Source organism: Rattus rattus, chromosome 5 (genome assembly GCF_011064425.1).
Source record: "Rattus rattus isolate New Zealand chromosome 5, Rrattus_CSIRO_v1, whole genome shotgun sequence".
NCBI lineage: Eukaryota > Metazoa > Chordata > Mammalia > Rodentia > Muridae > Rattus > Rattus rattus.
In genome coordinates this window covers 61,719,471-61,837,313 of record NC_046158.1, presented here as the reverse complement: position 1 = coordinate 61,837,313, position 117,843 = coordinate 61,719,471, and the positions used below count along the sequence as shown (strand labels likewise).

The window sequence follows — 117,843 nt, the reverse complement described above, 5'->3', positions numbered from 1 at the left end:
AGCTATAGAAATCCAAGTGGTCAGTTTAGTCAGTAGAAACCTAAGTTCGTCACACGTGATTTTGGGTTTTTGTCTAACTTGTGAATATAAGGCTTTGATTTAGCATCCTCCTGATTGATTACCTTGTGGGGCAAGGCCCTTCTCATTAGGGGAAGCCATCCCTTCATTTAGAGGCTTTGATACCTGTGAGCCACCTAAAGGACCACAATGGAGGGCAAAGTCCTGCAGTAAATTGGACAAATGTGACTTCCTCAAAATGACTTTCATTTGTGCATATTCCTCACTTTACAATACACAGACTCTGAGTGGGAGGACCCTGAGTGGGAGCACCCTGAGTGGGAGCACTCTGAGTGGGAGCACCCTGAGTGGGAGGATCCTGAGTGGGAGCACCCTGCATGGTTTATGCCCTGTATGGTTATACTGGCAGCATTCTTCTGTGCTTGTCCACTCTCCTTTAAATGGTCAAAACAGAAGACACTTCTTATTTGGTCTTAATTTCCTGAAAAAAGAACTATTTTTAGTGTTCGTCTGAAAGTATAAACTTGACCACCACTAATCAAACAATTTTAAGTAGCTTTAGTGTGTTCTGGGGAAAGAGTGCAATGTAAACACATGTAGACCGTATGAGAGTGAATGAATGTACTAATACCCATTGGCTCGGAATCACCTAATAGATTTCTGGAAACAGTTTCATTTAGCTTTGCCATAGCTATCCAAACATTTGTGTCATACTGAAGCACACACGTCTCGTTTCCTCAATTTTTTTCACTTGTTCCTACATATCGTGGCATAGTCTAGCTTCCCAGAAGTTCTTACAGCATGCATTAATATAGCACGTATTCATATTTTTTCATGTTCATAAAATGGTCACTCTCATGATCTTATTATTGGGAAGTATGTTTACTTTTCTTTCTAAGAAAGACACAGATATGATACTAACAAGAATTACCCAGAATCTTCATGGGCCACAGCCATAAGCCTACATGCCCAACCAATAATTTATTCTAGACACTGCAGGTTGTATTAAATTCTTTGTTTACAACAGCACCATGTATATTGGTAGACATACATGACATACAGGACAATGATCGTTGGCTTGTGATCTTTCAGGCATCGTCTCAAAGAAAGAACTCCTTTGCTTACTAAGACTCTGCTATGTTTGAACAAATCCAATGAATGAATCAAAAAATGTTAACGCTTTAATACTTGCTGGAAATGTATGCAGCTTGGTATACACCAGTGTGGGTCTCAGAGATCCGTCTTAGAAACGGATATGTGGACATATAGGACGATCATTTGGAAGTTAAAATCTTGTATTTGTTTTGCCTGAGCCTTAAGCTAAACATTCTGTCAAGATTGTCCCAGCAAGTCTAAGCATCTGCAAGGGAACACGATTACTCTCTACTGCTTTCCTTCTGGTTCCCTATGCAGCATGCGACTCTACGTCAGAATTCTGTAGTTTCACTCAAGAATGTTTTTGCTGTTTTTCTGATTAATGAGTTATTATTTTAGGAGGCAGTAAGGATTTACAATGTTGACTTCTCACCTCATGAGCTGAAGGAAACAGCACGGGGAAAATATAATCCGACAGTTCCCTATAGAAAGCAAAACTAAAGTGTTTACAGAGTAACTTCCCAGTTTACTACTGTCTCTTAAAACTACAGTGTGTAAATCGGCTTCTTCCATAGAGCTTCCGTTTTTCCGTGACTGAGAGTGTCAGTTATGCCCCATAGTTTTATATGGATACACCCCGTTTTATATAATATACAGAATTAAAGATTTTATAATAAATTTCCCCCGCAGATCAAGATAGTAGACGTTTAAGAACAGGGCACCGTCTTTCAGGAACGTGACATTCGGAGATTCTGCACCCCGTGTCTTTACTGCCATTGCTCATCTGCTAGGACTGTGAGCTCCTCGTTTGCTACTTGGTTGTAGTGCTTACCTTAGTCTCTGCCTCTGAGCTAACTCGCAGGATTATAGTAGCTAATTGGATTGCTTGGTCACTAGGGTAGCTCCTCTTTCTTCTAAATGTTATAAAATGTGTTGATTCAAAGTTTCAACAATACCTTCAGGTATTATTTTATCCATCTTTTCCAGTGACAAATTTGATGAAAGATCATGTGACTTTTAGTGCTGTGTGGCTTTGGGAGTTACGATTATTGCCAAATCTCATACTTTATCATATTATATAAAACTAACAAGTATATTTCAGGTTTACAGGCTTTTTTTTTTAACCTGATCATACTCAGTGATTTCTTATATTTATGATACAATTATGTTTAGTGGTAAATCTCTTTTTTTTTTTAAAAAAAATTGAAGTTCATTTATTGTATGAAATTATTTCATAGTATCATTTTAAAATACTGCCACGTTTCCTTGGAGGTTATTTTGAGATAAATACTATAGAGCTTAGATTATACACAGTGACATAATTACATCACTATTTAAAAGTGTGTAAAATGATTCCACACTCCGTACACAAACTAGATTTACAGTACATACAACTAAGGGACTCCTGGAAAGGACAGCATGAAGCCTCTTCTTATGCAAAATTGATTGTGGAGTTGGATCACACATTAGTGCTCAAACTCGAGTCCGAAGTAATTCTGATGCTCAAAATTCTATGCACATTTAAGAAGAAAGATGTGGGTTGGGGATTTAGCTCAGTGGTAGAGCGCTTGCCTAGCAAGCCTGCAAGGCCCTTTCGGTCCCCAGCTCTGAAAAAAGAAAAAAAAAAAAAAAAAAAAAAAAAAAAGAAAGATGTGACCGATAAATTGTTCCTGGTTGTTCTGTGAACTCTCATTCAACACACACCTACACCCACACCCCTAACTCCTTTGATTCTTTTACACTTAGATTGCCTTCAAAATCACAGGCAGCAAGTTCTAACAGAACTCAGTCTAGGTGAAAGCCAGCCAGCTTTTGCTGGTAACAATGTGTTCATACAGCAAAGGATCTCTGTCTGTTCAGGCTGCTTCTTGCTCTTGTCAGAGTTGAGAAGGGAGTTGCTGCTCTTTTCCTGGGGTAAGCTATTTGAGAAAGAAAGTAACCTAACACTAAGTGCAGGCGGGGCGGGGTGATGTAACAGGAAGCTGTGATGTTTCCCTTCTGCTGCTGATCGCTTACAATCTGACAACACTCCCCATCTACCCAGAACAAGCCCTCTCTTCGCAGCGGTGCACTTCTGCTTTAGGACCGGCGGGCTCTGTTGCCTGGACCTCACGCTGCCTGCAGGACCACATTGCAAAGCTTTTTGACTCTTCCACACCTCCTCTCCGGGGAACTCTTCTCTACTATCTCAGAAAATCAAATTCCCTCCTGAGACTATTCACACAGAATTTCCTTAGGAGCCGTGCGGGGTAAGTGTATTATTCAAAACAAACATATGTATTCTCAGCATTGTTCTTAGGTAGTTTGACAATGTTTCTAGTAAGAATTGACTGAGTGGCATTGGAATAAGGTTGAAACCGGTTCATTTATTCTACATAGGGGTACTAGAGAGTCTTACTCCAGAATGTGTACAAAATCTATTACTAGTGCATAAGAGTATTTACAGTGACACTTTAGAAAATAAATTTACCAACTAACAGCGATGTGAACAGGCTACAAGGCAAGTTTCTGGACAAATACCTTCATCAGGAAACAATGCTCTTTAAAGTTACTTCTACTATTAGCTCAAGTCCTGACAGCTGGAAAACATTTGCACCCCAGGAAGGGTCTTTAAATTTTCCACATAATCAGTATTCTGAGGAAGGGACGGAGTCTTCCTGTGTGACTGAACACAAAGCAGGAGTAAGAAGAAAAGCCACCGGCTTGGACTTCTGTTTGCTCTTCGGCTTCTTTTGACTCTTACACCTCAAACTGGGGAACCAATGGAATTTTCATTGTTCTTTCTTGCTAGATTTGTGTAAATACCTCCCTTTTGGTTTTTCTTTGTTATTGTTTGTTTATTTTGCTTTTTGTTTTTGTTTTTGGAGGGTCCCCGAACTGTTTCCACTGTATTAAGATTATGGGTGTCTTATAAATAAGGTAAGGGGAAAACAACAACAACAAAACAAACAAACAAAAAACCCAACCAGCAATCAACAACCAACCAACCGAAACCCCCACAACTGTCGAGGGTTAAGAAAGGGTAGTGATGTCTGCGTTACTTCATGGCTTTTAAACTCTTACATGCTTAGATCTGTGCTCAACTATCCTGCAAAAGTGCGGGGGAAGAGTGTGAAAGGAGTCTCTAGAAATAAATAAACAGAGACACGCTAAGTAAGTGGATTAGCTCATTAAGCAGAGGAATTAAATTAGATTTTCTGTGATGCTGCTGAGATGAAGCATCTGCAATGCTCTTGCCACAGTCCAGACTGTCCTGAGATTTTAAAGAGCCAGTGCCTCCCTAACAAGTGGTCGTTATAGCGGCGTCACTAAGTGTTGCTAAGGAAAGTAAGACATCGGCTTTGGATTCAAATTGTGCTCATTAGCATAATTTATCAAATTCTGCTTTTTCCTACTTAAGCGAAATTGTAAGCTGCTGAGATGCCTTTCATTGCTAGCACTGAGCTCAGTGTCCAGTAGTCTGGCAGATAAACGGTCTATGACAAACTCATCCCGGGTAACTCCTCAGTGGGCTTTGGCTCAGTTTCCACATGTTTCTCAATGTAATGGAAACATTAATTACACTTGTAATTTTTAAAAGCTTTGGAGCTGGTTTATGGTTTTTTTTTTTTAAATTATACCACTGAGTTTCCTGATATGTAGAAACGGGCAAGGTGTTTTTAAGATATGACTTGTTAGAAATTGTCATTAGGTAACGGGAGAAAGAAGTGAAATGTCATATACAGGAACTGAAATTGGAAAGCATTATTCTAAGCCAGATTATTTTCTTAAATTAAGTATTATATTAATAAACAATGGTAAATTAGTACCTCCACAAACTATACTGATTTTTATTGAATTAATGTTCCGAAGCATATAATGGTCTCGTATAATTTATTTTAATATCCTCATCTATATTAATAGCATCATTTAAAACAATGCTCATTACCAAAAGTCATAGGAGAAAGATGCCAGGCAATGAATATTGATGGTCATTAGGCAAAGAAATTATCTGAGTTAATAACAAGGACATTAAAATAAGAATTTATGCCATTCTAGAGTAAATGTGGCCTTTAAAATGAGTAAACAATGTCTGAAAATCAAACCATGTTTTTATCCTCAACGTTAGTTTAACTTTACAGGCGATATTTCCTTGTAGCATCAAAAAAAAAATCAATGGGTATGATCTGAGGCAAATTATAAATATGTCAATTAAAAACACAGAATTCATAATAATTATGACCAACGTGATTTGAAATAAGTTTTACCTAAAATGTTCTACTTGTAACTCGATATATTTAGATGGCTATTTGGAGCCAGTACAATAATAACATGTTATCAGTTTTATCTCTGCTTACATTTTGATAGTAACTATTTATTCAGAATTGTTTTGAAATGTTGTAGATAAATTAATACAATTACCTTTCGAGTATCAAAAACCAATTCACGAAACAAAACGCATTTCATGCTTTATGCACAACTTTGATTGAATCTAGTCAAGTTAATTCTGCTTTTAGAGGTACAATGATGTCACCTTTTCAGAATCTAAAAATAGTTCAAGAACCCAATTCCTTGTCTTTGTTTGGGATCTAGAAAAACTTCTAAAGCCTTAACATAAATTACAGCTCACAATGGTGTTAATGGGAGACAGGAGGTCAAGACCACAGTACGACTTGACTCTGACTTACTCTGAATTTTAGAACTCGACGCTGAAAATGAATTACTGGTACCCAACTGATGCGAGAGCAAACATTTCTCTGGGTGCAGATTTGGAGTTCAGTCTGTGGATCAACTCTAAAACACATATTTTTTTTTTCTTGAATGTAATCTTTTTTTTTTTAAAACAAGGAAATATACTACAGTATTAAATTATTTAAAAATCTCATTTTATATGTAAGGGTATCCTGATGCAATTGTATAGAGACAAAACTTTGTGAAACTACAAATAAGGTCTGCGTCCTCACCAGGCTTGCCAGTCATTTCCGATGAAACATTCCCATTTGTTCTCATGGAAATTCTCTTCCTGCCTAAAATCTCTCGTTAATGGCACTTGTACAAACTCCCAAGTACCTGAGTTTGCCCATGGCAATTTTTACGTACCTGGAGAAAGTAGAAGAAATACTTTAATTAACTCAATGCTTTTGCTAGTTTTAAATTTGTGCGTAATTTTGAATATATATCTGTTCATAGTTGGATGTTAACTGGAGCAATAGGTAGGATACAATTAATTATAAAATTTGGAAAATAAGTATGAGGTTATGCGTCAGGAACAATGAAAACCATGTGAATATGAGTCATAATAATAGCTTAATATTTTTCTGAGAAGACAGCATACATTTTGTATTCCATTGCAATTCTTAGGAAAGCAGAAATTTATCAATAAATCCAGGCAATGATTTTTTCATGTGTGATTAGTATTATAATATTTGCCAGTAAATTGGTTTAAGTCAAATAATATCAATACTCTTTAAATTAATTCAATTTTAAGATGATAAGTCATTTTAGGGAAAAGAAAAGTTTTAATTTTTAAAGTTACCTGAGTTAGGATTTCCTAGTTTGCTAGAATTATTATCATGTGATAAGTTACACACACATACACACACACACACACACACACCCTCTTGTCAAATAAATATTATGACGTTATTATCACACACACATACACACGTTCAGGAAGAAAACCCCACGTGTTTAGAGTTCACTCACAGACTGGACTCCAAAACTACACCCACAGAAATGTTTGTTTTCTTGTCAGCTGGGTACCAGTTACTCATCTTCAATTTAAATTCCAAAATTCAGAATAAGTTAGGAGTTAAATTTGTTTTTTCAAGATTGGGTTTCTCTGTGTAGCCCTGGCTATTCTGGAACTCATTCTGTAAACCAGGCTGGCCTCACACTCAGAGAGATGCATCTGCCTCAGCCTCCTGTGTGCTGGGATTGAAGGCTGACCTACTCCCACCCAGTGACAAAGTATATTGGAACAGAACACCTTTCTTCCTTCCTTCCTTCCTTCCTTCCTTCCTTCCTTCCTTCCTTCCTTCCTTCCTTCCTTCCTTCCTCTCTCTCTCTCTCTCTCTCTCTCTCTCTCTCTCTTTCTTTCTTTCTTTCTTTTTCAGTTGGCTTCTTTATGTAACATTGTATTATGTAACATGAACACATTAATATACTGTTTGAAAATATGGTCAAAATAGTGTATTGAGGTTTTTAAAAGTAAAGGGATTTAATTGAATCCATATATGGTTTTAATAAAATAATGTGATGTTTTTAGTTTTTTAGCCAACTAAAAGGACAAAACATTAAGCTCAGACAAAACAACATAAGCTCAAGAAAAAATAATAAATTAACCAATTACTTAATAATCTTATGATATTGAAGTTATGACCATTTTATTACTGTCTTTGGATGAAACCTCTTTTTCAGAGAAATCCTGTTCCTTTTAACACTACAACATTAAAAAAAAAAACAAAAAACAAAAAACAAAACTAAAAGAAATTACCTTTGTAGAGCAGACTTTCTCGGCTTCCTGGAAGCTCTTTCTTGTGTTCTTGAACTGATAATGGTGACTTTGACAATGAAAACTAGTATAAATTAGTCTTGTATCCAAACACTAACTGGAGACCAACAGTTGTATAGTTATTTTGTGTACATATACAACTCAATTTAGCCTAGTTTCTAAGTATAATTTGAAGAGAAAATTGAGACAGTAGTAAAAGTATCAGGGAGAAGTACATAACATTTTATTAGGAAATTGCAATTAAGATTATGAAGAAATAAATTAATCAACACAAAACTGTGATTAATAGTTCTGCAGCTATTTTTATTATGAGAGGTCAAATATAGACTTGCTTGGCCTAATAAGAATAAGAGGTTTAGGATTTTATAAAACAGGCTGCCTATGTATGTTCCTTCAAGAACTTAATTTCGATGAAGTTTGTATTTTAAAAACCTTTGTTTTTAAAGCACATCCAAATATGCTTTATTGAATAAGGGAAAACAACTTAATTCAATTGCTTTAACTGTTCATAAATGTTATGTACACACATGTAGCCTTCAGCGTCCACATGTGAATTTTAAGCTTACCACTTGCTAGTTCACCTCCATCTTCTATAAACGTTCAGTGATAACCACACTCTTCTATCATGCTTAGTGTAAAGTATGTGAGAAAATACATGGAATGTCTTTAGCAGAATATTTGGGAATAAGTAGATGCTCAAGAAATTTCATAAATCATCAGGTCTTTTTGGAATCCCACTGAACCCACAATGTGCATCTGTACATAGACTTATTCTTTTTTTTTCTTTTTTCTTTTTTTTCGGAGCTGGGGACCGAACCCAGGGCCTTGTGCTTGCTAGGCAAGTGCTCTACCACTGAGCTAAATCCCCAACCCCCATAGACTTATTCTTTTTTTTTTTTTTTTAAAGGCTAATACACATTTTATTTTTTTTTTTATTATTAACTTGGTATTTCTTATATACATTTGAATGTTATTCCCTTTCCGGTTTCGGGCAAACATCCCCTCCCCCTCCCTTCCTTATGGGTGTTCCCCTCCACCCCTCCCCCATTGCTGCCCTCTCCCCAACAGTCTAGTTTACTAGGGGTTCAGTCTTAGGCAGGGACCCAGGGCTTCCCCTTCCCACTCGTGCTCTTACTAGGCTATTCATTGCAACCTCTGAGGTCAAGTCCAGGGTCAGTCCATGTAGTCTTTGGGTAGTGGCTTAGTCCCTGGAAACTCTGGTTGGTTGGCATTGCTGTACATATGGGGTCTCGAGCTCCTTCAAGCTCTTCCAGTTCTTTCTCTGATTCCTTCAACAGGGGTCCTGTTCTCAGTTCAGTGGTTTCCTGCTGGCACTCGCCTCTGTATTTGCTGTATTCTGGCTGTGTCTCTCAGGGCGATCTGCATTCACATTTTGATCATCCGTCTTGAGTTTCATTTGTTCTAGGCATCTAGGGTAATTCAAGCATTTGGGCTAATAGCCACTTATCAATGAGTACATACCATGTATGTCTTTCTGTGATTAGGTTAGCTCACTCAGGATGATAGTTTCCAGTTCCAACCATTTGCCTACAATTTCACAAAGTCATTGTTTTTGATAGCTGAGTAATATTCCATTGTGTAGATGTACCACATTTTCTGTATCCATTCCTCTGTTGAAGGGCATCTGGGTTCTTTCCAGCTTCTGGCTATTATAAATAAGGCTGCGATGAACATAGTGGAGCACGTGTCTTTTTATATGTTGGGGCATCTTTTGGGTATATGCCCAGGAGAGGTATAACTGGATCCTCAGCAGTTCAATGTCCAATTTTCTGAGGAACCTCCAGACTGATTTCCAGAATGGTTGTAGCAGTCTGCAACCCCACCAACAATGGAGGAGTGTTCCCCTTTCTCCACATCCTCGCCAGCATTTGCTGTCACCTGAGTTTTTGATCTTAGCCATTCTCACTGGTGTGAGGTGAAATCTCAGGGTTGTTTTGATTTGCATTTCCCTTATGACTAACGATGTTGAACATTTCTTTAGGTGTTTCTCAGCCATTCGGCATTCCTCAGCTGTGAATTCTCTGTTTAGCTCTGAACCCCATTTTTTAATAGGGTTATTTGCCTCCCTGCTGTCTAACTTCTTCAGTTCTTTGTATATTTTGGATATAAGCCCTCTATCTGTTGTAGGATTGGTAAAGATCTTTTCCCAATCTGTTGGTTGCCGTTTTGTCCTAACCACAGTGTCCTTTGCCTTACAGAAGCTTTGCAGTTTTATGAGATCCCATTTGTCGATTCTTGATCTTAGAGCATAAGCCATGGGTGTTTTGTTCAGGAAATTTTTTCCAGTGCCCATGTGTTCCAAATGCTTCCCTAGTTTTTCTTCTATTAGTTTGAGTGTATCTGGTTTGATGTGGAGGTCCTTGATCCACTTGGACTTAAGCTTTGTACAGGGTGATAAGCATGGATCGATCTGCTTTCTTCTACATGTTGACCTCCAGTTGAACCAGCACCATTTGCTGAAAATGCTATCTTTTTCCATTGGATGGTTTTGGCTCCTTTGTCAAAATCAAGTGCCCATAGGTGTGTGGGTTCATTTCTGGGTCTTCAATTCTATTCCATTGGTCTATCTGCATAGACTTATTCTTAAAGCCAACACTGAATGAGAATATAGCCTACTCGTGTTATGGCATGTGAGCATGTGTAGTTTACAACTGTAGTATTCAAAGAGATTATCATTCTGTCCTCCTATAGCACGCAGCAGAGCAAAATCTTAGCTACTATTTCTACATTAACTTAGGATATGGCAAGGCACGATAGATAGTTTGTATGTGCAATTCCAGCACTTGTGAAGCTGGGGCAGGAGGTTTACCCAGGTAAGAGGCCATCTTGGGAGGATTGCCCCGTGTTAGAAGCCGGATTGGGCTAACTAGTACGCTCTTGGATAGGGTGGGTTGAGGGCAAGATGCTGTCTAAAATGAAAATAAATAAATAAATAAATAAATAAATAAATAAAAATAGCTGTCAAGAAAACTTGAGTTGTGAATACTGAAACATCCATAGAAGCTTAAAATAAAAAGGATATTGTGAATGACCCAGTAAACTCAATTTATGTAATTAAAAGTCTTGCAGTAGATATTTCTAATTACTTTTTAACGGTAAACACATGTTTTCTTATGTATTAAGATCCCCTGAGAATTCCTGTACATCAAGATGGAAAAACCACATTCTGGTTTTGAAAGATTTCAAGATAATTCGTTGTAAGAGTTTGAGTATTTGTGAATTTTGACTCCTCTTGAGAATGCAGTAAAAACAGAAGAGACAATAAGCATGCAGATGAATGCCATCCACAGACACACGTTTTGTTTTGTTTTTTTTTTTTTTGAATGGAATCATAAGGAATTCCTAGACCCTCCGGTGTGGTGGAGCGTGGTTCCCCAGTCTCATCTGCAGAGAGGCGGGGTTTTCCCATTTGCTTTGCCATCCAAATTAAAATCTGCTGTCATGGTGGCACACTTTGAGGTCGACATCATCCTTTTTCTTCTTCACATCATGGTTTAATCCCACAGGGAACACTTCTGTTACAACACGTTTGACTGTATAGTTATTTCTTTTAAGACACCAGGACTAAGTTGCATGGCATGGACAGTGGAACTAAATCAAAGGAACCGCTCGCTGCTAAAGTATGGAAGGCTAAAGCTACTGAGAATACCCTAACACAGGCACCTGCAACGAGAGGCCTGTGCAACCCGGTAGATTCCTGATTTTAGAGGGGGTACCATCTCATGTTTCATCTACAGCCTGGAGCTGTCATACAGAAAATATCTGATATGTCAAACTTGGATGTCAGACAGCACCCCACTTAAGCAACTGGCCACTGGTCTTGTGACAAAGTGAGGAAGACTATTGACTGCAGAATAGACTGAGTTCACACCTCTACCCGAGAGTTTTGGCTGTTGCCCAGAACAGAGGCCCTGTGCCAGGTGTCTTTAAAACCAACATGGAGCTTTCCACATGATAAGGCCTTCTTTTTGTTTTTTCAGAGCTGGGGACTGAACCCAAGGCCTTGCGTTTGCTAGGCAAGCGCTCTACCACTGAGCTAAATCCCCAACCCGATAAGGCCTTCTTAAGTTGAGAACCATGTTGACAACTCTTTTATTTGTATTGAATTTTGTTCTTTAATAGTAATAGGTACTGACTATGATTAAACACCATATCACTAGACTATAATCATTTGAAGACTTAAAACATGGAATATTGCATAGTAAAATCATATGGAAAGTTTATAACCAAGGGAAAAAATATGAGAAATTGTATTAACTAAAAATGGGACACGTATTAAGATAATTTGAACGCTCCAACACTGTTGAAATCTTACTGTTTGAACAGCTCTCATTTGAAATCCTTCCTCTTCAAATTACTGGCATCAATTTTCAAAGTTTTATTCCTAAGAAAATTATTCTTTTTAACTACATCTATTTGTTTTAAAAATAAAGTCAGTATGTCCATATTTAATAATTCATGTCCCTTCTAACCTAGTTCTAGGACTATATGCATTAGTTCAAATTGCATATAATATAATTAACAGGTTTTATATTAGAGTTTAGTAATTTTTAAAAAGAATACCCATTAAATATATAGTTTCCAAACTGATGCTAAAAGTCAAGCATATTCATCAAGTTCTGAACTTTAATATTTTAAAGATCATGTTTTCCAGCCCTTTCATAGTATGTGTAACTTGTGAAGTTGCAGACTTGAATGCATTTTTAAAACCTACTTTAAGCCACCCGGATATGAACTGTTCTCCTGAGAGCTGTGCCTCTTTCTAAGCTGGCCCTCGGTGAGGACTAAGCCACGTTCACCTCAAGCGCCAAGATTGTGAAGCCCGATGGCGAGGAGCCGGACACGTTCGAGTCTGGCGTCTCTCAGGCTCTGCTCGAGCTGCAGATGAACTCAGATCTCAAGGCGCAGCTGTGAGACAACGTCACCGCGGCGAAGGAAATCGAAGTTGGTGGTGGTCGGAAAGCTATCATGATTTTTGTACCCGTTCCTCACCTGAAATCTTTCCAGAAAATCCAAGTCCGGCTAGTTCGTGAATTGGAGAAAAAGTTCAGTGGGAAGGAAGCACGCAGTCTTCATTGCTCAGAGGAGGAGGCTGCCCAAGCCAACCCGGAAAAGCCTTAGGAAAAATAAGCCAAAGCACCCCAGAAGCCAGTGCACCCTGACAGCAGTGCACGACGCTATCCCTGAGGACTTGGTCTTCCCAAGTGACGCTGTGGGTCAGAGGATCCGTGTGAAACTGAATGGCAGCCGGCTCATAAACGTTCACTTAGACGAAGCACAGCAGAACTATGACGTGGAGCACAAGGTCGAGACGTCCTGGTGTGCACAAGAGGTTCACAGGCAAGGGTAACCATTTTGAATTCCCAGAGTTTCAGTTGTAAAGAAAATGATTGAATAAAGTGTCATTCATAGTAAAACGAAACAACAAAATAAAAACAAACGACAACCAAAAAAAAAATTAACAACAAAAAACCTGCTAGCCAGCAGTGCCCAAAGGTGTGAGTCTTCAGAAGGCTTTATTAGGTCTAGAGATCGTTTAGGCTTTGAAGAAAAGCAGCTATGTCTGTACGCTCAGCAAACACATTAGTTATGAAAACTAACCCCACTGCTCCTTATCCAGCACAGGATGCTTAGCTACAGACCTTAGAGCTCCTTCTTCCCTTTGTGGAGCTCCTCAGCTCTAGAAAATGGACCTCATGCTAGTACCTTAATACAGATCAACAACTTGTTAAGGGTATGCGAGCTCACTGTCTGTAGGTTTTTTTAATGAACATAAATGTTCTCCTTCCAGATATCAACATGCCACAGTCTCTGATCTCCCTGTAGTATGACGGACCGTAACCATTTTGTGTGAGCTCTGCTCCAGTCACTACTGAAAACCAACCAAATGCTTACCCCACCACTGTCCTCTCCCGCTTGTCAGCTATGTAGTGCAGACTGGACTTTTCCTATCGTATTGAGCACCTTGCAGTGAACAGTTTGTTGTAATTTATGTAATTGCGCTACATTTTTCAATGTTGTTTCCTTTGACATGTTCCTTCCTCATGTACATTTCAACCAATGTTCTAAAAATTCTTCTAGAAATGCCTGTATGTCGCAGCTCCTTAAAGTCGCTCCATGAAGGATAAATGAGTGGATTTTCTGGGTTGCTCTCCACAACACAGAATGCCGTGCATTGACTTCCCAGTTTTAGATGCTGCCGCTTCAATTCTGGATATGTTTGAATCTCTGCACATACCCAAAGAGAAAATGTCTGGAAACCAGTGACTAGCTTTATTATTCTTAGGTTAATCTAATATTTATCCCCACACTGTCTTTGTGAGGGGAAATAAACTGCTAGGATGCTTTCTGGGATGAGTTTGGTGGTCAGGTTTCCCTTGAATTCCAAGGAATCAACCTGGTTAAATGAGAATGGAGCCCAGTATTTTGACACAGAGTGTTGAAGCCTTTCCACAAGAGGCCAAACAATGGCCGACCTGGCAGAATTATTGTTGAAACTGGCAAACTTGCCAGCTGTTGGCTCCCGACAAAGCCTTACTCCATTACTTACTGCCTTTCTGGACAATGGAGCTAGGTCATGTACAAAAGCAAAGGCTTTAGCACTGGAGATGAAAGGAAGTAAATCAAGCATTTGAAAAATCACATGTGGGAGATGCAAATTTAGTTTAACAGAAAGAAGTCTGTAGGCATTGAGTTATGTGCCGTTACTTGTGAACTGTTAAGCTTTTAAACACTGATCAACAAGTATTAAATAAGAACTCTGTAAAGAATGCTCATTCTCAATGTCTTTCACGTGTGTACAGTTTCGTAGGATTATTAAAGCTAAAGGTAAAGCACTATTTTATAAACTCAGAATATACATTTACATGTACAGAAACAGACTCTGATATGGGAGTGAGTGCACACGTGTGCACGTGCACATACACACACACACACACACACGAACTAAATAAAGTCTTAATTTATCACAATACTCTGTGTTTGACTTTCACCAAATGTATTTTTTGAGTTGATATAATTCACAAGATATAAAAATACAACCAATCTTTTGTAATTTAGATTTCTGATTTGCCTGAGAGTCATAGAACTAACCTTTCATTCATAAAGAAATAGCACAGTAGCATTTACTCTGAACCCAGATATTTGTATAATTTATAAATTATATGAATTATGGAGGAAAAAGAGTGATATCCATTATAGTTGAATGTAGACAATGTATATTCAAAGCATAATGAGTGAAAACATACACCGTCGTTCATATCTTACCTTTATTATCTAGTAGCAATAGTGGTCAGGTTTTTAAACCATAAGCAATTAACTGCACTGGACTCGTTACGCTCCACACGGATGCTAAAAATAAAAATAAAAATGACTTCTTGTTGCCATTATTTTCCATTACTTAATTCTTAAACCTTCTGAATGCATTTCACATGGCCATTGTCAAGTGCTGTATTTATGATTAAATTATCATAAAGTGTAGAGAAAATATTTTCCTCATTCTAGGTAGCACGTACCATCAATATTTTAAAAAGACAGAATAGCAATAATTTCTAACAAGTGGATTATGTTAAACTGCGCAAAAGGTACTTAAAGATAAATTAACCACAGGAAAATAAATAGTTTAGTGAAATTTCAAGCCACTTTTTAGCACAAAAATGATGAATTTCTCCATTTGGAGAGCCACTTCAGTTTCTCAAGCCAGCACCAATCTTTATAGCAACAAATGATTTTCCCATGTACTCTTGTGCAGACACTGTGCTGAAACAATTCTTCTTTTATCTCGATTCAGCAGAGGCAACAAATACTTATGAAAGTCTCTAATAGAATATTACTTATAGGTCAAATATGGTCTATTAAGACATTTAATACTGAATGATATCTGTGAAATTTGCTGTGCATTTTAATAGTTCAATAGTTACTGTGATTTGCAATTCATTGCATAGAGAAAATTTGGTGCAGCATACGGTGGAAGGTCAATCCTGTGGTGTAGCACGTTTTGCCTCTTCTTTATGCTGGACTCCCTTGACTCTCTGAAGCATGTCCCCTGCAGGAGGTTGGTAGTAGCATTAGTACTAAGTAACTGCCTGTGAAGAGAAATAGTATCTGAATCAAGTTTGTAATTCATGATGTCACCTACAAACAACTGTCATTTATAATTTTTGATTAGAAGCATTTCAAGTAACTAGTCACTTCAGATAGTTATAGACAAGCTTTAATATATGTCATAGTTTGGTTGAATATTTTAAAACCCATAAACATTTAATAGAACCTAAAGCATTTCACTTTTAAGGAAATCCGGAATACTACACTTGCTACAAGTGGCAGAGTGAAAGACAAGCTTGGAGACTGTGTAGAAGTTGATGAGTTAAGGAGGGAAGTGTGAAAGCCACTTCTATTTTCTCAGATGAAGGGATGGAGGGATGGATGAGAGCCGCACCCAGGTTGTGAGAATATATGGCTTCTGCTGCCCCCTGAGTGTTTCTCTCTCTGTTCTAGCTACCCCTAGGCCTAGGCCTGGAAGCTTCTAGCCTCCATAAATCTAGTCTTCCAAGCTAACCAGTTCAAACTGGCTTCTCTTGGCTTCACTGAATTGCTTTGCTTGGCTTCAAATTAATTCTAGCAATTTGTTCTAAATTTTCTGGTTCCTTTTCATTCTCTGGCTCATTTCTTTCTTTCTTTCTTTTTTTTATTGGATATTTTTAATTTATATTTCAAATGTTATTTCCTTTTCCAGTTTCCCAGACATAAGCCCCCGATCCCAACCCCGTCCCTTTCTTCTATAAGGGTGTTCCCCTCCTCAACCACCCCCGTTTCTGTCCCCCAACATTCCCCAACACTGGGGGGGGTGTCCAGCCTTGGCAGGACCAAGGGCTTCTCCTCCCATTGGTGCCCAATGAGGCCATCCTCTGCTACATATGCAGCTGGAGCCATGGGTCAGTTCATGTATAGTGTTTCGGTAGTGGTTTTGTCCTTGGGACCTCTGGTTTGTTGACGTTGTTCTTATGAGGTTGCAAGCCCCTTTGGCTCTTTCAAACCTTTCTCTAATTTCCTCCAACGGGGATCCCATTCTCAGTTCAGTGCTTTGCTGCTAGCATTTGCCTCTCTATTTGACATGCTCTGGCTATGCCTCTCAGGGGACAGCTATATCAGGCTCCTGTCAGCATGCACTTCTTAGCTTCATCAATCTTGTTTTGGTGGCTGTATATATATGGGCTGTGTACCCATGTGGGGCAGGCTCTGAATGGCCATTCCTTCTGTCTCTGCTCCAAACTTTGCCTCCATATCCCTTCCTATGAATATTTTTGTTCCCCTTTTAAGAAGGAGTGAAGCATCCACACTTTGGTCATCCTTCTTCTTGAGCTTCATGTGGTGTGTAGATAGTATCTTGGGTAGTTCGAGCTTTTGGGCTAATATCCACTTATCAGTGAGTATATACTATGTGTGTTTTTCTGTGATTGGGTTACCTCACTCAAGATGATAATTTCCAGTTCAATCCATTTGTCTATGAATTTCATGAAGTCATTGTTTTTGATAGCTGAGTAGTATTCCATTGTGTAGATGTACCACATTTTCTGTATCCATTCCTCTGTTGAAGGGCATCTGGGTTCTTTCCAGCTTCTGGCTGTTATAAATAAGGCTGCTATGAACATAGTGGAGCATGTGTCATTGTTGTATGTTGGAGCATTTTTTAGGAATATGCCCAGGAGAGGTATAGCTGGGTCCTCAGGTAGTATAATGTCCAATTTTCTGAGGAACCTCCAGATTGATTTCCAGAATGGTTGTACCAGCTTGCAATCCCACCAACAATGGAGGAGTGTTCCTCTTTCTCCGCATCCTCACCAGCATCTGCTGTCACCTGAGTTTTTGATCTTAGCCATTCTCACTGGTGTGAGGTGGAATCTCAGGGTTGTTTTGATCTGCATTTCCCTGATGACTAAGGACATTGAACATTTCTTTAGGTACTTCTCAGCCATTCAATATTCCTCAGCTGAGAATTCTTTGTTTAGCTCTGTACCCCATTTTTAATAGGGTTATTTGTCTCTCTGGAGTCTAACTTCCTGAGTTCTTTGTATATTTTGAATATTAGCCCTCTATCAGATGTAGGATTGGTAAAGATATTTTCCCAATCTGTTGGTTGTCTTTTTGTCCTAGTTACAGTGTCCTTTGCCTTACAGAAGCTTTGCAGTTTTATGAGGTACCATTTGTTGATTCTTGATCTTAGATAATTTGGTGTTTTGTTCCGGAAAATTTCCCCAGTGTCCATGTGTTCGAGACTCTTCCCCACTTTTCCTTCTATTAATTTGAGTGTATCTGGTTTGATGCAGAGGTCCTTGATCCACTTGGATTTAAGCTTCTGTACAGGACAATAAGAATGGGCCGATTTGCATTCTTCTACATGCTGACCTCCAGTTGAATCAACACCATTTGTTGAAAATGCTATCTGTTTTTCCATTGGATGGTTTAACTCCTTTGTCAAAGACCAAGTGACCATAAGTGTGTGGGTTCATTTCTGGGTCTTCAATTCTGTTCCACTGATCTATCTGTCTGTCTCTGTACTATTGCACTATTGCTCTGTATTACAGTTTGAGGTCAGGAATGATACTTCTCCCAGAAGTTCTTTTGTTGTTGAGGATAGTTTTCCGCTATCTTGGGTTTTTTGTTATTCCAAATGAATTTGCGAATTGTTCTTTCTAACTCTATGAAGAATTGAGTTGGAATTTTGATGGGGCTTGCATTGAATCTGTAGATTGCTTTTGGCAAAATGGCCATTTTTACTATATTTATCCTGTCTCTGGTTCATTTTGTCTTCACCTATGACCAGCCTCTGTAAATGTAAAAGTGCCCCTCCCCCAACCCTTCATGCTGTTCTATTAAGTTGTCTCTCTTTACTTTGATGTTCTTTTAAGTACTCCAACTTTCTGTGCTGAATGGTGGGTATATACTATCTCTGACTCATTCTGTTAAACCTTTCTCTGATTCATCACTTTGTCTACTCCTCAATTAGATATTACTTTCAAACATGACTGTTTCTTCTACCGTAATCTTCATTGTTTGGGATTAAAGGTACACACTAAAGACATGTCTGTATTCCAGCCAGTGGGATTAAAGCTGTATAATATAATTCTAGTTGTAACACACAGACCTAGAAGGCTTTGGATGTGACCCCTTGCCAGAGCAGCCTTGTTGCTGAATTAAAATTCTTCAACAGGGAAGCACTAAACAAAACATTTCACCTAAATTAACAGTAATTCTTAAAGACTAAGTGAAATCTGATATAAAATCAAGTCAAGAATAAAATTTGAAAGTAAGAGGAACTATAAAAGACAGGAAAAAATTAAATGGACTCAGCAGGTTGAATTTATACATTTAAATGCATATGTATAGTGTGTGTGTGTGTGTGTGTGTGTTTTGTGTGTGTTTGTGTGTTTATAACAATATTAACCAAAGAATAAGAGGCCATGAATTTGAGAATGAGTGGAGGGAAATATGAAAGGAGATGGAGGGAGAAAAGTGAGGGGGAATGATGTAAATTCAGTATTCATATGAAATTCTCAACAACTAAATGAATTGATTTAAAAAAAGAAAGGAGGATTGAATTAAATAAGCAAAATTATGGGATTAAATAAGAGGCTAGAGCAGAAGATAAACTGGCTCAACAAAACATATTTTACTTGCCTGAATAATTATGAAATAAAAATCCCATCTCTAAGCATATCATTTTAGATAGGGAGATATGAGATGTACGTCCACGATGATGAACACTATCAAGAGTAGTCTTTTAAGTTAATAAGCAAGCATTATTTCTTGGTGTAAAATTGTGCTGGAAAAAACCCTTTGTTTTATGTTTTTGTGTACTTGGGGTTAAGTGTTACTTCCCTGGATAAGTGCTGAGAAGTGTATTAGGTTGTGAGAAGCAAATAGATTTACTGTCTTTTTATTCAAGAGATTGAGCTCAACCTGTCAGGATAGCTGTGCTTGCAAGTGGTGGTGTCATAGAGTCTAAACGGCTGACACTGTCTAGTGTCTCAGGATAGTTTCTGAATAGACATCTCAGAAATCAAACATCTTAGTCATCACACTGGAAGAGTCAGGGCTTTTTGGTACAAGTCAAGTCCTTTTCGCTAAGCCTATCAGACACTATGAGGTACTTCAACATAGCTAGAAGTAATGCTTAAGTTTCCTACTGTGCTTGGAAATTGTTCTGTTTACCGGCACCCTGCGGACTGTGAGAATACATCATCATGAGGACATATTAGGTTCAAACTCACAATAACAGCTCACAAGGGCAAACAAGTCACATATTTAAATTAAGTGGTCAACTTTTAAAAAAACTCTAAGCATTCATACTGAAATGCCAGAAATATTTCCAAAGATATATACAAGCCTTTCTTTTTTAAGCCTTGACTCAGAATAAGTAGCATTGTTATTCAGGGGCACATTTTTCTTCTATGAATCACTACAATTTAGAAGTATCAAAAACTTGCTATTAATTTAAATTATAACTTTTCTGTTGTTACTGGACTCAGAGGTAAAAACTCATACATACATACACAGGTGCATGCACAGAGGTAGGCATATGATGGGACAACATGTGACGATGTTGTAAACAGTCCCCTACACATCTCCTCATAAACTGCATGGAGTCCTTTTGCTTCTTTTAGAGAAAAGATTTATAAGACATATTCTTAAGCAATCCATAATGGTGACCCAAGTTACATTCCCAGCAACAGTCAATGAGGTAGTTATTGCACCATACCCTTTCCAAAACCGTGTACTGTCTAACATTCCTACTTTTGCCACTCTGGAGGGTGTGACACAATATCTCATTGTGGTTTTGATTTGCATCTCTCTGGTCATGAATCATGGTAAATTTGCTTGTTAAAATAATAAAAATTTTCCTCTTAAACATTTGTTTCAAATTAGGTAATAATTAGTTGATTTAGAGGAACTGTGACTAATCCCCTAATCATCTATCATGATTTGTCTGTCTGTCTGTCTGTCTGTCTGTCTGTCTATGTAGCTATGTATTTAGGTATCTATTTATCTATGTATGTATCTATATATCTATGTATGTATGTATGTATGTATGTATGTATGTATGTATCTATGTATATATATCTATATATCTATGTACCTATGCATCTATTTATCTATCTGTCTATCTATCTATTATCTGTCTATGTATCATTTATCAATCATTTATACGGATGGTATATCATCTGTCCTCTCTATATATTTGAATTTTATTGAATATTGAGAATAAGTTATGGAGCTTACAAATCACCTGAATAGGATGTATCTTTTCCTCCACCGTTGTGATATTAACTTCTTATTCATTAAAATATGGAAGGCACTGGAGTTTGTATTTTTCATGTAAGTCATAATTTGGCACCTACATAGTTGTCTTTTTAACCATCAGCTGAATTTATCTCATTTATTTCTTCAAGGCTTTGATTTCCTCTTAATAGAACTAGGTGTAAGTTTATTTCTCTGTAGTTAATGTCTTCATATTAATATCAAAACACTGACTTAAATAATGGAAACATTTCATAATGAAAGCTTATTTGCTATGTGTACATGCTGCATTTCTTTTCTATGTCCTCGAGATTTAGTTCACTTTAACTCCATTGACCAGTCAGTTTAGACATTGTGCTACTTACTGAACAAAGTTAGTTGTTTATTTTTATCTACCTATTTTATATTTTCATGAGCTTTGTGTAGTAAGACTGTTTATACTTCATATTGGATATTAACTTACTTTTACTATACTATTCGATACTGTATGTATTAATAGCTATTGTATAAAATGAAAGGAAGTTTGAGAGCACTGGCTGTTCTTCCAGAGGACCCAGCACTCACATGATAACTCACCAGCTCTGTACTCCAGCTCTTGAGCCTCCAAGGGCACCAGACACACATGATGCACATACATACTGACAAAATGCCCACTCATTTTAATAAACAAATATTAAAATGAAAGTCTGTACATGGCAACACATACACTAGAATTTTGTTCATATGTGAAAGATATTTATCAACCAAAATTAACTCCATATTTAATTTTATGATAACCAGGGTAATTGGTTTCGTGACCTAATTACCCAAGGGTTTAAAATACTCTCCCATGGTTGCTTTGACTGGGATAAAAAAAGTGAACATTTTAGAATTATACTGAGAAAAAAACCCACTAATGTTCCTCATCTGTTTCTATTTCCAGTGGCCTTTTCTAACAAGTTGGGAAAATATTCAAAATAAACTTCAACTTTGAACCTGCTGAATTCCTTATGGGTGCCAATAAAGCCTGATGCTGAAGAGTTTTTATTTTTTTCAAAAGCATTTTTAGAAAAATCCCAATTCTAGATTTAGACAGCAGTGATTTATATCTAAATAAATCTCCTTAATATAACCAGATCTTGATCCTAATAATAGCAAAGTTAGATTACAATTATATATAGAAATTATGGAAGCATAATATGTTCTTCTTCTTTTTTTTTTTTTATTAACTTGAATATTTCTTATATACATTTTAGTGTTATTCCCTTTCCGGTTTCGGGCAAACATCCCCTCCCCTCCCCTTCCTTATGGGTGTTCCCTCCCGACCCTCCCCCATTGCCGCCCTCCCATAACAGTCTAGTTCACTGGGGTTCAGTATTAGCAGGACCCAGGGCTTCCCCTTCCACTGGTGCTCTTATTAGGATATTCATTGCTACCTATGAGGTCAGAGTCCAGGGTCAGTCCATGTATAGTCTTTAGGTAGTGGCTTAGTCCCTGGAAGCTCTGGTGGCTTGGCATTGTTGTACATATAGGGTCTCGAGCCCCTTCAAGCTCTTCCAGTTCTTTCTCTGATTCCTTCAACGGGGGTCCTATTCTCAGTTCAGAGGTTTGCTGCTGACATTCGCCTCTGTATTTGCTGTATTCTGGCTGTGTCTCTCAGGAGCGATCTACACTTCTGCACTTCTTTGCTTCATCCATCTTGTCTAATTGGGTGGCTGTATATATATGGGCCACATGTGGGGCTCTTAACTATAGAGTAGTATTACAAGATAATAAAAATACGATTTTGCTAACAAAATACTTTATTGTTTTTCAAAAGTAGTCTTCTTTTTTTTTTTTAAAAGATTTATTTATTTGTTTTATGTATATGAGTACACTGTAGCTGTCTTCAGACAAACCAGAAGAGGGCATCAGATCCCATTACAGATGGTTGTGAGCCATCATGTGGTTGCTGGGAATTGAACTCAGGACCTCTGGAAGAGCAGTCAGTGCTCTTAACCGCTGAGCCATCTCTCCAGCTCAAAAGTAGTCTTCTTAATATGTTTGAATGTTCACATAAGTTTTTGCCTTGACTTTATAGATATCCTTGACAATGAATTAGATGATCATTGAAGCATAACAGTAGATTCATGGATCACGAGGGCGAGTTCAACAAAATTTCTCAGCTCACAATGGGAGGTTGACACATCACAGAACACAAATTTGACATCTTTGAAGTTCATAACTTTTAATGCAGTATGAATGTAAATCAATGAAAAATATATAATGATTTCACCTTACTTTCAATGTTTACTTGACGTGGAAAGGTATATGCAAGCCAACATATGCATTCAGTTTATTTAGCAGTAGAGTCAAGTTTGTTTCTGATCATATGTGTCTCTGGGTTCCTCTTAGATCAGGTCTATGACTACCCTTGCTTTCAATCCTCCAACTCCGATGATGCTGACCTTCTACCCATACCTCGAACCAGCCAAGTCATTCCTATCCGGGAAATTATCAAGTCATCCATCTAGGATCGCCTTCTCCCCAGGGCAGTCAGTGCAGCCGCCCTCCCTCACCGACTCTGTTTACACCACCTCCTTGGGACTGCAAGATAGTCGCAGTCTTCTTATGCTTCACTTATTTGCTTTCTTTTTCTTTGCTGCACTTGTTACTGCTGGACCTTTATCTATCTAACTGTTGATACGCTTTTTCTTCAATAGCTCTAGCAGGCATGGAGCATGGTATCCTTAACTTACAGAGCAAAGCTACACTTACCTCTTTCTAGTGCTAAGCTCTCAAGCAATAGGAAACACCTGGCTCCTTGTTTTGTCCCTCAGTGACCCTGTTAGAAGGACATGTTACCGTGCTACAAAACAAAAACAGTTTTTTTTCTTCCTTATTTATGGGCTAATTTAATGGTAACCTAAATGTGACAAATGAATCGCCTCTGAGCTTCCCTTCCAAACCCACCATTTAAAACGAGAATTTAACAGAGAACCACACTGGTATATGCTTTTAAGTTAAGTTCTGTAAAATTCCACTTTCCACTTACAATGTTACCAAATTCACAGGAATCTTCTTTTGTTATCCAGGGCCCTATGATGATACACCAACATCTTGTGCTACCAACTGTCAAAACTTTGGATGGTCTAACACTCAGGTATTGCATATATTTCAACAAGATATACAAAGTAACATCTTGGGTTGGCAATAAGGTCAAGGGTATTAAGAATGCGTTAAGTATAGGGACAAAAATTCCATAGAAGATTGCATAGTTTACTTTTGAATAAAAAACTTGAGTGGCAACCCAATAAACTGCGGGTAAAGGTGGAATTGTGCACACCTATCAATTCAAAACTATTTTCTTAGGACATTGCAAAGTAGATTTAACCTTATAATTGTGTTTCTTGGGCTAGATGGTTAGGAATATTAAATTAATTTTGAATGTGTCATATTTTTATTGTACTGATTTAATGATATAATTTAAATTTAGTCATTTAATATATGTATGTCACACTGATCTAGAGATATTTTTCAATATAGCTAGGTTATTAATTTGAACTAAATGTCTCCTTTAGATTCTATAGGATTCTTTGTTTTCTTAACCACACAATCACTGTTACATTATGTCTATGAATGGGGTGAGATAAAAGTTCCTTAGAATGCACTGGATACCTTAATTAAAAATAAAAGTACAGGAATATAGGAAAATGAGCTGCTTTACTATTTTTCAGTATAACAGATACTAGTTTTAGGAATCCTTAGAAAACATTGGATTTTATTCTGTCAAAGAACAGCAAGCTTCATAGGTCTTGGTACATCCAAAAAGACAGATGTATTCAGTCATTACAGTGCCATGGCAAATAAAATAACTATGCATCTATTTGCTGCAGCTGATCGTCCCCACAATATTTAGCTAGATTTCCTTACCCTAACTTTCAGTAAGGCTGAAGGGTTTTTTTTAATGATACAAAAATGATTTTCCTATTAAGGTATAATAATCGTACTGAAAGTAAAATTGTGTTATCTTAAGTTCAAAGCTTTGTGAGACGGTTCCTTTTTTTTCTGTTTTTGAGTTGTGCATTTCTTAAAAAAGAATTCCCAACCTACATTGCTGGACCCCAAAATAGACCATGTGTAATTGTTCTTTGTCCCGCTCCCTGTCTTTGGGAACTCATGAGTGCTCTGTCCCTTGATGTGTCAGCTTCCTCCGCACCCTGCATTTCAGATGACTCAGTGTTCCTCACAGCGAGGTCTGAATGCTGCAAATGCCAACATGTAGGTGACAGCTGCCTGTCCTCCTGATATTCTCCATGTGATGTGATGCCAAATCACTTCTTAGAAGTCTCCAGTTTTGCTTCATAGCGATGTGTAGGGAAGAAGCTATAACAGAAGATTTTGTCTTAATAGAAAATAACTGGCTTTGGCTTCTCAATGTGTGTATCATAATTTGATATCGGGGAAGAGTACATATTATTTTAGAATATCATTCCAATGTGAAAACTGTGGCATGTGTTTAGAAGTTTGGAAGAAATGCAGTGAAAGGCCCAGATTTAAACTGCTGTCTCTTCAGTTGCTTCATCCCATACAAACGAGACTGTATGTGTATGTGTGTGTGTGTGTGTGTGTGTGTGAGAGAGAGAGAGAGAGAGAGAGAGAGAGAGAGAGAGAGACATGCTAAATGTGCCTTTGTAATCTTTTTATTTTAACAATTAGGTTTAAAGTGCAAATAAGCTTAAATTCCAGCAATAAATAGATTCAAAAAGTCGTCTACATGGCGATGAAACATGTAACTAAAAGCAGGAGTTGACTTCCATTCATCTTTTTGAACCAATAATGGTTTCGTTTTAGTCTAACAAAATAGCCCAGAGCTGAGACCAAGGGGACATGATGCCTGCTTTTAGCTCAGTGCCACTGTTAAGGAACATATTACAATTCACTATCTCCCTTGGCTCCTGTGTTCTAAGTCTGTAAAGGAAGCAGATGATACTGCATGATTTTCAAGTCCACCTCAGTTCTGAGAATCTGGAGTATCTGGTTAATATGATTTGACCTAAAGATGAGCTGAAAAACCCCTCAGCGTATGCATGCCTTTCTAACTAAGAACAATGCGGTCACACTTCTCGTCTCAAGTATTTGGAATGGTTGATCTACACAATCACTTGGCACACTCTACAAGTTGACTAATAAGAGGTAGGAGGGGATGGATTACATTGTGCTTTGAGAGGGATCTAACCATAGCTATCACTGGTGCTTAATAATCTTGCTCGGAGCTCTTTCTGACACAAAATGGTAAAAATACTGATGTTCTCATACATTTCTAAATATTTTCTACAATACCTCACATTTAAACCTTCATCTAATTTGAATTGAATCTGAGATATTTTCTCACAAATTTAAGATTCATGTTTTATGCACTTTGTTAGTTTATCCTGATCATATTGACTAAAAATTCAGTTCAATAATTATTTTATTTATATTAATTAATTAATTATTATTGTTTAATCATTTTTTATAGTCCAGACTTTATCCCCCTCCCAGCCCACCCTCTGACTGTTCCACATTCCACACCTCCCTGCCAAGAGGATGTCCCTACCACACCCCCACCACACCAGACCTCCCCACTCCCTAGGTCCCCAAGTCTCTCCAGAGTTAGGTGCATCTTCTCTGAATGAGTTCAGACCTGGCAGTCCTCTGCTGTATATGTGTTGGGGGCTTCATATCAGCTGGTGTATTTGCTGCTTGGTTGTTGGTCCAGTGTCTGAGAGATCCTGGGGGTTCAGATTAGTTAAGACTGCTGGTCTTCCCATGGGGTTGCCCTCCTCCTCAGCTTCTTCCAGTTTTCCCCTAATTCAATCACAGGGGTCAGAAGCTTCTGTCCATTGGTCGGTGTAAATATCTGCATCTGACTCTTTCAGCTGTGGGTTGGGCCTTTCAGAGGACAGTCACGCTAGGCTCCTGTCTGTAAGCACAGCATAGCATCAGTAATAGTGTCAGGTCTTGGAGCCTCCCCTTGAGATGGATCCCAATTTGGGCCTATTACTGGACCTCCTTTTTCTCAGTCTCCTCTCCATTTTTGTTATTAATATATTATTATTATTCTTTCAGTAGTTCTTTCAGACAGGAGCAATTCTGGGTCAGAGTTTTTGCCCATGGGATGTCAATCCCATCCCTCACTTGATGCCCTTTCTTTTTATTGAATGTGGACTCTACAAGTTCCTTCTCCCCACTGTAGGGCATTTCATCTAAGGTACCTCCCTTTGAGTCCTGAGAGGCTTTAACCCCCAGGTTTCTGGTACATTCTAGAGGGTCCCCCTACTTCCTACTCCCAAGGTTGCTTGTTTTCCTTCTTTCTGATGGCCCCCAGGGCTTCAGTACTGTCCCCCCAATACCTGATCATGTTGCCCTCTTCCCCTTCCCTGTTCCCTTTCCCACCCAGGTCGCTCCCTCCCATCTCCTGTGATCGCTCTCTTTTCCTCCCAAGTGGGATTTAGGCATCCTCATTGGACCCTCAGGCTTGTTAACCTTCTTGAGTTCTGAGTGTTCCAAACCCACTTTTGTTATTTTGCTATGCTAATAAGAATGATTTAAATATTGTTAGAGCAGCAATAGTGACTGGGTTTGGTGGCTGCATATGGGACGGACCCCCAGGTGGGGCAGTCTCTGGATGACCTCTTCTTCAGCCCCTGCTTCACTCGTTGTCCCTGTATTTCCTCCCATGAGTATTTTGTTCTCCCTTCTAAGAAGGAATGAAGCATCCACATTTTGGTCTTCCTTCTTCTTGAGCTTCATATTGTCTGTGAATTGTGTTTTGGGTTCTGAGCTTTTGGGCTAATATCCACTTATCAGTGAGTGCCTACCATGTGTGTTCTTTTGTGACTGGGTTACTTCACTCAGGATGATATTTTCTAGTTCCATCCATTTATCTAAGAATTTCATGTAGTCATTGTTTTTAGTAGTTGAGTAGTACTTCACTGTGTAAATGTACCACAGTTTCTGTATCTATTCCTCTGTTGAAGGGCATCTGGGTTCTTTCCAGCTTCTGGTTATTATAAATAAGGCTGCTGTGAACATAGTGGAGCACGTGTCCTGAAGAACAACAATATCAACCAACCAAACCCCAACAGAGCTCCCAGGGACCAAACCACCAGTCAATGAGTACACATGGAGGGACCCATGGCTCCAGCCACATATGTAGCAGAGGATGACATTGTCCAGCATCAATAGGAGGAAAAGCCCTTGGTCCTGCAAAGGCTAATTTCTTCAGTGTAGGGGAATGCCAGAGTGTTGAGGGGGGAGTGGGTGGGTGGGAGTGGGATCATCTTCATAGAAGCGGGAGGGGGAGGAGGGAGGGGTAATGAGGGGGAAGGGGATAAAATTTGAAATGTAAATACATAAACTCGGGTTGGGGATTTAGCTCAGTGGTAGAGCGCTTGCCTAGGAAGCGCAAGGCCCTGGGTTCGGTCCCCAGCTCCGAAAAAAAAAAAAAAAAAACCAAAACAAAAAAAAATACATAAACTCACCAAGAAAAATAAAATTAAAAAAAAGGAAGTATCTTTATTTGAAAAGACATTGATGATGCTATACTGAGAGAAATGAACCAGGCACATGAGAAATGGCATATGGCCTCAGTCATGTGGAATTTAAAATAGTTGATCTTACATACCTGGATAGTAAATTGTGGTCCCCAAAGACACCATGGAGTTGATGGAGTTGGTGATTGGGGAAATATTGGTCACAGGGCACAAAATTAGTTACAGGCAGGGAATAAGTTCAAAAGATGCACTGATTTACCGTATGCTGATCGTAGTTAATGGCAATATAAGGAATCCTTGAAAAATGCCAGCAGTTTTCCCAGCACAAAAAAAGTAACTGTGTAAAAAGATTCACATGCTAACTGCTGCATTTAGTAGTCCTGTGCCATGCATATGTGCTTCAAGGTAACACACTGTACATACATACAATCACATACAAATACATACAATTATATCTGTCAATTTATAAATCAGCAAAGATATAAATTTAATGATGATGGTTAGCTTATAAATAATCACGGGAAACATTCTGTCCCACTCATTTCTGATTATGAATACCTGCAAATTTTGAAAATCAGAGCTGGGTCATGTAAAAGGGCAGAGACTATTTCCTGTTTCTTCTTCTTCTTCTTCTTCTTCTTCTTCTTCTTCTTCTTCTTCTTCTTCTTCTTCTTCTTCTTCTTCTTCTTCTTCTTCTTCTTCTTCTTCTTCTTCTTCCTCCTTCTCCTTCTCCTCCTCCTCCTTCCCTCCTCCTCCTCCTCCTCCTCCTCCTCCTCCTCCTCCTCCTCCTCCTCCCTTCTTTTTGATAGGCTTTGAGTATCCTGGGCAAGAGTCCTACCACTGACCCCTATCTTCCAGTTTTTCTTTTCTGTCTTTTTCTCTGAGTCAGGATAAGTAGGCTTGAAAGTCTCCTGCCTCACCCTCCCTGATAGAATAGCTAAGATTACAGACCTAGACCACCAAGCTTAACTCTGTATTTTCATTTGCATATTATCTTAGTAATGAATTTAGTTAACAATTCGAGTCTAATTCTTTCTTTATTAAATCTAGTTAACGCAGTTACTAGATAGAGGCCCCTTAAGGAACAATACGCCATGTTGCCCTCTGTCCTACATACCAGCATATGTGTGCACAGCCACACACATGTGAGCAGCCATACACATGTGGTTTGTCTTGTTTGCTTGCTTGTTTATTTGTTTGTAACAAGGTCTCATTGTGTAGACCAGGATGTCTGTGCATTTAGATTCCAAAGTGCTGGGACAGTAGTTACATGCTACCATGCACAGCTTTTTTTTTTTTTTTTTTTTTTTTTTTTTTTCCGAACTGGGGACTGAACCCAGGGCCTTGAGCTTGCTAGGCAAGTGCTCTACCACTGAGCTAAATCCCCAACCCCTACCATGCACAGCTTTAAGAGAGATTTTAAATGTGCTTGTCACACATGATTATTGACAGATATTGAAGAAAAACTGCTTTTCTAAGTGAAAAGAAATAAAGTGCATTTATTTTATAAATCACATGAATTTAAAACTAAGTCAAGAAAATTTCCTTAAAAACTAATATATATGTAAAGAAAAAGTCATGTTCCAATGATCTGCTCAAAGCAACATGGCAGGAATAAAGAACAAAACACCAACAACAAATAAAGTAACACCAATACCCACAATAAATGAAATGTGATATTTAGGCCTGGGTAATTTTTTTCTGTTTTGTTGGATATCTACCCAAATTTGAACAAGACTGGGAAAGTCTCATGAAATATATGCCTATTTTAAAGTGCATTGATGGCACTCATTTTATTATTAAGCCTAAGTTCAAATAACTGTATTGTGTATGTATGTATTATATGTATGTGTAATATATATATATATATATATATAAACATATATATGAATTTAACCATATCAAAGATAGAATACTAGGGAGCTAGACAGATAGATTAGTGATTAAGAGCATTTGTTGCTTCTGCAGAGGACCTGGATTCGGTTCCCAAAACTCACATAGTGGGTCATAACTATCTCTAATTCAAGTTCTACTGGATCCAATAGTCTCTCCTGAGATTCCTGGACACCAGGCATGCACACGCTACACATACATGCAAATAAAACACTCATACATACTTTTTTAAATCTAAGAAATGGTAGAATACCAGATAATAGTAGTAGACTAGAACACAAAAAATGCTCTGATTGCAATGAAATAGACCTTTCCAATGTCTATAGTCGCTACGAATGTAACCCAGGAGCTAAGGCTTGGCAGTTCCATCTGCAGGCTGAGTCATAGTTTTCCTTTCCTTTACATCCCAGGTCTGTTTTCCATTGAAGGGAGGTTTTAGATCCAGCACATAAACAACTGCAAATATTTGTCTTTGGTTTTCCCTCGTGAGGTATCTATAATCGTCTAAGAAAGTAGATAGCATGTAGCCACAGCCGGAACTTCCTGCAAAAATATAGTGAACAGCTCTGCCCTTTTTATAAACACACCCTTTGTGTCTTCATGGGTTCTAGAAATTTCTCAAATGTTTAAAGTAGAAATTTGCTCATTTGAACAGAAACATGTGTGCTGCATGTGTCTTTACCCATAGAGATATAAATAATATCTTAAACACACTAGTAGGACTCTATACATTAATGTAACATGCTGAAGGCATCTACAACTGAGGAGATGAATTAGGCAAAAATTAGATAATCTTTGAAAGACATAAAGATGGCCTGGCAGAGAAAGCTGAAAGTGAAGAATTACTAAAGAGGCGTAACTAATAAACACCCATGAATTATAGATAGACAGGTATGCACCTCTTGTACAGCCTGTTCCTAGCATGTGTGAGGTCCTGAGTTCAACGCCCAGCACTTAAGTGAATGAATGAATGAATGCATAAATAAATAAATACATAGAGTAAAGTTATATTTTATTATATTCACCAAGGGAGGGAAACACCCTCATAGAAGAAGGGGAGGGAGATGGGATAGGGGGCTTATGTCTGGGAAATCAGGAAAGGGAATAACATTTGAAATGTAATTTTAAAAATATCCAAAAAAGAAAAGGAAAAAAAAAAGAAGACATTCATCTACATGTGTCTAGAGTGGAAATCTCTTCTCTCCTGTATCCCATGTTCCATCAGTTAATGAGCCCACCCTCGGGTGGATGCCACACATCAGAACCTCTTTTGCAGAGGCTGCATTAGGACGTTTGCAGCTTCGTGCTTTGCCCCTAAGCCTGTGGTTTGTGATATTAGCCAAAGAGTATTTCCACAGTGCCATTTTTCTATGTCTAACTAAACCAACTTAGTCAATCAATACAAAAAGGAGAACACTTGGCATTTCATGTTTTCTAGGAGGTTCAGTTCCTAGATGGATGGGAAGAAAAGAATGAAGAGGATTGATTATCTTGTTAGCCACAGGCAGATGATGTTCTTAGCCAGTCACGTGCATGTAGTTTGACCTGCGGCCTTATTTGTTTATTTATTTATTTATTTACATATTTCTTTATTTGGCTTTTTGAGACAGAGTTTGTTTGTTTGTTTTTTGCCCTGGCTTTCCTGGAACTCTCTGTAAATCTGGCTGGCCTTGAACTCACAGAGACTTGCCTGCTTCTGCCTCCCAAAGTGCTGGGATTAAAGGCATGCACCTCCCCACCTCAACAGCATTATCTGTTTTATAATGATAGAAAAGATAGTTTTCTCATTCTCTTATAAGGTAGGTTGCTGATAATTATGGGCTTTATCAATACAGATTAGATTTCAAATGAGACCCTTTTGCCATGACTCTGATCTGCATAAAGATATTAGCAGTAAGTTTACTATTTGCTCATGTGAATAATCTTGTTATTTAAAGTTACTACCATATAAAACAGTTGAGTAATATTGAGAAATCCAAAAAATTTCTTGAGTGAAAGTATATATGGACTTTGTTAAGCAACTACAATTATACAACTTTCCTATACTCAAAGCAAGGTGGGGAAATTTCCTTCTCAAAGGCAAAAATTGACGTAAATTGTAGAAACCAACCCTATAATACTATTCTCTCAGTTTAGATATAATGCTTTTCATTCTTTCTGCCGGGTTGGAGCAATGAAGTAATCCAATATTAAATTCCCATCACAGTAATGGCTAACATTCACTGAATGCTTACACTTGGCTTGGAAATGTTTTCAGCTCGCCATGTGCTGATCTTTTATTTTGCGATCACATGAACATAATATAGAGCATGGCATCATCAATCCAATTTTATTTATGTAAGCACTGAATTTAGACAAGTTAAATATCTTCCCTAAGTTATGAGGACATGTACAGAAGTTTGTATGATCAATCAACACAATTCATCTTCAGTCAATGTCTGTACTTTATCTGGTGCCAATATTCAGTCCTTGCAAGTATCTGATCCCCACTTCCTCCAGATCTGGGTGTTGGCAAAGCAACTTTGAATCACCTTCACTGGTATTTCATAGCCACTGAAACACAAATCACAGTTTTCTCTCTGTGTGTCCATTCGTTCACCACCAACACTCAAAGCTAGAGGCTGACTAAAAGGAGTATTTAAAGATCAAGCCATTAGCTATTAAAAACTGCTGAATGGTCTAATAATTTACATTGTTATCTGGAGTGTTCCGAACCTACTTTTATCTTTTTGCTAATAAGAATGATTTAAATGTCGTTAGACGTGATTGTTGGGGGAGGGCGTTAATGGGGGAGGATGGGGAGGGAACACCCATAAAGAAGGGAGGGGGGGTTGGGGATGTTGGCCCGAAACCGGAAAGGGAATAACATTCAAATGTAAATAAGAAATACTCAAGTTAATAAAAAAAAAAATGTCGTTAGAGTTTGCTAACATTCTCTTGCTTTCCTCCTATGAGGAGATGGACAAGTGCAATCAAAGTAACTGGTTAAAAACAAAGAAAACAAAATCCCATCATCCACAGGGAGCGCAGCGGCCGGATAAGCACCGAGCCTCACTCGCAGGCTGAAAGCATTGTGCAGTAATCTCGGTATGACAACATGCCTTGCCCCTGTCTTATGCCTTTGCTCATTTTGTTTCTTCTATTTGGAATCTTTCTCCTAACTCCTCAATCCTCTACTTATTCTTCACGGCCAAGTTGTTCCAGTCATCTTAGAGACCCACAAACATAAAACCTTATAACGATCCGTCTTTGTATCACACACTAAGGAACAGGAGTCGCTATTGCGTTCCGTCTCCATGGTGTCGGTTATAAAGCGACAAGAGAAATGGAATATTGCACAGAAAAGTTATCAACATTTTACACTTGTGCGGCTGTTCTGAGTGGCATGATGGGATCTTGCGTGGGCTCTGTGCCATCTAACTTGTCCAGCGTATCATGCTACATATGTGACCAGTTTTTGGGGCACATTAATTTGTTTATAGGAGCTGCTGTGCTTATGAGGACAGAAGTCACAGCATTTACTTCATACAAGTTCCCCAAAGCACAGGAGTAGCAATGCTGTCAATCAATTTTATTGTATTATTTCATTATAATTGTTCCATGTTCTGCGTTATTAATTACTTTGATCTTATTTTCACTAACCATGAATTAAGCTTTATCAAAGTTGTGTATAGGTACAAAGTACACATAACACATACACTAGTAATAGTCATGCTAATTGATAGAAAATAACCAAATAAAAGCAGTTATACGTAGAATTACTTACTGAGACTTACCAAGTAACAAATACTTTGAGGTGTTACCAACTGTGAAACAACACTTAATTTATCCACTTCATTTTACATTAAGCCTGAGGGTATTGAAGCTTGAGTCAAAGAGATCCTAATTGTTGGATGCCTAAATTATTAAGAGAAAGCAGGCTTAGAAGATAGATAGAAGAACAGTTACACATTCTACATAGTTTAGAAAAGTGGGCCAATGTTTGAAGCTGTGTAGCTACAGCCTGATAGTCTACCATGCTAGGGGTAGGGACTCTAGGCAGAAAAGTACAGTTTCATACCACCTATCCCTCTGGCATGGCTTAGGGAACCCACCTCCCAAGGGTGGGTGGTCTCTTGACCAGGTGATTGTCCCTTCCCAAGTAGGATATTAGGTTTCATCTAACCAGAGATACTATTCTCTTGACTAGGAATTTTTCCCCCTTAATAGATTTTTATTGCTATTCAACATATATGAGTGAAATTCAACTTCATAGTAATTGCAATGTTTTTTCTTTCCCCTTCTCTCCCTCCCCTCTCTCTTTCCCTCGTCCTTCCCTCCCTTACTCTCTCCCTCCCTCCCTCCCTTTCCTCCTCCTTTCCTTTCTGCTTCCCTTCTTTTTCAGTGTGTATACACTTTACATAATACTAAGCTGTTGTACCAAGTTTGTTTCAATTGTATTAGCATTACCTATGCTGAAGTGTAGCGGTACTTTGCTAAATTAATTTGTGCTCCAAGTAGATTGTACACACACACACACACACACACACACACACACACACACACACACACACACAGGGGGGAGAGAGAGAGAGAGAGAGAGAGAGAGAGAGAGAGAGAGAGAGAGAGAGAGAGAGAGAGTCTGGTACCTCAAACACAGTTGGGGAGGTGGCCCGTGTGGCCACTTTCCATGATTCTCACATATTGGTGGGCATTTAGTCTGTTCTTTTTTCTTCCTTGTCATCGTGATTTCTCCTTCCTCTCTTCCAGTTCCTAGCCCCCGAAAATCCAAAGGTCCCGCCTCGGTCTACTTGCCCAATCCTTGGTTGTTGGCTCTTTACTGACTGATCAAAAGCCAATTGGGTACAAGGACCTTCAGCTTCTGGGCACTCAGATTCCTGATTTTGGGGGTCAGATTAACTCAAAGTATTAGAATCAACCCCCAACACTGGAGTCTGGGGAGAATGCTCTCACTGGGTAAGAGCACTTGGTGTTTAAGCAAAAGACTGAATTCTAATCCCCAGTATTCATATAAGAAACCAGGTTCGGCTGCACATCGTTGGAATCCCAACACGATGAGGCATAGACTGAAGGAACAATGGGGTTTGCTGCTTCCAGGTTAGTGAGAGATCTGTTGTCAAAGGAGTAAGGCAGAAAATGTTAGAGCACACACACCATACACACAAAACCCCCATCGCCTTGAAAACCACTTTCTTAAGGCACTTTTAGTGCAGTACTCTCAGTACTTGTAGAGCCATCCGAGTCCGAGAGGCAAAAAAGGCATGACTTCTGGAAGGAGAAAAAAAATAGCCAAATTTGAACTACAAATTTGAAGTCTTTAATTTTTTTTTCAGTAATAAAAGTTGATAATTACTTCAAACATCCTTTTTAAAAATCAAACACCAGAATAAAAGTCAATACATTACTCATTTAGTTTTTTTTCTCTAAAAATTTCTAGGCTCCTATATCAGGAAGCAGGAAGATACTATTTAATTTTATCGCACAAAAAATATTCCAATCACAAAGTCTGAAATCCCACATCTGTAGTGCTGTTATCCCCAACGTGAAAATACTTAGACTGCAGATGTCCACAGGGACCATGGGCCCTTAACCTATCCCCCTGTAAACCCCTTCTGCTCGCTGCCTATAAAGTTCTTTTTCTGGAGCTGTGGGAATGATGTTCTTCCCCAAATCAGAAAACTTTAATTTTAGCTCCAACTTGGTGTTTGCTTCTTCAAAGGTCCTATTTGGCTTAATCAATCCTGAATTCCGCTGCCTCCAAGTCTTCCAACATCTGCACTTTCTTCAAGCAGTGTTACAGAAGGAGGGAGCAGACAGAATGTTATTACTTTGCTTCAGTAACTCCAAGCTCACCAGAATTGCTGTCCTGCTTTCCTTAAAGCTGGCCAAGGGAGTCTTTCCTAATGCTGCTTGGGACCCTATTTTTTTTCGAGTCTTTGGAGAAATCTAAATGCCTTTTGTATAGTCAACGCCCTCATTCACATACATCCCCATTATTATTATAAAACATTGATGTCAGTCTTATCTAAAAATAAAACTCCACTCCACTCCACAAGTCCTCCCACACCTACCACTAAGCCTCTCTCTTCTCCTTTTCAACAGCCAAACTCTTCAGAAGGATTCTTCATTCTAATCGCCCGTCTTCTTCCCTCACACCCAACCCAGGTGCAACTGACTTTTAATGAACAACCATAAACCAAATAATTTCTCTTTGCTGGAACCAGATGTTTGCAGGTGTTACCAGACACAGACCAGAGTCTCGGGCAAGTTATCTAAGCTCAGTGTAGTCTTGAGACCACTACCTGCCTACACAACCTGTGAAATGCCCTCTCCTTTGTCCTCTGTCCTCAACCCCGTCTGATAGGAGCCATTTGTTTTTGTGTTTCTCAAAAACCATCCTCCAACGGCAGATGTCTAGTGAAATACCACTTCCTCTGGGAAATCATTCCTTGAGCCACTGTATGAGGTCATCTCCTTCCTTCATAGGACTTATCTTCATTTGTAACTTTAAATTTGTGCTTCAAATTTTTACTGTCTCTGCAGGTCAACTTATCAAGAGCTTTTATCTTTTCTCTTTTCAATTCTTGTTACATTACTCATATCTTGTCCTCTATCAGGGTGCCTACTGGCGTCTCAATAAATCATGTCGTAACGTGTGGGTTTGCTTGGGAGCACCATTGTGTCGCTGTCCTCCGTGTGTAGGCCATCACTCAAATTGCTTGACTTTAAAGGCAAACATATGCTGCTGAATCTCTTTTGCTTAAAGTTATTTAACCTTCCTAATACTTGAGAAAGGAAACTGTCAGAAAATTTGCTTTCCTACAGATGCTAGATCCCAGGATCTCCTTTATTGGCCCAGAGAGACATCCTTTCTCCACCAAGGTTATTCCCGAGTCACAACAAGCAAGCCCTAGAAGCTGACTCAGAGGACTGAGGGAAAGCGCACTTGTGTTGTAAACACTTTCCCAGGGAGATCAAGGCAATTATCCACCATTATTGGGCGAACAGGGTCAATTTAAGGCATTCACATGTAAAACATCCTCAGCCCCGTGACAGTCTGGGGAGAAAGACGGTGATGCCAGGGACAGAAACGACTTCAGACCTTTTGAGCAAGACACTTGCTCGCATTTTTGTGCCCTGAAGTCATTTACTTATAAATCCCATAAATACGATTGCTACTTTTTTATAACAAATAAATTTAGTACTTCCACAAGATTGCTTTGATTACTATCTAGACTGTAGAGAAGAGGAAATTCGATGAAAAACGATAAGAGGAGAAAAACTCCTCTGTCTTATTTTCCTTCGTCTTGGTGTCTTCGTTTATCACAGGAATATAATTACCTCCTTCAACTGTACGGTGATTAAACTATTTAATTTCTTTTACTGAAAGGCTGCGGGTTGCTTTCGAAACCATGCAAATTTGTATGTGCCTATCAATATAATAATAAAAAATCTGGATTGTCCCAAGAGTCAAAACAAAAACAGTTGTAGCAGGCAGGGTTCCCCCCCCCCCTCTACACAGAAGGTGACTATAGTTTAAGATGTATTCATTTCCCAGATTCTTACTGCAGTGTAAGAACTGGGCTCAGTGGGGATGTTTTGGTGAGTTAGGCTCTCTCTCTCTCTCTCTCTCTCTCTCTCTCTCTCTCTCTTTTTTAATACATGGCCTTTTTCTGGCATCTATCTCTGTGTCACGCAGGCTTACCTCAAATTTGAGGCAGGCCTCCTTAGGCCTCTGAAGGGCAAGCAAGAGTGGCCATGATTGTCTTTAGTTTTTATAAGGAAAAAGTCTGCACACACAGGAGAAAATGCAGTTTGGTTTGGGGCGGAAGTTAAGCAGCAGAGCATTCGCCCAGCACACAGGAAGCCCTGGACTTAACCCAAACACTAAAAAGTAACGACAGTAAAGCTGGCATGGTTCTTGGATTGAACATCTTTGAATCTTAACGCCGGTCTCTATTTTTCAATAATTGCAATAAAGCAATCTTTAAAATATAAAGCAAATCTCCTTCAGAACATTTATTAAGGCCTTGGGAAGATCAAACTCACGCTAGCTATAAAACAAAAGCCAAAAATCACTTCTCCATATCTACCCATAAGAAAATTGTGTTTATGTATTAAAGCATAGCTTTTGTCTCCTGTAGGTTCCTTGTTTTTAAGTTTAGATTTTTATACTTACTGTATTTGCATATATACACACTTTGCTTATAATAATGTGATAATCAACAGATTTTACTTGGGACAATAGACTTGAAAAAGAGTCAATGAACATTAAGAATCAGGTACCATATCCTAATCTGAACTAAAGAGGAAGGAAAATGGAGACCATCAAGTGAAAGACGGTACTGCTCACAGACTAAATATATAATTGTCCTGGAACAGACATTAGGATAGCACGTGAAGGTAGGATCATTAGGAAATCTTTTGCACCTTGCTTAAAATGCCTTAGGACCACATCTGTCATCTGTTCTAGAAGCCATCTGTCTCCACTGTTATTCCTGGGTTTGGTTAAAATTAGAACCTGGGTTTCTTCATACTCTAATGGTTTTTGATTTCTTTTTTACATATAACTTGTTACTTAGATACGTGTCTTTGCTAAAGACTGCAATGTCAGCGTTCCACATAGTTATACCAAATGTTATCTCTGTCTTTATGCCCAGTAATTATTTTTCTCATTTGAAAATTGAGGTTTTTCTGCTGTGATATGAAAGTCAGTATCAGTATAGGCTTAGGACTAATAGGAAAAAATATATCACTAAAATTTTGAATGTACGCTACAGTCCATTTAAAATGTTCATGCTTTTTCATTTGATTGTCATGATTTATTTAGTTCTCTTGCTGAAAATAGATTTTTCCTCACATCATATATCCTGACTACAGTTTACCCCCCTCTACTCCTCTCACTTCCTCCCCACCTCCCTTCCCATTTGGACCCACCTCTTTCTGTTTCTCAATAGATAACAATCAGGTTGCCATGACTTATTCTGTCTACTAAGTTTTTATGTTCTTCTAAGTTATGAGAAAATACTTTCTTCAGAAAGCATATTGCTTTTCCTTATTTACTTTACAAATTAGCAAGATGAAACATTTTAGCAAGTCATGTATTTGTGTAAACACAAGTGTGCACACAGAGAACATGCGCAAAAGTCAGTAAGCTGTATCCTCTTTCCAACAGTTATCTTTTCAAAACCAATGAGAGCATGTCGATATTTACCTTGAAAATAATAGGTAAAAATTAATAAATTAAGTATGAATAAAGGTTAGTTTCCCAGCATTCCTTGCTGTTTCAAAACTCTTGTTTCATTAATTTGCATACTGGAAATTCCCTTTCGTCTTGCAAAACCAGAATCCTCCACAGTTTTCCTTGACAAGACTATTCCACAGAAAACATGTTTAAAACATAAATTATTTTCTGACATGTTGTGTTTTCCTACAGATAATTTTCACAAGTTAATCAAATATACACTGTGATATTATGGAACAAGAAATTACTGGGAATATTCCAGAACTTAAAATGTCACCTAAGATGATACATTAAAAGATACCTTTACTCTCATCGGGTTCTTCTGCCCCAAATGGGATGCTAGAGGGGTCTGGTGTGAAGCTTCCACGAGACGTCCCACAAACGGGGTGACAGATCTTACATGCTTCATAGCCACCCACTGGCGCCATTTAATAGGAACACAGGCAGCATTAGAATGTCCACAGTGATGAAAGCACGCGTGCGCGCGCGCACACACACACACACACACACCTGTGTACAGACACATGCATGTCTTTAATAAGACACATAAAAACAGCATATATAAGTTACTCTCCAGTTCTCTGCCCCAAAGGAACCCAATAGACATTCTTTTAAACATAAATGGTACAGGTTTTTCTTCCCTTGGAACCATTTACCTTGGATCTCTTTACACTGATATTTCTTGAGCTAAAAACTTCCCATTCTTTACAGACCACATTATCTGCCACATCCATTTTCACTGGCTTTCCTCTTTATCCAGGAATGGATGAAGCTAATGAAAACAAGCGTTGGTAGTGAAGATGCAGAAGGCCCCTTTCAGTCTGCTGTGACAAAATGCAAAAGACTTCCCCTCCTTGATAATACTATCCTCAGGCGGAGATAGAGAGAGAGAGAGAGAGAGAGAGAGAGAGAGAGAGAGAGAGAGACAGAGACAGAGAGAGACAGAGACAGAGAGAGACAGAGAGAGAGAGACAGAGAAAGAGGGACAAATAGCAAAGCCATTTGGGCATTACTATCTATTTCTGGTCTTAAAGGACAGGGCTAATATGTATTTTTAAAGGCACCAACAGACAAAGTAAAAGGCAGCTTTGTCATGCACACACAGCCAAGTCATTTGATTAGAAACAAATGACTCAGACACAATTCTCATCTCCATTCATTCTCCAATGTTTTAACATCCCACTGTCTTCAGGAGCCCACACCGTTTAGGCTGAGAGACTATGTACTGTTAAATATTCATATATAATTTGACTCAGCATTATAAGTCATGTAACTGTGACCTGTTACAGAGGGGGCCAGTGCATACTGTTCTGCTTTGAGGAGAGCCCACCGCTTGCTGGGCAGGGTGCATTTCCCAGGCACTGAGTTCAGCTGGTGACTGTGGAGGTTGCCCCCTGTGATTCCACTAGGTCCTCGTGATGCATGTGCTTGCTATTCCTATCCTACAACTGCAGAAGCCCGGAGAAATGCTGCAGATTACACTGCCTTTGTCCCCCACTAGCAAACATCACTGTAGACTCCAGAACACTAGGCCTTCTCCATGGAATCTGTACTCTCTGTCCCGTTTTTCAGTTCTAGTGTTTGCCTGATAGCCGTCCCCTCAAATACAAGGCTTGTGGTGTTATTTCTAATTACTTTTTAAATGCCAAATTGCCATAATGTCTAGGTGATCATTTTGACTCCTGCCTCAAAATGCCTCATAGAATGTCCCAGGCATGGCCACCACCAGAACATGGGTTAGCTGGTGTTTATCTTTTGCTTTCTTTCATCTACTTCCTTTTGAGATTGCCATTGTTTTGCGGTTTAGAAAGGCTTTTGTCAAGGAAACTGTGTGCGAGGGGGACAGACACGTAGCTGGGGACATAAACTGCTTTGCAGTCAGAGATGTGTCTACGAAGCAGCCGAGTCCTTCGAAACGGCTGAGGCAGATTCGGTCTGCTTGTGGATATATTTGTTTGCTTTTCTGAAACAACGAAAGATATTTAAAAAGAGATGAAGGGAAAAAAGGACTCAGGAAATATATGCATAAGTACTAAGGACCTAAAACCCAGTTCTGGCGATTTGCATTCATTTCTTTAATGAAGACATATTTTCCAGGCTGGTCTTCACCTCCTGGGATTAAGAGCTCATTCCCCGTTCGTCTTCAAGGTGCAGAGTCTAAAAATAGGACCTCCATTTTTTCCTTCTCTGTTAGGATGTTTAAATGTTTACAAACAAGTTTCATTTTCTGTTGTGATTTTTTTTCCACTAGGAGAAAACCGTACTTGGGTGTGCAGACTTTTCCCTAGATGTCTTGATTGAAAGCCGGACTGTTGGGAAGGTGTTGCATCGGCTTCTTCCGGGTAGCTTTTGTTTGGGGTAGAACACACTATGGGAAGATTCCCAGAAAGGGCAGGAGGCTGCGAGGTTAGGAAACGTTTCGGTGATGTTAAGGCCTATTAAACCCTGTCAAGCGTGACAGGGCAGTTTTTTTTTTTTAATTAATTAATTTATTTATTTTTTTTATTTCTTTAACACATCCTGGTCCACTTAGAGCTGAGAGTCAGAAAAAGTGCTTGGCACAACGATTTAGCAGGAAAGAAAGCTATTTTAAAAGTCTTTTGGGAACTTGTTTGTGCAACAGGAAAAAACATACAATTGGGTTGATAATAGCAGCTCGTAAAGGTTAGAGCCACTGAAATGCGCTTGCCATCTTCACAGGGAACGTGTTGTTCCGCAGTGGCGGTTCTCACTTAAGCACGGCTTAATCCAGCAAGGAGCCCCTTCCTGCCGACTTCTTTTACACTGGAAAATCTATTTTTAAATCACAACCCAGACATAATCCCAGGAGTTGATCATTAAATTAAGTAGTGTTTGGGATGTGCGAACTTACCACAGCTCACAGGGTGTCGTGAGAGCCTGTCCAGCTGAGGCCGAAGGCTTCACATCCAGGTGTCCGCTGGTGAATTCCCTGAGCCTCTCAAGTGCCGCACAGCGCCCTGTGTCTCCAGCCACATTGCCCGGCTCGCTCCTGCATCCCTGCCCTTGTGTTTCTAGGTCTTTGTCCCTAGAAAGCTGCACTTTTTAACCCTCTGCTCATACATGTCCTGGCTGACTTTGAATTCACTACCAGTGCTTCTCGATTGTCCTAATGCTGCGACCCTTTAATACAGTTCCTGCTGTTATGGTCATTGGTCATCTGTCATATATATCCTCTGCCCATTTTTTAAAATTGAGGTATCTCATCATCATCATCATCATCATCATCATCATCATCATCATCATCATTGGGTAGTAAAAATTCTACCCAATATTTATCTTCAAAAGATAAATATCCCTTATCAAACATGTGATTTGCAAATTTGTCCCTTTGTTGGGTTGCTTTTTCATTTTCTTTTCCTTTGTGTTTATGTGTGTATGTGTGTGTGTGTGTATAAGTGTATGAATGTGTGTGAGTGTATGAGTATGTGTGTGTGTATGAGTGTGTATGCCTATGAGTGTGTGAGCATGAGTGTGTATGTCTATGAGTGTGTGAGTATGAGTGTGTGTGAGTGTATGAGTGTGTGTGAGTGTATGAGTGTGTGTGTGTGTGTGTGTGTGTGTGTTCGTGCACACATTGAATTTAGGACCTTGCTCTTTCTGGCCCACTTTTCTACCACTGAGACGCCCTGAGACCCTCACTTCCACGATAACACTCTTTATACACAAGCATGTATAATTTTGATGTAGTCAATCTATTTTTGCCATGGTGACTTGTACTTTTGATGTCATGTCTATAAAAAGTATTTTTTTTAGTCTTTATTAACTTGAGTATTTCTTATTTACATTTTGATTGTTATTCCCTTTCCTGGTTTCCGGGTCAACATCCCCCTAGCCCCTTCCCCTCCCCTTCTATATGAGTGTTCCCCTCCCCATCCTCCCCCATTACCGCCCTACCCTCAACAATCACGTTCACTGGCGTGGCAGGACCAAGGGCTTCCCCTTCCACTGGTGCCCTTACTAGGCTATTCATTACTACCTATGAGGTCAGAGTCCAGGGTCAGTCCATGTATAGTCTTTAGGTAGTGGCTTAGTCCCTGGAAGCTCTGGTTGGTTGGCATTGTTGTTCATATGGGGTCTCGAGTCCCTCCAAGCTCTTCCAGTCCTTTGTCGAATTCCTTCAACGGGAGTCCCGTTCTCAGTTCAGTGGTTTGCTGCTGGCATTCGCCTATGTATTTGCTGTATTCTGGCTGTGTCTCTCAGGAGAGATCTACATCCAGCTCCTGTCGGCCTGCACTTCTTTGCTTCATCCATCTTATCTAATTGGGTGGCTGTATATGTATGGGCCACATGTGGGGCAGGCTCTGAATGGGTGTTCCTTCTGCCTCTGTTTTAAACTTCGCCTCCCTATTCCCTGCCAAGGGTATTCTTGTTCCCCTTTTAAAGAAGGAGTGAAGCATTCACATTTTGATCATCCCTCTTGAATTTCATGTGTTCTGTGCATCTAGGACAATTCAAGCATTTGGGCTAATAGCCACTTATCAATGAGTGCATACCATGTGTGTTTTTCTGTGCTTGAGTTACCTCACTCAGGATGATATTTTCCAGTTCCATCCATTTGCCTATGAATTTCATGAAGTCATTGTTTTTGATAGCTGAGTAATATTCCATTGTGTAGATGTACCACATTTTTTAATCCATTCCTCTGTTGAAGGGCATCTGGGTTCTTTCCAGCTTCTGGCTATTATAAATAAGGCTGCTATGAACATAGTGGAGCATGTGTCTTTGTTATATGTTGGGGCATCTTTTGGGTATATGCCCAAAGAGGTATAGCTGGGTCAGGTAGTTCAATTTCCAATTTTCTGAGGAAACTCCAGACTGATTTCCAGAATGGTTGTACCAGTCTGCAATCCCACCAACAATGGAGGAGTGTTCCTCTTTCTTCACATCCTCGCCAGCATGTGCTGTCACCTGAGTTTTTGATCTTAGCCATTCTCACTGGTGTGAGGTGAAATCTCAGGGTTGTTTTGATTTGCATTTCCCTTATGACTAAAGATGTTGAACATTTCTTTAGGTGTTTCTCAGCCATTCGGCATTCCTCAGCTGTGAATTCTTTGTTTAGCTCTGAACTCCATTTTTTAATAGGGTTATTTGCCTCCCTCGGTCTAACTTTTTTTTTTTTTTTTTTTTTTTTTTTTTTTTTTTTTTTTTTTTTTTTTTTTTTTTTTTTTTTTTTTGAGTTATAATTTTTTCTTTTCTATAGTCCAGGCAGGGCTTGAACTAAGAGATCCCCCTTTTTTTTCCTCCCCATTGCTGGAATTAAAGGTACTAACTATGCTCTTCCCCCTTTTTTTTTTTTTTTTTTTTTTTAAAGATTTATTCATTTATTATATATAAGTACACTGTAGCTGTCTTCAGATACACCAGAAGAGGGGATCAGATCTCTTTACAGATGGTTGTGAGCCACCATGTGGTTGCTGGGAATTGAACTCAGGACCTCTGGAAGAGTAGTCAGTGCTCTTAACCACTGAGCCATCTCTCCAGTCCCTCGGTCTAACTTCTTGAGTTCTTTGTATATTTTGGATATAAGCCTTCTATCTGTTGTAGGATTGGTAAAGATCTTTTCCCAATCTGTTGGTTGCCGTTTTGTCCTAACCACAGTGTCCTTTGCCTTACAGAAGCTTTGCAAAAAGTATTTTCTTAATCATGGTGACAAAATGGCCTTAAATATTTTCTTTGGAGAGTCAGCTTTACTTTTTGAGTTGGATAGTAACATAGTCCACATACTTTAAGTATGGATCATCTGAGAACATATACTACCCTTTAACAATCACTTGATAGATCCATAGGATTGAAAAGTGTTAGCTAAGAACTTTTACCAGGGCATAGAGTATGCTAGGCAAGGAATGATAATCTTTTACTTTGATTTAAAAAATCCTTCTATATCTCGATTATATAATGGAAAGAAATGTACTCACCTCATCTTGTAGGAATTTTGTGCTAGTCAACCATAGAGTGAAAAGTGAAGCTTTTTTATTCTAAAATCTGTGAAAGTTTTACTACAACAACATTCCTCAAAAATGTTTAGAAAACAAAACTTAAAATTCAATTTTGTATTCATATTGATGAGGAATTTTAGAATCGTAATTGATTTTTAAATATGGCAGATTCAAGGTTTCCAATAATGACTTCTCTACAATGCGTAGTGCTTAGCTGGCCGTCTCTACTTGGACCTGCACTTTATATATGGTAAATGTTCTGATACCGTGCCCTGCCTGTTGGGTATCTCCAGTGGAAAAGACGTGCTCTTCCGGTAATCCTACTAGAAGGAAGGATTCTGACTGTGTAACTCTGACTATATAACCTATGCCTCACGTAGCCTAAATCTGAGGTTCGGCTTGCCTGACCAGAGTTCAGTCACATCTTACTTCAATTAATTCTTTCCCCATCAGATGTGGAGAGTGTTCCATCAAACACAGAGCTACATTTTTTTTTAAAAGCTCCCTCCCACCTTTTACTAATCAGGCTGATATTGGCCACTTGCCTTTTCAAATAAAAAGAGTGTGGCTAAAATTACCGGAAAATGGCTAATTATGCCCACGATGGAAAAACTATTCTCATGAGTAAATACTTCAGAGTGTAAAATGAAATCCCAGACCCAATCACAATGAATCTCTCCAACAGCACTTCAGCTGTCCTGCCTGGAATGCTCTTTAGATAAGCAAGTCAGCCGCTGAAGTTCTTTGGCTTCTGTTCGAGCACAGTGTCATGAAGGCTATTCCAGCGCACCTTGGAGGTAACTTAGGAGGCTCTTCATCCACCTTCTTTTTAAAGTTGGAATGTTGGGTCTATATTTTTTATGATACGACCATTTGAATATATTGTATACAAAAATTGGCTAGAGCTTCAGTTTACTTAGGCTTACTCTTCTCTGTCCCAATGTTCCATTTTAATCGTCAGATTCAAACTTAAGAGTCTTGAACTACCAGCGATTGGAGACCCAAGGAGAATATTCCCAAGACATTAAAAAAAAAAAAAAAACAAATAGACAAAACCACTGTCAGGGATTTGTTTTCAGAGTTTAGGGATATATTTCTTTTTAAATGATTTGTTTATTTATACTTTGTCTGTCTGTCTGAGTTTATGATTCTCATGTGCGTACAGGTGCCCAAGGAGGCCAGAGGGCATTAGCTATGCTGGGACTGGAGTAACAGGTGTTTGTGAGCTTCCTGATGTGGGTGCTGGAGACCACACTTAGTATATGTGCTGCCGAAGCAAGCACGAAACCACACTTAGGAACTCTGCAAGAATAGCAAGTGTTCCTTTTGAAAATAATATTATGAATTATTTGATCCATACAATACGTTTGAATATTCAGTTTTCTTCTTCAGTCTCCTTTCAGATCCACCCCATCTCCCTACCCATTCAATTTTTTCTTCCCTTCCTCCCTCTTTCTCTCTCATCTTCCCTGTCTCCCAATTGAGTCCAGTTGGTGTTTCTCAACTACTACTATGGGTCCAACCCTCGAGTGAGGTCAACCTAACAGGGTCACACCTTTAAAGAAACCCTTTCTTCTTCCAGAAACTGTCAATTGCCAAGAGCTACTGAGAGAGAGGCGAGATGCTTGCCCGGTTCTCCCTATCCCATGCTGGGATTCTGTTAGCTTGAGAGTGTGGAGGTCCCGTCAGGACTGTCACACTCACCCTGAGATCACATGGTGACCTGTCCTGCTTGCTGATGTCATTCACCTCTTCTGGCCCTTCAGTTTTCCTGCCTGTGACTTCTTTACAACCCTTCAGGCTTAACAGTAGGGTTGTGGTGCAAATAGTTCATTCAAGTTGAGTATTCCAGTCTCTCATTCTTTGCTTGTTGACTAATTGTGGGTCTGTATAATAATTGTCATTCATTGCAGAAAGAGTTCTCCTGATGAGGACTGAGAGATATAATATATGGTTATAAAGATAAGAACTTGGGAAGGGGGTAAAGTGTATTCTGTGTCCGTTTAGCAGGATAATAGTATTATATCATTTCCTAAACAGTCATGGAATTTTAGCCCAGTTTGCACCAGGCATGAGTTTGCTAAGACTGTACTAGTGGGTGTGTTTTGCCAGGACAGTCACTCTTGTAGCTCACGGGATTCACAGCTGGTAAGATTGATAATTTCATTTCTTGTTTGCTGGTGTGATTCCCAGAGCTAGGAGAGCTAGACAGTTGTGAAACTTCCATGTTAGTGTAGATTGATGTCTCTGTGTGTCACTCAGGCGTGTACTGTCTTCATCAGTAGGGTCTTACATCACATCCGGAGGGTAATCAAGAGCGATGACAGTAGGCTGTTAAAGTCTTTGAGATCCCACTAACTTTTCTATTTGATTTGTCTTAACACCGTACAGGCTATCTTGGGCCAGGTTCAGTTATAACATTAAAACCTTAGACTATCATGTCTCTCTATCAATGACTATATTGTACATAAAACAAATTGGGAAATTATAATAATAATTTTACTGTAAAGATTTGAGTTTTGTCAAAAAAGTAATGATGATAAAAGAAAAAATAATTATGCTTTGAGACGTTTATATTAGCATTTTTCCCTCTAAAATAGATTTTTTTAAGACTGTAAGAAAGGGATTCTAACCTGTAGGGAGGATGGAGGAGAAAGTTTATCTTGTGTTGACAGAGGAGAATTGGCTTGTCTGATGCACCACAAGAAGGGAATGCATGTGCTAGCTAAGGCATAGCTGATCTCCGCTAAGCCCCAGTGTAGGATATTAGAGCATCCAGATATGTGTGGGAAATGAAGCTTCTGTTGGCCAGCTCTGTAGTGACTGGAGAAATAAACAAAGACAAAGAATATGGCTTTGGGCCTAAAATAACTCAGGATATTTAAGAAGCAGAGGAATTGAAGTCAAAGGCTTTTTTTTTTCTTAGAGTGTACAAACTCTTTCAATATTAGGAGTAGGCAACACAACCAAAATTAGCAAATTATTGTAACAAAACAAATGTAAAGTATATATACACACATATATGTGAATAATAAAAGACTGAGAAAATTGAGCAAGCTTGCAGGTAGCATGCAAACATTTGCATTTTCATGTCCTGAAAAATCATATTGATCAATATATATATACATGTATATATATGTATATATGCACACACACATGTGAGTTAGCCTACGTAGCATTAAGGATATATGTATATTTGTTCATATATATATATGAACAAAATATAAAGTTATCCTGCAATAAACCAAGAGCAGGGTCCTCTTCAAAATTCATGAACTTTATAGAGATGGAAAAGGTTCTTTCAGAAGCAAACACATGGCAGGTTTGAAAATTAAAATCAGAAGGGTACATTATATAATGTAGCAACTGGCTAGCCAGCTGTGTTCCAAGTAACTTCTGTTTTTATTTATTTTTTTATTGAGCACTGAGAGTCAAACCTAGTGTCTTGCACAAGCTCGGCAAGTTCTCCATTACTTACTCAATCTCTTCAACCCTAGACAGCTGGGCTTTAATACATATTTGCATTTGAAGGTACTTTTTGTTTCTCAAAGTTCTTTCTGTGATGAAATAATTACTTGAAAATTTGATGGTTGGCCAGGCAAGTGGGGAGAATATTTAGAAACGGGAATGTATTTGTTCTACTTGTACTTAAGGAAAACTGCTTTGAAAGGGAACCAAATTTTCCAGCCTTTTTAACTTGGAGAAGGGAAAAGAAATCATTCATAAACAATCCTTGAGACTGCAAGGTAGAATGGGAAAATGTGAGTGAGTACTCCCAGTGCCATGGTAGTTACAGTCTCAGTTGAGAGTAGATGGTAGCTTTTTCAAATCTGACAAATGTCTTTCAGACAAACCACAGGACACTTGTGGACTCTAGGAGCAGACTGCTTTCTTTGAACCCCCTTCCCTGACTTGCTCTCTCCCAAATATGAAAGAAAACTGCCTACTTTGTTTCACTACGACCCATTCAGTTGTCAGTAAATAATTTAAGATCTGAAAGATCGCTTGCTTAAGAGAGCTAGTTGATTAATATGGGATGCATTTTAATAAAAACATGCATTTAAATGGGTTAGATGTAAACAAACGCTTGCAGGACGAGCCAGTCAGAGGAAGTGATGGATGTCAAAAAAAAAGGGACACAAGTAAATGTACTTCCCCTGGGAATCAACTTAAAAACTGCATCTACTAACATGAGGCACAATCTAGGTTGATTTTCAGTTACATTTGCCATGGCGCTGTCTACTTACCCACCCATGGTCCACCTGTGAGTAACTAAAAGATCCAAAAGGAGCGATCCCTCCATTGTCCCAGTCATTGCTTGTGGCCGTTGTCAGGGAAACTCAGACGCGATCTTGTAAGAGCAGGTGACAGCCATGCGTTGAATTACCCCGTAGACTGGATACCGTTGAGTCTTGTGGAGAGAGCAAGTGTCTGCTATGGGATGGAGGATTACCACACAAACTTGCTAAGACAGGGGCCATCCCTTTGCTTCACTGGTTGGGAATGAGGTACTCAGGCGGAAAGCACAACCTTGTCCCTAGGAGCATGCTTTCCAGATCCCTAAGGGATGGAGTGATGAGGCGAGGGTGTACAAGTGGAGTCGTTTGCTCTGGGACTGTTTCTTTGGTTATCGTGGCCAAGATGACTTGGCAACTACTGAGATAAGTCTCACCAAGATGCGTTTTTAGAGCTCCGAATCTGAAATCTAGCAGATAGCAACAAAAATGAGAGCAGTGCTGGGTAGAATGTTGTGTTTGGGGAATCGCCAAACATGATTTTGAAGCACTTAGCCTTGAAAGGTTTAGCCCCAGGACGTAATGAAAGAAATTTAATCTCGCCTCGTGTGTAAATCATCAAAGCACTGTTTTGTTAAACCAGTTTGTTTCCCAAACAGAATAATGTTTATTTATATTTCTGATTCATATATATTTTTACATACATACAGACAACTATGAGCTGGTCATCTTTTAAACATAGCTCCCAGTGTTTTAAATTTGCTTCATCTAGATGCATTCCAGACTTCGTAGGCTATTGCTTGCTCAGCATCCTGGCATCTGCAGTTTTGAAGACTAAATAGCTTTCATGATCTTATTTTGTAAGAAAGTAGAGACACTCATATAAGTATTTTAACGTCAGAATTTCATTGTCAGTGGTTCTCAGCCTTCCTAATGTTGCAACCCTTTCATATGTTCCTCATGTTTTGGTGACCCCAACCTTTACTATACTTTTACTATAAAATTATTTCATTGCTTCTTCATCATTACAATTGTGCTACTGTTGTGAATAATAATGTAAATCCTGATATGCATGATTTCTGATAGGACGGCATATCAGATATATACAGGTTGGGAACCATTGGTATAGCCTCGTAATAGAAAGCCTTCTAAGATAAGAAATAATAATTCCCACCTATGGTAAGATTCCTTGAGTGTAACTTTCGTTTTCTAAAATATTTTCTTGGTTAATTCATTCATTCATTTATATATTCAGTAAATATTTATGAGCTTAAGTGCACCGATGACTCAGATGAGGTTTTTGTCTTTGAAGAGGCAAAAGAGAGGAGACTAGAGAACTTACAGTAGGAATACACTACAACAAGAGATTGTTGAAAAAAAGATTAAACTTTTATCTCCGAGGACTTTTTGCAAGTCTAGTATTTTAAATTTATATAAATAAAAAATTCAGTTATATTATTCAATGTTCCAATAATTCTAGATAAATGAAAAGTAGTGTGAGGTTTGAGAACAGATTATAAACAAATGAGCAAAGAACATCTAAAAATTATTCTATGCTTTAAAATAGAATTTATTTTAAACCTTTTCTGATCTTCCAGATAATCAATTCAAATTCAGTTATAAACAATTTATAACAGCGGACATTTGAAGCCTGCTATATTCTTATTTGTGTTGAGGTGACTAGAGTTGCTCGTCCATACCATGCATGTGTGTTTGTGTGCCCACAAGTAGGGGTAAAACTGGCAAGTGTTCCAAAGGAATTTGCTACATTTGGACTCTATACTAAACGACAGACTGAGGTATCAGAGAATGAACAGACAGAGTTGTGAGCTAATATTTTTATGAAAAGTAGCCAATCAGAGGCAAAACCTTAAACCACTAGTCACTCATTTAGCTTTGTAACCTTTATTTAGTGTTTTATATTCATTTATCAATTTGTATGTGTGTTTATGTGGAGGGGGAAGGCTCATGTATGGCACATGTGTGGTGACTGGAGGACTATTGGCAGTGGTTTATTCTTGCCCTTTTTCCTGTGGGTCATCAGTTCATTTGGGGCCATCATTTCCTCTGGCTCGGTGGAAAGCTCCTTCGCCTTCTCAGCCGTGCTTCTGGCCTCTTTCAGCTTTTTTTTTTTTTTTTTTTTTAGAAAAAGGTTCTTTAATACTTAATTACTTCAGATGCTATGCAACCACCAAAAATAGAGGTTTGCAAATATAATTTTTACTCATAATTTATTTACTTCTAGTCTTACTTACATTTAAATATTAAGCAGAAAAATAGTTTTTCCATTGTTTGAATGATAAAATGCAAAATTAATCATAATTAATAACATGACACTGGTGAACTAGTGAAGTAAAAGTAAGATATACTCACCCAAGTGTTGAGATGTAAGTGATTGTATGTGCAGTATCTATAGTTAGCTCATATTAGTCTAATACATAAACATTGACATCTCTGCTTTTACATCAGGTAATAACAGCAATACAGTAAGGCTGGAAGCGGGTCATAGGTCAGACTGCCAGGGCTCCAGCGAATCATTAACTCAGTAACAATTCCAGGAAACGTGGAGTGCCCCGTACTGTTCCCAGCTCCAGATGAAACAAGCTACTTTGCGATGGATGTTACGCTACTGTAATTTTACCTTCCTTAACCAAGACCCATGATAAGAAAAACCTACCTGGGCCTTGGCCTTCCTGTAACACAAAGCATGTATCCCTCTCACCCCAGAAGACTGCTTCCTTCTGTTTATTTTAAATTTTATCTTAATTTTTTTTGATTCTGAATGATAATTGAAGTTTCACTGACAAGATTAGAAAGCCACACTCAATAAACAGTGATTGAAAGCACTTATAAAGCCACACAAAGATATGAATACAGGGAAATCTACTCAAGTTATAAATACCCAAGGAAAATATGTTAACAAACCAATAAACACATGTAAATTCATATTCAAGACAAAATTTTTGATTTTTTTTTGAGACAGGGTCTCACTATACAGCCCTGTTTGACTTCAAACTATCTATGTTACCAGGTTGGCTTTGAGCTTAGAGAAATCTGCCTGCCTCTGCCTCCAGAATCCTGGGATTAAAAGCATGTACAACTAGGCCTGGAAATGTTTTCCTTGAAAATATAACAACTTTGAAAATTATTTACTCATAGGAAATCTGAAAGTGTCAAGACCAACTGTGTTTTCTCTATAATTTATATTGAAACATTTCATTCAGTGACTAACATATTCAAATACATTATAAACAAAAAATTGTACATTTACACAAGGAGTACTACTCAGCTATTAAGAACATTGACATTGTAAAATTTGCAGGCATGGATGGAACTAGAAAAGGTTATTCTGAGTGTGGAACTCAGACCCAGAAAGACAAACATGAAATATACTCATTTATAAGTGGATATTAGTCATAAAGTACAGGATAGCCATGCTATAGTCCACAGATCCAAAGAGGCTAAGTGGCAGGTAAGGCCCAAGGGAGGATACTTGAATCTCTCTAAGAAGGGGAAAATAAAATAGATATTATATGCCAAGGCGGGTGGATATGCATGGGAAGTCTCCCCTCCTCTGTGGAGAAAGGGAGAGGAGTGTAGAAGGATGAGGGTGAGAGGGAGGGGACTGGGAGAAGAGGAGGGAACTGAAGTTCTGATCTTGATATAAAGTTAATTAATTAATAGAAAAATAAAGAAAAAAATACACATCTGTTCAATGAATATGCAATGTATTGATTGAAAAAATCTCATCAGTAACCAGCCTTTTTAGCCCAATGCTAAGTCATAAATTTGCTACTCATGTTTCTTCTTCCTTGAGTAGCTCTGACTTCTGGACAGATGGGCTCAGCTGTATCACATAATCAAGTACTAATTGATTCACACAGGCAGTTCCATTATTATGAAAAACCACAGTACTTGATAAAATGTCTTTATACAAAAAGAAGTAACTGTTACTCAGCAAACAGGCTACTAATTCAACAGGACTACAAAAAACTGCTGTGAATTTAAGTGCTATGTACAATAAATTATTTTAAAAATATCAGTATTTTTAAAAATAAAATACAGAGGTAGATAAAATAAACGTGTATCCTTCCTGGTGGTGTGTGTGTGTGTGAGAGAGAGAGAGAGAGAGAGAGAGAGAGAGAGAGAGAGAGAGAGAGAGAGAGAGAGAGAGTCTAAAAGTCAGGTTTTTAAAGACTATCTTTTTCAGTATCATTTCTGTAGCTCATTAAAAATTAGAATAGCTCAAGAATGTCTAACCTCAGTAGAGATATTACTTAGAAAACTTCAGTTTCCTATGGAAATAATTTTGTCTTGTTAACATCATATTAAATTATTTTAAATCGATCCATATTTTAGGTCATGACCCTTGTAATTAAGAAATTCTCGAAGACAATATTGAGCATGATTCAGGAGAAAATGTGATTTGAGTCTGGAGACAATTGTGCATGTGAGTATTTGGAAATTAGATTTTCCAGGGGTGAAATGTAATTAATAACGAAAACAACAACTTGTTAATTACTAAATTGTAGAAAATTTGGTTGGTAGTTTTCAATCTAGCACACTAGTTTTTAAGATGTGTGATTAATAGAGCCCTTCCTGATTTTCAGGTATACTTTTCTTAAGATCTTAAAAAGAAAAAGAAAACAAATCCAGGGTTGCCAGTCACTGATTGATAGAAGAGAAAACAATATTCAGAAGATTGCTTATGATTGACAAGAGCAGCTGCGGCCGCTACCCAGGTGAGTCACTGTGGACAACCAGTGGAGCACATTCAATGTCACGGGCAGTGGAGTGTGTTTCCTCAATGCATGTCATAAAAAACCAGAAAACATGGGGTCATGTGGAAAAGGGCTTTCTAATTTTATTCTGAAAGTAGCTGTGCCTTGTTTCCTAATAGAATTCAATCCAAGTTCATTGTTCAATGGAAAGCGTATACTGAAGAGTTTTTTCGTTTTCTTTGAAAAGCCATCGCTACATGTTAATTCAAATGTGTATTGCATTCAGTGGTTATATCATGATAACCCAGGTGGATAAAACTAGTGTGTTAGGGTATATTAGGAAGTAAGTCCCACAGAGTCTGTTTCTTAGTATTTAGTTGCCAGATGGTGTTTGAGAGGCCATTTTTACCAGCTTAGAACGTGATCTAATATTAGATTAACATATGCATAGTATTGTTTCTCCCCAAAGCCTTATTTCAATCATATAGAAGTCTTTGAGAATCTTTTTATTTCCTGATTAATTTCTGTATTAATTACTTTTCTTACTGTTTTAACAAAATACCTGTCAGGAAACAAAAGTAAGGAGGAGGATTTACCTTTGCTCAAGTTTAAAGGTTTAGGCCGTGCTGTCAAAGAAAGCAACCACAGTATGGATTTGAACCATGTGATCGCTCTGGCTCTACAATAAGGAGACTGCATCCTATTCAGCTTACTTTGTCTTTTTTATTTAGTTCATGATCCCAGGCCGCAGAATGCTGCTGTCCACAGTTATGTAGGTCTTCCCATATCAACTAACCCAATCAGATGATTCCCTCACATTCACGCCCAGGGACTAACTTAACATGGATAGTTCCTCACAGATGGGTCTCCTAGGTGGATCGAAATCAGTTCACTATAATCAGTATTAATACAAGTTTAATAACATTTTCTACATTGAAAAATTGAAAGGACATTTTTATGTTGTCTGAGAACAATTTCCTTCCTTAAGTTGGAGTCAGAAAGTTACAGAGAAGTACTTATAAGAAATAAACATAAATTATATATATACATATATATACATATATATATTTATATATATATACATATATTTATAAAATAAAATTGAAAAGACAGTCATGTCAAGCCGTTTATGTTTGGAGTTAAATAATTGTATCCTAATTTCAGTAAAGGCAAAGAAAGTGAGTTACTTTCTAATTACATAAAAAATACATGTGTCAAATATTCTATTTGTAAGTCAAATTAAACTAGATTGTATTTCATTAAACTCTATTATACTTTAGGTCATGATGTTGTCAATATTCGTAACACATTTGACTACTAAACAAATTTTTAGAATTCGTATAAGATTATAACAGATATTTTCTTTTGAAGGATATGTCAATTTCATGATTATTGAACTTTCTTTCATTTTTATTATAGCTTGAACATATCGCACACTTCATTTGGACTCTAATGATGGATAAAAAGTGTACACTATGTTTTCTGTTCCTCTTGCTTCTTAATATGGTAAGCATTCACCCTACATTTTTTTTTTTTTTTTTTTTTTTTTTTTGTATTTTTTATTAACTTGAGCATTTCTTATGTACATTTGGCAACATCCCCTTCCTCCATTCTTCATTTTCAGGGCCTTTCCATTGGTGCTCTTATTTCATTTTAGTTATGACCATGTTTTTAGGTAGTGGCTTCCAACATGCATCTAGTTGATAAAAAGTTAATATATACAAGTTAAAGTAATAATTAGGGGCAGGCTTTGACCTTCATTTTTTATCTTTGAGTATTCTTGTTCCCCTGAAGCTTCGCTTTTTATATCCAATGAACACAGCAATTATCTACTTCCTTTCAGTAATTTTTTTATACTTTGAATTTTTTATCCCAATATGGTTTCTTGAGTCCTTGGAAGGAGGGATATCAGTCAGATTCAAACTTCTGTAAAAAACTCAAAAGTGGTAAAAGTTGGAAAAATACTGGAATGACACTTTATTCTTTGTTTAGCTCTGAACTCCTTTTTTAATATAGCAGTTCTTAATATTTTGGATAAAGAAGAAAGAACATGTTTACGGGACACATGGATTCAGAATTATATCTTTGAAAAAATCATTATTCTAGTCTTTAACATTTTTCTTTTGCTCCACCAATTGACTAGCATTTATCGATTGAAAATAACTAGGAGACATGCACTGCATTGTATTGGTTTACTCATTCATTCATAGATCACTCATTCGAATAGATCTTGGTGCTAAATTTGGGGCAAGTATGTCTCCATTTGTGTGCGTGCATCTGTGGGCAGCTGTACATGCATGTGTCAGAGATGTGCAGCCAGGGGTAAAGCCAGAGGACTCACCAAGCCCAAAGAGCCACGTGCCTCACAGTTTACATCTTGGTTGTAGTTTTGTTTCTCTTCATCTTTTTCTCTGCATTGAATTGAAGCAATCAACATTGCTCTTCTCCTTATATATACAAGAAACCCAGAGACATAATCTCGTCTAATTCTGTGTGCCAGCAAAGAATTTTCCTGTGGTGTTTCCAAGCAAAACCCTCAAAAAGATTCAAATAAAGGAATTAGAAAAAAGTACTGAAAACTTAAATGAGCAAAAATACAATACTACATTTCTGTGAGTATACGCAGTGGAAAACACCTTCGAGTTTAGACGCTGCCCAATGTCTGCACGTATAAGATGTTATCTTGGGTAACTGACTAGACTTCAAGAGAGAACTGTTCCTTCAGCCAACCCCCTGTGAAGTGTGCCAGCCAGGTACATGAGTCACCGTGAGCTCTCTGCAGGCAATACTGTAGCATTTTTACCAGTTAGCATAGTGTAATATAAGGAACTGTGACCCCTTCCCTTGAATTCATTCATGGACAGTATGTAAATGTATTTGGAATTATTATTACTTTGCTTAATTTCTAATAAATCCTTCTCAGAAAATGTTTTTTTTTCCTACTATTGTCCTGGGATTGTCACCTGCTTGCTTAGCCTACACGAGACACTAGGTTCAACCCACAACATTAAAGAATAAAGCTAAGTGACTTAAAACTAGTTTTGATGTTCTAGAATTTCATTTATTACTTTTCAGGGTGACTACTTTCTAAGTCTCTCAGGAAATTCAAGCCTACCAGACAATAAGTCAACATTAATGCTAATGAGGCAATGGGATGCCACCCAGTGTAGAAATTATTTTTTTGATATTACAAACGTACACAATTTGGTTATTCCCACGTGGTCAGTACTCTCTGATATCTGGACACCATTTTCTACTGCTTTATTCTATAAGAGTCTTGGAAGTAGCGGCGCATAGCTTAGCGACATTGAAAGAGAAGGTAAACCACCAGGGGACTCTAGATATAACGGTTTTCATTTTCAAGCAAATGTTTAGGCTGTGTTGTTGTCAGCCAAGTACCACAGGGTTTGGAGAGCAACGAGCCTGGAAGTGCTGTCATTGGCAGCGCCGGAAGGCTGTTTGAAACCGGACACCTTAAGAGTTTAGACTAAGAAATTGGCAAGCACTACTCATTGGGGGATTTCCTCATGAGAGTCATTTTGTATCCAAGCACCACTTCTCTTGCTTTTTCCCACCAGGCTTCTAACAAAGATTTGCACCATTCTAAAGCCATCATTGCTTTTCTCCCTTAGGCTCTCATCGCAGCAGAGTCGGAAGAAGGCGCGAACCAAACAGACTTGGGAGTCACTAGGAACAAGATCATGACGGCTCAGTATGAATGTTACCAAAAGATCATGCAGGATCCCATTCAACAAGGAGAAGGTAGCTGCAACTAACACTAGATGAACTTAATTAAAAGGAAACTATCCATGTGGCTTCTTTACATCTACTAATAAAAGTTAACTTTTTTGTTTGTTTTCTGGTTTATGTACGAATTTTATTACGTATTTGGGAAGTGTGTTTTATGACATAATCCAACTTATTCTTTTCAGTAAAATTTTACAAAATACTTCATCCCCTGAATTTTGCAGAATGAGGTAAAAATATTCAAAATACTATCAGATATTAATATCAAAACAAGACAAGTCAATAACTATTGACCATCAGTTCATGTAATTTATGTTTGTCTTTTTAAAAATACTTTGCCTTACGACTTGCATGTGACTGCATACCAATTCTGTTAACTGGCATCATTTTATTTTATATTATTGTTTTAAAACTATTGAACTAACCCTTTGCAAATGATCTAGATAAAGGTTTAAGTACTAAAATATAATGTTGAATGAAAGGAAAATATTTTCATAAGAGACAGCTCTGTGGTAAAAGAGTTCAGGATCACCCTTATTTTATCTCAGAACTTCACAATGCATTCTGCAATTTGTAAAAAATACTTTAAAGTAGACTAAATAGTTTTAAAAAACATTGTGTTTCTGAAATCCATCTGAACAAAGATATCTATCTCTCTCTGAGACCTTTAGAACATAATCAAAAAATAGACCTTGTGATGCATCACGCTACCCATGTTGAGGTGAACTCCACACAGACTTTCATAATGGTAACTTGGACATGTATAATATGATTTCTGAGGCAAGAAGAATGTTCTTCTATAGATCACAAAACTTATTTTACCAGCCATATGTAGTGGGAAACATTTTAAATTTATTTAAGATGATAGGAAAGAAAGCTATGGTTGTCTTAGTTGCTTTTTAAAGGTTTGTAATTATTTAGAGGTTTTGGATACCAGAATTATTATTATGGCCCCATAATAATAATGCTAAAATGATCACAAGATTTTTGTACAGATATATGATTATTAACAAATATTTCATGTAGCAGTTGATATTCTACTTAATTCTGGTGACTTATAGATTGTTATAGATTTTTGATTAGATATTTTTAGAACATTGATGAGTTAATTTTGTTATACGCATATATTACAATATGTAATATATACATATATATGTACTATATTACAAAAGCTTCTTTATCCTCACCTTGATGAGAACATAAAATGTTTACAGTTAAAATGTTAAAATAGTAACACTGTCTAGAAGGTATTTGTTTCAGAAAATGCTCAAACACTTTCTTTAAGAATACAGTTTCTGGCCTACGGTGGTGGCGAACAACTTTAGTACTAGCATTTGTGAGGCAAAGACAGGTTTATCTCTGTGAGTTTAGGGCTAGCCTGCTCTATAGAGTGAATTCCAAGACAATCAGGGCTATACAAAGAAACCCTGTCTTGAAAAAGCAAAACCAAACCAAGCAACCAACCAAACAACCAAGGAGAAGTGGGGAGAAGGGGAGGGGAACTGGGAGAGGGACAGGGACAGGGACAGGGACAGGGGACAGGAGAGAGGAGAGAGAGAGAGAGAGAGAGAGAGAGGGGAGAGGGGGAGAGAGGGGGGGGAGGGGGAGGGAGAGGGAGAGGGAGGGGGAGAGAGGGAGAGGGAGAGGGAGAGAGAGAGAGAGAGAGAGAGAGAGAGAGAGAGAGAGAGAGAGAGAGAGAGAGAGAGAGATTACAGAATGCCATTAGGAGATAGGTAGAGGGAGGGAGGGGGAAGAGGACAGGAATAGGGACAGGGAGAAAGGGAGAGGGACAGGGAGAGAGAGACAGGGAGAGGGAGAGGGAGAGACAGAGACAGAGACAGAGAAAGAAAAAAAGAATATGCTTTACTTTTTGTTTTAAAAAATTAAGTACAGGGACACTAATTAACATCTGCTTCATGGTTAAATACAATCACCAAAGATAGCCTGATTTATTGAACAATTGCTTTGAAGAAACTAAACTGGATCTAATATTTATGCAGAGTCATTTTAAGTTTGGTTTGAATATCATTAAGAATAATTCTTAATAGTTGCTGTAGTGATTATTTAGCGACAGTCGAGCGATCGTGGCTCGACTGGTACATCATCATTTCCAGGAGGCTTCTCTACACCAAGGCACTGAGAAACCTTCCTTCAGAGTTTATTGCTGGGTAGCCCAGAGCCTTGCTGACCTTTCATTTTCACTTCCCCTCTAAGGCCTTTACTGCAACAGAACCTGGGACGGATGGCTATGCTGGAATGACGTTGCAGCAGGAACCGAATCAATGCAGTACTGCCCTGATTACTTTCAAGATTTTGATCCTTCAGGTAGATACTGGAATTTAATTACAGATCTTATTGAAATCTGTAGAGCGAACATTGTTGTTTAATATTTATAAATGCTATTAAATATTAAATACACCTTATTAAAAGCATTTGTAACTTATCACGGAAGTAGTCTTAAAAGGTTTGCAGCATATAGCTATCTTAGGTTTAACTTCCTACTTCTGAACTCATTTAACCAAAGGAGAAAGCTGAACGGAAACTATAAGTCTATTAAACTCTTTTAAATTTTTTTCTTTTTATTATTAAAGAGAAGGTTACAAAGATCTGTGACCAAGATGGAAACTGGTTCAGACATCCAGATAGTAACAGGACATGGACAAACTACACCTTGTGTAACAACAGCACGCACGAGAAAGTGAAGGTACGTAACAGTGGGAGCTGGGATCTGACTGACATTTTAAAAACTGTGCAGTGCAGCCCCGAGGAAAAGAAGTCAGTGCTCCATTCCACAGAAAAACCATTTCCTAAGATCATTTGAGAAGAGCAATGAAAAAAGTGTGGAAAAGTTGCTATTAATTCTGTCATTACACTAGGAGAGTAACCCTGTTAGGCAACCGTGCATTTACAAGTCAATGCCCCAGGATTGGGGTTTCAGATTCTCCAAAGAAAATATAACTTAAAAGTGTAATATAAGGGAAAACTTTCTTTTCTAGTGAAATTCTAGAATTGCCTAAAAAACTGTTCTTAGGCAAATAGGATATGCTCAGTGGGACTGAAACCTTCACCTGCTCCTCGGGAGAAGGCGCCCATCCTAACCGGCTGTTAGGACACTACAACTCTTGTTCCTGCTTTGAAACTTAGAATGAAAGCCACGGTTGAGGACGATAGTCACCGAGTAAAGCTCAACTGAGATAGTTTACGTCTTTTCAGTTGTGTGTGTATATGATTAAAAGTGTGGGCCCTGATACGTGCTTCCTGTTTTGGCATCTATCTGCCCCGTGGCCACGGACAAGAAAACCCTCTTGTGCTAAACAAGTGTACTTTCTTCCAGTGGCCAGGATAGAGCAATCAATCATTCAACCGCAAGCTATCACTGTGTCTATATATCACGTGTGCTCTGGTAATTCAGAGGTGTTTCAGTTAAACCCAAACCCAAACCCAAAGCCAAACCAAAACCTAAACAAGCAAAAAGCAAACAAGCAAACAATCAAATAAACAAAATCTCTATAAATGGCATGTTAAAGGAAAATAGGAGAAGAAAATAAGAAAGCAGAAACTAAGAGAATGTTCAAATACATTTATATAGGTCAAAGGCTCTAATAAGTTTCCATATTAAAATCTGCCTCTGAGGGGCTGGAGAGATGGCTCAGAGGTTAAGAGCACTGACTGCTCTTCCAGAGGTCCTGAGTTCAAATCCCAGCAAACACATGGTGGCTTGCAACCATCTGTAATGAGATCTGATGCCTTCTTCTGGCCTGCAGCATACATGCAGGTGGAATGCAGTATACATAATAAATGAATCTTTAAAAAGAAAAGATCTGTTCTGAGCCTCAGATTTGTGAAAAGAAATAGAAAAACTCAATAGGTAAAGAAAGAAAACCAAATCACCGAGTATCGTTTGATTTTAATATAAAAATGCTGATTTTATATACAGTATAAACTAGATTAATAAATGCATTACCTTAAAGATTCAATGTGACTTCTGATTCCTTAAATAAGAGAACACATGGTTTATAAGTTTTTAATGACATTTGGTAAATTTGTATAGATGTTTTCATTTACATGTTTTCAAATATTTATTGGTTTTCAAGCAAGTGATTATAAATCTATGTGTTCTTTTAAAAATAGAATTTATTCATTTGAATTTTATCTAATATACGTGTAGACTTTTAGATACATGGATAATTCTATTTTTTTTCTTATCACGCCGTTATAGACAGCACTGAATTTGTTCTACCTAACTATAATTGGACACGGATTATCTATTGCCTCTCTGATCATCTCGCTCATCATATTTTTTTATTTCAAGTAAGTACATTTAAAAAATTTTAACTTGACAACTGTGGCGAATTCAGGTTATGTGCCTATCGAGCTCCTGTGAGATATCCAATATAAAATATACAAAATATAAGTAACATAAAATATACAAAATATAAGTGTAATATTTAAAGTCACCTGGGGTTTTTTTTATTTCATTTTAGTTTTGGGAAATAGGCAGGGAATGAATTGGATATCTTCGTCCTAATTCTATAGCATTATTAGGCATGTAAGGTTAAAGTATGTGTTTTGGTCATGTTGATTTACAGGGCCTTGTTTTCTCGGTGTCCTCCATCACCTGTCTCTTTCATTGTGTTAGCTTCCTTTACTTAGGGTTGTCTGAGCCCCGGGGGGGCGGGATTTGATAGAGGCTTAGTGTTCCGAGTTCTCATTCTCTGCATAAAGCCTGGCTGTGGGTCTCTTTATTTGTTCCCACCTGCTGCAGGAGGAAGCTTCTCTGATAATGGTGGGGCAAAATCTATGTGCATTACAGAATGCCATTAGGAGTCATACTATTGTTACTTACTCTTTTAAAGAACAATTTAAGAATACTTGGCTTTGCCGTAGGTCCCTGGGCTATCTACTCTCAGGTTCTCGGCCGCCTGTGCAATGTCAGGTACAGGCTGCATCTCATGGAGTGGGCCTTGAGTCGAATCAGATATTGGTTGGTTACGCCCACAGTGTGTGTGTGCCACTAATGCACTAACATATTGTGCAGGCAGGGATAGCATTGTGGATCAAGTGGCCCGTTTGGTGTTTAGTTTTCTCTTTTGGTATCATGCTGAATGCTTTCCTGTGCCAAAGATGCTAGAACATAGGGATAAAGGTTCTATGTAGGTACTATATTGACTGGTCTGTGTTCAATGAGTCGTGCAGATGTCGTATCCAGCAATGTGGCCTTGCTGTTAGTTTTGGAGAGCGATCTGTGGTCTTGGCAACAGCCTGGATTATTTGGGGTTCCCATGAGACCACTTTGGCCAAGAACTCAATTAGATGTAATCAATCTTAGCACTGGAAGCTTCACTTGGAGGCAAGAGATGGCTAGATGGGGCTGTCTCCTCTATTCTTGGACAAATTGATTTAGATCACCTTGATATATATATGGAAGTTTCTACTATATCAGGTTTCCTTAATTGTCTCTCCCCATATTCCCTTCCCTTTCCCCTTCCCCTTCCCCTCCCCCTCCATACTTGATCCTCCCATTCTAGCACCCCTATTTGATTGTAACTCTATTTTATTTTACTTTCCTAGTGAGATTTATGCCCACCCCCCATATCCCGTACTCTATGGCTAATCTCTGTGGTTCTGTGGATTGTTGCTTGGTTATCATTGACTTAAACAGCTAATATCCACATGTAAGTGAATACATACCACATTTGTCTTTCCCAGTCTGGGACACTCAGGATGAGATTTTTCTAGTTCCATCCATTTACCTGTGAATTTCATGATTTTATTAGAAAAGCTTTTTTAAAAAAATCCATTACATAGATGTAGCATATTTTCTTTATTCATTCTTCTGTTGAGGGACACTTAGGTTGTTTCCAATTTCTGACTCATCAATTTAGTGGCAATGAACATGTTTGTGCACTAAATGTCTCAGGGTATGAAACATCCTTTGAGACTATGTCTAAGAGTGGTATGACTGGTGTTGGATGTAGATTGAATCCCATCTTACTGAGGAACTGCCACACTAATTTCCATAATGGCTGAACCTCTGATATATAGATGTGCTATGTACCATGGGCAAGTCTGGTGTGCACAGGGGCCAGAAGAGGCATTGGATCCCCTGTAACTGGAGTTATGACAGTTATAAGCCCATAAGTGTAAACTTGTAAGAGTAGCCAATTCTCTTAGTCACTGATGTATCTCTCTCCAGCTCCAGTTTTTGCAATATATTTTTAGTTTTATTATGCAAATATTTTATATTCTTGGTCAAAGATATGTGTTTTTGTGCTTCTTGAACTATATCAATTCAAAAGTCTCCTAAAAGCGGTGTTTTCAGAATGAATTCATAACATCCAACTCTTCCAAACCCAATAGGTTTCTTATGAACTAACCCATCTTTCCTAATGATGTCACCGGAAATTCCGTTGTATTTGTCAGAAATTTAGTAATAATTTGAGAGTCCATCCTCTTTTTTCATTTCTCCTTATCCTCTCTGACACCATTACTACCAAGTATTTTCTATGTAACTTTAAAAAATTATTATTGCTATTTTTTTTTTAATCAGAGACTCTCTGTGTAGCCATTGCTGGCCTGAAACTGTATGTAGACTTGGCTAGTTTCAAACTCACCGAGATCTGTCTACCTCTGCCTCCCAAATGCTGGGATTGATGGTGTGTTCCACGACACCCAGCTGCTATTCTAACGGTTTTTTAATATCAGTTTCCTTTATTCAACTGTAGACAATCTTTAAAAAACTGTACCAAGTCGACGCCCATGCCATCCTGAATGCGTCCAATCTCGTCTGATTTTGGAAAAAACTGCATCAAATTCTGCAGAGCTTGTTTGCTATTCTCTGCTTCAAAACCTAGGGTGCTTTTTTCTGAATCTTATACGAACATGAAAGCATTAATGAATCCTGCCTTGTATCTTCTCTGCCTCCCTAGCCTGGTTAAATGCTTCAGAGCTGGGAATTATTCTTGATCATTTCCTCAGTGGACTCTTCCTGAATTCCTTACTGAAGCTGTAATTAATTACAGTGGACATGGTGTAAAAATTTAAAAGCATTTGAGAGATAATAATCTCTTTAAATTAAAAACCATTCCAGCTGAGACTCTTCAGATTAAACTGTCTCTATTTTTTTTTAATGTAATAAGCCGAAACATCCAAGGGCATTAAGTTTCTGAAGACGATAAAGTTATTAGCAATTACATTGCATTCCCAAACCAGTAGTAAGAAAGAAAACAATGGTCTCCTGGAATTCTAGGCCATATGCCCTCATGCAATTTTGATTTTAGCAAAGATGTCAGTGCAGTACCCAACAAGTGAAAAGCAAAATGAATACTACTTCCTCATGTGAACAAAAAATCCAAGAGTTAATAAAATAAATGCGCCCTGGGCTTATGAGGCAAGTGGGGCCGCCAAGGCAAACAATACTGAAGCCAAACTGGACCAGGAAAAGTATAGTATCAGTCTAAATCTCTAATCAGACGGCTCATTCATTCAGTTCTCAATGGAGAAATGCTGTCATAATAAATGGGTTATCAAGGAGGTTGGAAATTAAGGGAAACAATAGCTATGCTGACCAAATCATAACAGTACAAAGAATGTTGTCATAAAGGATTAGGATGTACAGTGATAGGAGCATAACATCTTGAGTACAAATAATTATAATTAGATAGAGTGTGTACAGTAACAAAGAGAAATAGGTGGTTTAATTTAAAAACCTCTTATCGGTTAAACAAGTATAGTGAACACCTAGTTATCAATAGACCTAACTGTCACTCAAAGTTTTCAGACAGAAGTCAGACACTAACCCATCAAGATTATTGACGTGGACCAGAGACTCAGTCAGGTGAGTCTCAGTCTCATGGTGGACTCAGTCAGGAAAGTGCTCTCTGCATAAGTACGGGACTTGAGTTTGGACTTTCAGCATCCGTGCAAAGAGGTGGGAGCAGGAGACCTCTCACCTCAGTGCTGGGGAGATAAGGGACTCTACAGTCCTGCTGGCCAGCCAACTTAGCCAAATTGGCAAGCTCCAGGTTCAAAGGAACATACTGCTTTAAAAACTAAATTAGAGATTGTTTGAGAAAAATGTCTAGTGTCAAGCAGCTGCCTCCACATGCATAAACACAGGTCTTTGTGCTTGTTCCCACACATGTACACCATGCTGGTCACACTCATACACACCAAAGAATATTGTAGTCAATTGTTCTTATTTAGGGCTCATAGCTGGAACAGAGGTCTTACGATGTTCTTTCAAAGCCTAAGAATCCATAAACAGAGAAGGAATTTTGTAATGGGAATTAGAGTGAGTTATGTTTAAGTTAAAATAAGTAACAGAATATGTACTCGTGAGAATACTTTCATGCAAAATAAATTTATTAAGTAACTATCATTGATATGAATTTGAAAGAATATCTGGCTTAGTGTTTTGATGCCTTTGATCTGTTTTATTCTAAAAGCAAACACCATTCAACCGATATTTAAAGATTAAGACTTAAAACCTCCAAACTATCTATGGAAATCATTTTTTCAAAGCTGAGCTCATATATTTATTTAAATATATTACTTTCAAAGATACAATAGGCTGATACAAACCTCATTCCCAAACAGATCAGATATTTCATATTGTCCCTAATTTTGTTCCTGTGTTCATTATGTTGTCATAAACAATATATATGTATATATGTATGTATGTATGTATGTATGTATATATGTATGTATATATATATATATATTGTTGTAAATATAACCCAGTTTGGATAATAAGAAAAGAGAAGCCAGGCATTGGTAGTGCATACCTTTAATCCCAGCACTTGAGAGTCAGAGGTAGGTAGATCTCTGTATTCAAGAAAGAAATTATGTGTCTTAATGGAAAATTTTCTAGGAAAAAGGACAATTGAAACATCGAAGACCAATCTGTAGTAAATACAAGTACTTGACATCTGCTAAAATTTTGCTCTTAAAAATAATGATATATGTGGTGTGGGCTTGGGGAGACACGCAGAAGCCCACCGGCCACGTAGCCCACCTGCAGCAGGAGCACTGCAATGTGCAAGTATGTGGTGGACAGATGGGAGAGCAAGGGAAGCGGACAGGCTGAAGCATTGTGAAGAGAAGTGGAACTGGATGGACACTTGAGGGTGGAGAGGAGCTGCCAGATGTGAGTATCTGCCTTGCCACCCGAGGCCACGGTGAAGTTATGGCTTGTGCTGACACTGAGGGCCATGCTTGGGTCTGTGACCATGTAGCAGCATGGGTCTGTGTTAATTTCTGGTACTACTAAAGACCATGTGGACATCTCGGTCTGGGCTGCTGCTTGGACCATGCTGATGTCCCGAGGCTGTGCAGAGCTAGCCTGGCCTCTCAGTAGCTAAGGCATTCTGGAGGGCTGGCCCCACCTCCTGCCAGCTGCAGCACTTGAGAGAGAGAGCCCTGAACCCTGCACAGGCAGCACAGTAGAGCTGAACCTGGTGACGGGCTTGGGGGTGACCCCGTCCAAAGGGCAGGAGCACAGGAGAGCTGGCCCTGCCATTTCTCTTCTGTGAGGTGGCACGGGTGATGGAGAGATGTCCTACCCCCACCTTGGCTCCTGTTACCTGTGGCAGGTGGGAGAATTGGTCTAAGCTCATGAGGGTGAGAGAGCTGCCCCTGCAAGGCCAGCTCTTCTGAGTGCTACAGCCTTGCACCTTGCCTGGGAAGCATAGTAGAACTGGCCCTGGTGGCAAAGGCTTGGGCAAGGTGGCCTGAGGGTGTGAGAGCTACAGCGTTGGTTGAGGTAGCCAGGCAGTGCTGGAGATCTCACCCTGGTCGTGTGACTGGGAGAGCTGGTTGGTTGACCAACTCAGCTACCACCCAGGCTCAAATCCAGGGCTTGGAGCTGACCCATCCCAATATCTACCTCAGGCATGAGCTGCTGGAGTACATGAAAGAGCCAATCCTACAGATCCAAAGTTGCAGGATCACCATGACTCAGGGTACAACAGAATACCTGAAAGGAATCCCAGTGAGGATCAAGTACTAATAGTGCGTAGCAGAAGCCAGAGGTCTCGAACCAGGCCAATGACTCATTGCAATGAACATTTGCAAGGAAAGATGTGTGGATAAAAGGCTAAACTATGTGACACACTGTGACACACTTCAGCTTCCAATGCAAGATAGTTTTCATGTTTTTACATATTTTGGGGGGATTAGGGAGGTTGCAAGGTTGTAAGCTGGATATGAAGGGATGGGAAGATGAGTGGGATTGAGGTACATAAGTGAAATTCACCAAGAATCAATAAAAAATTTAAAAAATTATATAACACACAATTAAAACCTTGTTATGTCAAATGAATTATCTAACAATTTAAGAGATTTGGTCTCTGGCCTCTACAAAAATATTAAAAGACTGAAAATAATTACTTTGCTTATACCTAGTCTTTATACTAAAATTATAATGAACTGTTTATTTACTGGACTTTATTAGAAATTATCAAGGATCTTTTAATTGTGAGTTAGTATGACAGGCACACATTTGAATTTGGACACAATTTTAATAAATGTAGCAAGACTGTTTAATGTTTATATGGATGCTCACTAGTAGTGAGCTCTTCGTCCAGTTCTGGTTTAAGTAAGCTCAACCTTTTCTTTTTCTAAAGTGAGCCATTATGTTTTAAGTAGACCGTGTGTAACAAAACTTTTCCTGGGAGACACTACATATGCACCTAATCACCGCATATATGGAGCTCACGACAGAGCAAAGTATGGAGACCACAGCAGTCCAGCTTGGTGAACCAGCGAGTTTTATTAGAGTTACTTACAGGAATATGGGTGAGGAGTTACTGACAGAAGCAGAGGAGTTACTAACAGGCAGCTGCATCACCAAGGACCATGCAAGCACATGTGACAGCCCACAAAACTGGGACCCTGGAGCACATCGCCCAGTCTGCCGGCAGCTCAGCTGGTTGGAGAGTTTCCCTTCCAGCTGCCTTACTCGGTCTAAACCACTTCCATATAGTGGGGCTGGCCTCCGAGTCTTCCTTGCAGCTTGTCTTCTCTGAAGGTCTTTGAAGTTTGGTTCCAACTAGTCTGAGAGGAACTTCTGTTGCTTACGCTGTCATGGAGGGGGTTCAGTGACCATGGTGAGCTTGAGGGACTTTCTGAGGCCTTTCGAGTTGTTGACCTTTCTGCTTGAGGCGCTTCCCTGGAAGGTGGAGGGTTTCAATCTTGTAGGAAACTGTTACACACCACAGACCCACACAGTACCTGACATTTATGAACTGTTCAGAAAACAGTGAGTTACTAATTCACTTGGGAACCCAGACTTGACTACATTTGTGAAATTGCCCAGCATTATCCACGTTATAACCACACAATTTTTAAAAATATTAATGCAGAGAGAGCGACAAAGACCTGTAAGAACATGAAGGAAGAAAGACCCATCTGACTCACGAGTCAGAGTTGTGACATGATATTGCCATTGAAAAGTATGCTTCTTTGACGAACAGAATTTCAAAAGGAAGAAATTGTAAGCTAGAAGCCATAAGATATTGTCTAGGCTAATTCTTACCTTTATTTATATTCCAGTAAAGAACTAACTTTCCTAGGTCCTTCTCAATCTATGATCTTTCTGTTTGACTTAGCTATTTCCTTTGACTTGGACATTCTTGAATCATAGTTTGAACAGAAAGAAACAGAATAAAACAAAAAATTATTTTTCCTTTCTTATTAAATAGGCCTTATGTGAAATATGACGAACGCTCGAGTCAGGATAGCCGAAACCATCTTTTGTTTTGGTTCTTCACACATGCTAAGCTCCGGAATAGTATCCTGCACAAATTTGTCACTCAATAAACATTTGATGGATGAAGACATAGAGGCTTGGTAGTTTATATCCAGAACTGACTTGTCCATTCCTTATCTTTAGCCTCTGACGAATTCCTTGAGGTTTTTCAGACTTTACTTTCTCCATCAAGAAAGAAAGCATTTAGATCAGGACTCTGACATGTCCAAGGAAAATAAGATGGCAGAGACTGTAAATTAAAAAAAAAAGGCTGGGCACCTCAGAAATTCCTAGGTTTAAAGGCTGCATGAAGCATGTTCATCGACTGCCGAGGATGATAGAAGTTATTAGTTTCGTGCCAAATAACCTGGAAACAATTTCTAGAGAAGCTGATGTTTCAGATAAACTCACTGTGTGTGAGAAAAATCCACCGACACATTCCTTCTGCCTCTTAACCCAGTTCCTGCTGTTGTAGTCTTCTTCAGTTCGTCTTTGGTAGAGGAAAGTCTTTTCCCCACTTTGGTCATCAAGGGTCACTGACCCGCCCTCATAAAAAAGCCCAGAGCTATACAAAATGTTGATTTAGGGCACTCTTTGTTATTTTTTGTTTAGAAAGGGAAGACAACAGTCCTCTGCTCATCCATGCTTTAAATTAGAAACAGAGAACATGAAACGCCGTTCACCAGATAGATTTGTTTTATATTAGAGCCAATTAGAGTAAAAAGTCAGAGCAGGAGATTAAAAGAAAGAGAACAGAAAGGGAGGGGAGAGACAGGGCCATAACTTTGGGGTTTTCCAAGCCCTCAGAGGCAATGACTTACTCATAGTAATCTTTGGAAAAACAAAGCCGAACCCTCTAGATAAAAAATAAATAAACTTTACTGGAATTAGTTACAAATTATGTTTTAATTACTGTGCAAAAGCTGGAAGCAGAGCAAACCTGCTTTTACTTTCAACTCAGATGAAAGGCTTGCACACGAAAGGGAGCGTGCAGCATCTGTCTGACTCGTCAGGGAAAGCACAGTGCGTTGCATGCTTTTTTTGTTTTTGTTTTTGTTTTTTTTCCAATTTGCTTTGATTTCTTGTAAGGACATCTCTGCTGAAATTTTAGATGCTAAGTTTAACTTCTTTTAAAGCAAGTTGCATATTTTCAAGCATGTAGAAATGATCTTTCTAGGTTATTGACATGAGTTCCAAATAAAATACAGCAGGAAAGGGAAGATCCCACTGGGGAGTCACGCATTCTCAACTCAGTGAGATAGCCGTGTAGGGATCATGTGCGTATGCTTTGGACATAGATGTTTCAAGGAGAATGACTCAAGCTCTTACCTTTCTTCCCAGATTCATCTAAATATTTTCAATCAGTTTTATTTGTCTGCACATTTCTCTTGAATTAAAGCAGGTATCCTTTTTCCTTATAGCCATAATTTTCCTACAGAAGTCATATATAATTCAACCTTTAAGAGCTGAAAATCAAAGGAATCCGATGTTGAGTCTTGTTCTACATATAAAATTGTCTCATGAACTTGACTGGGAATCCAGAGCCATCCCTTAAATGTGGCTCATTTAATGACTTTTGACCTTGCCTTTGACAAGGTCTGAGTCCGTAGTCATCTAGAGTTGTGAGACTGCATGCCTGTCAAAGCCCACCTACCAATCTTTGCTTTTCAAACTCTTGTGATCTATTTGTTCTTTTGCAAGTTCTATGTACTTAGCCTAACTGATATGTCATATATGTGTATCTATGCTTCCTCTAGCTTAATATTGCATTTTACTTACCTAAATTTGTTTTTCTTAGTATTGTTTATCAATTCATACTCAGTCTATCTCTGCGTCATAGTTAAATGAGTGTATTTAAAACTGCGTTCCTCATACTGAATGCTGTGTGAGTTAAAACCAACTGCATTACATAATATGAGTGAGGGTTGCAAAAAATATTAAAGATATATACTGAATTATGTAATAAAATTGCATTTCCACATTAGAGTAATAGATTTGGGCAACGTAGGGCAAGAAGTAATGGACTTTGCTCAATAAAAACTGTTTCAACTCTAAGATAACTGTTGCTAGTGGCTGATTGAGGACAGTCTCATGTATGGAAATATAAGTAAATAACCCATTAGAGATGAGATTCTTTTAGGAAATAGTTGTATGATTTGAAGCTATACATATATGCTAAAGATAAGTGTTTATTGATGTTTTATAAATATTAAATTCTTTATAACCATATTTTATGTAGTTTCTTGGAAAAGTAAACCAAAAGGATTATTTAATTTTGTCTAAATTAGAATGATGTAGAGTGATACAAAATTATTATTATTTTTATTTTTCCAAAGAGCTATTTTTTCTTTTTTCTTTTTATTGGATATTTTTTATTTACATTTCAAATGTTATTCCCTTTTCTAGTTTCCTGTCCATAATCTCCTCCCCCTCTCTCTCCCCTTCTTCTATAAGGGTGTTCCCCCTCCCCAGCTACCCCCCTCCTCACCTTCCACTCTGACATTCCCGGGACTACACTAGGAGGTCCAGCCTTGGCAGGACCGAGGACTTCTCCTCCCATTGGTGCCCAACAAGACCATCCTCTGCTACATATGCAGCTGGAGTCATGGGTCTGTCCATGTGTAGTCTTTGGGTAGTGGTTTAGTCCCTGGGAGCTCTGGTTGGTTGATATTGTTCTTATGGGGTGCAAGCCCCTTCAGCTCCTTCAGTTCTTTCTCTAATTCATCCAATGGGGACTCCCATTCTCAGTTCAATGCTTTGCTGCTAGCATTTGCCTCTGTACTTGTCACGCTCTGGCTGAGCCTCTCAGGAGACAGCAATATCAGGCTCCTGTCAGCACGCACTTCTTGACTTGATCAATATTGTCTAGTTTTGGTGGCTGATACAAAATTATTTTAACTAAGCTGGCAAACCATTGCTTCACATAGACCTATACAGTTATTTAAATGCATTGAAATTTTGTGGTTCAACAAGAACATATAATAAAAGTAATTTTATTCCAGAGGTGAATATATGTTGTAGTCTGGTCTTGTAGTCTTGCAGGCATTAATAATTTCTTTTCTTTTTTTTAAAGAGGAACAAACACATTTAATAATTTATTTTCTTAATCCATGCACACAGATATGGTTATGTATGAGGAACTCAAAGTAAACCCTTCTTAGAATTGTACCATCATTTTAGAAGTTAGGAAACACGAAACCTTTGAGTGACTAGATACTGTACTGCTACTCTTGCTGGTGACGTAATCAGTTGTCAGAAACTAAGACCTTAAAGATGAGGATAATTAGAAAAATAGAGTAAATATATATATATATATATTGTGTGTGTGTGTCTGTGTGTATAGTTTTCTATTAGAAAGCAGAAAAATAAAAATAACAACTGACTAAAATCTTCCAGAATGAAGGAAATATTTTGCAAGTTAATCTTTTAATTTTCTTCACCTGTGCAAAGGTGCACTGCTGCCTTATGCTGTCATTCTCTGGTTTTCCTCCTCCTCTTCCTTCTCCTCTTCAGAACATGGACTTCATGACTTTAACTAAGGGTATCTTCTCTACCTAAAATCTGTGTCCCTGCTATTGTGTCCTGGTTGGATCAGTACTGAGTATGCCATTTAATTTTGGCCACGGTCTTAATTCTTTTATTGGATATTTTCTTTATTTACATTTCAAATGTTATCCCCTTTCCCGGTTTTCCCTCTGTATACTCCCTATCCCATCCTCCTCCTCCTGCTTCTATGAGGGTGCTCCCCCACTCCCCCACTCCTTCCCACCTCCCCACCCTGGCATTCCCCTACACTGGGGCATCAAGCCTTCACAGGAGCAAGGGCCTCTCCTCCTGTTGATGCCCAACAAGGCCATCCTCTGCTACATATGCAACTGGAGTCATGGGTCTGTCCATGTGTACTCTTCGGTTAGTGGTTTAGTCCCTGGGAGCCCTAGCACAAATATTAAGAATGGCGTCAGTTCATGTATCTGTTTGCTTCCCACTGTGATAAAAATGACATATTAGGGCCAGCAGATAAACAACAAATTGTAACTAATTGGATATAAAGTAAATAAAACTCATTGCTTCCTCCAAACTTTCTGGTTCAATAGGTCATCTACTAAATGGATGGCCTTGAATAACTTTCTTCAATTTTATTAAAAGATAATGATATTCTGAGAGGTTGTTAAGATAATAACTCTAGTGTGCTTGTGTAGATGCCTGGGATATATGAAAAACTCAATAAATTGTGACCGTATCATTGCTGATTTTGCCTCTAAAATGTCTTTGCCCGTTTCCGGAATGCAAGAAATACAAACATTCAACAAAACAATTTTCTCTCCCGATGGTTTCTTGCCCATTAGCAGGCAAGGGGAAGAACTTGTATAACCGTTCACAGACAGGAAGATCCGAGCTAGCCACAGGAAAGCCCTGCTGTCTGTGCAGTCCAGAACTCATCTGTGGCACTGAAGAGGTAGCCCTGATAGGCAAGGATGTCCCCATGAAGGAGGATGATGGAAGAGGGCCAACTCCGGGCAGGGGATTTTATTAAGCGCTCTATGAAAATAGACAGGCATCTTTCAATGTATCTAGATGATCTCAAGTAGCCTCATTAGATTGTCTACCCTGACACACATACACACACACACACACACACACACACACACACACACACACACACACACACACACACACACACACACACCACACACACACACACACACAACACACACACACACACACACACACACACACACACACACACACACATACACACACACACACACCACACACGACGCACACATGCACACACACACACACCACACACACACCACACACACACACACACACCACACACACACACACACACACACACACACACACACACACACACCACACACACACACACACACACCACACATACACACACACACACCACACCGCACGCGCACACACACACACACACACACACACACACACACACACACACACACCACACACACACCACACACACACACACACACACACACACACACACACACACACACACACACACACACCACACACACACACACACACACACACACACACACACACACGCACACACACACACACAAAACCACAAATTTTCTAATCAGCATAAATCAATTCAATAGATAAATGATCAAATATAGTCTATCCCTTTAATGTATTCTTTGTTTTCTATTATCTCTGCTAGCGCTCAGATTGGCATGAGTTGTCCTTTCAAGTACATGACCAATGGTTTAAAGGGAAGTGATCTGAGCCGTCAGTAGTTAGATAAATTGAAATAGGAAAACAATGGTCTGTAGGTGAGGCTACAGTTGTACCACTGTGCCCCATCTTCCTTTACTTTATGCTGCTCATTATTAATACTGAGAAAAGTAGGTTACATTTTTCTTTTCATACAACAAACCCAAATGGAAAATTAAGGTGAGATCCTTGACCACATTATCTGCCAAATTTTGAAGGTGCAGCAGCAGAACTGGATTACCGTGGCTGTGTGCACCGTGGTTTGGAGATTCGTACAGACAGGATGGAATTCCCTGGGAAAGTAATTTAGGCTGTTTGGTCAATTGACATTTCGCCACATTGAAATTAGCTTCCGAGTGTTAAATTCCTGTGATTGTAGCAAAAGACACGATAAGTTTTGAATTCTTTAATTGAGTTACATACATTTTGATGCAAGCTAGAGTCATGAGAGAGGAAGGAGGCTCACTTGAGAGGATGCGTCCGAAGACCCAGCTGCAGGGCATTCTAAAATTTAGTGATCAACGGGAGGACGGTCCAGCCCACTGTGACCGGTGCTGTCCCTGGGCTGGTGGTCCTGGGTCCTATAAGAGTGCAGGCTGAGCCAGCCATGGAAAGCGAACCAGAAGGCAGCGTTCCTCTAGTACCTCTGTGTCAGCTCCTGCCCCCAGGTTCCTTCCATGCTTGAGCTCCTGTCCTGACTTTGGTGATAAACAGCAATGCATAAGTGTGAACTGAATAAAACCCTTTCCTCCCCAGTTTGCATTTTGGTCATGGAGTTTCATTGCATCAATAGAAACTAACCAGACACAAACGGTTGTACTATTGAACTAGTTTTCTATTACTGAGATAGGATTTGATGCCATCTATTTATGTATAAGAAACTATTGACTGTGTAATTAAAATTGATCACGTGTTAGTGATGCTAAAAACAATAAATAGGACCTTCCCCAGAGGTTGAAAGTTGTACTAAACATGTCATGGTTTGTCACACGTAACCTTCAAGGCTTGATATGATGTGATAGGATATGATCAAGGCTTGATATCCTTCTATTATGGATAAGGGATCTGAGGATTAGATGCTAGAACCTTGCTCAAAAGCATGCTCCAAGGAAGCGTGTTCAGGCTTTAGAAACCTCATCTGAACCAGGCGTGCTGACTTGGTGCTACCTGTTAAAGTTGTTCCAATAGACAGCTGAAACCGCACATGCTAGAATGCTATTATTGGCACACTTGTGCCCATTGCCTGTATAACTCTGCTTACCAAAACTGCATCTCGAAATGATTTTCTGAAATAGTTATCAGAGAAGAATATGAAGTGGAAACATTCCAGACTCTCCAACCACATTTTCTAGTCTGTGGTTATTCTGTAGTCCCTTAGGACATATATGTATGTATATGTCCTAGTTTTATATGTATAGATCTCAAAAATTTGGCGTGTTTCTTTAAGCACATCGTCCATTTCCTTAATGATTATATTTAAGAATTTCATTTACGAGTTGACTTTTGTCTGCGCCAATCCACTTGCGTGTGTTAGTGACTAGGGTCGGAAGGAAACATGAATCACTGTGTACATCTGTGTTTTTCTCACAAGATTGGTAGAAGTTGTATCGCAGCATCTGTGCACTGTTTAATTGTGCAGTGCCTGGAGGCAGAAATGAAAGGAACTAAGGCCAAAGTGTCAGGCACTTGGGTATGTTTTAACAGAGTACAGTGAACTGACTGGACAGTGATCTTCTTGATTGTAACGGTTCTGACAGCACAGCCGAATGTCAGGATCGCTGAAGCAGAGGGCTGTGGCTTGAGCTGGTAGGTTGATACTCGGAATTACAGTAATATTAGTTACTGTAAGAAAGAAAATCCTTAAGTAGGCCTGTTCTATTTATTGTTAATAATCTTCATCGTTAATAATCAAAATCGTGTTGCTGCTATGTCATTTTATTGAACATAGGCCCATCTTTCAATGTTGAATTGCTTTAAATTAGAAGAATCATGCTAGTCTTCAAAATGGTCTAAAATCCCCATTTTTCTGTGGAATATCATCAATAGGTCAGACTTTACCCAAGCCTTCCTCTCATTCCTTTCATGCCCTGTGAAATCAAGTCAAGTTCACTGACTGAAGTGTGAAACCCGGAGTTGTAATTCTATTTTGATGGATTGCAGATGGCTGCAAACACCTGCTATTAAATGACTCAACTACATCCAATGGTTATTTTAAGAACTATCACATCCATTAAACTTTTCTAAATCTTCACTAGGAGCACTGAGCACACACTGGCGACCGATAATCACGAGTTTGGGTTGCACTGACTTCCTCATTTTTTTAAAAAAGTGGAGCTATATATAGAATCACAAAGCTATAGACATTTCAGAAGAAAAATAGTCCGGATTGTGTTTTTAAACAAGGAAAACATTGATTTCCCCATTCTAAATTTCAACATACTCTTTTTTTTTTTTAAGGTAAAGGGAAGTGAAAATTGAACTTTAATAACTTTTCAGAGTAGAAATCTTGGCATTGTGTAGGATGGTTTCTCTAGAAAGACTTGTCTGGGTTGGTTTTACTAGAGTGCACACGAGGTTTTATTTTCTGCAGTGCAGTGATGTATCATGCATTTCTACCCAAGTGTTCAACATTGCCAGTCAGCAGTTGGCCTCCAGTGGGTTTCATTTTGTCATTTTTCTCTCCCAAATAAAACTGTGTTCCATTGCTTCATGAACGAAAATGTGCTGGGATGTTCTCTTTTTTATTTTATTTATTTATTTTACATTTTTCTTTTTATTGTTTTTTTAGTTTGTTTAAATTTCTGGTTTCCCCTCCAGAAACCCGCTATCTCCCCCTGCTTCTATAAGGGTGCTCCAGCACCCCTGGGATGTTCTCTTGAATGTGGATAAAGTAGTTATGTACTAAAAAAAAATCCAAGATTGACTGAGAATTAAATCTGAAAAGCTGATTCATTCAACAGCAATGACCCCTGTCCTGAAGTCTACTGTGTATGAACCCCAAGGCCAGTTCTTCGTTTTATATAAATGGTAAACGGTCAGCTTCTTTTTCTATCTTGAGGACATCTGGACTGACCAGAAAAACAATCTACAAAACCAAATCAACCCTCTTCAGTGATTGCTAATCTTCATTAATGCAGCTCGTCTAATGTAATTATATATTTCCCGTGACTGGTCGATATAAGTATAGTTATGCCAGCTCAGCGAAATAGTCTCGACTGTTTGGGCAATGCAGACTGTGCAGTGTAGTTAGGGACTCTTTACCTGTGTGGGCATCTCAGGTAAGCTGAAGTATTCAAGTTTGACATTTGCTTGTTTTTTGATTATATAACTTCACCGAATCTCAACTGCCTTTTGCAGAATAAATCAAATACTGTGTTCAGAATTAAAGAGAAATTAATGCAGAGGTTTGCACAGGCAAGTTCCCCATCCCCCACCCACACATCTTTATGAAAGAAACTCATCTCCATCTGGGCTTTTCCCCAATTAAAATTTTTATCAAGAGAAAATTATGGATAAACAAAATAATTTTCCCAAAGTTAGAGCAACTGCTATGAATTGAAAGTGCACTTCATTTGCAATTACATTTAATTAAAATGTAGAAACGCTTTTATAATATCAACACATTGTATTTCTTTTGCCTTGTAGGAGCCTAAGTTGCCAACGGATTACATTGCATAAAAACCTGTTCTTTTCATTTGTTTGTAATTCAATTGTGACAATCATTCACCTCACGGCAGTGGCCAATAACCAGGCCTTAGTGGCCACAAATCCTGTAAGTAAAACATGGTTGTCCCTTTTAGGGTTAGCGGGAAGAGACATGGGTTTGGGGTGTGGTTTTTGAAATGGAATATGTGTGCCATTAAATAAATGTACATGTAAACTCTGGAGTTTCCCATATCTTAGCTATATTGCAGTCTAGGAAGGTAAATGTCCTTCAATAGTTCCAATGCTTCAGTTCACATCATGGCTATGGATTCCTGATGGTGGTGGCCCATAAGACATATACAGTACACGATGTTTGTTCAGTCCAAAGTTATATGTGCATCTGAGTACATAAGTGAAAGAAAACAATATATGTAATGGGAGATTTAAATAATGTTTTGGTATCAGGCTTACATTAAAAATTAATAAAATCAGGAAGATAAGGATTTATGTGCTTTGTTAAACTCCATTAACATAAAATGTTAACACAGTCTATCAATCATGGTTTCAATAAGCACTGATAAATTCTTCTTCCTGTAAGCCATAGTTTAAAAATATATGCTAAAATTTATATGACATAAATTGTCCACGATCTAAACATGCATGCAAACTATACCTGGATTCAAGTATATGTATATACAGCAGAAATCGTCACACTTTTAGAATCACCTACTTTGACATTGTGGCAAAACCTCCAGTTTTGGATGTGGATATTAGTGGTGTGGTGTATGTGTGTGTGTGGTGTGTGAGTGTATGTGTGTGAGTGTGTGGGTGGGTGTGTGTGTGTGGTGTGTGACCTGTGTGTGTATGTGTGGTGTGGTGTGTGTGTGTGGGGGGTGTGGGGTGTGGTGTGTGTGGGTGGGTGTGGGTGTGTGTGGTGGGTGTGTTTTGTTTGTGGGTTTGTGTGGTGTGGGTGTGTGTGGTGTGTGGTTGTTGTGTTTGTGTGTTGGGGTGTGTGTGTGGTGTGTGGTGGGTTGTGTGTGTGGTGTGTGGTGTGTGTGTGGTGTGTGTGTGTGTGGTGTGTGTGTGTGTGTGTGTGGTGTGTGTGTGTGTGTGTGTGTGTGGTGTGTGTGTGTGTGGTGTGTGTGTGTGTGTGTGTGTGTGTGTGTGTGTGTGCTCTTAAGCACATCAAATGGTGTTTTCTGGATTATGCTATCTAGTTACTGAAATCAGAGAAGGAAGGGATTTCCACCAATGGGCCAATAAATAACACGTGTGTATGTCCTTTATGTGCATTTTCAGGGTAATTTACAGAGTTCTAAGGTTTCTCCCATTGTTTGCACACATGCTTCCTGGTGGTTTGATCTTGCTTGTGTTCCTCTCTAAAGTCACCAGGGGAGGAAACAGACCAGAATATAATTAGCAGTATAAAACGCCGGCCGACCTCCTGCCACTTAAGAATGACGGCTTCCTAGGAGACTCTGTTTTGTACCACAGCAAGGGTTTCTAGTGCCCTCCACAGAAATATTTTTCCGTAGTATGTACAAAATGGTTTTCCTCATAATAGTTTATATTAATTTTAAAGTAATACCAGAATCGAATTAGATAAGAATGTAATATCTACATAAATATGGAGGGTTAAATTCATCATAAGTATACTCAAATATATGTAGTTCAAACTATTTTAGCTTTGAGATACTTGAGTTTTGTAAAACACACGATGCTGAATTATTTAAAATTTAGCAAATGCATGCTTCACACATTAAATGAAGAAATCATGTGACAAATATCATTTAGGAAGGCGTTATTATACATTTAGGATGTTTTGTTTTTGCTTTTTTGTTCTTTTGTTTTTGTGAGGCAGGGTTTCTTTGTGTAGCCTTGGCTGTCCTGGGACTCACAGAGATCCACCTGCCTCTGCCCTCCGAGTGCTGAAATTAGAGGTGTGCACACCCCCCCCTTCTCAGCTTCTGCTACTGTTTTTTTTTTAATCTATACAGTGTGTGGCCATTTCTAATGCCTCCCTCACAGAAATATTCAAGAACTTGATAAAAATATTTATAAATGATAATAGTTCAAGCGCTTTAGGATGACATTTATGCAAATGTTATTCATCCTAGTCTATGATAACTCTAAACTTATTTTCAAGTGGTCTAGGTTTCTGCTGTAACATTAATTCCAAAAAATCACAATAACACTAAATATTTATTGAATTTCAGGTTGGAAATTAAAGACCGTACCACACTGTCACGCATTTATTAACTTTAATAAGTAAAGAATCAGTATTTCTCAGCTTCTTTGTGTTTTCTTTATTTGATATTTGGATGTCTTTTTTTTCCCTGTAAAGAAGAGAAAGTAGGAATCCTAGAAAAAGGGGAAGCAAAACCACCATTCTTTATTCTGATATGAAAATTTCATATTTTACATTTAGGCAATATGTAGTTTAATTAGAGAATTACTTGGTAAGTTTTATGTATTTATGTTTGTGGGGTGAAGGATACAAAGCTTACTATGGATTTATACGTGTTTAATTAAGTGCTGATAAGACTATCAAAGTTTTTCTGACAGAAAACAACAAGAATCAGAGCAGATGTACCATAGTGTATGTGTCCACTGTTTATATTGAGTATAAATAAATATAAATAATGACTTGAACTCATTAGCAAAACAGATACCCGGTAAGCAGAGGGAGATTCTTCTGTTTGGAACTGTTTGGAATATCACATGTTTCTTATGAACTGAGAGAGCGCATAGTTAATAACTTTAAAACCATTCTGGAATGGGTGTTCAAAAGAGCACTGCATAACCCAGACTCCCTGGTGTACAGCACATTTTTTGTGTGTGAGACAGAAAAATCCCATGGTTTCTGAAATAAATTGTATGACTTGCTTCGCATGTGGAGTTCATAAACTAAGAAACCACTGTTGTCCCCTCACAGGTGAGCTGCAAGGTGTCTCAGTTCATCCATCTTTACCTGATGGGCTGTAACTACTTTTGGATGCTCTGTGAAGGCATTTACCTGCACACACTCATTGTGGTGGCTGTGTTTGCAGAGAAGCAGCACTTGATGTGGTATTATTTTCTTGGCTGGGGTAGGTGCCACTGTCATTACCCGCTTATTGATCTGATTAAGAAGGCTTTTTCTGCATTGAGGTCACGTGACTTATTACCAATCATTCTTTCCTTGTTGCTATAAGACAAGCTCACGGTTTCTCTAGTGTCATTTTGATTAATAATGTGATAGTGGTTTTTTTCATCTTTATTAACTTGAGTATTTCTTATTTACATTTCGATTGTTATTCCCCTTCCTGGTTTCCAGGCCAACATCCCCCTAACCTCTCCGCCTCCCCTCCCCATCCTCCCCCCATTACCACCATCCCCCCAACAATCACGTTCACTGGGTGTTCAGTCTTGGCAGGACCAAGGGCTTCCCCTTGATAGTGTTTTTTATATCTTGACATGTCAATGACAAGCTCATTCTAGCTGAATGCATAGGGGTTAGAGAAATAGAATTAAACTTACAAATTAAGGATCTAGTTTCTGCACTCTTCAGAATGCCCTCTCTTTCCATGTGTAAAAGGAAGATATGGTGCTAAATTAGCTTTGCAGTTCCACCAAAACAACCTCTGAGATCCCCCCTGCCTCTCTCCTCCTCCCTCTCACTCTTTCTCTCTTCTCTTCTTTTCTTCTTTGCTTTTGAGACAGGATCTTTTTGGCTTAGCACTTGCTATGTAGATCAGAAAGGTTTGTAATCACAGAGATTTGTCTACATCTCCCTCCAGAGCACTGGAATTGGAGTTGTCATATCCAGCTCTGTTGAGATTATCTTAAACTGTCATCTTATGGTCAAAATTTGGGGTGTCAATATTTGAATAAGAATATGCAAAAGATTATTTCTTTCACATACTGTCAGCATTGTGTAACTCACAAAACAAGCTACGAAACGTACTCTGTTTCTTAAAGCCATTGGAATGGTGTGTGTGTGTGTGTGTGTGTGTGTGTGTGAACATGATACATAGTAAATGAATTTAATAGAACTAACTTCCAGAGATAAAACAGAAATTTTATTTCTTTATTATCTATCAAATGAAGCTGTAGATATTGAGGGAGATTTAAGAGCTATGCCAAATTGTCAGTGCATTCCTATTGTCTCTATAAAACATTTCTTCACTCCAGTTTTTTAAATATCTTATTTAGAAGCCTCAACACATGCAGAAATCCTGGTATAAGGAAGATATTTTCCCCCTTTTTCTTCGGAAAACAGCTTACCATGAATCTGTCTTTTAACCATAGAAATAACCATCGGTCTCAATATTTCCCAACATTTGACATGAAATATTAGCCAATTTCATCCCTCAGAAATTATATGAATACAAAAATTCTGCTAAGGATTGTGACTTAGGCAGCATAGAATGTGTTAATCTCTGGAACTTACTGATTCAAAATGACATGTGACATTCAAACTGGATGGTTTGTCACACTTACCTCTTGAGTATACGTATGCAATTACAGAGAGGTATGATTATTTTTTTTGCTATGAAGGTGTCTCTGAAGTTCGTGTTCGTGACTTCTTTGAAAATCCTCATCAATAAGGAAGATTACCCATTCGTCTGGTTTTGCTTTATTTGTAGGGTTTCCTCTGCTTCCTGCCTGCATCCATGCCATCGCCAGAAGCTTGTATTACAACGACAAGTAAGGCCTTTTCCATTTGTGCATTTTATTAGAACTAAGTGAAACGAAACTCTTTCAAATGTCTTCACTTTATCCCCTAGCTGCTGGATCAGCTCAGACACTCATCTCCTCTACATCATCCACGGTCCCATTTGTGCTGCTTTACTGGTATGTAACTCGAAGTCTCAGTTTCTCACTGTTGCTCATATATCCTGACTCTCCTCTCCAGCCTTCTTACTCAGAGTTGGCGCTGCTGCTTAACTGAATAAGGTTCCGTGAAGGTGTTATAGCTGCGATGTGAGCACAGGGAAGGTAAATGGCTAATTTGCAAGTGTTGGCAAAGCACCAGGGTCCAAGTGTGGGAAGCTGCTTTTGCAGCTGAACTTGAAGTGAGGTCAAAACGGTTTTAACAGAATTAGACAAATGCTAAGAGTAATGCAGCAAGTCCTCTGGCTTTGGCTAGTGGAAAACGGTGCTTAAACCACAGCCAGGCAGGGAAGAAGCAGCAGCAGAAGAAACAAATACTCAGACTTTTCTCCCTTCCTGTCTCTGATTTCTTAGCTCTGCTTGCTAGCCAAATACAGTAAATGTCAGAGTGTTAGAGTATGAGTGGCGATACCATGGGTGCTGCCTTCTGCCCAAGGAGTAGAACACAGGATTGTTTTATTAATAAACTACAGCACACCTGTGCAAGAGTAATGGACCAATGAAGAAACAACTTTGTTTCAAAAAAGAAATAGAAAGCACAAACAGGAAAATTTATAGTCCTCTGAGTAACTCAGAAAGGCAGGCATTCTCCTCATCTTACATAAGGAAGCTCTCTGCAAGTGTCCGCATGAGGGAGGGGAGGGCGTTTGAAAGCAATCAGTAGATTATCTTATCAAGGGGTTAATTATTCCTCCCACCTCCTTAGCATGGCTTAAGATGAAACTGTTTTCTCAAGGGGTGCTATGTGCCCAGGGGACTGACAGATCCAGGTAGACTGGCTTGTAATGTTATGTCTCCATGGAGAGAGAGAGAGAGAGAGAGAGAGAGAGAGAGAGAGAGAGAGAGAGAGAGAGAGAGAGAGAGAGAGAGAGAGAGAGAGAGAGAGAGAGAGAGAGAGAGAGAGAGAGAGAGAGAGAGAGATTCTTCTGTCCTGGAGGAAATAGCTCTCCTTAATAAGACTTAAGAGAGCCCTAGTCCCCAGCCTCAGTGGCCTCCAAGACCACACTATTTCTAAATTGAATCCCTAAAATCATTTAGGACATAGACTGAACTTGAGGAATCAATGCAACCCATTTTCACAATGAAAATCTAGACATGCAATTTCAAAGCTGTTCATCAGAAGGAATTAGTGTCTGGACTGGATTTTGGGTCACAGAATTATGTATAGTCTGGAGTCAGGGGTGGTCTTTTAGAAAGAATTAAGAAACATTTCCTGCTTCTGGCCGAGGATGAGAATGTAAGTGTGCACATTGGGGTCCTTGCCCCTAAGCTGCCTGGCCAATCTTATCTCTTGTCCTTTTTATTAGAAGGCAACAAAAGTCACTTTTAATGCTTTTTTAAAATGTTACTTCAATGAGCAATAAATTAATACAAATTAGCATTTCTTCCACACAGCATGAGATATCCTAAGGCAATTACACTGAGAGTGGTATTTTGCAGCTGGCAAAATCCATTCTTTCCCACTTCCTCCTTCACACCCCACTCTCCTAGTAGGCAATGGTGCAAATACAGCACTTTTACATACTGCTGAGAGAAATGTCGCTTATGTATTCTGTAATGACAACACTCACCATTTAATAAGAGTATAACAACTGGGCAGCTTTGAATGTGGTTGTGTTATCAGAAAATTTGTAATTCCTCTTTTGGGTTCTTAGTCTCTTAATTCAAATTTAGGAAAAGACACTAAAAAAAAAAAAAAATCAAGGACAGTGCTATTACAGTTTAGGAAAGAAGATGCCCTTAATTTGAGACCTAGGAAATGTTTGGTCACTTGAGGGCTTAGGTAAGGAACTACTGGCCGTTCTTGTGTGAAAGTCTTCTGATAGTGTCCCTGTAGCATCTGTACTGTCTTGTTCTGCTTCCTTCTATGACTCTGGACGCTATGGTGATATGAATATGTCTTGTGGTATCCAACAGCTAGCGAACATCATGGCTGTCACAGTCAAAAGAGGCTTGTCAGCAGGCATTGCTTCTCTGTGACTCTTCATGTTTCCCAGGGTTGAACACCACACACACACACACACACACACACACACACACACACACACACACGAGCAACACTAAATGGACTAAGTTGTGTATTTAGATATTTATACGTGTGCCTAAATATATGCATACATATAACAGTAATAATTAAATAAAAAGAGGGCATAAATTTGGGAGGGTTTGGGGATGGGGTTTACCTGAGAGAAGTTGCAGGGAGGGGGAGAGTCGGGGAATAATGTAGTCATGTTACAAAATTGCCAAACCCATAAGTTAAAAAGAAATCAGGAATCTATTAATCAGGTCTGTTTTAAGTCAGAGGAAATTCAGATGGGGTTCATCTGAAATTTAAAGTTCTTTTACTTTTGCCTAAAATAATACTGATGTGGGAAATTGTGTAGAGCATGGATTCCAGTCCACCCTGCCCTGGCTATATATAGAGAGAAGCTTGCATAAACATCAGCTTCCTCTTCAGTTCTAGTTTCATATTTTAAGCCAGAATGACGGCTCTAATGAATGGCTTTGTATTTAACTGTTCCTTCATGGAAGACAGATCTGAGCTGCCACATTTCTACCGCTTATTAATTAGTGTTTTTTAGTATATTTGGATTTTTAAATAATTTGTAATATAGTTCATATCTATAACTTATAAATTGATAAAAGATCATTCATAAGTGGATAAAAAGTCATTATCCAACTTTCCCATGAAGTGGTAGTAATTTTTATTTATTTAAAAAACCCTCCATCTATATGTTAGCGGGAACTCTATTTAGAGGGTTAGAAATAGAACCGGCATGCTGGCTTGTGTCAGTGCTCACGGCCCACCTGTCAAGTGGCTTTCTCTGTGTCTGTCTTCATTGCATTCCAGTGTCTGTCGATGGGTTCTTTCGTGAATGTGTTCTCATCAGGAGTCTGGTTAGCTATGTATGTTTAAAGCTTGTGTTTCATTGAATTCTCTTAGCAGTGGAATAATTTTATGCTTACTTATTTTCATGATACATGTTAAAAATGAATAAATATGTTATTTGTTCATTTTTTTTGCCTTGATGAGAGATGGATTTCCCTTATTTGAACTTATTAAAGTGTATAGATGTTTGTTGTTTAAAATTTTATAATTAGGTTATTCAACAAAGAAGAGATGTTATAGAAGCCAAGGGTCAGAGAAAAAAGGAAAGAAATCACCAGTTCGTCCAATATGACATTTCTGGACAAAATGAAGAATTGTCAATAGGAAATGGGCAAAATTTAGTTTGAATTTAGGTCAATAGAGTGATCAGTGTTAGCTGTCATCTTGTCAGGGTCTAGAATCACCTGGAAGGCCTCTGGGCATGCTTGTAGGTGATTTTTCTTAATTACCTTAATGGATGTGGGAAGATACAATTTAATCATGGACAAGACCATCTCACAGCCAGGTGATCCTGGACACCCCCCACCCCATGGAGTCAGTGAGCTGAGCACTAACGTGCATTCCATGCTGCTGATTCCCCACTGAATATAGAATGAGGCCAACTGTTTCAGATTCCTGCTACCTCGATGCCCTCTTTATACAGACGATCCCTTGAGCTATGTGCTAAAATAAACACATTACTTTGTTAGAGTATATTATCGCAGGAACAGGGGACAAAACCTGAAGTAGTCAATATAAAAGGAGAGAAAATAGAGTTTGAAGAAAAAGAAAGTGGATGAAAGGGATCGTAGGGTATAGATGAATCGAAATTAATACGTTCATAAGACAGATTCTTGGTGGCTGAGTCAAATTCCATTTTCAGAGTTCTGTGAAACCCTTCAAAGGCAATGTTATCTCCTGGGGAAAGTTGCTACGGCACAATAAATAGTAAATGATAATTACAGGGAGTTATTTATAGAAGTTGTTATGGGAAGCCAAAGATTCTTTCTCTGGTATAGTCTGGTTTGAATATCAGCTGGCTGATTGCATAAGCTCTTTATCCATAAGCATAAAGAGAAATCACAGTACTATTTCAGGTACTTGCTATGAGAAATGTTCATACACAAAGATTTCATTAAGATTATTACAAAAGGAAGACAAAACAAATATATAAAAATAGTTATTTTGGCACAACATACTCTTGGAGAGTACATTGTATAGGCACTGATGAAGAGGGGATTTTTTAAAATATTAACATTCGTTGAGGCTGGAGACGTGGCTTAGCAGTTCAGAACACTTGCTACTTTTCCAGAGGACCAGAGTTCAGTTCAGGCTGCATGCTAGGCAGCCCACGACTACCTCTAAGTCCAGCTCTACGTATCTGACATCTTCCTCTGGCCTCCATTGGTATACACACACACACACACACACACACACACACACACACACACACACACACACACACACACACACACACACACACACACACACACACACACACACACACACACAGAGAGATACACACACACACACACACACACACACACACACACACACACACACAGAGAGACACACACACACACACACACACACAACACACACACACACATACACACACACACACACACACACACACACAGAGATACACACACACACACACACACACACACACACACACACACACACACACACAGAGATACACACACACACACAGAGATACACACACACACACACACATACAGAGAGATACACACACACACACAGAGATACACACACACACACACACAGAGATACACACACACATACACACACAGAGTAATAAAAATAAATATTTTAAAAATAACATTTCCTAAGAATAATTCCTTTTTGCTAGAAGTATTTATGACCTTGAATTAGAATAATAGACAAATCTTAAATATTATATAGAAAATGAGCTTAAAATGACAAATATTTCCTATGTTCCATAATAACTTTAACATAATCTTATTTTTCTAAAAGTTAATTTTACTAAAATTTATGTGCCTGTAAATGGAATAGCATTACTTTATAAATACACACTAATTAATGTCTTACAAAAATGTGCCTTTAGTTCTTGTACATGAAATAGTCTTAAGTTTTATAATATGGAGTTTTCATAGGTTTCTCTTAAAAAAACATTTGTTTATTTGTCTGTCTATCTATCTATCTATCTATCTATCTATCTATCTATCTATCTATCTATCTATCTATCATCTATGTTTTTGAGACAGTGTTTCTCTGTGCTGCCTTGACTGTCTTGGAACTCACTCAATAGACCAGACTGGCCTCAAATTCACAGAGATCCACCTGCCTCTGCCTCCTGAGTGATACAATTAAAGACTTGTCCTATCACTGTCTGGCTCTCATAGGCTTCTTAATACTAAACACAAACAGACTTTTAGACGAACTTTTATTTTCTTTTTTAGGTAAATCTCTTTTTCCTATTAAATATTGTACGTGTTCTCATCACCAAGTTGAAAGTTACACACCAAGCAGAATCCAATCTCTACATGAAAGCTGTAAGAGCCACTCTCATCTTGGTACCACTACTCGGCATTGAATTCGTGCTTTTCCCATGGCGGCCTGAAGGAAAGGTTGCTGAGGAAGTGTATGACTACGTCATGCACATTCTCATGCACTATCAGGTAAGGCGTCCCTGCATTCAAGGGGGCAGCTTGACGAGTTTTGTATTGAGTTCCCATGTAGGCTTGGTTTCACTCTTGACTGTGTAAGAGTGTGTTTGTGGTATAGCCATGGGGTTATAAGCCTTTTTGATTCTTGTGCTTTCTCTTGGGCTCTTTTCCTTCTGTTGGTTTGTCTTGTCCAACTTTAATGTGATCATTTTTGTTTATCTTATATTTTATATGAATGAATGAATGAATGAGTGAATGAATGAATGAATGAAAACCTAGCCACTAGGGTAAAGGTTAACAACTGAACTGTCAAACGATACCTGCTGGGAGAGGGAAAATCTGTTTTCTTTAATGATGTGACACTATATGAACCACTCCCGGACAGGTCTCATGTTTAGAAATAGTTGACTAATGTTTAATGGACTCCACAGTGCATGCGCATGTGCATGTGTATGTATGTGTATGTGTGGTTTTATTTGGTTACAGTTTGTTGGGTTTTCGTTTTTCTTTTTGGGCATGATTTTATTTTGTTTTCTTGTTTTGGTGCGTTCTTGTTGTGTTGGGAATTTGTCTGTTTTTTGAGAAAGAACTTAAAGTTGGGTAGATAGGGAGGGAGAAATGATCTGAAAGGACTTGGGAGGGAAAGAATATGATAAAAATATTTGAATTAAAAATTGTTTTAAATAATAAGGAATATAATAAAAAGTAGACTCCAGATAACTTTAATTTTTTTTACAGGGTCTTTTGGTGTCTACAATTTTCTGCTTCTTTAACGGAGAGGTATGTTTATTGATTTTACTACTTTTTTAAATACACTTTCCTTTTAAAAGAAGAAACAAAACAACTATTTTAAAAACCAATTTTACCACAGGAAAAGTTACATACAATTACTTTTTTAGGCACAAATATCATCTCAAAAATGTGGGCAATGTTAGAATTGAATGGTAGAGAATTAAATTAGTCTTACTTCTAAATATCCCAATGAGTAGCGTCCATTCAGCTAGCCCTTTGACCTACCGTTAGAAAGTTTGAAGTCTGGATGTTACTCTGGGAACACTGCTGGGCAATATTTAATTTCATAGACCATGTACTGTCACAAGAAACAGAATCTATTCGTTTCCTCCGTTCTCTTGTTCAATAGGCTCAACTATATACACTATCGAAAGGTTCTATTATAGATACAAAACCAAACTAAAGTAAAACAGCAAGTTAGGAACCGTAGACTGGAATGCTGCAGCAAGCGGTATGGAGATGGGCTAGTCGAGATTTCTCGGTTCCTGCCCGAGGGCTTCGGTAATCTAACTGGGTGCATACATCTAGCCATATGGATATTGTTTCTGGTCAGCAGTTTGGGTATCACTGACTTTACTTTTGATTTGTTCCTGATCTGCTTGCCCAGTTTTCATCTAGAGCGTGCTAACACAGTTGAGCACAGCACAGGAATCTAGCTAGACAGCAACTCAGTGAGAAACGGACCCTGCGTAACCGAGAAACTCATCAGGAAGCCTCAGATAGGGAACACGTACTTCATGTGGATATTTCCTATAAAATAAATTACTGGAAATTACATATGTCTCAAAAGAAACTACAAATTACTTTTTCCTAGTCTAAGTAAATCCTACTTTTTTCTCTTTGTAAGTAAGCAATTTGTTTAAAGTAAAAATTAAAGTATAGGTAATTGAACCTATAACTCTTCTGTTACATTTATCGATAACACTGTATAACAGTAGGATAGAAGAGTGTACAGTTAAATGAAATTACAGAGTTGTAATTTAATTGGTATCCCTGCGATTCTACATTATACATGAGAGTGACCATGTTCCCCGAGTTGGTGGCACTTGTAGACAGAGAATGAAATGAGAGGGGACAGATAACTCATTTGTCTTGTCAGGGAAACTCATGCAGCCTTTATTACGTATGTACTGACTTAGGCAATCTTATATGTTGCTAATGTTGGCCATGAGAATTAAATATTGATGAGCGAAATGAACACGTGTCAAAGAGCATGCATGAAATATGGGAGAGGCCTCCTTATCTACAGAAGCAGATTAGTGTGTTTTTTCAATATTTAAGTCATAGTCACTAGTAAACTAGGTGTCGCAGTAGGTGGGGTAGGGCAGGAGGGGATGGGGAACGAGCATAGTAGGACCTTTAAAACGCTGGAGAGACTTCTTTTTTCCTAGCACTTATATTTTAGGAAAGACTTGGAACCAAGGAAAGTGCATTTGCCTTATAAAAGGGAAATAAAAGCAAATTATTTACACTCATGCTGAAAAGGTGAATGTAAGATTTTCAGACAATGCCCCGACTTCACCACATCCAGAGTGTGGTATAGCCTCATGGCTATGCTGTACAAATAGGCTCATTGTTTTAATGACAAACCATGTAGAAATGGGAACATTAATCACACTGCAAGCTAAATTTCAAATTGGCACTTTCCTTCAGAAGCAGTATCCAGGGAGTCTTGAAGTTAATGCCTTCCACTTCTGTTGTCCTTTATCTGGATAAACAAAAGAGACACAGTACCTTGTTCTTCTGCCATGCCTTAAATTGAGAAAATTTTTGGCATTGGGAAATTTTAATAACAAGAAAACCTTTGAACTCGGTTGTTGCCAAATACTCAGTTCATCACAACATCTTTAATATCTCTCCCTTTCCCTTCTGCTTGGGAGACCAGCCGTTCGAGCATGACTCAGCCCAAGTCTTAAGAAATGCTGTAATCCGTCCTTTTCTGTTTCTTTGCCTCTTGGTCTTTTCCCACCCTTGTAACACAAAGAAATAGCTGCCAGATTCAATTTGTGTGGTTCCAACTATGTCATTTTTTTTTTGGTTGTTGTTGTTAAAATTTGCTTGGTTTTAGTTTCCTTCTTGCCCTTCATGTTAGGCCAAGTGATTTGCTTTTGCCTGGTATCTGCACTTGCATTTGACCCTGCTGAATTTTAGCAAACATCTCTCTCCTCTTAGCATTTCTTGCTAGTTAACTGTGGAGGTTCACACACACTTTCACCTCAGCCCAATTCCACTCAAATAAAAATATGCAGTGGTAACCTAAGGAAGGAGCTATGGTCATCAGAAGGGCATATGTAACAACAATATGTTGTAAGTATTTTTATCAACTAAACCAAAAAAAATGTTGAGAAGCCTTAGCTCATATTCTGTAAAAGAAGCTATTTGTCTTTATACTTGGTTTATAGATTATATCACATTCTTAAAAATTGATTTCGATTAAGGAGTATTATTGTTGACCCTTGTCACGTTTTAATGAGCACATACTGTGCTAAGCATTTGATTTAGCTGCCTGCATAAACCAATATAACCATATTCATATCTTTAATAATACCCACACTTTTCCTTTGTCCCATTTAAATGTATTGAATGTCTGATTTAATACTCTGTTAATTAAGTATGATCTTCTATTAGAGAAAGAAGTTAAAAATGAAATTCTTATCACATAAGTTTGCAAAGACCGTGGGTCTTTAATTAGGTTCATTTTATTTTTTTTTTAACTTTGGTAAATAATAGCCCACACTCCAGGACATTGTCTTTTCATTATTTTTCTGATGATTTATTCACTAAGAGAAAATAAGTTGGTGATCATAATCATAGATTCTTCAAGGACAAACATCTATCAGTTCATACTTATTTTGATTTCTGGGATTTGGTTAGCTTTTCTTTTAGAGCTATCAGTCCAAGGGCCTCAAGATGGGTATCTTCTTGTTGACATCTTTCAACATTAGTCTGGACTATTTTATGGGAAGATACATCCCACTCCCATTCAACTTGAAACTATGTAGTTCCAATTTCTAACTAGCCTAGCACCTATAATAGATGAGAAAAATGTGTAAACATCAGAATAAAATACTTCCTACCCAAAAGAATTACATAGTTGTTCAAAAGTATATCTTGTTAAAATCTAAATATTTACTTAAACATACCATGTAAAGTCATTGGCCTGCTGGGACCCCACAGGGCTAATGCACTTATCATTTGCTTACATGTCTGAAGACATTACATACATAAATACTAACACATTACTTTAATTTAAATACCTTATTTGTTGGTTTAAAATTAATAAAACCATGAGAGAAGCAAATCATAATTTTGTGCAAGATAAATACATATATTAATTTGTTTCCACAGTACTTATATGAAAATACATTAGTTTTTATTTTACCAAATACAAAGAAATGGTCCAAAAGTTGCTGAACTTCTCAATAATATATTATGTAACTGTTTCTAGCATTTAACCTTTATAGTGTCTGAATTACAGAAAAATTAAATAGACATTTTATTAATTAATTTTAATTATATTTAAGAAATGAATGGCTACATTTTTGACCATTCCTTTTCCTTTAATACTAAAACAAGAAATAAGACAGGAAAACTTTGTTTTTATGTTAAGTGATAGTATGTAAGAGACTTAAAAGTAACTCCAAAACTGTAGTCTCCTATAAATCACTATTGGTTGTAGAATGTTTGGAGAAGGCACATGCTAAGAAACAAGACAGATTTTATAAAATATTTACTATGGATTTTACATGAATATTTTGAACAGAAAGTTATTATATATCTTTAATGTCTGAGGATGCTAAGAGTATCTGAATTGCTAGAATTATTATTACTATTTTGATTCTTAGATTCTTCTGAGGGGCAGGCATAAGACCTGGCCAAAAACATCTGATGACAGCTTGGGAAAATCTATTCAAACAACAAACATTTATACAAACATATATTACACAACAGGGGTAGGACAAATGTTTTACGACCTAAAACTTGCCAGCCTCTACTCAGGTTGTACACAAACCTGTTAGTATAAAGATGATGGCATCTAAGACTGAGCTGACTATTTCCATTTGTTTTAAGGGCTCAGCATTAATGAAGTCTTGCTAGTTTTCTAATTCAATCAAAATAAAAGTCATTGTATCTGGGCTGGTGAGATGGCTCAGTGGTTAAGAGCACTGACTGCACTTCCAGAGGTCCTGAGTTCAAATCCCAGCAACCACATTGTGGCTCACAACCATCTGTAATGAGATCTGGTGCCCTCTTCTGGTGTGTCTAGAACAGTGACAGTGTACTCATACATAATAAGTAAATAAATGTTTTTTTTAAAAAGTCATTGTATCGGGGTTGGGGATTTAGCTCAGTGGTAGAGCGCTTGCCTAGGAAGCGCAAGGCCCTGGGTTCGGTCCCCAGCTCCGAAAAAAAGAAAAAGGAAAAAAAAAGTCATTGTATCTGGCACAACTAGTCATAATCTCTAATTTCAGCCAGGAAAAAAGGCATTAAACTTCATATTTGTTTTAAAAAAGAAAGCTACAGGTTAGAGAATTTTAAACCAGCAAAATGGCTGCTCTGGCAAGGGATCACATCCAAAGATTTTCTTTTTTTTTTTTTCGGAGCTGGGGACCAAACCCAGGGCCTTGCACTTCCTAGGCAAGCGCTCTACCACTGAGCTAAATCCCCAACCCCACATCCAAAGATTTTCTAGGTCTCTGTGATCTGACTGGAATGCAGACAAGCCTTTATTAAACACCTTTAATCCAAAACAATATAGGTAAGATTAGTTTATAGAAGGAAGAAGCCATGTTTGAAAGTGACATCTAATTGAGGGGTAGACAAAGTGATGAATCAGAGAAAGATTTAGCAGAATGAGTCAAAGATAGGATATGCCCAACATAAGAGCAGCATTGGAAAGAGAGGATACTTCAGAGAACACCCCAGGAGGGGTTGGGGGAGCAAGTATAGGGGTTGATTTTACAGTTTCAGTGGGACAATTTTACAGAGCCAGGGAGAAAGTTTTCATGTGAAGACAGAATGAGTCAGAAAATACAAAGGAGCCAGAAGATGAGGTTGCCAGAGTTAGAGGTCAAAGCAGAGCAATTTAGTCAGAAGACAAGAAAAGCCAGTTTGAAGCAGTCAGATTAGAGAGGAATTTGAGCCAGGACAGCTGAACTGAACCAGTCAGCCAGAGTTCAGAAGGAACTAGAAAGGGAGAGTTTATTTATCAGTGAGCTCCCTCACATGTGGTGAAGAAGAGTTACATTTACATACAGGGGAAGGAGAGGAAGCTAGGAATTATGATTACTTGCTGCTCATGCAGAGGATTAGATTTCCTTCCCAGTATTCTCATGATGGCTCAAAAACATCTATAACTTCAGTTCTGGACACCTACCAACCTCTTCTGACCTCACTGAGTAGCAGGCATGCACACGTGCACACGAGTGCGTGCGCGCGTGCATACACACACACCCACCCACCCACCCACCCACACACACACAATACACTTACAAATATTCACATAAAACATTTATGCACATAAAATAAAAATAATTCTTGAAAATATCAAAAATGAAAGAAACACAAAATATGCAGAAGTGGAGAAATAACATTCCTAAACTTTTTTTTCATAACCACTTTTGTCTAATCTAGTGCATTACGTTATTTTAGGAAGTAAGACTTGTGAGGATAAATGCACTGCTATTTCAGAACACAGCACAATCTTTAGTATAGAGAAACCATTCACTAAACCCTATTGCTAGTGGTGATGATTTCCCCAGTGTCCCTATATTCTTTTTATTTGCATCTTTCCCCAATTCCTATGTACTCTTAATACTTATGCTCTCATTTTATTAAGGTAATGATGTAAAAACTAGTTATCTAGGTGAATTGTATTTGGCAAGAATATACACATACTACACTTGTATTATTATAGCTTTAAAGACAAGACTTGGAGTAAAAATAGTAAAAATTAATTAAATCGAAATTACAGATCAATTGCAAAATGTTCATTTGTATGTGCATGTTGATACTGGAACTGAATTTAGGGCATCGCAAATGCTAAGTGAGTAACCTACCAAGGATCTAACACACACTCCTCCCCCCTTTTCCCTTCTCCTCCTCCCCCTCCCCCCTCTCTTCTCTCTCCTCTTTACTTTTTATTTTGACACAAGATATCAGTAAGATATTTAGGCAGGTCTAAGCTTACCTGATACTAGCATGCAGACAGGTGTTGACTTTGCAATATTCCTGTCTCAGCTTCATTAGCAACTAAAATTATAGACCAGGACCATTTGGTTTTCTTCTTACCTTAAAGAATAAAACCTTTTCTGCCAAATATTTTGCTATGCCTTAGATAGAATATTTTCATCTCTGCTAATGGGTTGTTCTTGCTGTTTCTGTTTATTGATGATTGATAGGTTCAAGCAATCCTGAGAAGAAATTGGAACCAGTATAAAATCCAATTTGGCAATGGCTTTTCCCACTCTGATGCTCTCCGAAGCGCATCCTACACAGTGTCAACAATCAGCGATGTGCAGGGGTACAGCCACGACTGCCCCACTGAACACTTAAATGGAAAAAGCATCCAGGATATTGAAAATGTTGCCTTAAAACCAGAAAACATGTATGATCTAGTGATGTGAAAATACAGAAATCTCACCTGTTTTGTGTCACTTGAACCTATGACTTTATAGCCGGAAGATTTAATAGCAAATGGGTTTCTTGAATACCATGAAGAAAGCCCTCAAATGAAATGAGAATTGTGTGGATCAATGTTTAACAACCCTCTGTCTATGGGGGAGAAAAGCCTCAATTTTTATTGTTGGCCAGTAAATACTCCTACCATAGCTGATTTCAAGTTACCAACCTGACATCACCGAATGTGGAATTGGAAAGAAAATAAGCACAATCAACTCTCGGGAGCTGACACGCGTCGTCAAACGTGCACAACACCGCATGCTCTCACAGATGGACCTGTGCACACTCATACCCGCACTGACCAGAACTCTGCTCCTCTGTCTGAGGAGACCTTGCTCAGTCTTACAGACATGGAAGGAAAGTTTGGTTTTTGTTATAAAACTCCTCATCCTTTGTCATTTGATGGTAGTGAACGGTTTGTCCAGAAACACTTTAACCCTCTTTATAACTTCTCCTGTAGACCAGACAGAGTTTGCTATCTCTGTAACCTCGTGTTCCTTTCTTTAAGAAAAGCAACTGAGCAGAATTCCCACCGGCTTCTCAGTTGCTGCTACATATGGTTGTATCCTGTGGCGTATCCATTCTGAATCACTAGGGAGACACATTGGTAGAAGCTACAAACACTTTGTCAGCTACTTTTTTCCCTCTAAATCTTGCTGCAGGAGTAGGAGGAAATCAGTCTTCCTGAATCTGTAAATAGAAACTTTGGTCTTTCTACTGTGTAGATAAGTGATCAACCATTTTATATGAAGGGAATCAATGAAGGATTTATTTTTATCTTGGGAATCTGAGAGAGAGAGAGAGAGAGAGAGAGAGAGAGAGAGAGAGAGAGAGAGAGAGAGAGATTGTTGTACAAATGAAACTATAAGTACTCTGTCATTTTATTTTATTGTTTCAATTCAAAACACAACCTAGGTAACTGTTTTAAAGCAGATGGATAATGCAACTTTATATGCAACTAGGTATCTGATACTGTGTCTGGGCTGATTTATTTTATAGAAAAATGGAGTACTGAATTCTATATTTGGTAAATATTTTAAGGACAAACAGATACCAGCATCAGAAGTTTGAGAACTCAAAACAAACCCCCAGAAATATCAATGATAAGATGTGAAATATTTATTTTAAAATGCAAAGTCATACTTTTACAAGCATGTTATCTTTGGAGTGCTGACATGTTGCCTCTTCCAATTGGATGATGACTCACTCAAAATCAGACATTATGAACAACTACTGTAAGAAGTGCTAATCTGCTACAATTGTGTATTTTAACTCACTAAACTATAGTTTTACTGACTTTTACTAAAGGAAGATATATGGCTTTGAAAAGGGCCCAGGTTATTTCTCTTATGAACCACAGAGGAATTGTCTCTATATAATATACACTGTTTCAGTATTTCAGTAGACTACTGTGGGTGATAATGCAACCATGGGAAGACTCGAACTTACCACTGAGGATGAAATGTCAGATATTTAGGTAATAATTAAATTAAAGTAGAAGAAAGTTTTGCTTGTAAGTTAAAGTGACATTTTAAATGGATTTAGTTTTCCTAATATTGCTTTGTCTGGACTTTCTGAAGAACAAGATTGACTTCAGTTAGTAAAGTCTGTTTGGGGACAGTCACATGAATCCATGTTTTTTGAAGTGTGTCCATCAGCCTACAGTGCATGAAAGGCATGACTCAGTCCTCCCTCATTGTGTCTTAAGCTACAATAGATAGTAAATTCAGAAGTTGTTCGAAACTCTCAAGGAAAATAATTCAAATTTTCAAGCACTTATGTATTAGATGATCTGGCAGACATTTGTAATTTATCTATACAGACAAAGGTGTCACTAAGTTACTTTCAGCATTGAAAAGGAACTCATGCTTTTCTGAACTTTCAACTGCCTAAACTGTGCAAACCTTCCTTTTAATACGTTCAAACTTTAGCTAGCTATTATTCAAAGGCATATCTTCATATCTTCTCTGACAGTGTTCATGTAAATTCTGCATTCTTCCAAACTGTCAGGTCTGAACAGCAAATGATAGTACAGAATGCCGAATTACCAGAGGACATATTCAAAAGTTATTGTAATTTTAAATTTTATTATTCTTTTACCGTATTGAGCAGAGCTGAGATTTCTCTACTGCCAATATCTTCTGTGGTGTCAACCATGCCATAGAGGTCTGAGATTAGTCAGTATTAGTTTTGTAATAATTTTTTGAAGCTAAATCTCTCTAAAGCTGAAGTGCCAATTAAAATATTTCTACTTTGCTTGTAGGAAAAAAAAACCTGAAATTTTTGAAAGAAAACTTCTCTGGTGCCTAAAAACTAACGTGGGGAATTTTTAGCATTTAAAAATTGGATCTGTCATTTTTAGAAGTGACTTATGTATGTTTTTGTTAATAAGTCGTCCATCCTGGAGTTTAGTGTTTGTTCAAATATAACAAACTATGTAGAGTTTACTAGTACTCACAGTGTTACACTTACTGTTTAGATATTTTAATGTGAATCTATTTTAATTTTCTTTGTGTTTTAATTTGCTCATAGAAACATTATCTGTAAAACATATTCAAGATGTTCTGGTCACTTAAAAGAACTCATGTTGTATCGACTTAAAATCTTTATTTAGGTTTTATGAGAATATTAAAGTTGTAAGTTAACATTCACTTTCACTCATCTTCCCTGGAGTACAGAGTGATTGAATTTCTCACAAAATTCTTGCAGCAATTAAAGAAATACTTTGCAAAATAAATGGCGATGTCTTTATTCTTCTCTTTAAAGACTTTAATAAACTAGTAAGTGAATTTAATAAATGAATTAAAAAAGATATGATTTTGTTTTCTGTGTTAACGTGGCAACATGTACAAAGTGTTACACTGCAAGAAAAGGAAAAATCCTCTCCAACAGGAACATTTTTAGGGAATTTTCCTCCTTTATGCACTATATTCCAAGGAGTGGCTTTGTAGTAAATACTAGAAATAAAAGGAATAAAAATACGTACATAAAGATTTTTTAAAAAAGAAAACATGGTCAACAACTCACACAAATAAAAACTTAAATGTGTCAAAGACTTTAATGATGGAACCAGTAATATGTTATAATTATTCAAAAGAGAATTTAAAAGACCACATATGCCTGAGGATATAAAAATACTGAAGTGAATATACAAAATACTGTGTTCAAGAATGGTAATCAAAAGCCGGATATGCTGGGCACATGCCCAGCACTCTCGAGGCAAGTGGATCTCTGTGAGTTCGAGGCCAGCCTGGTCTACAGAAAGAGTTCTAGGACAGCCAGGGCTGTTGCACAGAGAAACTCTGTCTTGAAAAACCACCTCCCCAAATAGCAATCAGATATGATTACTGATAAAAAGTAAGCAAAAACAGTGAATATAAATATGATTAGACTATGCATTCAGAAGAGATAAGATGACTTTAAAATAATATGCTAATATTTAATATAGACTTAAAGTAACATAATGCTCGCAGAAGAGAAAAATGCTTACACTTAGGAAAAATGCAGAAAACAAAAATGTCCTCATAGTATTTTGAGTTATTCCGTGGTAAAGGTTAATATAACAGAACTAGGCAGATCACATACTGTTCAATGCATTTTGAAACTACTACTTCTAAAGTTAATCAATTGTAAAACAAAAACAAAAATCAAACAACACAAAATGCTTAGCGTGATGCCTAATAACAAATGCTATTACACACACAAATTGAAATTAACACTGTTGTAGTTGAGACTACATTTTTACATAATAGAGCAAATTTAAGTCTACTAACTGTTCCAAGCATGTACTTACTACTTCTAAAACACACTAGGAATATTATATATATATTTTTTTTTCTCCAGACATATTTTACCATTTACATGTATTTGACAATTTAATGTCTTTCAACTTACTTTTTAATTAAAAATTTAACTATCATACACAGTGGTAGGTGTATATGTGTGTGTGTATATATATATTTTTTTAATTTGCATTTCAAATGTTACCTCCCTTCCAGGTTTCTGCAACCTCCCCATCACACCCACTCCCCCTGCTTCTATAAATGAGCTCCCCCACCAACTCTCCTCTCACCACCCTAGCATTCCCCTACACTGGGGCATCAAGCCTCCAAGGACCAAGGGTCTCCCCTCCCATTGATACCAGACAATGCCATCCTCTGCTACATATGCAGCTGGAGCCATGGATCCCTCCATATGTACTCTTTGGTTGGTGGTTTAGTTCCTGGGAGCTCTGGGAGGTCTGGTTGGTTGATAGTGTTGTTCTTCCTATGGGGTTGCAAACCCTTCAACTCCTTCAGTCCTTGTCTTTACTTCTCCATTGGGGTTCCCGTGCTCAGTCCGATGGTCGCCTGTGAGCATTAGCATCTGTATTGATCAAGGAGGAGCCTCTCAGGGGACATCCATACCACGCTCCTGTCTGTTGGCCATTTCTTGGCATAACAATAATGTCTGGGTTTGGTGTCTGCAGACGGGATGGATCCCAAGGTGGGGCAGTTTCCTTCAATCTCTGCTCCACTCTTTGTCCATGCATTTCCTTTAGACAGGAGCAATTCTGGGTTAATATTTTTGAGACAAGTGGGTAGTCCCATCCCTCAACCGGGGTTGGGGACGAGGGGAGCTTACCTGGATATGGTCTCTACAGGTTCTCCCTCCCCTTTGTTGAGTATTTCAGCTAATGTCATCCCTGTTGGGTCCTGGGAGCCTCTTGCTTTCGTGGCATCTGGGAATTTCTAGTGGCTACCCCAGTTCCCCATCTCCCCCACTGCTACACACCTCTGTTCAATTTCCTGACCCTCTGTACTTCTACGCTGTCATCTCCTCCCACACCTGATCCTGTCCCCCTTTCCCTCCCCTTCTTCTCTCCCTCCCAACCCCCCTCACCTCCCACAGTGATAGGTTTAATTTTCAAATAAAAATTTGTTTTTGCTGATTCTCCTCTCCCGTGGTCTTATGCACATTCCTGCTCACGCCACCTGCTGTGCCTTCCCATCCACCCGCTGTGCCCTCCAGTTCACCCGCTGTGCCCTTCCTATCCTCCATAGCCTTTTTGCTTTCATGTGGCAAATGTGTTATTGTCCCATTCCTGGACATTTCATTTTTTCTTCTCCTGACCTTATTAGTTTCTTAGTCTATACCCACAGTTACCCCTATTTACACACACACACACACATACATGTAGACATCATAAGCTAAGATTTGTGCATAAAAGAGAACTTGTGATTTTATTCTCTGAATTTAGGTTATCTACTCAATAAACTACTTTTCAGGTCTATCAGCCTAGATTCAATTATTTCCGGGTCCATCAATCTCCGTTCATTATTTCACTTTTCCTTATAGCAGAATAAAATTCAGTTGTGCACACACACTGCATTTTCTTTTCCCTCTTATCTATCGGAGGGCAACTAGGCTGCTTCTCTTTCTTTGCTATTATAAATAATGCCTTCAGGAACATGGCTACAAGGAGTGCTTGTGATAAGGTACAGGGCTGTTTGGGTGTTTATCAAGAGTGGTATAGCTGGATCGCATGGACATAGTTCATGCTTCGAGAATACTCCACACTGCTTTTCACAGCTCTGCAGCGCTATGACACTGCACTCCCATGGCAGTAAATCGTAGTTCCTTGTGAGCACTGACATCTTTGCACAATGCTGCTTTGTTTTGGATTTATGAAAACTACAGTTCAAACTCCACGAGTAAATTTACAACATGGTTTATAGAAGCAGATGCGGTTATTTAAAAAAGTTGTTGAATTAAATCCGGTTTCATCTCTCTTAATTACAAAATGAAATGGTTATGTTCCAACTGGAGACCATTTCAAAATCCCTCAGTTGACCTAGAAACAACCCCTCCCTTGGATCAAAATTAACATGCTCGTGTCCAAAAGTCTTGTAAACATTTACCTCAGCTTACGGCTTGGAGGAGCAGAGGATGAAAACAACCAACAGAGAAGGCATAGTCACTTTTGTCTCATTTTGTCCCATGTGGCGCATGTGAACCTCTTGTACATGTGTGGCCCAGAGCCTCTGTCTGCTGCGCTCCAAGACCTGCATGAACTGCGTACTTCTGGCTGCATAGTCCGGCTATGAAAGGAAAATATAACCAGTGAACAAAGGATTCATTGCAGCCCAAGGACCCAGGGAGTCCCCTTCCTTTTTCTTTGCTTTCCTTCATTTTTTGTTTTCTTTTTCTGTTCTGCATTTTGTTGTTATCATTACTATTATTGTTGGTGTTATTATTTTATTTTTATTACAAAATACAGTGCATGATCCATGTCAATATGCCCAGGACAGTTTTGTAGACTGCAATTTGTTTGTGTTCTGTAATCAACACATATTCCATAAATTCAGGCTAACCATGTTATTCTAGTATAGTTAAGAACTTAGATGTGCTCTCCTTTCAGCCCTGGCATCAATTCTGATTCAGTATTTGTAGTTCCAGCATTAGATTCATGGGAAGAGAAATGGAGAGAGGGCTTGCCTTTCGTTTCTGCATGACTGTTCTCAACTCTGGGATTGCTTTGACTTGGTGTTCTTCCCGCGATGAAAAGAGATCGGAATCAAGGAAACATGCCTCTCTAGAGCTTAAACGTGAACTGCAAGCATATCCCAGACCACCGGGACTCCAAATACTCCAACCCAGTGGCCTTTGCTCACAGAGGCATGACGTGAGGGTTTGTGTCTCCTAGGACCACCCTTAGTGTTCAGGAATAGCCTGAGAATGAACAAAGGGACTTTCCGAAGGCCAGAGGGTAGCGTATCCCAAACTAGCATATTTACGTAAAAGCCTCCAAGGACTTTTTCCTCTCTTAAAATTCTAAATTTGAAACTAATTTTCAAGGATGTTAAACTTATTTGAAGATGGGAAAATAGGAACTTAGTGACTTGCCTTGTACCTTTATATACGTGACATCTCTTAAATAACTAGGCTTGTATTTACTCTTGCCGGAGATAGCAATGTCAAGGAAGAGCCTGAGGACCTAAGTTAGACAACAGGACCTTGGGTTTTGTAAAGCCTGAGTACTCCCGTACTCACTTCTACTAATACGTTCTTGTTCCAAGCTGAAACACGTATTAAATAGTTAAATATTCTTTTATTTAAGCTATAGATTTCCATGCCTCAAAAAAATAAATCGTATATCAAGCTTCACACATGTTGTTTTCGGCAGGTCAAATGCCATAATTTTTAGTGATAATATTAAACCTGCTACTATCTTCCTATTTCTTAAATCCTACTATTCAAATAGTACACCTATGATTTTTTTGAAACCCATTGAAGTCTTTAAAGTAACTAATTGTTTGCGACTTGTTAAACAAAGTTACAAGATTCCCTGAAGAAATCATGAGCTTTATCCACGGTTGTGCTTTAAAGTCTAGCTACGCTGCTTATTCAAAGATCATTTTGGATTTGTTTTTCACATTAAATCAATTAATGCATATTTTAATATTAAGCTTTAAATTAAACATCAAAGACTATATATCCTTTTTTTTTTTTTTTAATCACCCAGTAGAAGAGTTGCCTTCGGTAACTGTTTGAGACTGTCCCCTCTCTGCTTTTGTCTTACTGTCCAGAGATGGGTTATTATATATGACTTACAAAAGTGGACATACATTAAACTCCTCTTCCTCTTTCTCCTATAAAAATGCAGTCCAGTTTGTTACACAGTAGACGGATCACATTGACTTAAATCTTTCTAGAACTGTCCATCTGTTCAGCTATCTGCCTCCTACAGCAGAAACAGACGGAAAGCTCTCGGCATCCTATATGACATAAACAGATGAGTTGATTCCTGCTAGAATTGTCTTTGCAGACACTTAAAGGGTGCCATGGGGTCTCTCTGTAGCACAGTGTGGTTTCTGTTCACCGCATCATGGTCAGTTGAGTGACAGCTGAGTCATTCAAATGCTCACTTTGCTTTTCTAGTTCTGCACCCATTTAGTACCGTGTGTTACTTTCTTTCTTGGCTTATACTTCCTGTTCTATTTGATGGGAGCTCTAGATATAGTAGGGATTCAATAAATAATTGTTTTATTCCTCTCATCTAGCAAAACGATATTCGAATTTGTGGGGGAAATGCAACCCTTAAGTGGTAACTTAGTGAGTTTTTGAATGTTTTTAGTTCATGTTACACTGTTACCGAATTATTAAGTTAAAATTAGTTAGTGCCCATTTCAGGTTCTAATTGGTTAAGACAAGAGATAAAACAGAAAAAAAATATAATAAAGTAGCCCAAAGCACTTCTTACAGCCCCCTTAGCCAGAATTTTGAAGAAAGTACCCGAAAAAACAAAGATCTGGAAGAAAGGAAACAAGGTTTTAAAATAGTTTCTGGAAGAAGGAATTGACAAAAGGGGAGGGGGAGTACAAACAAACAATTACTCTACAAAGCCACAATGACTGTACAGTCGCAAAGTAAAGGCACGTCCTTTTCCTCACTGTCTATTGTCTCTTTGTTTTTATACTGAAATCAGTTCGTCCCTTTCTACTCTGTTATTTCCTGTTTGGAGAGTCTGTCCACAATAACTGAGATTGAGAGAAACGTTTTTCTGTCCGGTTCATTCATCTGATACCCCCATTCAACCATCACACATGGCAGGCAGATCTGCTTGGCGCCTTGCCTCTTTGGAGCCGTAGCCAGCAAGGTCAGCACATAGAACCAGAAAATGGAGCAGAGTGGAAGTCATGGTCGGAACTGCACAATGACCTTGACTTGTTTTTGTGATCCTCAAGTATCTATTTCCTCAAATGGGGGTTGGTTGTTACAGCAAAAAGGAATGTCCTGAATCGCGCCCCTTCCGAGGGGTCCCGAGGTGTTGACGAAAGCATAAGTCAGCGAGTGAGGATGTGCAAAGCACATAGAGATTTAAAGCTGCAATGAATAGGACTTGGAACTCTTTGGACTGCTTGTGATTTCCAGGCTAGTGCTGTGTCAACTGTGCTGCAACCATTGTAGGTGCCCCAGGCCTGGGGGAGAAGAGTTAATTCCATATCTTCCCGAAAACCCTGGATTCACATCCTGTCTCTTCTGTTGTATCATAGAACCATGTGAACCACATTTCTCAGATTGCCAGAGAAGCAGCTTTTACATGGGCTGAGAACCCTGTTTCCTGAGAGGGCTCCCCGACTTCCTACAGACTAGTGGATTGAAATCAAAGATTTCATCAACTCGGATACAAAGAAAAATCAAATAATTGTTTTCCCTTAATTGGCTAAAATTTAGGATTCTTTCCTATTATGAATATAGTCATAAACTGATAAACTACAGTTGCATCAGCGTTGGTTAATTTGTAATTTGTACAAACCACAGACATGGGTGCCATCCCAGAGTGATCACAAATGTCCAATAGAAAAACTTTGAATCATTAGCAGCATTTCAAATCAATGGTGTTCACTAAACTGGTCCACATATTAACTGTGTTACATAGGAGCGGGGAAAGAATTCTATCACAAATTGGTTCTGAGTATTTCAATATCATTTATTTCCTATTTTGGTCATATAAAAATACTGCCCAAAAGGAGGGATCAAGACAGGAAAATAGTGCAAAGCCTTAGTTTAGTTCGCCAACCGAAGCTTGCCTAAGACTTACCTAGACAGCTTGGTAGGAGATGGATTACTGATTCCGTCAGTCCAGGAGAATGAGACCTTGTAGAATGGTCCCAGATGCCACTAATATTCCTGATCCAGGCACACCATCTTGAAAGTGACTGCAAGAACATAGCTTAAAACAATGAACAGCTCTTAGCACCAAGGCTTGGAGCTGTTTAATTATTGTCATGCTCACAAAGGTCAAGGCAGCAAAATTTGGAGATCATGCATATCCAAGCATGCTAAAATTGCTTATGTTTTCTAAAAAGGCTCAGATACTTGTAGAAAGGCCCCTGCCATGAAAGGCTGGTCCCTTCTCATGATGTTAGCAATAGAAATAAATAGAAACAGCAGCAACGTTATCAAGAATAAATCAATGTATCATACTTTTACATTGGTCCAGGTCAGAAATACAGAAGGAGTTAGAATTCCATATTCAAATATCCAGGTCAGAAATACAGAAGGAATTAGGATTCCATATTCAAAGAATCAATCCAAGGTAAATGAGTCACTGTCTCTAAGTGTACCATGCATGTGAAGTTTCATTTCTGACTGATGGGTGATCCATTGTGACATCAAAGATCCATTCTATTCTCTTTTTCCTACCAGAGGCACTTTGTAGAAATTTTGCTAAGATAGAGAAATCTTGAGTTTCATTATAGAAATATTAATGTAGACTGATGAACAGCAAACATACCTTTACAACTATATTCAATTTAAATTCTGATGTTGTTTTCCCATGATTCAGTTAGTTCTGCTCCAAATTCGATGAGTCTGCTCTCAGCCCAAAGGATATGAGAAAGTCATGTGATAGACTCGTGTCTTATAGCTTTTCTTTTCTCCAGTGATTATTGACTTGTAATTAGCTAATGCTCCTGAATTATAATTCTGGATGTTGTGGATTAAGTTTCAAAATTATCAGTCTTCCTAAGAAAAAGGAAGAGACAAACCACAAAGGTAAAAGTAAAAATAATTAGTGCATCAGAGAATCTCTACTTAAGTTCTAGAAGTCTGTATCCTGCTGAGAATTCTAGCATCATTCCAACCTTCTGGATTAATGTGTACCTTTTTATGCAGCCATGCCATTTAAACTTAAAGTGTATATCTTATGAAAGAAAAAGAAGCCAAGTGTGGCGATGCATATCTATAACCCATGCACTTTGGGCACAGAAGCAGGGGGTTCACAGTTCAAGTCCAACCAAGGCTGTGTAAGACCACATCTCAAAAGGAGAATATTTGACTGACTATAGAAAGCCCTAAAATGTGACAAATATGAGAAATCACTAACGTATATTATATGAAGGGAAATTAGAATAACCAAAATATATTCTCAGGATACTGGCATCTGCTAAAGGTCAGTGTGTAGCTACATTGCTAAGTATATAGGAAATCAACAATCAAATAGGTTTAGAAAATTTAATTGTCTGGTCAAATTTAACTATAGGCATGTAGAATGTAAGAATCTTGACTACGAAGTCCCTTTGAGTTCTCAAAGGATAATGCCCAAACCATCTCACTGTTAAACTTCCTATTTTTATCTGCTCATGCATTTCTTGAGGAACAGAAACAGGAGGAAGGAATGACTGAAGTACAGTTGAAGTACAGTTCAACCCAGTGCTCATATTTTAGTTTTCCTTAGGTCCAAATAAATAAAAGCTTTAAAAATTAACATTCAGGCTCTCTAAGTCATTCCAGTATTTATTCTAGTTCAGCAAAGGAATATAAAAGCATCGGAAGTTATTGCTAAGAGCTTGTCATCTCTCCCCTTTTCACGACTCATGGGACCAAATAGTCAACGGTACCAGGGACCAGGTACCAAATGTAGATGATAACACACAATCACTTTATTCCTTTGATGTTCTGTTTAACCTGAAAACCCATAAAAGGATAGTAAAGCCCTGAAATCAACATTACTAGTGCCTCGTTTAGTTATCACACATTTCCCTCACTTTCCTGTCCTTGGGATTCACTTTTTGAAGTGACTATTTTCAGTTTTGGATAAAAGAAATCTCAGTGTATCTATCAGGAATGGAAGAAGTCTTCATCCATTCATTGAAGTGGTAGATATATACCAAGTTTTAACAAGGCTAAGAAAAATCATTAGTAGTCATGGAGGAATCACAGGTTTGCATAATACAGACCACTGCATGAAGCCTACTTCACAAATAACAGCTTCTGGGAACAAGCCTACATTGAAGGACTTTTCAGCAATCTGTTGCTATCTGGGTGTATGGTATCAATGGGAAATACAAAATGCCATGGACTGGAAAGGAGGATGGGATTTTTTTCAGAAGATGCAGGACGCCAAGAACTTGAGTAGGAGAGACTATCAGTGTGGCAAGAGGCTCATGGCCAAGGAGAAACAATGATTCAAATAATGGATTTGATTGATAGAAGTGAACTAAGGCAGTAGAAAATGAGGACATATCAAACAGACACGAGTTGAGGGCATACCTTTATTTAAGGCCAGATTTTAGGAATTCTTTTATTCACCCCCCTTTTCTTTTTTTATTCCTTATTTTTTATTATATATTTCTTTACTTACATTTCAAAGTTATTCCCCTTCCCGATTTCCTGTCCATAAGCCCCCATTCAGTCCCATGGTTGGCATTGTTTTTATGGGGTTGCAAGCTCCTTCAACACTTTCAATCCTTCCTCTAATTCCCCCAAAAGGGGTCCTGTTCTCAGTTCAGTGGTTTGCTGCTAGCATTGACCTCTGTATTGGACATGCTCTGGATGTGTCTCTCAGGAGAGATCTATATCCAGTCCCTTTCCACATGGATTTTTTAGCTTCATCAATCTTATCTAGTTTTGGTGGCGCTATATATATATATGGGCCACATGTGTGTCAGGCTTTGAATGGCCATTCCTTGAGTCGCTGCTCTAAACTTTGCTTCCATATCCCCTCCTATGAATATTTTCCCCCTTTTAAGAAAGAGTGGAAGCATCTGCATTTTGGTCATCCTTCTTCTTGAGCTTCATGTGGTCTGTAGCTTGCATCTTGGGTAATTTGAGCTTTTTGGCTAATATCCACTTATCAATGAGTGCATACCATGGGTGTTTTTCTGTGATTGAGTAACCTTACTCAGGATGATATTTCTAGTTGATTCCATTTGCCTATGAATTTCATGAAGTCATTGTTTTTTAATAGCTTCATAATTCCATTGTGTAGATGTACCACATTTTTTGAATCCATTCCTCTGTTGAAGGGCATCTGGGTTCTTTCCAGCTTCTGGCTATTATAAATAAGGCTGCTATGAACATAGTGGAGCATATGTCTTTGTTGTATGTTGGAGCATCTTCTGGGTATATGCCCAAGAGAGGTATAGCTGGGTCCTCAGGTAGTGTAATGTACAATTTTCTGAGGAATCTCCAGATTGATTTCCAGAGTGGTTGTACCAGTTTGCAATCCCACCAAAATGGAGGAGTGTTCCTCTTTCTCCACATCCTCACCAGCATCTGCTGTCACCTGAGTTTTTGATCTTAGCCATTCTGACTGGTGTGAGGTGGAATCTCAGGGTTGTTTTAATTTGTATTTCCCTGATGACTTCACCACCTTTTCTTACTATAGACGATATACCTACTAAATACTGAATGGAGAGGGACAGTAGAATACTATTTGGACATTTAGACATTTGTCTTTCTCACCAGCAACTTCACTACTCTTTGCTTATTCAGAGAAAATATGATAGATGAGGCCATTATGTTGTGAGAATATCTAGGACCATTTGTAGGTAGGTACTATTGGGGGATAATATTTGAAGGCTTAGAGAAAGTGGTCATGATCATGTGGTAAATAATTAGAACCTGAGGACAGTTGAAAGTAGAAAATGCAATAAGGTTTTGGAAAGCAAGAAGAGTTTAAAAGCCAGTTGTTAAGATTTGCAAGCCCGCAGATGCTACACATCAGGAGAGCACTGGAATCTTGGAAAGTGCTGTGCAAGATGGAGTGTGCGAGACTGGAATGTGTGTATTCCTTTACTCACTCTTAAGTATTCTTAGCTTACAGCACACACATGGCAATTCATACTATCAGCTATGTCACATTGAAAGAAAGCTACGTCTATTTGTTACAGCAAATATTTCATTATGTGTCGACTATGCAGTTTAGATTAAGGTCTTACACTGCAGTCTTCTAAGAATTATGTTTCTGTTGAGCATGCATTTCATTATTTAGCATCTATTATTTCCTAGCTCACACCCTCATGTAATGAATCAAAGATATACAACAACTTATTCTTTATTAAAGCAGTTACTAAATATTTGTATTTGAAATGAACTTCACTGAAAATTTACCCCAAGCATCTCTGGTCTGTTTTCTATAATCATATACCTTATTATCAGGCAGACATTACTTAAAACTTTTGGGTAGAATACAAATTAAATAAGTGAATATTAAAACTTTCAAGTTAAAAGCACAGACATTCACTATATATTTTGACTATCGGTTTTTAAAAATCAATGGCATATTCAATTACAGTCAATATGAAACTCCAACAAACTACAATCTATTATTTTTTCAACTAAAGTCATAAGACTTTCATTCAGCTTAATTTCTTTTAAGTTGCAAATAAGTAAAATGGAATTACAATACCTGCCATGCAGAGTTATGTATTAAGAGTAAACAAATCCATGTGTAATAAGTAGTTAAGAAAGATATTGGTATGTGCAGTTTTGATATTGTTACTGTGTTATTAATAGACCTAAAATGAAGACTATGTTAACAGAAACATAATTTATTTTTTAACCTTCTGCTAGACACTATAAATACCTAGATCAATTTAATCCAAATCTTGGTGTGATGATTCATGCTGCAGTATTCAAGACTCAGAATATTATAGTCACTATTGCAAGAGCCAGAGACAAAAAAACCCAGAGTCCTAATAAATTATTATTGCTGACTAAATGATGGAAAAACTAATGAGTTTAAATTCAACATTTTAAGCAAATTGGCTAAGATAGAAAATGTCACAATGAAAATTTGTTTGTAGCCTTTTAATATTCTAATGAATTATATTTTTATATTAAACGAATACTTTTACTTAGGCACAATTTAAGCATTTCTGGTGCTATATCTTCATAAGGACATATTTTATCCTATTTTTTCTCAAAAGTCTTGTTTCCATAGGCATTGTGATTATTTCTTGATAATTTCATTTCTATCTCATAGAGCACTCTTTACTCTTATAATTGTGCTCATTTCTTTTTCTTTTTTTGTTTTTCTTTTTTTGTTATTATGTCAATACAACATTTCTCTCTTCCCTTTCTTCTATCCAAACATCCAAGCTCTCTTATGCTGCCCAGTCAAGTGTCAGGGCTGGCTCTGTACAGTCCTTGGATATGAACATGGTCCCAAGAGGCAGCCCAGTCCCGGAATGTTCTCAGGGCCTTTGGTGGTGACATGGGCCACAGACATGGACACAGATCCCTGATGCTGCAGAGCCATAGACCTGGACATAGCCCTTGGCAGCAGTGTGGGCAGGGACTTTACCATAGCCTCAGGAGGTAGCCCAGACTACTGAGTTCGGGTTATTCCTCTTCACTCTCATGTCTCCAACTCCATTGTCAGACCAGCTGGATCAGAACCTAGAAACACATATATGTATAAAAAATTTTTTTCTATAAAAATTTTTGTTCCTCTAGAAAGAACCCTGACTAATACAGATTTTGATAAAGAAGCAGATGTGGCTTTAAGCAACAGATGTATAAAGATGATTTTTTAAAGTATCCAGAGTAGGTTTTCCAACTTGTCAACACCTACAAATTCCTGAAGCATCTCCAGTTACTGAAGCTTCTCCTGGAACTTGGAGAGTACTGAAAGCCCATGGTGTGAACTGTCTTACATGTTTAAGGAAACAAATACATTTGGTTATCTTGATTCATCAATTGTGAGGAGCAATGGATTTGATGACTCTTTTCGACAATTTGTGAGAAAAAAAGAAAATGATGGTGCTGGTTGGTTGTTCCTAGCATCACTGAATAAACTGACAAAGGAAAAGGATGAACTCAGTAATAAAATTAACTGGCTTCAGACATGCATGAACAGCCTAAAGATTCCTAAGTGTTCCTCAGAAGAGAATCTTCTTTTTATCAGTCAAAGAGCTCAAGTTGAGGAGAATCAAACCAAAGCCCCCATTATAAGGTTGGCTGAATTACAGTGAAAACCCAAGTCTCAGCCTCTGAGGATGTTGGCAGTTAATGTTAATGTTAATGGCATTTACTGTTAAAGAGTGGGATCCTGTAATTTGGGAAGGAGATGTGTGGGAGTATTCTATTGAAGCTTAGAACTTTGAAGTCTCACATTTTCAAGGGGTTATCTTGCCTAAAGAAGTATTCTCTTCACTCTCAGAAAACATACTAACACCCCAATCTCTGAAATACTGCTTTTTTTGTCTGGGGAAGTTAATTTATCTTTGCCTGCTAAACCACCAGTGATTTTCTCTGAAGAAGATGCTAGGCAAGAAAATAAATGATGTCCTTCAGGGTCCACAAATAGTTGTCTCTAAACCTAGAACCAGATTTAAGGATAATCAGGCTTCTAGAGGGAAGATGGAGAATGTAGTCCATAAGGAGGTGACTACACTACTAAAAAGATTTAGTTTCCTAATTCATTTAAACAGAAGTCGAAGAAATATTGTGGGAATGGATTTTAAGAGTGTGGGATCCTCCCACACCCAGAGACAGCGTATCTCCCAGAAACTGTGTCAAAACCAGGTTTACAGACGAGAACCCCCTCTCCCCCATCCCAATACCTGCCCTGGCTGGGACCCCCACAGAGCTCAGAGTTCAGTACCCTACTGAAAACACATCTTCCTTCTGGTCTGCTATACTGGTTGGGGCAGATCAGGCACTAAAGCTCCCCTCCCTCACCCAGAGAGAGCTTGAATCCCAGGTTTGCAGTAACCAGGGTCACAGGAAGCTGTCTGAAGTAGGGACACTGGAGACCCCCCCTAAACAGAGACATCACTGTTTGCCTACTAAAAGGCATCCTCTAACTGAGTTCAAAGAGTTCCACCTGCCTACAAGGAGGAACAGGCTCCAGTCAGACACAACAAGGCCAATTAACATCAGAGATAATCAGATGGTGAAAGGCAAGTATGATAACATAACCAACAGAAACCAATGCCACTTGGCACTGCCAGACCCAGTTCTTCATCACAACAAGGCCTGAATACCCTAATACACTTGAAAAGCAAGAGTCTAACTCAAAATCCTATATCACGAAAATGATATAGGACATTAAGGAGGACAAATATAACCCACTTAAAGAAATACAGAAAAACACAATCAAACAGGTGAAGGAATTGAACAAAACCATCCAGGATATAAAAATAGAAATAGCAACAATAAAGAAATCACAAATGAGGGCAACACTGGAGATGGAAAACCAACGAATGAGATCAGGACTTACAGATGCAAGCATCAGCAAGAATACAAGAGATAGAAGAAAGAATCTCAGGCATTGAAGATACCATAGAAGACATTGACACAACAGTCAAAGAAAACACAAAGTGCAAAAAGCTCCTAACCCAAAACATTCAGAAAATATAGGATACAATGAAAGGAGCAAACCTAAGAATAATAGGAATAAAGGATAGTGAAGATTCCAATTCAAAGGGCCAGAAAACATCTTCAATAAAATCATAGAAGAAAACTTCCCTAACTTAAAGAAAGAGATGGCCATAAACATACAAGAAGCCTATAGAACACCAAATAGACTTGTCCAGAAAAGAAAATTCTTCTGTTACATAATTATCAAAATGCTAAATACACAGAACAAAGAAAGAATATTAAGAGCACAAATGGAAAAAGGCCAAGTAACATACAAAAGCAGACCTATCAGAATTACACTAGACTTCTCTACAGAGACTCTAAAAGTCATAAGATCCTGGGCAAAAGTCATTCAGACCCTAAGAGAACACAGATGCCAGGCCAGGCTACTATATCCAGCAAACCTCTTTTTTTTTTTTTTTTTTTTTTGGAAGCTGGGGACCGAACCCAGGGCCTTGTGCTTGCTAGGCAAGCGCTCTACCACTGAGCTAAATCCCCAACCCTCCAGCAGACCTCTTAATCACCATAGATGGGTGGACCAAGATACTTTTTGACAAAACCAAATTTAAACAATATCTTTCTACTAATTAAGGCATACAGAGGATACTAGAATGAAAATTCCAACACAAGGAGGAAAATTGCACACAAAAACAAAACAAATAACAACAAAAACCCAAGAAATTAATCATCTCACAACAAACCCCAAAGAAGAGAGCCACACAAACATAATATCACCTCTAACAACAACAACAACAAAATAATAGGAGTCAATAATCAGTGGTCTTTAACATCTCTCAACACCAATGGACTCAATTCGCCAATAAAAAGACATAGGCTAACAGACTGGATATGTAAACAGGATCCAACATTTTGCTGCATATAGGAAACATACCTCATATTCCAATATCTAACAAAATAGATTTTCAACCAAAAGTTATCAAAAAAGATGGGGAAGAACACTACATATTCATCAAGGGAAAAATCCACCAGGATAAACTCTCAATTCTGAACATTTATGCTCCAAATGCAAGGGCACCCACATTTGTAAAAGAAACTTTAGTAAAGCTCAAAGCACTCATTGAACCTCACACAATAATAGTAGAAGATTTCAACACCCCACTCTCACAAATAGATCATGAAAACAGAAATTAAACAGAGACACAGTGAAACTAAAAGAAGTTATGAACCAAATGGATTTAACAGATATCTAAAAAATATTTCACCCTAAAACAAAAGAATATACCATCTTCTCAGCACCTCATGGTACCTTCTCAAAAATCAACCATATACTTGGACAAAAAAAAAAAAAACAACAACCCACAGATACAAGAACATTGAGTTAATCCCATGTATTCTATCGGACCACCATAGACTAAGGCTGGTCTTCAATAGCAACAAAAACAACAGAAAGCCTGCATACATGTGAAATCTGAACAACCATCTACTCAATAATAAGTTGGTCAGGGAAGAAATAAAGAAAGAAATTAAAGATTTAGAATTCAATGAAAATGAAGGCACAACATATCCAAACTTATGTGACACAATGAAAAAAGCAGTGCTAAGAGGAAAATTCATAGCTCCGAGAGCCTCCATAAAGAAATCAGAGAGATCATACACTAGCAGGTTAACAGCTTATCTGAAAACTCTAGAACAAAAAGAAGCAAATACACCCAAGAGGAATAGATGGCAGGAAATAATCAAACTCAGGATTGAAAGCAATCAAGTAAAAACAGAAAGAACTATATGAAGAATCAACAAAACTAGGAGCTGGTTCTTTGAGAAAATCAAAAAGATAGATAAACCCTTAGCCAGATTAACCAGAGGGCACAGAGACAGTATCCAAATAGACAAAATCAGGAATGAAAGGGGAGACATAACAACAGAACCAAGGAAATAAAAAAAATAATCAGACCCTACTACAAGTCTATACTCAACAAAACTGGAAAACCTGGATAAAAATGGATGATTTTCTAGACAGATACCAGGTACCAAAGTTAAATCAGGATCAAATAAACCCTATAAACAGCCCCATAACATCCAAGGAAATAGAAGCAGTCATTAGAAGTCACCCAACCAATAAAAGCTCAGGGCCAGATGGTTTTAGTGCAAAATTCTATCAGACATTCAAAGAAGATCTAATATCAACACTCCTCAAACTATTCCATAAATTAGAAACAGAAAGAATACTACCTAATTCTTTCTTTGAAGCCACAGTTACACTGATTCCTAAACCACAAAAAGACCCAACAAAGAAAGAGAACTACAGACCAATTTCCATTATGAATATTGATGAAAATACTCAATAAAATTCTCGTCATCAGAATCCAAGAACACATCAAAACAATCATCCACCATGATCAAGTAGGCTTGATCCCAGGTATACAGGGATGGTTTAATATACACAAATCCACCAATGCAATCCACTATATAAACAAAATCAAAGAAAAAAAATGACATGGTCATTTCATTAGTTGTGGGAAAAGCCTTTGACAAAATACAAAACACATTCATGTTAAAGTATTAGAGAGATCGAGAATTTAAGGTACATACCTAAATGTAATGAAAGCAATAGACAGCAAGACGATAGCCAACATCAAACTAAATTGAGAGAAACTCAAACTCAAAACAACCCCATTAAAATCAGGGACTAGACAAGGCCAGCTACTCTCTCCCTACCTCTTCAATACAGTACTTGGAGTTCTAGCCAGAGCAATTAGACAACAAAAAGTGATCAAAGGGATATAAATAGGAAGGGAGGAAGCCAAGATATCACTCTTTGCAGATGATATGGTAGTATACATAAGCAACACCAAAAATTCTACCATAGAGCTCCTACAGCTGATAAACATCTTCAGCAAAGTGGTTGCATATAAAATTAACTCAAGCCTCAGTAGCCTTCATCTACTAAAAGGGCTGAGAAAGAAATTAGGGAAACAACACCCTTCGCAATAGTCACAAACAATATAAAATACCTTGGTGTGACTCTAACCAAGCAAGTGAAAGATCTATATGACAAGAATTTCAAATCCCTGAAGAAAGAAATAGAAGAAGATCTCAGAAGATGGAAAGATCGCCCATGCTCATGGATTGGCAGGATTAGTATAGTAAAAATGGCCACCTTACCAAAATTGATTACAGATTCAATGCAATCCCCACCAAAATTCCAACTCAATTCTTCATAGAGTTAGAAAGATCAATTCTCAAATTCATTTGGAATAACAAAAATCCTAGAATAGCGAAAACTATTCTTAACAATAAAAAAAACTTTTGGGGGAATCACCATCCCTGACTTCAAGCAGTATTATAGAGCAATAGTGATAAAAACTGAATGGTATTGGTACAGAGACAGGCAGCTAGATCAATGGAATAGAATTGAAGACCCAGAAATGAACTCACACACCTATGGTCACTTGATTTTTGACAAAGGAGCTAAAACCATCCAGTGGAAAAATGACAGCATTTTTAACAATTGGTGCTGGTTCAACTGGAGGTCAGCATGCAGAAGAATGCAAATCATTCCATTCTTATCTCCTTGCACAAAGCTCAAGTTCAAGTAGATTGAGGACCTCCACATAAAACCAGATACACTGAATCTAATAGAAGAGAAAGTGGAGAAGAGACTTGAATACTTGGGCACAGGGAAAACTACCTGAACAGAACATCAATGGCTTATGCTTTAAGAGGAACAATCAACATTGAACTACCTGAGGACCCAGCTGTACCTCTCTTGGGCATATACCCAAAAGACGCCCCAACATATAACAAAGACACGTGCTCCACTATGTTCATAGCAGCCTTATTCATAATAGTCAGAAGCTGGAAAGAACCCAGATGCCTTTTCAACAGAGGAATGGATACAGAAAATGTGGTACATCTACAAAATGGAATATTACTCAGCTATCAAAAACAATGACTTTATGAAATTCATAGGCAAATGGATGGAACTGGAAAATATCATCCTGAGTGAGGTAACCCAATC

The 117,843-nt window shown here is 38.3% G+C and overlaps 1 protein-coding gene and 1 pseudogene across 1 annotated transcript; both read left to right on the top strand.

The window, feature by feature from the left end:
• Positions 1-10,250: 10,250 nt before the first annotated feature.
• Positions 10,251-13,085, top strand: LOC116900850 (annotated as a pseudogene).
• Positions 13,086-54,364: 41,279 nt separating this feature from the next.
• Positions 54,365-99,543, top strand: Calcrl (calcitonin receptor like receptor). Its single transcript, XM_032903576.1, has 13 exons — positions 54,365-54,490; positions 55,889-55,975; positions 58,102-58,231; positions 60,431-60,541; positions 60,808-60,920; positions 62,436-62,527; positions 78,864-78,990; positions 81,799-81,952; positions 83,492-83,552; positions 83,633-83,699; positions 89,052-89,270; positions 89,997-90,038; positions 96,452-99,543. Exons 2-13 carry the CDS (start codon positions 55,922-55,924, stop codon positions 96,674-96,676), a joined length of 1,395 nt encoding a protein of 464 aa, XP_032759467.1. The 5' UTR covers positions 54,365-54,490; positions 55,889-55,921; the 3' UTR covers positions 96,677-99,543.
• Positions 99,544-117,843: the final 18,300 nt, after the last annotated feature.

Coding starts and splice junctions, on each gene's coding strand:
- Calcrl (XM_032903576.1), top strand. CDS start 55,922: ATGATGGATAAAAAGTGTACACTATGTTTTCTGTTCCTCTTGCTTCTT. Junction 81,953..83,491: donor GTATTATTTTCTTGGCTGGG/GTAGGTGCCACT, acceptor CTTTATTTGTAG/GGTTTCCTCTGCTTCCTGCC. Junction 83,700..89,051: donor CCATTTGTGCTGCTTTACTG/GTATGTAACTCG, acceptor TTTCTTTTTTAG/GTAAATCTCTTTTTCCTATT.